The sequence below is a fragment of the Corvus kubaryi genome, unplaced genomic scaffold (genome assembly GCF_017639235.1).
Source record: "Corvus kubaryi isolate FWS band 111438036 unplaced genomic scaffold, C.kubaryi_AGA036_p1.0 65287, whole genome shotgun sequence".
Lineage (NCBI taxonomy): Eukaryota > Metazoa > Chordata > Aves > Passeriformes > Corvidae > Corvus > Corvus kubaryi.
This window is the reverse complement of record NW_024581892.1, coordinates 32,891-164,509: the sequence shown is the minus strand read 5'-3', so window position 1 is coordinate 164,509 and position 131,619 is coordinate 32,891. Positions and strand designations below refer to the sequence as shown.

The window sequence follows — 131,619 nt, the reverse complement described above, 5'->3', positions numbered from 1 at the left end:
GATGATGTTACCAACTGGCACAGAAAAACAAGAGCGAAAAGAATGACCCATTCTTAATGTTTAAGAAGCTTCACATTATGTACAGACCTTCAGGAACAAAAGGCTCCTGCCGGATTGCAGGCCTACTTTGACCCCATTAGAGGTGAGAAAGAATGATTTTCATTGTCCAGGAGACAGTATGACCTAGTGGCCACAAAATAAGGCTCCTCTTACACAATTGAAAAAAAATAATCTTTGTTGTGAGCTCCTTCATGACCCTTCAAACATCAGCAAAAGGGGGGGAGATTATCCACCATCCCAAGGAGCAGGAAGGTGAGCAGAACTTTCTCCCACAGACCAGGAGCTGCCACCCACTGCCATGCTTGCCCACGCACACAAGAGTATGTGCATGTACAAATACACATTAGAGAAGGGACAAGGATCCAGGTCACATTTCTGAAAGGAAGTCAAATGACAATGCTGTGGAAGATAACACTATTTCTGTCGTGTGATCTCTGCAGAATGTACCTAATGGCATGAGTTCCAAGAGAACAGAGAAGCCCATGGAAAAGCCCTGGTTCAGTCAATGTTCAGTTAAATATGTGTACATACATTTTTCTCTTGATTAGCTCTGTGTATCCCCTTCCACGCTGGCTGCTCACTGTTTATTATTAGTGACTCTCTTATTTTAGTTTTTGTATGAAGAAGGGGACATCCAAATTGACTGAATAGAATTTCAGTCTAACACTAAAGAATTTTGAAGAATTCAGCCTATATGAAACTAAGCTTTTTAACAAAAACATTACACCAGTTCAAACACCTTGAATTGCACCTACGAAGCTAGTCAGGGATGCTTGAGAGATTCCTTGTTGAAACACAATATTTTTGCACTGTGCACACAGTTGAGGAAAGGGTAGGCAAAACTGAAATATCTAGAAAGTTTACAATGGCTATGTAACCAGGAAATGCTGCTTTTTTGTTAGAACTGGTTTGTGTTACAAAACAGATACTCTGAGAAGTGTGCATGGACTTCAGCTTTGACATGGGAAACTGTTTCCTGGTGTCTTTGGAGCTGCTGAGGAAATTGCAGAAAAAGGACTTGGGAAAAGCAAACTCTCTTTAATCTCAAGGCAAAGACTCTGGTAGCTTCAAAGTGAGGGCAAAGTTCCTTCAGCATCAAACTGGATGCTGACTGTGATTGATCTCAGGATGCCTGAATAACTTGGTCGCAGTGAGGCAGAACAGTATTTTTCTGGATTCACTCCTCCTTGTCTGACTCTGTAGTTGAACAGTTCTTACTGAAGATCAAGAAAACGAAAGTTCAATTTTACTGAAATAAAATTCTGTGTCTAGTTTCAAAGAGCAATAATTTATGCAGTGCCTCTAAATACTAAGAAGCCTAAGAATCATTACAATCTTGAGCACGGCAGTGTTTGAAGTGCAAATGAGGTACATGTATGGAGCAAACTGAGTCCACCTAAAAAAGTGCAGCTGGGCATTTCTTGCATGGGCAGTTACTAGGCATAGAAAGATAAATACTGCCTGTGGAAGGCATAATATCTAAAGGGTATTAGCTCAATACACAAACAACAGAGAGTAAACAAACGAACACGGTCTCATACAGAGCTGATATTTATTCATTGTTGGTTGAGTTGTAGCCCACCATGAATCATCACTGGGACAAATACTTTACTGGTAGAATTCCACCCAAAAGTCAAGTCAAAAAGATTTCATGGAATGAGTAAGAAAATTATTTGCACAGATCAGTACAAACTAACTGCAATAGCTGCCATAAGACCGTCTGTAGTAGATACAGAAGTGGTTTCCCAATTGTTTGCAGTGGATTATCATACACCTGATAGCTTGCATCATAGTGGATGAGAATTTTAGCAAAATAACATCTGAATAGCAAAACTGAAACCTTTTTTTGTTGCGAATAAATTCAAAAATAGCTTCCGCAAAAGCAACAAAATAAATCCATTCTGTATAGACAATCAGATAAACCACATCAGCACATCAGCAAATTAACTGGATTTGTTTGCAACATTCATTCTGAAGATGGAACTGCTAAGGGCAAAACCTCCATGTTTCTCCTTCAGATGAAAACAGTTAAAAGACATATTATGCCTATAGTCATTAATGCCTCAAAATGTTCCTGACAGTTTTCCATTACTGTGAAATGTGAAATCCATTATCTGCTTGATTATTTTAGACAGCAAGGAAACTGCACTGGGAGTATTTGAGAAAGTTACAGTTATGCTGTAATCAAGTGGCTTGAACTTTGATAACATCATTAGTAACTCTTAAGTCTGATAACACACTTTAGAGATGGTACTCTGCCCACAAGTTAATGGAAAAAAAGAGCTTCTAGCTAATTGCCCAAATCTGTACTGCATCCTTCAAAAGCTACTCAACAGATGCGATCACTTAATCTTGAATGTTGTAACAAAAGGTTTGAATCACTTTTCTTCAGCTGCCAGAATAACTAACAGAAGCATTTCATTTTGACAACAGTGAATACATGGAAATGCTGAAGCATGTTCCTAAAAGACGGTTATCTTTTAACCTGCAGCTGGCAGGAACTTGAAACATTTTCCAGCTATTAGATGTTATATTTATATACTAACAAATGATTCCCAAATGCAATTTTTCAGGATCACAAAGGTCAAGATGATGAAGAGAGGTTTTCAATGACTGCTGCTCGTATTTACTTCATAACTGCTATATTGTTAATGACAGAGTCCTATACCTGCATGTATTGGAGGTATTGTAACTCATGAAAATATATTAAAGAAAAGTTAAATAGCAGCGTGAATAGTAATTTACTTGGTCGTATGTGCAACTGTTACATTAAAGCTCATCACAGCAAAAAAATTTTAATAGAAAATAATTTCTAATTTTGACAGTTACTAATCTCTCAAATACCTGACTTTAAAGTTTGATTTCAACAAAAGTAAACATGCAGTGTCTCTAACCCTCCCCAGTTCTTCAGGAAGGGCACATTATACAACCGTTGAGAGAATTGATTATTAGTTTTTTATTTGGGGAATGCTAAACTGGGGAATATTCAGCCTTCTGTGAGTCAATGATTTTTTTTTTTTTTTAATAGCTTGATACTCTGAAAACCTCTCAATTTCTCAATATTTCTGTAATGCCTTATACCAATGTCTATTTCAGATATACTTCTGCAACTTCTCTTTCAATAGATTTGAGAAATCATTTTAAAAGTGATCCTTTTAGGTCCTCAGATTAAAGCTAACTTAAATCACACATTTAGAGTGTTTTATTAATTAATCTAAAATGAAAGGGAGCTATTTCAAAACCAAATATTATGTAAAATTATACAATATATGATAAACAACTAGTGTATTTGATGCTGATAGAAATAAGGTCTGAGTTAAAGGAAAGAGCATGTCCCTAGACTTGCCTTAAAACAGCATTTATTTTTTTCATATGCTTCCTTTTACTTCCATAAAAAGATGGTGCTTCTCCAACAAGTTGGGTGGTTTGCAGGAGCACTGAATAGCTCCTCAGGTACATTCTGACAGGGGCCAAGTTCAAGCTCTCCCTCAAATGATTCCCATTAAGAGCTTGGGAGTCAAAATGCTCAAGAATCACTCCCAGGAGGCAGTTCACATGCAGAAGTGCCACTTTTTTGGTGTGTAGAGGAGGAGGTGACATGTTTATTTTTCTGCTGCTTGTTGAGACAGACAATAGCAAAGTTAGTAGTTCATTCAGGTACTTAAAATCTTTGTCCAGAGCTGACTGCCCTGCTGCATTGCCTTCTGCTGTGGTACAGCAAACATCAGTGCTTAACTTTGATGCCCAAAATCTGTTTGCTGAACTGGACACCTCTGGGCCACAGTCAGTAAATCTGACTTAGGCAGATAAAGCAAACAACCAGAGTCTGGTCCTTGGTTTCAGGTTGACAGCAGTTTAATGTTAAATCCCTGGGGTTTGATTCACTGCAGGTTATTACAGTTATTATAATCTCTGTATTTTGACTCACTGCAGTATTATATTTTCTTGCTGTATTTGATATCTCAATTCATTGTATTTTTGTGTACTGCATAAGGATTCATCTTCCCACTTGAAAAATGACTCAATTTACAATTATACAATACCATAAAAAAAAAAAAAACCAGAAGTCACAAACATGATAAAATGGTACAAAATAATGATAAAACCTTTTAGAAATACATGCCATAAAGTAATCAGAAGCTTTTGAAATATTTCAAAATCACCCACAAAAAAACCTATTCTCCCCATAGGCATTAATTTTATTCCAAACTAAGTAATGTTCACAGCTGATTTTAAAAGTACTAGAACAGATACTGTACTCAAGAAAGCCACATTTGCTTACAGTGAGTTAATCATTTGCATCACCTTCCTGCCCAGGATATAAATATATGGGAGTCCTAATTTTCTATGGCTTCTTTGAAACTGCCAGAATGTTAAAACAGTCACCCTTTGTAGAGGCAAGGGGGCACTTGTAGACTGGCCCAAGTATGTGCATTATTGAAAATGTATGCGAAGGTGTGAATAGATAATAATGTTTGCCTTTATGGTTCAAGAGAGTTAAACTGAAAGGCGGCTGCAAAGAATCTTGTGATACTGAGTGACTGTGCAAGCAAATGGGATACGAAAATTAATCCCATTACCACAAGTAATGGAATAGGAGTAAATAACCTTCTTTATGTCTATATAGTCAGTGGCTCCAAATTAGCTAATACCTCTAAGGAAAATGATCTGAGAATGACTGCATTTTCTTTTGAAACTCACTTGCACTGAAAAAACCAGAAAAAAGCACATCAAGTGTGTAAATGTCCCCTGTCCAGATCCAGTTCCTATATATTTTTCCCATGTTTCCTGTACTGGCATTGCTGTCCACCAAGCCATGTAGTGATGGAACACAGGAATAGTTTGTAGCTGATCTACTTGCTGGTTCCTTCAGGAGGAGAGTCGATGCAGTCACATCATTGTCATCACAGTTTGAGAGCTTTCTTTAACATCTAGTAACTATTTCAAGAGTACTGTGTGTATGTAAACAACCCCAGGACTGCCACAACAAATTAATATTTGGCTCACCAACACCTGACTGGTTCACTGCCTATGCATAGCAGAAAAGGAGACATAGAGAGAGACAGCTGTTTATCTCAATTTCCCTCAAGTGAAGTACTCTTCAGTGCTTAACTAATCAAGTTACTCAGATGGCTTCATTACCCTCCAGTGACTCTGGCAGAATTTCTTCATAATCCTCCTGGCAATTCAATTTCAGGTCTTTCAGGAGGTATGATACCCCCACTATGTACTGGAACTCCTGCCAGGAGAAAGAGCCAGGAAACACATGGGAAATATCTCTCATTAACACTACCCAGTTAACTTTATGTGCATCATCCTCATAATCCTAAATTCAGCACATTCCAGTGTTACAGAAAATGCACAGGAATCTCAGGACATGGAAATAAACAGCATGGGCAGCCATATCAGGAGAACTGAGCAGCGTTACTGCCAAGCTCGTCCACTGCTCGGTGCTGGAGGTTTTATCTCATCACACATAAGCAGCATCAATTCAATTGCCAGCCTACAGAAATCCAGGGCCTCATCCACCTCCCTCTCAGAACTGGATCAGAGCCTAAAAATGTGAAAGTGACTCTTGAAATGAAACAGCCACCCAAGAAGTCATTCTTTGTGGGAATCAACACACTTCAAATGCTGTGATGGAAGGTACTCTCATGAAATTAAATCTGTCTGAGTCCCAAAGTATGGCCCAATTCTTGGATTTTCAGAGTCTATGGATATGACATTTATATAAGATTCCCTTCCACATATCATTAAGGATGGAGGGAGATAAAGTTTAAAACTCTTTGGCCCCTATTTAATTTAATTTTATTCAATTATAATGCTTTACTTCATGGTGTTCATATTATGTTATTTTTTTCCTCACTTGCTAGTAGAAAGGTAGCGAGCCTTTTTATGAATAGAATCACACTTCTAGATTTTGGCTTTTTTTCTGGGAACTCTAAAATCAATATAAATTCAGACTTATTGACAGGATAATGTTTTCTTTAAACAAAGAAAACCTTAAACTGAAGAAAGCTCTCCAGAAAGAATTACAGTAGTGGACCATGAAATGAATGTCATAGGTCCTGTTATAACATTAAGATAGGACATAACTTTAAAAATAAAGTAAAAATATTTTTAAAATTATTAATAAATAATATCCATGCATTTGGTTTTGGTTTTTTTTTATTCTTTAAATAGAACCATTGTTTCAGAAAAAAAAATAAATTACAGAAGCTTATTTGAAGCATATACTATTCTCTACAGGAACCTTATGATGGACATTGACCAGCATTTTTCCAAATAGTTCTCTGGATACTTAATACTTTCCCAGCTGGCAGAATATCTCACTTTGTTGAATAGAAGCCTATGTTTCTAGAAATGCAACCACTCATCACAGCCAATACTGAAGTTTCAAGGAAGTTGTCACTGTTAGAGTAGCACTGATATTATCCTGGTAAACCATACAAACACAAAGATGGACACATATATCATTACACACATACCCATATATGTATTAATTTAATGAGTGTATAATTTTTGTTTTGATTTGCTTTACTTCAGAGGTAATTGATAAAGCATTATTGCATCTGTTCTGTAAGTGGGAAATTGGAATAATGATCCCCTATTCATTAAATCAAAGACAATTTAATGGAGATGCCCAAGCAGTCTTTTGAGTGAGAAACCAGTCTGCAGGAGGGGCATCCTCAGTTTTGATTCCTTCTCTAAGGAGGGCTAATCACAAGGAACAAGCCAGGCTCCTTTTCTGCTTTCCTGCCAAGGGAGCTCTCTGCTTCTGTAGGAGGCAAGGCACTTTCTGTTGAGGATATAAGGAATCCTGTATGTACTGTTCTCACAATCACACAGGTAGAGAAAGATTAAAGAAAACTGGCATTTAAAGCCTTGGAGTGTCGCAATGGAGCTCCAAACGGAAACTAAACTGTGAACTCTTGCAACAACAGATGCTGCTGAGTTCCTGACATATGTATGCTGCAGAAATACTTCAAAATATGTAACATAGGCCACTGGATGACATGCCACATTTGGACCTCGAAGGTCTGATCCTGTTCTACTAATATGGTACTGTGCCATTTCTGGACAGTCATTCTTCATCTCTTGTTTCATAAAACTCTTTGGCATAGGTAGTCTCCCACACTTTTTTGCCGTGTGAGACACAAAGACAAGGCAAGAAGGAAGCCTGATTTCAACTGTGGCCTTCAGCCAGTCAGGGCTAACCACTGCATCACATGTTCAATCACTGATGAATTCATGAGTTTGGCACAAACACATAGTGAGTTAGAAACTGAACAGCATTAGCAATCAGTCTATAAAGCAACCACTGCAGCATTAGCAAGGAAAGGTTTGAGATCACTCAGCGATGGGCACTGATCAACTGGTTCACTACAATAATTTAATAAATTGCTTATCTAGGTTTTTTTACATCCTATACAAGAATGCAAGGCTTTTTTTCCCTGTGTGATTAGTAATGGTGATGTTCATTATATCAAAATAAGGAAAAAGTGGTCTGCAGTACGTTATATTCTTGCCAAGACATATTTGGCACCTTCAGGTAGGTAAAATCATATTACTGACAGCAAAGGGCAACACAGACCTCATAAGTAAATGAAACCAAAAACGTGTTAAAAAATCATACCAGCTCTTTACTATATCTGAGTATAAACCCCAGCATCATCTGTAGATTTGCTATAGAGCCAAAATCCTAGAAGTATTATCTCTTAAAAAATAATTTTAAACACCTATGTAAAATACATGTGAAAGAGGAAAGCAGTGCAACAAAGACAATGACAAATACCTTTGCTTTGACTAAACTACATCAACTTTTAGATGTTTACTGCATAATCTGATATGTCTAGCACACTTCATCATATCCAAAAGCTATAACCCTGTGAAATTTTATAATTATTGTCTTTGTGTATAGAAATACTCCATTTATCATCCCAAAGACTAGTTGGTTAAACCAAAAGTAACACAGTACCATGTTGAAAACAAGAAGTTTTACAATGGGGTTTTTTGTTCTGTTAGCCTTAGGTCTGATACTCATTTACCTTGCATGCCACACTGCCTTTTCAAGCTGTGTTTGCTTGAGAAGGACTATATCATGACTGAGGTTAAACTCACATGAATATCATCTATTTTTCATTCATCTCAGGGAGTTGAACAGAGATGAACACTGAAGTAAGGCCATGCCCTGCACAGGACCAGCATCAAGGTGTCCCTTTTGCCCCACAGCCACATCATGTGCCAGATCCACGCCAGCCCAAAACAGCCGGCAGCCTCAGTGGAAACTGTGCCCTCACACCTGAGGCTGCAGGGGAGAGCAAGTTACTTCCATGGCTGCTGCCCGCTCCAGAGTGCTTTCACCTTACGGCAGGCCCGCAACAGCACAAGAGCCCACAGTGAATACACCTGCCATGGTCATCTGACAGCAGAAACACAGGGTGAGTTAGGTTGGAAAAGACCTCTGAGATCATCAAGTCCAACCCCTGACCCAACACCAACCTGTCAACCAGACCATGGCACTGAGTGCCAATGTCCAGTCTTTCCTAAAACACCCCCAGGGACGGTGACTCCACCACCTCCTTGGGCAGCCCATTCCAGTATCTAATCACTCTTTCAGTGGAGAAATTCTTCCTGACGTCCAACTTAAACCTCTCCTAGCACAGCTTGAGGCTATGTCCTCTCATCCTGTCACTAGTTGAGTGGGAGAAGCAGGCCAACCCACAACTGCTACAGTCTCCTGTCAGGTGGTTGTAGAGAGTGATATGGTCACCTCTAAGCCTCCTCTTCTCCAGGCGAAACAACTCCGCTCCCTCGGCCGCTCCTCATAGGCCATATGCTCCAGACCCTTCCCCAGCTCCGTTGCCTTTCTCTGGACACGCTCCAGCACCTCAGTGTCCTCCCTGGAGTGAGGCGCCCAGAAATGAGGCCACAGGTGTGGCCTCAGCAGTGCCGAGAAGAGGGGAAGAATCGCCTCTCTGGTCCTGCTGACCACACTATTTTTAGTACATCGGGACGCGGTTTCTTTTTCCGGGAGCACCCCGCGCCAACCGCAGGGCTGCCCAAGCCCGGTGTCCGCCAGCGCTCCGGCAGCACCGGGGCCAGCGCGCAGCCGCCCGGGCCGCAGCCGCGCGGAGATGGCGGCGGAGCAGGAAGCGGGCGGGAGGCGCCATGTCGGGCCCCGCTGCGGAGGTGAGGGCGCCGGCCCGCATGCCGGGGTACGGGACGTGCGGGAGCAGCGTTGTGTTTCCCTGGGGGCAGCAGGAGTGTGGCTTCCCCGCCTTGGTGGTGCCCAGGGAGCTGCTGCCCTTGCCTTGGCGCTGGCGGTGAGGTCGGGGGGTGGTCGCAGGAGGCACGAACCGCCCAGCTGCTCCCCAGCCCCGGTTTGCCCTTCAGCGCCGTGCAAGGCCCGGCTGGCCCTCGGGACCGAGGGGAACGGAGAACAGCGCCCTGAGAAGCGGGGGAGGGTTGGCAGGTAGGGCCGTGCCTGCTTCTCCTGCCCGGGCTGTGCCACGGGTCTGAGGCGCGGTGGCATTTCGCCTCTGAGCAGGACAGCAGTGGGTCAAACTTAAGCTAGAGGGGTCCGGGGATGTGTAGCAGGAACGGGTATGAGGTGCCAGGGGAGGTTTAGGTTGGACATTAGGGAGAATTTCTTCACAGACAGGGTGATTAGATGCTGGAATGGACTGCCCAAGGAGGTGGTGGAGCCACCGTTTTGGGAGGTGTTTAAGGAAAGACTGGACGTGCGATGGTCTGGTTGGACAGGGTGGTGTTGGGTCATAGGTTAGACTCGATGATCTCAGAGGACTTTTCTGATCTAATTGATTCTGTGATGTTTAATGAAGGATTTGGAGAAAACCCCGCAGAATTAGCGTGCCCGTGGCATTCTGGATCACAGTTACAGAGTGCACTGGCCTACTCGTTTCCTGGGAGCGGCTGCAGGCAGATTTGCAGGCTGATCTCTCCCAAGTTTCGTGGGCTGGTGTCTGAGCTGGAGGTTCCAGTGGTGATGCTCAGCCGCTGGTATCGTGAGCCTGACCCCAAACCTCGGCCAGACAAGCTGTCACCTGTGGCTGGCTTCCACGCCAAGGAAGTGTCAGCTTCTTCCAAATACACACGGCTGGACTGCTGCTCCCAGCTGCTGTAACTACCCTTCTGATTTATATCGGAAGCGGCTGTAATTCCACTCACAGAAGAGGCTGACCTTGGAAACTGCAGGATGGATATCTGTGATGGTACTGTTATGGGAATTCTTTATGTATTTGTTATATTAGTCTCCCTACAGTATTGATGTCTTGAAATAATGCACATGTTGGCACAAATACAGAAAGGAGTTAGAGTTCATGCTTTTAAATGTAGTGTTATTTTAATAAATATATAAAAATCCATTTAATTTCAAGTGTATTTCATCCTTTATTTGAACCAGTCATCATGTGTCTTTGATCAAGATTCTCGAGTATTAAGAAATTATTTACTTTCACTTTTAAGTGTTCTTTTAGCATAAGGAATTTTAGCAGACACTAATAATATTTTACAAATACCGTTTCTTTAAGTCATACTCTTTATCCATTCAGGATGGATGGCCTTTTCAGGAGCATATATACTCTCCTGCATACAAAGGATTTCTTTTTAAAGGAAAAAAGTTTTATAATGTTTCAGTGGAAAACCTGTGAAACAGCAATAAAGTGGTATCTAATCTAAGTATGGCCCTGGCAATGGTATGACAAATAGAAATAGTATAGACCCAAGACTTAACTGAAAAAATGAATGTTAAAGCAATGCAAAGACAGTGTTCATTTGACAAATGATGAAAAGCTTGCAGAAGTTCATAAAGCATGTTTTTATTACTTATGTGTTCCATTTTTATATGAATTTGTCAGCACAATTTTCCATAAAAAGACATTGCAAACTAAACATTTATCTTTGCTTGTAGTGTGCTAGAATTGAAGTTTTTGCTAGCTCTATATGAATAAGAATAATCTTCAAAGCTATTTTGTAAAGGAAATGTATTCAAGAGAAAGAATTGCTTATTTCTCTCCAAAATGATTCATTTTTTCTTTGTAAAGTATTAAGTTAACAAATGTACTTTGGATGGATATGTCTTAAATACATTTTTACTTACTGATTTAGGCTTCTGTCTTCAAGACAGTCTGTTTTGTTGGACTTTTGTGCCAATACAAAGCTCAATGAAAGAAGGAAGTGTGATCCACTTTAGGAAAGCTTTTTTTAGATTGAGGTTGTCCAGGTTTCAAATCAGTACATCTGCAAGAGGATATAAACAGTATTTATGGAGACTGAAAGATAGAGGGACACACAAGACAAGTCTGATGAACTCTATTACTTAAAAGCGAATGTTAAACCTGCACCTCACAACATGTTCTTCTTTTCAGTAGGTTTAAAAAGTGCTAATTACACTTGAGTAAATGAACAAGAAATTTAAGATGAAATTACAAAATAGTAGAGGAAAGCTGTAATGCCAAGAATGGACATGGAAAGTAACATCTTTATAGGGAAAGAATTTTTAGTCTTTTGTAGTTATAATAGAACGTGTAAAAGTCTGAATTTTTTTTCAAGTATTGGCTGCTGGAGCCATGATGTGCACAACAGTGTAACCTTTCCTTTTCAAAAAGGTATAAACTCCTAATCATTTTGTCTGCGGTGGAAAGATGGGAAGACTAGAGCCTTACAGCTTTAAAAGAAATGCAGAACAGTTTCCATTTTTTGTACTTCTAAGAGCATTATAGTGTATAAGCCAATCTCAATGTACTGGGAATTTTGAATTATGATTTCCCAGTGTTTGGAGGGTGATGTTACGAATGCTTCTTGTGCCCAGACATTGAGTAGACGGAGCAGAGCAGCTGAGTGATACAATCCCAGTGGTGTTGAGAGAGCACCCAAACATTTCATGAACTGACACTGTTACCTGTATAAGGCAATACAGTTAAAGTATGTTGAAGAAACTAGCTTCTACTTGGAGATGTCACAGCCTTCCTGAAATTGTTTGGCTGGTTTGCTGTCTGAAGTGATTGGAAATACGAATATGAACATTTGCATCCATCCAGATGAACAGTTTAGGAGACTAAACTATATTGAATAAAAGTAGTTAAGTAATAAATGATGACACAAATCTGCTTAGATCATATTTCTATCGCCAGGTATTTTTCTTGAGTGAGGCACAATGTTTATAGCATCCTCTTGCTGTGGGAAAATGGTGAAACATTGTTCATGTTGTCTGTCAGATTTAACAATAATTCTTTTTTGTTATAAAATCTGTTACTGTTGGAAAAACATGAATGTTAGGAAATGAAAAACTAATTCCACAAAGTGCAAAAAGCTCTTTTTCACCCAGTGAAGTTTTGGCTCAGTACTGAAGCGGGTGGTGCTAAAGGAGTGATAATAGCATTTTCTGCTTGGCTTAGCTTAAGTTTTGCTCTTCATGATAATGTTGGGAAAATGCCAGATGTATTTCTAACAGGCTTGGATTTTTATGCAGATGGTAAGCTGTGCTCTTTAGCTTTCAGGAGACTCTGTTAATGTATAATCACAAAAATTATTGTATGATTTGTGAAAGATTGTGTGCAGCCTCACCAAAGGCCTGAATCCCATGATAAGCTTTACTGTAGAAGCTCAGCTTAGTGCAAAATACATGTCATAATCTGTGTCTCTTCTGTAGCTAGATAGCATTGTCATGTCTGAGTCATTGGCTTAAATTTCGTTCAACACACTTCTTTTCCTGTGTATTTGTCACTTGAGACCAAAATGGGAGTTCGTGTTTAGAAAATGTGCCCTGTGTGTCAAAAGCCTGAGTTTTGACCTGCTTGAAGCCCCAGCTAGTACCTCATACTGACAAGTAGTGGAAAGTGGCTGAGAGAAAAGGGATTCCTCTGCCAGCTTTGACAAGGCTTTGTCATGAAGATTTGAAAAACCAGAGAGCCCCATGGAACATTTCTGTGACCTTGTGCTGAAACTAGGAAATGGATTTTAGAATAAAGTTAGTTAATATTGAAAAATAACCTGGTTGTAGATTAGAGAAACCACACAAGTGTTTCTTTATGTGAAATGGTGCAAATTTTAAAGGAAATTAAAGCCCACGTTATTTATACATAATTACCAGTGAAACTGTTGATGACAAATCTCTCAGAACTATATATACATTTCATTATTGCCCCATTGAATCACAATGTATTATAATGTATTGTGAGTCTGTATAGCTGTCCTATTGTGGAAGAGATTAGCTAATACCTCCACTTGACACTTGTAATCTGTAACTTGTTAAAAGTAAATTTCGTAATTTTTTAAACTCCTTAAAATTATTTTATTAACAAGGTCAGCAATATCAATAGAAATAGAGATTTCATGTCAGTGGAGTAATTACTTGTAACATTTTTTGTGTTTCAAGTAGTTAACTTCATTTAGTAGAAAAATTCATGTGATTAAGGAAGACAGGATATAGGAAAAGCTAAAATGTCTTCCAGTGTGAATCAGTTTAACTGTAAATGAAGTTATTAAAAGGAGCCATTAGCAACGTAATGTCTCTGCTGGGATGTGTATCCTCTCTAACATCAGCCGAGCATCCTAGAACTCAAAACAGCTGTAGCTATTCAATTTCTAAAGTATTTTCTCATTTAGGTTTTGCCATGGAACAAGTCAGGGTTTAATTCGTCTGGTGTAGCTGTAATATCTTGAACATTTTCATGAGCTCTGGCTTACATACTGATGTCAAATGAAGCCAGTGGCTAAGCAGCTTGTCTGGTAAGGACAACAGCTTTTCCTATCTCATTAAATCTATGCATGTTTGATCTTATTAGAAAAATGTGCTGAGAGCTCTGCATTGAGGTTGATCCCTGAGGCTTGAGAATTTCATTATGTGCTCTATTGATTGTTTTATCTTTTTTCTTTTTTTTTTTTTAAGAATATAAGAATTCTATTTTAATTGAAAGTGGGGAGTCTAGGAGAAGGAACTCCAAATAAGGATTAAAAATTGGCCTTGTAAAAGAGGATACTCGGTGCATCTTCACATGAATGTGATACACTCTGCCACCTCTCCTCTTCAAACTCCCCTAATTTGGGAAGAAAGCTGTGGGAGAATGATTTCACTGAGAGAAACACAGGGTCGAGACAGTATGGCTCCAGATTAGTTGAAAGTGCTGTAGTTCAAGCAGTCACTTATGTAAAAGATGCAGAACAAAGCTACTTCTCCATAGTGCTGTGTACTTCACTGCTTCTGGATCTGTGAGTGAGAGGTGACTCTTGGTCAGTGAGGTGTCAGTGGTCATGGACAGCTGGAAATTACACCGCTGTATTGCCTCAATTCTCATTGTATTAACTTAGCTTTATTCATGTGGCTATTCTTTGAAGATGAACTTTACCTAGTTCTGTATTTTTTCAGTGTGGGAGGCAGTCCTGTAGAGAGGCAGGAAGAGCTCTGCTTTTTGCCAAGATGAAATAAAACCTCCAGTAAGTGGTTTCTTGGTGACATTGATGGTATCTGCTCTCCCACTGTAGATAGGATGGAGAAATGTTTTTGGAGTTGGAGGCTGGCTGTGAGAATTCTCTGATTCCTGATTAGGCTCTTGAGTTTAAAATAGCATTTGATAATTTTCATAGTTTATATGGGATTTAGGTTGCCCAAAGTAAGTTGGTGTTTCCAGGATTATGCTATGCACCATCTCTGCTATAGCATTAACATTTTTTAACACAACAGTTGCAGAGAATTTATTCCAGTGTATCATGGTTTCACCCCAGCCAGCAGGAAAGCCTCATGGAGCCTCTCATTGGAGCCGTGGCCCCACCAGCAGGTCTGGGGAGAGAACTGGAAGGATAAAAACCAGAAAACTCATGGGTTGAGATAAGCACAGTTTAATAGGAAAAGTGAAAGCCACACACATAAGCAAAGCAAACCCAGGAATTCATTCACTGTGTCCCACAGGCTGGCAGGTGTTCAGCCATCTCCAGGACAGCAGGGCCCCACCATGTGTAATGGTGACTTGGGAAGACAAACTCAATCACTCCAAATGTCCCCGCCTTGTCCTTCTTCCCCCACTTTATATACTGAGCATGATGTCAGATGGTCTGGAATATCCCTTAGGTCAGTTGGGGTCACCTGTTCTGACTGCGTCTCCTCCCGATCTCCCATGCACCCCCAACTTCCTCACCATCGTGGCAGTAGGAAAGGCAGAAAAGGCCTTGGCTCTGTGTAGGCCCTGCTCAGCAATAACAAAAACATTTCTATATTATCAACTCTGTGCATAAGTCCAGAACACAGCCCCATACCAGCCGCTGTGAAGGAAATTAACTCTACCCCAGCTGAAAGCAGCACACACTATTAGGAGTACTTGACTTCTGATCCTTGTCTGGGCTGTAGTCTGGATTTTTTTCCAGTTACATAGAATTTCTTGTAGAAAAGCTCACCTACATTGAAGGTTGGGATGAGGGAGAAGAAGACTGGTGTTCAGCCTTCCAAGACATTCATACACACTTGCTTGGATGCATTCTGAGTTTGTCTTGGTTTTTCAGCGTTAAGACAAAATGGGCTATTGCTTTGCACAAGATAAGGTGTAAAGCAAAGACAAAGCATTTACCCCAAATACTTTTGGAGAGGGCAGTGTTTTTCTCGGGGACTGAATTTGCACTTAACAGCAAGTGTCTCAGGCTGTGGTTTTTTTTGTTTGTTGGTTTTCTCTTAGTCATTTTACTGTTTAAAAATGTTCTTACTCAACTTGGCATTATTACAGGATGGCTATATTTTAAACCTGAGGTAGCCTGATCTTTTTTTTTTTTTTTTGGAAGCGAACTGGCTTACAAGTTTTTTATTGATTGTCATCATTTATTCTTGTACACACAAGTGACTCATTATACTATGCAGTCAGAGTGAGAGCTCATAATGATTTGGCAAGAAAGTGCCTCATCAGCACAGCATTACAGAGTCTCATTGTAAATATGAGCCTTGTAACCTTCAGTGTACAGTTGGAACTCAAACAGATGTTGTCATGCATATTTGGAAAGTCATGGCAGTCTGTTGAAGTCCCTGGTGACTGGAAAAAAGGAAACATCACTTCCATATTAAAAAAGGGGAGAAAGAAAGATCCAGAGAACTACAGACTGGTGAGCCTCACCTCTGTGCTTAGGAAGAGCCTCCTAGAAGATGTGCTAACACACATAAAAGACAGGAAGGTAATTCAAGGTAGCCAGCATGCCTTTACTAATGGCAAGTCATGCCTGACCAACTTGGTGGCCTTCTAGGATGGAGTGACAACAAGGGTTGACAAGGGAAGACTGACCAATGTCAACTGGACTTGTGTGAGGCCTTTGTTATGGTCCCACATGACATCCTTATCTCTGGATTGGAGAGATACGAACTTGATGGATGGACTCATTCTTATTTAGTGGATAAGGATGGATGGATGGAGCCAGGGAGTTGTGGTCAGTGTCTCTATGTCCAGGTGGAGGCCAGTGATGAGTGGTGTTCCTCAGGACTCTCATGGGACTGGTGCCCTTCATCAGTGACATGGGCAGTGGGACTGGTGCACCCTCAGCAAGTTTGCAGATAACACAACAGCAGGACAGGATGCCATCCAGGGGGCCTTGGACGAACTTGAGAAGTGGGCCCCTTGTACTATATCAAATTGTACAACTTCTCCATCTCCTACACTTTGCAGGTAATTTTTAGGGTTATTCCTTTTAATGGCAGTTCTATGGATGAATAAATCTTCCCCTGTATCATCTTGTGTTATAAATCCATAGTTGTTTTTCCACAAGCACCTCATGAGATTCAACAAGTCCAGGTGCAAGGTGCTGCACCTGAGTCAGGGCAGTCCCAGACATGAGCACAGACTGGGAGAAGAAGTCATTGAGAGCAGCCCCGTAGAGAAAGACTTGGGGGTTCTTATGGATGAGAAGCTGGGCATGAGCCAACAGCGTGCACTCATGGCCCAGAAGGCCCATGGCACCCTGGGCTGCATCAAAAGCAGGGTAGCCAGCAGGTCGAGGGAGGGAGGGTTCTACTTTGCCCTCATGAGACCCCACCAGGAGTGCTGCATCCAGCTCTGGGATCCTCAGCCCCAGAAAAACATGGACTTGTTAGAGCAAGTCCAAAGCAGGACCACAAAGATGGTCAGAGGGCTGGAGCACCTCTCCTATGAAGATGGGCTGAGAGAGCTGGAGTTGGTCAGCCTGGAGAAGAGGAGGCTTTGGGGAGGCCTTACTGTGACCTCATGTTGTGACTTTTTATATGGGCAGATAGTGACAGACCAAATGTCAATGGTTTTAGATTGAAAGAGGGCAAATTTAGATTAGATGTTAGGAAGAAATTCTTTACGCAGAGGGTGGTGAGTCACTAGAACAGATTGCCCAGAGAAATTGTGGCTGCCCGATCCTTGGGAGTGTCCAAGGCCAGGTTGGGTGTGGTCTGAGCAACCTTGTCTAGTAAATGGCATCCCCTGCCCATTGCAGGGGGGTTGGAGCTAGGTCCTTTCCAGCCCAAACCATTCTGTGATTCTGTCATTGCTAAACTGAAATGCCTTGTGCCGTTGTGGGAGGGATGAGGATGTTTGTTTTATACTGCACAAAACTGTGACGCTACCATTTGTTCGTTCTTTTTCTTACAGCTCTACCTTAACAAAGATGCATGATTAATTTCATAACTTAAGAAAAAACCCTAGTCTTTCTGGGATTTCTTGTCTCTTGGAATTAGGAACACAGCAGAACAGTGCTGACTGAGTTCGATTCAGTTAGTTTTATAAGTACTTGCTCAGCAGCATTTGTCAAATTGCATTAAATCAGGTAGAAAAGCAGTCAAATTCCAAATTAAAGAAAGAAAGAGCAATATACAAACAATAGCTGAATAAGGGATAAACCCCTTTCCTTCTGTCTGTATCCCAACATCGATGGACTCTACAGGGTTTATTTGCCAAAATTAGGCAAATACATACCATAAAAATGTGAAGTCTCCTAAAGGTCACAGGGTAATTGTTTAATCTTTTTTCTTCACAGAGGCTGGAGTTACTCATGCACATTTCAAAAGATTCCATGGGTTTGCTATGCCACAGCTCCCTCAAGTGGTAGAATAATTTTCCATTTGGAATTGCAGCTTCATTTCTGTGACACACTTGTATTCTCTTCAAAAGGTTTTGGGGCTTCTCCCAACTTACGTTCTGTCTGATTTATAACAGAAACAACAGAGTTCAAAGAACAGGAGTCTGAGCAGGGAAGAACTCAGGCTTACTATACTTGGGTTCCCAGTGAACTTCGGCTAGAAAAAACGGCAGTATTACAACTGCGTCGGTAATTTCAGGTTTCTTCTTATAAGAATGCAAAAAACATGTTTTCTACAGTTGTCTAACACAATCATGTTGTGCCTTGATTAGAAAAGATGCTTGATATTCAGACTTGATATGAAATGCAGTGCACTTTTCCCAGTATTAATTAATGAGCTTTGCTTCATTCTTTGAAAGAAACCATGGTAGTAAAACAAACTGTTGGATTACTTTATATGTTCTTTTTAAGTTGAGGAATCTCTGTTTAATTTCTGTTTGCATAAAACAATGGTGTCAACCTTGGTGATAAATCTGGTCATTACATGATTTATAGGGCAACAAATGTACAAACAACTTTTCATTGTTTTCATCACACTTCCTTTTAATTTGGAAATCAAGATGAAATTTATGCTTGAGTAGTTAGTGTAGTATTTCAGAAGTATGTATTGCTTTTCACCTTGAAGGATTTTAAAACTTTTTGCCAACTAGGTACGCACAACAAAGCCAGGACCATTCCTAGAATATTTCGCTGCAGAAACCTCTCTGATGTCACTGATAATAATAATATAATATAATATAATATAATATAATATAAATAATAATACCTTTATTCAGTGATTTTTTTCTGCTGTTTCTTATGCTTCTCCCAACTACCAGTAAATATCCCTCTCCATTAAAATATTTAATTACTTTTTCTGTTACTTTTACTTAACTTTGCATATTACATTTGAAGGGAGTCAGTCGTACCTCTTTGCTAGAAGTTGTACATTTTGAGACAAGCATTTCCTTAGAAGTGATTGTTTTGACTTAAGTGTGAGGAGTCTATTAGGTGGTTTAATTTCCAAAATTATTTTAAAATAGTTGCCTATAATTTGATGTCCATATTTGTGTTTTCAGTTTGTTTATTTAGCAGCTGCTGAAACATTTACAAACTTGAATTTAATGTTGCATGAACTTGAAAAGTCAGCACATGACTAAGAAAATTTAAAATTTCTGATAATTAAATTTATTGCCATAGTGTAAGAGTCCTAAGGTAGAACCTTGCCATGCTGGGGGGCTGTGTAGGATCAAGTAGATAATGATGAGCAAGGACCACTACCATGAAGCAGGTGATACCCACAGACTCAGCATATGGATCTTGCATGTGGATTTCTTACATACAGATCCTCACCCTAAAATATTAGAGAGGAAACTTCCTATGAAGCATAGTCCTCAATGAAATATCAAAATACCTCACCTTTGCCACAGGGTAGAAATATATGCACTGACAAATTATCAGCAGAGTAGTTTGTGTCTGATAATTTCTTTGTGTGTCCATTGTCCTATATGCTAAATACTGAGAGCTCATGAAGTCATCTTGCCTTAGGTAACTTTTACAGTGTGTGAGCATAATACAACGCATACGTAGACACAAGATCTGGAAGAAGCACAACTGATTATAAGGCATAGCAGTCATACTGCGTTAACATATAACTGTCACCAACTCTGCCCTGGATTGCATGAAAAACAGTAAATCAGCAGATAATAATTTTCTAATGTCAACTTCTTGGTATTCTGGTGACAGGGAACTGTTCTTGCTTTGTGAGGGCTCTCCTACGTTACAAAACACTTCTTTTTGTTCACAGCCTCCGTGTGTTCCTGTAGCAGAACAGAGGAGTGGATGCACTTACATGGGCTTTTTAGTATGATGATGCATAGGGTTCAACTTAAGTATGTGAAAACTGCATCCTGGTTCTCTGATTCTGAAACTTCTTGAGTAATAACATCAAGTTTCTGTAATTGCCATTATTGAGGTTTTGTAGGACTTCAAAACATAAGACAGGAGTGTTTAAATACAGCTTAAGGGAATGCTGAGAACGTTCACTGTGCAGGGTGGGTTGGTTCTGTTTGTATAGAAAAATGTCTTACCCTCTCTGCCTTTTGATTTTGTGGAACTCTGAGGTCCTACCTAAAGTTGGAACTTGTTTCTGTCCTGCAAAAGACAAGTTAGCTGGTGGTGGTCATAGAAACAACAGAGTGTGCAAATTATACAGCTGTATCTCTTGTCCCTCCTCTGCCCCTGTTCTCAGGAGTTTTCATCATGGAAACAGTGATGCTGCAAGAAACCTGCTTGTGATTCCTTTCCCATATGGACATGTGTAGCTAGCCTTGTCTCTGTCAGGCAGATGAGTTTTTCTGGAGTAGAATCAGGATGTATGCAATTTCAGACAAAACACTGATTTTGTGCGTAAACTAAGACTAACTGCAGAAAAGAGGAACACAATACTTACAAGACACCATTCATTTCTGCATTCTACATTTAATTCTCTTTTTCAGCAGAAAAATAATAGTAGGAGTAGAAACATTTTTTTGTATGCAAATTGGCAATAACAATGCACTGAGCATTTTTTGATCAAAGGACTTGATGAAAAGGAATCAAAAGGAAATACTATTGAAACCATGAGATTCTGCATTCTGAAGACCCCCTTTGATTTTCCTTTATGTGTCAGAGTATATGGGAGCATGCTTTACTGATGCTACAGCTGCAAGAAAATACAGAGGGATCTGTCTTTAACCTTCAAGAATTTTCAAAATTTGTAGATGTCAGTGTTTTGAAACTGTTTTGCTGGTGTCACTGGTTTTGAGCTGCCCCGTCTTGATAATCCATCTGTAATATGATGCCAGAGCTAGTGAGGGAAAGGGCAGCAATAGGACCTCAGGTAAAAGTCACTACTCTGACTTGCATCTCTGGTAGCTCTAAGGAGAAACTTTTGAAAGAGATGCAGCATGATGTCTTGTACAGCAAGTGAAAAGTTGAGGGTCATGTATGAAACAGGATGGTGTTTCAGGCTTCTGTACACCATTTCAAGAAAATGGTGGCACACTCAGTGATATATACAAATAAAATAGAGTAAAATAGCATAAAATGAAAAGAAGACCTTGTGTGAATATACAGAAGATGAATTAATGTCATAACTGCAGGAAAGGTGATGATCTTTCTTTTGTTTTCAGGTTTAAAAATGTCTGACCTGGAAAATATTGTACGCAGAACCCACAGTATTGAAAAACTACTGTCTGAGAACAATTTGCAAGATATTGAGGATCATCTTAAAGAACTTGAAGATGTTGACATGACTGTAGAATATCTTCAGGGGACAGATGTTACCAAGGCTGTATACAGAGTACTCAAGAGCTGCCCTTCAGAAGGGTTGAAAAAGAAAGCAAAGCAGTTATTATCAAGATGGAAAACACTTTACAAGAATAACTCTGCTCAGTCAATGCAACTTAAAAAGTCTGTTTCTGTGTATGTGAAAGAGGAAATGGAGCATCTTGGTGTAGTTCCTAGAGAGCAGTTGCTGTCTGAAGGACCATGTCAGCAGGAGGCATTAGATGGTACTAGTTCCAACATTTTGGTCCCATCACAAACTGTTAAAAATGCGGTATGTAACAATGCAGAAGGCAGTATGAATCAGCATTCTTCTTTTGAGGAACAACACACTGTTCATGAAGATTCTAAATCTGTTGTTAGCGAAGCAAGTCTGCAGCAGCATCCAGTGAGAGCTCTGAGGTGTAAATGTGTGGATCTTCTTTATAAAGCTTTGATTGGTTCTGCCAAAGATGAAGAAGAAACTGTTAAATGGCTAGAGTTAGCTAAAGATATTGAAGAACATATTTTTGCTCTTCATGCTAAAAATGATAAAAAATACAAAAATTGCATTAGAAGTAAAATCTCTAACCTTAAGAACCCTAAAAGTTGCCACTTAAAACATAACCTTTTTTCAGGGACTTTGAGCCCAAAGGCTTTTGCTGAGATGACAGTGATGGAAATGGCCAGCGATGAACTGAAACAGCTCAGGGCTCTGTACACAAAATCATCTGTTCAGGAACATCAGCTTCCGCTGGTTATTAATGGCACACAGACAAATAAAATAAAATGCAGACGCTGTGAAAAATTTGATTGCACTGTAACTATGATTGCCAGAGGAACTCTCTTTCTTCCAGCTTGGGTGAGAAACACAAACCCAGATGAACAAATGTTGACTTACGTTATTTGTAATGAATGTGGAGAACAGTGGTATCACAGCAGATGGATTTGTTTGTAATGCTATCTCTCTTTAATAAGGGATTTGGTAACGTGTATGAGAACGTACCTCTGTTGAAACTCTGTAATTTTAAATTCTGCACTGATATTATGTGAGTGCTGCCACTAAAAACCTCAAAATCAATTTTTAAAAAAACTGCTATTGTATTTTTAAAGATGACTTGAATGAATCTTACGTGTTTTTGAGTAATCTAAATAGGTAAAGAAATAAAATGGTAAAGAGGAAAAAATGGTTACACTGTATCTGAGTGGAATATTTGCTAGTTAATCCATTAAAAATATTCTAAGTGCTGCAGTTTTTTCCTGAAGGGACTAGATACTTGGAAATTTTTTTTTATCTTCAGGAGGAGTTCTTTCACAGAACATAAGTTTAATTTACAGTAAACAAACTGTTTCCAGAACTGTAGTTCACATACTTGTGTGCATTGCAGAATGTTCAGCATGGATTCACTCCTTAATTAAATCACTATTTGCAAGCAAGTGTTAGATTATTAAGTTGGTTTGAGAGGTGATTTCTAACAGGGAAAAAGAAACAAAAAGAGCATTAAAGGGGGAGAAAGCAGCTAGCAAATTAAAGCAAGAATTACATTATGCTTTAGTTTTATTTTAGCTCCTGGAAGGAAAACAGGAGCTGTGACAGTCTATCAGTATGCGGGCCAGATTTATAATATAAGATGGTATGGCCTGCTACTGCAAAGAAATTAATGGAGGATCAGATAATGGATTGTTTCAGAAAATGATGTAAATATATTATTTATGTTTATTTAATAAAATTAATAGGAGTTAATAACTTTCTGAGTGAATACCATCTCTGGAACTGGGACGTCTGTCCTGAACTGAGAAAATTAATGTTTTTGTATAGTGCTGGTTACCCACAAACAATGAATAGAAGGAAATCCAATAGCAGAATTTTTTATACATATTTTTGTTCCAGAGTCAACAGGATTCTCGCTGATTTTTTACAAGAAGTATTTATTTTTTAAAAAAAAATTTTAATTCTTCTCACTGTGAGAGAAGTATCTTTTACGTATCTTTTACGAATGTGCAACAGGCATTTTGCACTTCAACGTTAAAATGTATCAGCAGAGCAGAGAAACCTGCGGAGTATTTGCTGGAGGAATTGAGGACAGTTGTGCACCCATCTGACTATGACACAGCTGAGGCTGGTCAGCTCCTCTGGGCTGAGCTGCATGACCTCTTAGAGAAAGGAGTTGGGGGCATGAAATGAGAAAATAGCTGAACTAAAAGCCAGCTAGGAATGAAAGACAGGCCTTTATCTGTATATGGGGAAAATTACATGTAACCTGATGTTGCAAAGAGACACTTAACCTGTTCTACTGAAAAAAAGAAGAAAAATCTTTCCATTCTGTGAAGTGTTAACAGTTAACTTTCAGCGGCATTACTTAGATTTTTATCATGTAAAAAAGTGTGTTTTAGGGGAATTGCACTGATGTAAAATACACATTAAAGCTTTAGGCCAGACCCCCAATGTTCAACTGTGTAACCAAGGAGTTGCTATCTGGCCTTCCTTCCCAGCCCTTACTTGTGTGCTGAAATTGATGCTTACAAGTAGTCCTGCTTAAGTGGGAGGACTTTTGTGTACAGTATTATTGTTAGCTTTCAATGAAACTACAGGAAAGCAAACACTCCTGTGTTAGTGGATCACAGTAAGCACAGGATTGTGTGCAGTCATTTTGAAGGTCATGGTCCTGTTGAGGAGAGCTTTATGCCAGCACTGTGCTGTGTCAGAACACCATGTAGCAGAAGACATTATTTTAGCTGTGAACAACTTATAAATAATTTCTGCCTGCAGTTCGTTTTGAAGCCATTCCAGTAATGTAGAGCTCATCCAAGTTTTATCTTGGCAAAGGGAAATGTAAAAAGGCATGGAGGGTGTTTTTGACAGAATATATTTCAAGGGTAAAATTTGTATCTGTAACACTGACTACATTTGTGACATAATATATAACATCATTTTCTTTTGAATTGCCCATCACTAATATGTAACTGTGCAGGCTTAAAATATTTGACTGGCTAAGTTTATATGCTTTGTCTCAGCTAACTTGCAACTACATAGTGTGTACAGCAGCAGGAGGGTGTAGATCACTGAAATACAGGAAGTATAGAGTCCAGAAACAAAAGAAACACTTTGAAAAGTGAGATTCTTTTATATTGTTGAAGTCTCTTTTTTTTTTTCAGTTCATTCCAGGTGAGAAAAATATCTCTTTTTTAAGCAGAGACAATTCATTTGGGTATGATGTTTAGCATGTCCAGGCAGCTACTCCTACAAGGACCGTGACATTAGAGGTGATCCCCACAAACACAGGAGAAATGTAAGCTGAACAAGGCTAAAGTCTGTATGTGTCTCCACAGGGTTTTCCAGAGATTCTATAAATTCAACTGCTTCTTGAATCCTGTGATTTAACAGCAGCAATAAGGCCTTAAACATAAATAGCGCTCAAAGATCAAGCAGCGTGTAGCTGCAGAACTTGTGATACATATCTTAAGAAGATGAGAGCTAAATTAACAATGAATTTTACACAATTTTCAATGTAAAAACAAAGATACTATTCTATATCTGAAGTGCTCTATTAATTGTACTCAATGTTGCTCGCTTAACACCAGTAACAAAACTTCTGGTTCCTAGAGATCCACTGCCAGATCCACTTCTGTTCTGTTGAGTGCCTTTTCTATCTCTGTCATACCCCTCTTACTGTGCACTTTTTAGGGAGGTACTCAGCTGCCATTTGTTGTTTATAACTCTTTCTTCTTTTCAAAACCAAAAGTAAATTTGTGCTGTTTATTTTCATTTAAAGTGTATTCGTTTCTGTCTGTTGTGCTATGTATGTTTGCTACTAAAGCAAAGAACTGCAACTCTTTAAACAAAAAACAGCTTTTTTGTGCCAAGAAAGAAAGTTAGCTGGTAACAGGCTGTGATTAAGGAGCAAATATGTCGAATTACAGTCCTTCAGGGAATCTTCAGGATGTAATGGCCCAATTCACTGACTGCCTGGAAGATAAGAAAAGAAACAAGAGTACTTTGATAATTTCTTGGATTTGCTTGGGAGTTGGCTTGTTGCATTCTGGTATTAACAGAGCCATGAAGGCAGATGACTTCATATCCCCTCATTTTGTGCTGCTGTAATTCAGCCAAGAGGTGACAAAGTCATGTTTTACTGAGGCCATGTCCTCACTTGCCAGGATGGAACATAGTCTCCTTGCCAACTACAGATGGTAAAAAGTATTATTCACAAACTCTTATTATAAGAGAGCTTTGCTGATACAGACCTTCCCCTACACAAACACAAAAAAGTTGTCCATTATTTGCCATTGGATGTTTTTTGTGCTGTTCACTCTGATGTGACATAACACCACTTCATGAATACACCTCTGTGAACAAAATCCTTAAGGTGCAAAGTCAGCTTTCAGATGAAGGCGTGTGTGATGGAGCAGCAAGGGTGGGTTACTGTGCAGGGGGAGGCGAGCCAGGAGTGGATGGTGAGTGTCAAGGCATATAGGGACAGTGGCTTCAGTTAAAAGGGTCACTGTCCAGCAGCACCCAAACAAGAGCAAGGCAGGTCCGGTGACAATAATCTGCCAAAACTCCAGTGAGAAGCAGGCAAGTCTGGGGAGGTGCTGTCGGATGGAGATTTGGTGCACAAGGTGGGGTGCAGGAACGGGATCACCAGGCTTGTACAGTGTCTGAGCTGAAATGGGGCTATTGCTGGCAGTGGGAATCTGAAGCAGCTGCCCCCAGCAGCACTGCCCCAGCCCTGCTGCCTTCCACTGGGATGGTCAGGCAGCAGCCTCGGGTGGGGGCAGCCCCACAGCAGCCACCACTGGGACCCTCCCTGCCTGTCTGCAGAATTTAAACGGGAGTGATTTTGGTGCACATGTTTCAAACTGCATCCTAGCTGGGCATGTTCCTCTGTCTGACCTCAGAACTGGCAGGTGTACTTCATGTGACCAGCCCTCAGTGGCATTATTTGTTCTAAATTTGTATTGTTCTATAGCACTGTTGGGTTTGTTACATACACGGTATGTAACAGTGGACACAGAGAAAAGGGCCTTCAGTTCCTGATCCTCAAGCACTCATGCATGTGTATTAACCATGAGAGTCACCCTATGATGCTCCATTATGCCTATGAAATCATAAGCATAGTAGCCATGGTTACACCATAGTTCTTTTCTATTTTCTTATATGTTCCCATGTTAAAGAAATAAAAATACATCTCATCTGAGAAATTCAAGAATTTTGTTTCTAAATAGAACTTGAATAAATTTCGAGGTACCTGGACAAGCTGAAGAAGTGGGTCCAAGTGGATCCTCATGAGGATCAATGAGGCCAAGTGCAAGATGCTGCACCTGGGTCAGTGCAACCCCTGGTATCAATACAGGCTGGGAGTTGAATGGATTGAGAACAGCTCTGAGGAGAAGGACTTGGGGGTGCTGGTGGATCAGAGGCTGGATATGAGCCGGCAATGTGAACTTGCAGCCCAGAAAGAATCAAAAGCAGCATGGGCAGCAGGTTGAGGGAGGTGATTCTGTTCCTCTACTTGGCTGTCGTGAGACGCCACCTGCAGTGCTGCATCCAGCTCTGGGGTGTCCAGCACAGGAAGGACATTGACCTGTTGGAGCAGGTCCACAGGAGGCCACCAAGATGATCAGAGGGCTGGAGCATCTCTCCTATGGGGAAAGAATGAGACAGCTAGGGTGGTTCAGCCTGGAGAAGACTGTGAAAACCTCATTGAAGCCTTCCAGGACCTAAAAAGGAGCTTATATGAAAGATGGGGACAGACTTTTTAACAGGGCCTGTTCCAGTAGGATGAGAAAGGAGCATAGATCCAGACTGGACAGACTGACTACATTCAAGCTAGGAATACGTTTTTTCACAAGAGTGATGAAACATTGTAACAGGTTGCCCAGATTGATGGTGGCAGGGCTCTGAGCAATCTATCTAGTTGAAGATGTCCCTGCTCATTGCAGGGTGATTGGACTAGATAATGTTTAAAGGTCCCTTCCAAGCCAAACTATCCTGTAATTCTAAATTTCCTCACATGTATCCAATGTGTTTCAAAACAAAATCCAGTGTTGTTTCAAAACAAAAACATGATAGCTTCTCCCCAAAAGGTATTAAGTTCAAAGTAGAGTAATTATTTCCTCCACTTCTTAAATGCAGCTTTTTCTTCTTTATAAGTCATAAAATAATGCCATAACTGATCAGAACTTATATACCTTAGCATTACCATAATTTAAAATCCACTTTCCTACCTCTCCAGCACTTACTTGTGTTTTATTCTAGAACTGGATGAAAGCAGATTCCAGGAAAAAAGTGCTTAAGAATTTTCCAAGTCCAGATTTGTTAGATAAAAATGGGTCTGGTATCATCAAATTTGCCTCTAGCATGGCCTGCCTCTTAACAATCCTGTTCCTGTCAGTAGGAGACATCTGCTTTTGTTGATACTGAGATCTTGTTTTCCATTCCTTGGGCCATGTTGATGTCTGATCCAAACAAGACAACTCTACAAGTGGCAATTCCAGTCTGATTGCATCTGCCTTATGATCAGAAGCATGTGATGGCTGCTTGAGCAAATGGGTGTACTTATGTCTGTCATCACCTATCCCTCTTGATGATGTGGGAACCTCTTTAATTTGTTTTCTTCATTTCAATTATACTTTGCCCTTGTGGGGAGGTTGTAAGAGCACAGAAAATACTCTTATCACCATTTCCTTTAGCTTTTTTCCCTGTGGTCTTATTTAAACAGTCAAGTTGGTGTTATTCTGAGTTACTACAGAAAAAAAAAGTGCCTGGCTACTTTTTTAAAATAACGTGCTTTGTATTTTGATGAATTTCTGCATTGACACAAGCACAGTTTTAAATGTTTCTACTTAAAAAGTGAAGCTGCCTTACAACTGTGAGTTTGCATACCTGGGCCCTTAGAGGGGAGCACAATGAGACTACTGCCTTTGATAAATAACTGACCGGCAAATACTTGATAAAGGCATTTTCAGGCTTAATAATGCAGGGCATTCTAGAGCAAGTAAAAGTGTTATCTTTTCCAGTGAACGCTCTTAAGACAGCGCACGATAGTGATCGATGAAAGGTATGGCTCTCACTGGGGCTTTCTGTGCCCTATCCTGGCTAGGGGCACAGCCGTTCCCGTTGCCCGCTGTTCCCCCGTTCCCGTGGTTCCCGTTGTTCCCATTCCCGCTGTTCCCCAAGTTCCCGTGGTTCCCGTTGCTCGCTGTTCCCCCCGTTCCCGTGGTTCCCGTTGCCCGCTGTTGCCCGCTGTTGCCCCTGTTGCCCGCTGTTGCCCGCTGTTGCCCGTGTTGCCCGCTGTCGCCCCTGTTCCCGCTGTTCCCCCCTGTTCCCGCTGTTGCCCGCTGTTGCCCGCTGTTGCCCCTGTTCCCCCTGTTCCCCGCTGTTGCCCCTGTTGCCCGCTGTTGCCCCTGTTGCCCGCTGTTCCCCCTGTTGCCCGCTGTTCCCCCTGTTGCCCGCTGTTCCCCCTGTTCCCCCTGTTCCCGCACCTTCCCGCCGCTCGGGGCTGAGCAAACTCCCATCCCGGGGGCGCGGCCTCTGGGCGGTGGGCGGTGCCGGGGTCACGTGGTGCGCCGGCCCCGCCCCCTGCCTGTCCGCCATGTTTGTTCCTTCCGCAGCGCCTGGCGGCGGTGGCGCAGCCCGGGGCCCGGACCGGTCATACCCCCTTCCCGCGGGCAGGGATCGGCCTCTTCAGCGCGCCCGGGAGCGGCGGCAGTCCCCTTCCCGCGGTCTGGAGCCGAGTCAGGTTGCGTTATTTTCCTTTCCCTTGTGTCCGTGTTCTCCGCTCGGTCCCCCGCCGCTGTCCGAGATCCCAGGCGGGCTCCCCGGTGTTCCCTGGCGCAACCTCCAGGGAGCGGGAGGACAGCCCCGGCCGGGCCCGCGGTGCGAGAGCGCCCCGGGTGCTCGCCAGAGCCGGTGCGGGTGGCGGGGAATGTGGCGTGATCCGGGATCCCGTGACTCCGGGGCAGGCGGTGGCTCCTTTGGGAAGCGGCTCTAGCCGGTGCATGGCCGGTCGCCGACCCCGCAGCGCTTCCTCGCCACTGAGAGAGATCGCTGGTCTGTCAGGGTGAAACTCGGCTTAGTACTTGTGTCCTCAACACGTTTCACATCGGGAAAAGAAGAAATATTAAAACTCCTTTTATCTCCTTTTTCTCGTTACTGTGTGCTTGGAGCGGGCTGCCCAGGGAGGTGGTGGAGTCACCGTCCCTTGGAGGTGTCTGAGGAAGGGCTGGACGTGGCACTCAGTGCCGTGGGCTGGTCGGCAGGGTGGTGTTTGGCCATAGGTTGGTCTCGGTGATCTCAGAGGTCTTTTCCAACCTGCTGGGTTCTGTGCTGGAGAAGGGCCGCCTGCTCAGGGCGCCCTGAGGTTTCACTTCTTCTTTTTTGCAGCAGTGACTCGGCTCAGCCCCTCCGCAGGGCCGGGGGAGTTCGCAGTGGCGGCAGGTGGCTCTGCGGGCTCAGGTGTGGTGATCGCTGGGTAGGGAAGGATGGGGATGGGCCAGGACTGGGAATCGCTTATGTCTGGGTGGTTAATGGGCTGCTCTCGGTGTAAGTAATTCCGTGTTACATATAACTTGTATAAAGCAATTGAGTGGATAACAGAAGAGGGCAAGAAAACTAGTTTTAAAAGCCTCCATTAGTGGCCTTTATAGTAAGGTTACATATAACTAGATACATAGAGAGCATTTAAGTTTTATTAGCTTGGGTGGAACAGTCAAGTAGGGACCTTCTTGGCTAAGTTTTGTTCAGGAATTAAAATGCTTGTTTGCAGATAGCTGTCATGCAGCCTTCCATCTTACGTGTTGTTTTCCTTCTTGTCCACAATAATTTACAGCTATACTAAATAAGCATGTGGGTTTTATTTGTCTTTACTTTTAAAGTGTTGTGCAACACTGAAGTTGTCAGTGCTCGCTTTTTTTAGAGCAGAGGTGGCTGTGTGTGACTAGGTTTTTTTGGTTTTTTAAAAGTGTTTTTCCATGACTTTTTAGTAGCTTAGAAGGTGACAAGCTGTAATGGCAGACTGGAGGGAGAGCAGACATACCCAAAATAAATCCGAAACGTTTTTTTCTTAGTACTTTTATTTTCAGAGAAATCTAACCTAAGGATGGTACAGCTATATCTGTGTTTCATACCAACATCAAATTTATAATTAACTGTTACTTTTCTCTGTCTTCATTCAGGTTGTATGCCTTTACTGTCTCAATACATAAAGTTAAAAAGCGACAGTGTGTATTTAAAAAAAAGAAAAAAGATCTAGCAGTGCTTAGCTTTTGAGTGCTCAAACACCATCAGTTTCCTTAAATTGAAAATATGTGGAAAAAAAGAATTGCAGAGGGTCAAATAAGATATTTAGACTTCAAGCTTTGTTCTATTTTGTGTCAATTTCGTAGTAAATCCTGGGAAACAGATCTTCCAGCTCCTTAGGATTGGAATTTTACATAAATGTTTCACAATGAATAAAAACTTCCGGGCAAAAAGGCTTGTAAGAAGTCCTTAGGGTTTGTTAGGTTATTTGTTGTTTTTTTTTTTTAAATAGTGTTCATTCTCTTGTGTGTTTTGTTTTCGTTTTCAATCTCTGCAGAGCAGGCAGTGTGTTGGCCTGGTACAGTGTAACCCACTTAATGCCTTAGGGATGGGGCTTTCGTCACAGTTATACTGGGAAGAATATGAATGTACAAGGTAGCCTTGTACCAATAGAGGCTGCTATTACTAAGATTCCCTGAAGGAAAGGGGAAACTAATGCAAGGGAGAAAGATGAGCACATTTGAGCAGAAATAATTGCTGGATAGGTTATTGAGAGAGTGGAGGCAGTAACAGAGAAGTAGGTTGCAACGAGAATGTCAAATAGCTCAGGCATTGTTAGCAGTCTTGGACCAGGAGCAGCAGCACCGAAGGGTGTTTTGAAGTTGGCTAAAAGTAACAGAATATTTAAGTTGGAAGATGCTTAACTGTGAACTGCTGAGAAACGTAAATTCTGATGAAATCCGAATAAATAAGTTTGCTCATTCTACTTGAACTTGTGGAATGAGGCTGGAAGTGAAGGTTAGGCTTCTGCAAGATCAAACTGGCAGAGATACTAATGTAGGTATTTCTCCTGACATTTTCTGATTGACTTTGTGTCTAGCTAGAAGTTAGAATAAATGAAGTGATTCTGGCAGTAGGTACTGGAATGATTCCATGATCCAAGGGTTATGTGAACTTCAGGATTCCTTCCCTTGGCCACTGGTTCTTTCATAGTCCCGAGTCATGCCAAGCAACTGTTTGAACTAGAATCCTGAGCTTCATAGGAGTTAAAAACAACCTTACAAAGAAATTGCCAAATACAACTTTTTTGGTATCCAAATGAGTGCTAACAGCTGAATGACAGTTCATTTTGGGTTGGGCTCATATGAGAAATTACAAGTAAATTCTAGTGATATTCTGGTGTTAGATGAAGCATATCTAGGCTGCTTACAACTAGAGGCAATTTTAGTCTGTGTTTTCTTCTGGATAGATGTTCAATAATCTGCTGACAGGTTATCTTCGTAGTACAGTGGTGAAATCACAGATACAGGAAGGAAGACTTGCAAGGAGATTAGGACTTTGGTAGGTTGAGCTGTATGATTGAAGGGCTTCCAGGCAGCTGATAAGTGGCTGTCAGTAAAGGGGTGTTCCTGATCCACAGTTCTTATGTCAATGCCCCGTGGAGGGGAGGGTCAGTTTGGAGGCTGACTAATGTCACTGCTTGTAACATATCCAAAAGTACAAAACCTGTAGCATCTTGACTTCATATCTGGATGTTTTCCTTTGAATTGAGAAAAAAGTATTTCAAAGTCAAAAGGCTTGTGGCTTCTTATGCACTAAAAAAACCATTCTTGTGCCACTTAATTGACCAGGGTGTAAACCACTACCTCCTAAATATAAGAACAAGGATTGGCTAAGGGGAGAAAAGTGAGAAAATGTGCTTCTGTCCTTTCTTTTCAGATTTTTGGAAACTTGCAGATCTGCTATAGACAACAAGTTTAACCACTGTAGTGATTGAGGGCTGAGAAATGTAAAAACTCCACAAACAGTAAGTGTTAAAAATTATGTAGTTTTGGATTCTGCTCTTTCTGCTGCAACTCTGGTAGTTCTTGGGACTTCTTCTCAGACATTTCACAGAGAAGCAATTAATGTCATTCTTTGATGGGCCACTGTAACTAACAAACTATGTTTTCTATGCTTGCCTGGCAATTATTGTCAAATGCTTTGTTTGTGTGAAAAAAACCCACTACTAATGAGGGAGGGAGTTTACATTTCTATTGAAAAGCAAGTGTTTTTTTCAGTCAAAATACTTGCAGTGGTGTGCCTTTTTAAACTTTTAATCTGATACCAGTGGTTTAACAAAATACGGTGGCTTAGCAAATAAAATTGTTAATAAGCTTCAAAACTGAAATGGATGTGCTGTATATGTGTAAATTTGAGGATAGGAAGTTATGAAACATGGTCAGTGTTATGCTAGTTGTAGAACTGCTAATTCTGCTTGTCCATAACTTGAGTGTGTTTTCTTAAAGACGGCCCCTTTTTTCAGTAAGTCTTGGCTGATAGCACATGAGGTTGTAAGCAAACATGACTAGTTGGAACAAATTTGAGTCTGTCTTACCTTTAACAGCTTCAGTTAAAGGACAGTGTAGCACATAGCCTCAAGAAAACCTTTAGGTTTAGTCTTGGTTTCATATAGGAGGTGGCTCATCAGTGAGCATTGAATGACAGTGATAACTGAAACAAATTTTCTCACCTGTTTCCAAGTCAGAAAGTAAACACAAGTGGAGAAGCAACTGTCTGGAAATTAGAAGTGTCCCTTACACCTGTTTCCTCAAAAATGCTGAGGCAGTTCAGTGGTGGTATTGCAATAGATCCAGGTTTTGGTGCCCTATTAGAAAAAGGGGAGCGGAGGTGAGATTTCAGTTGCTATGTGTGTTTTTTTGTTTGGGTTTTAATGCGTGTGTTTGGGTTTTTAATGTGTGCTGCAGTGGCTGGTATCAGTGTGGTAAAAATGAAACTGTAAATAGATCCAATGAACTGGATTTTGTAATGCAAACTGATTTTTCTGAGGTTGCTTAGCCTTCTGTCTTTCGTTGTGACAGCAAATATTTGGACTGATAATGGAAATATTTGACTTGCGATTCATTTCAGTGTTTAAAAGGGACATCCTGAAAGGCAGCAATTAATTTACTTTTTTGTATTACGGTATATGGTCATGCTAGAAATTACATTAGTAGAAAATGTTCCCCGCTTTTAACAGGAATACTGAAGTCAGTGATTTAAGCACTGTAATCCTTCTAAGTTAGTGGAAGCAATTCAGAAATGGTTATCGAAATGAAGCAGAGTGGGGCTGCTTTTTATTTATTTGCTCTGACTCTCTTTGAATATTGAAATGATTGAAGAACATGAGGGAAAATTACTCTTGTTGCAGACTCTTTGTCTATTAGGTTGAGAATACTTTTACATTAAGTAGTTGTGTAGCTCACTAAGAAATAACTGGAACAAACAATTGCCTGTAATTCTATACTCTGTTGCAATTCCCGATGTTGGGTAAAACAATCAGATGCACATTAGAAATTAAGCTTTTGTTTTGTTTTCAGATGATGAATGATGATTGAACAATTAAGGTAAAAAATGTTCAGAAACATCATACTGTATGTAAACCATCCCTTCCAAAAATACTGTCAATTTTACAACATTATACAGATAAATTATGTAATAGGAGTAATAATATTAATTCTTGTAGTGTTGTAAGTATTTTATCGTTGTTTTATTTGTTGGAAAAAACTTTATTCTAGCCTAGCATGACAGCTTCTGCTGTGGAAACTTAATGTCCTGAAAAGCAACGTTGCCTGCAACATCACAGAAGACTCTGTAGCTTTTGTGTTAAAGGACACAAATGGTTTGTGGTTGGTCTGTAATTGTCTGCCTAGTAAAACTAATTTTATGATCATCAGTCTTAGACCTTACTGGAGTGGCCCACATAGTTGAAATTGTGCAAATTAACTTTGCAGGTTCTAGATGCATGATGTACTAGCTACTGTTAACACTTTCCTTACATGTATTTTGTTTAAAATGTGGCTTTGTGGACAATTTCATGATAACTGCCATTGATAAAAATGCAGAAGCTAAAGAAACCAGTGCATAGTACCAGTCAGAACTACTTAAGCCAGTTATTTATTCACACTGTGTCTTTTAGGGAACTTCTGATTTCTGCAGGACTGGAAAAATAAATTGTAACTTGTTCCCTACACTGGAGTGGAAGAACAGGAGAACATTCAGTACCCTCTGTTCCCACGAAAGCATTATTTATTAAGAAGCAGCTCCTATCTAATGGTGTAGAAACAGGAGGCATAAATGAATATGCTGGACCATTTTCAGGAGTTAAGCATAAACCTGTAACTCTTATGCAAGTAGTCCAGTGACTCTAAGGCTTTTCACATGCATTAAAATGTATGTGTTCATAACCTGAGCCATAGCTGTTACCCTGTAGCTCTCTGAAGGGTAAATGAACAATGTGCTCGTCGCTTCTAAGCAGCTTTAACGTCATCATACAAACCTGTCGAGAATTAAGGCTTCATAAACGTTGTTAATTACACAGTATAAATTAATTAAATTACTTGCTCTGAACAAGTTTTTAATGGATGCAGTCAGTTCCTTGTGTTTTGAAGTTTTTTTTGTGTTGAGGCTTCAAACTACTCCTGTCTTACTGTAGATTATGTCTAGCAAATATTCAAAGATGGAAAGTCACTGATAAAAAAAATTCCTGAAATTTCTCACTCCTACTGTAGGCCTTGATTGTAAGGCAGCACAGAGTCATATGACTCTCACACCAGCTTGTATCAGGTACTAATTCTACCGGCACACTGTGGGTGATGTATATGCCAGTAATGCTAATTACTACTAGCAAGACCGCATTCCTTCCTTCAAAGAAAGAGACGGACTGGGCAACTTATGACCCATTTCCATTTTAAATAGATGCTATTTTCAGAGAAGCCTGTTGGGGTGAAGCCTTTGAACTCTTTTACTATCAGGCAGGTTTAGGAAAAGTTCTCCTCATACAGAAACTTCGGTTTGTTAAACAAACTGTTTTTTGTTTGTAACAAACTACGTTTGTTAAAATTAAACTTTAGCCCCAAGCAATTAAAACACCATTTTACAGTATTAGATGACACTACAGTTGTGAGGGCAAAGGTTGGGTACAAAGCACTAATGAACAAACCACTTTAGTGCTAAAGGGTTGGGTTTTTTTAAAATTTCTTTTTAAGTCTGACAGTTAAAAAGCCTTCTTTGGTGTCACTAATTTGCCATCCCCATGCTGGCAGCCAGACTATTCACTAGCACTTCCAGACTTTTTGACAGTTTTACTATGGGAAGTTGACACCTCCTAACTGAACTGTCACTGTAGGCTTGGCCTAGGTATCTGGCATTTTGAGTATCATTGAAGTAGCAACTGCTGATTTGCTTTTGTGGTAGTTAATAGTATTCCATTCATCAATGCTGTTCTGAAAGGAGGAAACTATAAACTATTGAATGCTTGTCTAAATAAAATTACAGCATTTGTTCTGTAGATAACTGTGTTGCTAGTGCATTGGTTTAAAAAATAACTTTGGTAATAAAATACAGCACTGAAGTGACTAGTTCAAGGCACATGCTCTATAAAATTCTCTCACTCCACTTTTTTCCATAAACCTTTTCTCAGTGAACGTAAATGAATAATTTGCCTTCTGAATGTAATGTGATACCCCTTCAAGCACAAAGTGGGGGTGGTTTGAAGGGTTTGGGGGTTTTAAAGGGTTTTAAGTGACAGACCAGTAATTTATACAGCATACTGCTTAGATGCAGACTGCAGTCTGTGAAGAGACACCTCTTAAATGTGGTATTCTTGAGCGGGTATTCTTACTGGAGTGTATCTACAGTTCACCTATTTAGTGGAGTCCTGGTTTTGTACATGAAACTTGATGTTGGTGGACTTGAAAACACATTCTAGATATTTATGTGTGCAAAATTTGCTGCTCACAACTATTTTCCTTTTTAATGATTTCCTTAATCTTTACAGGTCTAGGAAACCAGGAGGATCTTTTCCCGTAACAATGGCAACAAAATCATCGCTCCTTAAAGTAATACTGCTAGGAGATGGTGGAGTTGGGAAGAGTTCCCTCATGAACAGATATGTCACCAACAAGTTTGATGCACAGCTGTTTCATACAATAGGTGTGGAATTCTTAAATAAAGAGTTGGAAGTTGATGGACATTTTGTTACAATGCAGATATGGGACACAGCAGGTCAGGAACGGTTTAGGAGCTTGCGGACTCCTTTCTATAGAGGTTCTGACTGTTGCCTGCTAACTTTCAGTGTGGATGACTCTCAAAGCTTCCAAAACTTAAGCAACTGGAAGAAAGAATTCATTTATTATGCAGATGTCAAGGAGCCTGAAAGTTTTCCATTTGTGATACTGGGTAACAAAGTTGATATTGATGAAAGGCAAGTATCTACAGAAGAAGCCCAAGACTGGTGCAGGAATAATGGCAACCATCCCTATTTTGAAACCAGTGCAAAAGATGCTACTAATGTTGCAGCAGCCTTTGAAGAAGCTGTTAGAAGAGTTCTAGCCTCTGAAGATAGATCAGATCACTTTATTCAAACAGATACAGTAAACCTTCATCGGAAACCAAAACCCAGTTCATCTTGTTGTTGACTTAAATTTCTTTTTGCCAAATTATGCTCTATAAAAGAATGGGGAAGGTGTAGTAGATAAAATAACAAATGGGTTTCACTCCAATATTAAAATCTTAATATTCTGCTGCTTTCATGGGGGAGAAAAAGAAAAATGTCCATTCATGGGTGACCCGTTATTGAATTAGTGATGCTTTCTGTTTAGGAAGATGTCAAGTAAAAAAATAATATAAGAATGTAATTTGCCAAGTTTATTCAAATGATAAATACTTTGAATATAATTAAAACTTGAAAGTTCTAGAAGCACTACTTTGGAGAAGCTGTTCTGGAATTCAGGCACAAAGATACTTTTATATGTGTATATTTTTATGAAATCGGCATTCCACTTTTGTTTCATTAGATGTCAGTTTCTTAACAATGCTAGATATTAAACTTCAGTCTCACTACATTCCTTTTGCTGTGAGTGGTACTTCATCTCTAATGTGGTTATTATAAGTTAATATTTACCTCCAGGTCTTCTAATTGCCTAATGTTGCTGTAATTTGTATAGGTTTATAAGTAGGAAATAAATTTCCTACATATTTAATGTCCATTTTTTCCCATCTACTATTCTAATGCTGCACTAATTTTTCCAGCGGTTTAATGCAAAATACTGATAATTTTTAAAATTAATGTATGTCTTTGCCTTAAGTCCATTCTAGCATGTTTCTGATCAATAAGGTGAAAAATCTGAGTAACTGAAGTATAACCGCTTTTTGAAAAAGAAATGCTTTATTCAGTCAGCTTTAATAGCACTTGAAAGGATCCACATTACAACAGTTTTGTAGGAAAACTCCTAGTCTACAGCCTTAGAAGTTCCAAACTTCTTGTTCCTGTTAACCCGAGCTATGAATGTGTTTACCAGTAGTATCTGCACTGTGATATTAAGGATTGGCAATATGTAGAGAACTCAGGAAGCTCTTGACTTACAGTAGATTTTGACAGCTTTCAGCCCTAATACAGGTATATAACTATAGATAGTGTTTGAGCTGAATTTGATCCTTATTTAAATTGCTATTTTAGGATATGGACTTGTACATTTAAGATAATGTCTTTTATATTACTGAATTCATTTCATAATGATGAACAGGAACAAACTCTGTATTTAATGGACAGTCTTTTTTGCAGTCATGCAGACAAAACTACAGGTGTATTTGAGGTTTCAGGTGCAGTTTAAGTGGTAGAATACTTGTATGAGAGAAATTGTTCAGTATTGGCTCTCAGAGTAACCACTGTCCTTGCAATTGCAAAATTGCTAGTGCACTATTGCTTCCATCTGTAATCCATGTGCTAACAGGCACATGTGGACATGTGGTCTGAGAAAGGAAGTCTGAGGCTGCAGGACAGGCCATGTTATTCATTAAACAACTGCTTTCTGTACAGCAACTTTTTTGTTCAATAGAAAAGCCTTTCTTGAGAGTACATTACCAGTAAGTATTTTATCTTAAAAGTATCTAATTAATCTGTACCAGGTGTAATTATTTGGAAGTAAAGCTTGCAAAAACAAACGCTTCTTGTTGCTCTTAGTACGCTTTTCTGAATGTATTGTATTCTTGCTTGAACCTGTCCAGGACAACTTTACCTGGCAGATCTGCTACTCCTGCTTAAAAGTGCCATCTTTTTACCTTTTGTGCATTCCTAAGTTTGATTCATTCTTGCAGTCCTGCATCTACACCAACTGAACTGTGTTTTAAACTTCAGTCCTTGAGCAGTTAAATATAGGTTGAACTACTTCTGTTATGTTTAATTTCTAGTCAATGAATGAAAAGATCTGTGAAGAAAATCTTAGCTAATGAGAGAGCAAAAAGCTTTAGAAATTAAGATTGCTTGTGTTAGGGACTACCAAGCTAGTGACATGAAATTGTTGTAAAACTACTACCTTAGTAGTTAAAGCTTCCTTTAACATTCATTTTAGCAGAGATTAAGGTTGAAACAAAACAGGAACTGAAGATACTGTGACTAGAGTACTATAGATACCATTCAAATAAGATTGCTAAAAGGGAAAAACGAAGGATGAGAACCACTGTGGTCTTTCTTGTGCCCAGGTATCCATCTGTGTTTTCCCATCTGTCCCCTTTCCATGTAACATCATGATTACCAAGCCTCCATCTGAGAAGTAGGTTTAATAAAGTTAAAACATAATTCCATAGAAGTGCATTACTCATGCCCTGGGAGCTGATACACCACAACTGTACACTAATCACAAAAGTAGCTAGTAAAGAAAGGGGCATAGACATGTAGTAAATAAGACAGTATAGGATTTATGTTTAGGTCAGGAAGTGCTCTCAGAGAGCAACTACTGAGTGCCTACAGAATCAAAAAGCTTCTGACATGCAGGTGTAGGTGACAGGTATAAAATCATAATGCTTAATAACAAACATTAATTTCTGTACTTTGTAAAAGCTTTGTATCATTCTATATGGATGTAAGGTAGGCACTTGTGGCTTATGTTTCAGTTCACTGATTTGTTTAAAGAGCTAACAGACCTCAAATATTAGGGGGTCGTGTTAGCAGTATTTGGAGCTCTGTAGATTGACAGAGCATACTGTGTAACGTATGCAAAGTCCAGGTGTCCTTTGAAATGAGGAGAAAAAACTACTGTTGTGGCAGATTGGTTAGACTGCTGAAAGCTATGCTTGTAAGAACAAAGAGCACAATGGGAAGGGGCAGAAGAAACTGCCTGGGACAGCTGACAGCTCATGTCACAGCAAACTGTATCAGTGCTTACATAAGCTGCTTCAACAGCTGCTCCGTACCTCAAATGGATCTTACTTCAAGTCACCTGACAGCTTACCTAAACAGTAATAGAACCTTGTAGAACATGGAGTCTGAGTTGCATTTCCAGCCCAAATTTATTAAGGTCGATTCACGTTAGCTTGTGCTAATGTTCTCATCTCCTCATGCTTGATTTTTGAACGACTTAGGGTAACTCTAGTCCCTTTAACTCATAAAATTTTTATTGTCTTTATTGCGTAATGCAGATTATCTCTGTTTTCTCGTACTGCAATAGACTTTGCTTTGAAGTCTTACTCTTAAGCCCCTGAGAGGGTGGGAACATAATCCTTGCAAAAGAGGTGTCTCTTCATGGAGAAACTGTTCGGTGAAGCATGCTGGAACTGCAGCTTTCAGACCTGGAGTGGATTTGTGAGTTTAGTTGATCACAAGATAAATTTCACCCATCACTTCAGCTAGTGGTCTTCCAGCTGACTGAGTAGAATCATAAACTAAAGCATAAACAAGTGTTTGTCCATGTACAGAGAACTTGGAGCTACCTCCCCAAGGCCCTTCATAGTTCTATCACAAGACAATACTCCTGACCCACAGACTCTCTAATGACAAAGATGATGAGCTAGGACATAATTCTTCCATTCCTGTGGCCAGTAACAGTCTGTCTTCATAAAGCCTAGGTGGACCTGAGACTGCATTTCCCATCTACAATTCCTATATTCAGAAGAAAGAGGGAAAGATGTAAGGGGGGCATAAGAACAGGCAACATTTGGCTAACTGCCTTCAGAAATCAGGCAAGAGAGAAAATGCTTTTATTTTACTTAATGTTCTACTGCAGCAACAAATACAATTATAAAAAATGCAGCTTCTAAAAGTGGTGGAAACTGTTAGCATTAATCCTTCATATTTGCCAAGCCTTTTCTTCCTGCTATGTATATGATTATTTAATTTAAGTATTTCCTCAGTGAGTTGTAACTGTTAGTATTTTTCCAACCATCATGCTACAGGGGAGGAGGCAGAAAATAACTGCAGCTCAGTGGCTCCTTATCATATAATCAAGAACACTTTACCTCAAGTGTGTTTCCGTTCTGTACACAGAAGAAAAAAAGGTGATTTACATGAAATCACATGACATTATCAAAGTGCTGTACAATGCAGTTTGTATGCAGTAACATTGCAAAGACAAGTATTCCCATCTTCACTGGCCACACCACCAGATAAGAGTTATTGTGGTTATCTAGTTTTTTTCTAAATCACTTCAAGTATACTCAACAGGCATCCATACATCATTCCATGTTTTATTTAAGGTAAATATTGCAACCTCTAGATCATGTTCTTTTTTCTCATGGAATATTTTACAGCGACAGTTTAGCAGTAAGTGCAGAAATGATGGCTGACTGTACACTTATAGCACATACACACGTGGTCCCCTTAATTATACAGACTATGCAAAATGTACTTCTTAGCACAGCATACCACTTCCTTTGGAAATTACTTTTCAGACATTTAAAAAAAAGTACAAGAAGATAGCTTATACAGATTTCCTGCAAAAAGGAACAGAATGCTTAAAAGACTGTAAAGCCAAACAAAGTATTAGGTACATATATATGCCAAATGATCTATTTAAAGATTACTGGTTTTTGGAATGATGTTAAGTTTTACAAAATGGTTCCTAAAACCTATTACAATGGAATAGGAGCCAGACAGGCCAAAAAATGCCCTTCTGAAAGCTCAACAAACAGAGTTGCATGGTTCAAATATCCTCCTCTAAATTCATTTACAAGAAGAAAATTTCAGCAGTTGCAGAAATAACGGGAAAAAACCATGGGTTTAAAGATGTAAATTTAGTTTGGGGCTTTTCGTGTGTGAATTACAATTAATGTCAGGGCAGATCTGGTTGTTCTGGTCTACTTCATTCGTTGATGCAACACAGCAGCTAAATATGTATTGCACTAAACATACAGAAAATTTGAAATTACAGGCTTTTAAACTTAAAGGGTTTTTCTCCAAATTTCTTGAAATACTGGAGACAGAGCTTTTCTGATCTATCAATTTTTTATTGAGCACTTTATATACATACAATTACATGTTAATAAATAGAGGCCTGATTTACTCCCACAAAGTGTAATGTTAGTCTGGTTAGTCTGCAGAGTGAGTACTCTAGTGAAAGAATACAAGTAGGAAAGTTTATAATAAAATTAAGCACTTAGGCCAAACAGTCAAGAAGTCCCTTTTGCTCATATTAAACCAGCTGTCTGGCAACATCTTTTCCATTTAGGTCTGATTTCCTCCCACCCTGTATCAGAGGCTTACACTTTGCATATGCATTAACACATAATGTCTCAGTTTCTTCTTTTGTACTTCTGCAGCTTCTGACAGTTTAAAACTTTGTTTTCATACCACATGAAAGGAAACTTCTTGAGATACACATTTTAACCAGAGAAGCTTGGCTGTTCTGATCTATATCAGCAAAAGAAAAAGCTGCTTCAGCATCCAATTAGTCAGTCTTCAGAAGATGAATATCAAACATGCAGGGGACTAACCAGAAGAAGTACAGTTCAAACAATCAGGAAAGTAGGGGAAAAGCACTCACTCAGGAAATTAATTTATTCAGCTTAAAAGGTGTTTCTTCCCAAGGAACTGGACTTTCCTTTCAAAGGCAGTGGATCGAATAGGAGTATTGAGTTCATAAAATGGGTTCATTGCAAACTGGGGAAAGAAGAAAAACACATCAGTAAGCACAATGCCCAGCCCTGGAAAATATCACTTCAGGTGACATCGACTACTAGCTTTCAGCCTATTTAGTGCCACTAAGAGCACAGAACTCCTAAACAGTCCCTGCTTTCCAGGCCCTTGCATTCTCCCCATACATGTGCAGAGCCATCCCCTAGCACCAGCTCCTCAGAACAAATCCATCACACCAGTGGAAATTAGGATCGTCTGAGTGCCCACAGGAGGCTGAGATGGTGATGCTTCCCATGACTGTTTGCCATGACCCCATCTAGTGGAAGTACCACCAGGATTTGAGAACAAGGGCTATGTGTTCTGAGAGCAAAGCTACCAGGCTCTGTAGAACAGTCCTTTCATTATCATCATTAATGACATAAAACTATCACAAAACGCATCACAAGAAGTTGCCCCACAACTTCTCTGTTGCCCAGAGAAGCTGTTGATGCCTCACCCCTGGAGTTTTTCAAGGCCAGGCTGGATGGGGCTTTGAGCAATCTGGTCTAGTGGAAGGTGTCTCTGCCCATGGCAGGGGAGTTGGAACTAGATGGTCTTTAAGGTCCCTTCCTACCCAAACCATTCTAATCTATTCTAGAAAAAATCACTGGACTAAAGTGAAGAATTCTAAAATCACCGTTTATAACAATTTTGAAAAATCTATTTTGTTTAATGGAAAATACAGCCTTTGTGTCACATGTTACCAGCTCTGGCTGATGTGGCCTGCATGGGTGCTTACACAGGGTCCCAAGAGAAAATATGCTAATACAGCCATGCCTGAGCATGTACAGCAGAACACGCTTAAAAGTACTGCAGCAAGACCATAAAAAATGAGTTCTTACCTTTATATACAACTCATATACATCAGTAAAGAAGTTCTTAATTCCATCTTCTTGCCTTACATCATGAAGCATTAAAAATCTCATATGTACAGTAATTAAGGAGAATAAAACTTTTAAAAAAAGACATGTAACATATCCTGAGATAAGCATTTACACCTAATTTGGCATATAGCTAAAATGTTTAGCTGCACATGAAATAGCAGTTACTCACAGGAGGAAGCATTTAAAGAAGTAATTGAAGCAATGAAATTTGGAAAGCATTACCTTTCTATTTTAACATCCCCCTATCTGAAAATAATCACCTCTCTATCCAAGGTTGCTCTTTTTAAAATGATGTCATTCTGAATGTGGATGATGCTCTCTGCACCTCTGCCACATACCCCTGAAGTTCAAATGACATTCAATGTTACTTGCTGTGTGTAACAAATGGTTCACAACAAACAGTTCTAGGACCACCTGCACATAGTATCAAGCCTTGGCACTGCATGTTCACCGTTGGAGTCACTGACACCAGGCATGTTCACTGCCACTTCTCTAGCACGGTCGAAGGGGTGGGAACAGAGAAGAGAATCATAAAAGCTTGCTCAGAGCCTCTCATACCTCTTTACTGCATGTGAGCTCCTCATTTCATTATGCTATTTTAACTCCTACAAAGGTAAAACTCCACCTTTCCAATTGTTCCCAGTTTTAAACAGCTGCAGTGCCTTCCAGCATAGTTCTTCGTGAAGCTCCTGACTGACAATAATAGTGAATAGCCAGAGAAATCTGTGCCAAACTCATTCTAACTTACCTCTTTCTGCCAAAAGGCTTTTCTTACAAAAATATGAGAAGAGATAATAGGGAAGGATATGTCCAGCTGTGACGAAAGCAGAAACAAACCATTCATTAAACTTGTCCACAGTCTTCAAATACATGTTGTTAGAAAGCCACATGTTCTCATCTACCAGGTCAAGAGCAGCATGGGCAATGAACTGGTTGAGATGGCGATGATCATCCTAATGCATTTCCAGAAGACAGTAGATTAGTAATTCAGTGAAAAAAATGAAATATAAACAATAATTTGTTCAAGTTGCTATGGAACCAGTGTTCAAGTTACATAATGTTACATATAGCCTGCTTTTCTGTCACATGTGCCATTCTGTAAATGAAACTAGTATATGTTGCCATGGTATTTGGTTTCAAGGGAGAAAAGAGGTCATAATAAAAAGATCATGACAAAACTAGTCTTGAGAGCAACAGAATCAGCAAAGCCTGTATTTATATCTCAGGAATGAACTCAAGCATGAATTCTTTTGTTTACTGATGGGCAAACTCCCACCGCTAACTTATTCCACAGCAGAGGCTCTCATATGTCTTTCTCTCTTCTTTGCAGATACCTGTTTTTGTGATATTCACAACAATGTAGCATTTTTTGGACTACAACGTTTCTGTCAAATTTGGCAGAAATTGACCCATAGGTTACATTTTGTAAAAGCTGGGGAACGGATGGAGAAAGCAGAGATACAGACGACAGGTATGCTGATAAAATCACCTAAAGATTCTGTTTTTCTCATGTTGTTTACCTAGAAACAGGATTGTTTTATTTCGTTTGGGGTCTTCTTTTTTCTAAAACCTAGTGCAGAAAAACATCATGGAACTATTATTAAATACATGCCTGCAGATGTAAATTACATCTCTTCCTATAATAAACATGAGAGTGATCACAGTGTTTGGCCCATATACTTTGTAGACAATCTAGAGGACCAGAGGACATCTGCCAAGAAGAGATACGGACAAAACCGCACTGGAAGCTTTTATTAGACTGGAAAATAAATAGTCTTGCACTATTTTCCATAACAACAGGATGCTGTTACTGCTACTCTCACCTCCCAGTTTCTCTCTCAAACCAGCTTTTACACATCCTCACACAAAGTCTAGTCCAAGTAGCCTTATTTATGATCTTTTATGGGACATCAGTTCAAAATACAGATGATGCCATGCAGTTCCAGTCAGTGACAGCACATATTTCCATTTTTGGATACACTCACAGATCCACATACTTTTATTTTGAAGTCTGCTTTTTCTCTTATGTAATACCACTTACGGATAGATTTATTCTTTTTTCACTCTTAACACTATTTATTGAGTAGTCTTACATTTCTCACATTTTCAAAGTCTTTATTTATCAATATAAGTTTTAAACTTTCCTACTTAAAAGTGAGTATGACTAATGAAGATGATTAAAAAATTAGGTATTTTATAGCATAAAAAATAAAGGAATGGATAGAGCTTTCAATTTTATGTTCCTTACTTTACCTTATTATTGTATATGAATGCCTTAAAAGTAAGTGGCATTAAACAATGAACAGCTATTATAAAACCTCTACACACTAAGAGAAATTACCAAAGCAAAACTAAGATACATATTCTATAACATACAGCAGGGAATGTTTAAGGAAGCTGTGTTTTGTGAAGAACTAGTATAATCTGGCAAAGACTTTTTAAGAGACTTCGGAAATCCAGAGTTCTACTCCCTATGAAAAAGATTCTGTTTAAAAAAACTTGAAAACGGTAGATAGTACTTTTAACAACATGCTGGTCATGCTTCTAATACACTGTAAAATTATAAAAGAATTACAGGAGTCTCACAGGGGGAAAAAACACACCTTCGACTCTACTTTTCCCGGAGGCAGAAATTCCATTTCAAATATGGGATTATCATGATGACCAACTATCACGAAGTAGAAACTTCCAGACATTCTTCAAAACAGTGCTCCTTATAAGAAAAAGACATGCTGATGAGTCTATATACAAACTCTTAATCCATGTAGAAGAGCTCCTAAAAATCAGTCAACGTGCTCCCATTCATATTTACCAGAGGCTAAAGAAAGATGAACATTAAGGTATGCACATCAAGAGGATGGAGCCGAGCTCTTGGTGGTGCCAGCCACCAGGGTAAGAGGCAACGGGCAGAAACTGATGTCCAGGAAGTTCCACCTGGACACGAGGAAGACCTCTGCTGTGCGTGTGACCGAGCACTGGAACAGACTGCCCAGAGAAGCTGGAGTTATTCCAGAACCGTGTGGACACAATCCTGTGTCCTGTGCTCCAGGATGACCCTGCTTGGGCAGGCTGGGCCATCTAGATGCCTGTGGTCCCTCCCAAGCTGACCGATTCTGTGATTCTGGGGGAGCCGGAGAATATCCTTGGGAAGTGGACCTGGAAGTGAACCTAGGTACCTAAACCAATTCCTGCCCTGCTCACCGATGATTTACCCCGTGGGAGCCGCCAGTCACCACAGCGATCCCAGGCCGTATCGCACCCGCCTCCATGGAACCTCCTCGCCTGTCTCTCCCCGGGCCCTGCTCACAGGAGCACAAAGGGGACGGGCGGCAGGCGGCGGGCGCCTCCTCCCTCGCACACGGCGGCCGAGGGACAACCCCACGGCTCCATTCCCGGACACTCCACAGATAACCGGAAAGGCCGAACCATCCCGCCGCCCGCCGGCGTCCCCGGGGGAAGGGCCGGACTCCGCGGGGCCGCCGTCCCCGGGCGGGCCCTCGGCACAAGGGGGAGAGGGAGGCGGGGAAGGAGAAGGAGCCCAGCCCGTAGGGTCCCGCGCGGGGCCGCCGCCTACCCTGCACCGCGCCCCGTCCGCCGCCTGCCCGCGGCCCCCGGAAGCGCCGCGCCCGCCCCATCCGGCGCCGCCGTGACGCCTCAGCGGCCGCCGCAGCCGCGCCCGGAGCGGCCCTGCCTTGCCTTGCCCTGCCCTGCCGAGCCCGGCCCCGAGCCCGGCCTCGCTCCCCGGCCCTGCTCCCGGCCCCGGCGCTCTCCCCGTGGGTAGCGGGAGGCTGCCCCGGGAAAGCCCGAGCGGGCTGAGGGGAGGTGGGGGCGCCGAGAGCGCTCGGTGTCTCGCGAGCTGTGGGTCGAGCTGCGAGTTAATAATGCCCCTTTTTGTTTCGGTGTTGTAGGGCAGGATGGCTTCGGTTGAAAGGGAGACATTGTCCCAAGAGGAGCTCCGGAAAAGGCTGTATCAGACTTTTAAGAGCCGAGGCGTACTGGACACACTTAAGGTGTGCTTTATTTTCAGCAGGTGCTCCCTGTGATCCGCTGTACTGCTTTAACATTGAGAGCCTTGACAGCCATGCCGAGTACTCTTCCCCTCAAAGTACTATTTTCGCCACAGCCTAGTTAGTATTCGGGGTGTGTGTGGGGGGTGTGTTGTGTTTGGGGTTTTTCTCCCCCCCCCCATATACAAGGTTCTCCCTAAACGGAGTGGCTTTTCATTATGCCTTGGCCTCGGAGTCTTTTTCAGGAAGGTTAAAAGCCTGTATTAGGTCTTTGAAAATATCCATGTTTGAAAAAAAAAAAAAAACTCAAGCAGGGGAGAGAACAATAAATTAGAATATAAAATAGGAAGGGATCTCTTAGGTCACTGGCTGTGTTTATTGCCTACGATAAGTAAACATGCTATATGAAGAATACTTCTAAAATACTACAATTCTGTTTTAAAACTACTTCATCTGTTTTGTCCCTGTCTGCTCGTTCAGGAGAATGTATTGGGGAAAAAACTCAAGATCAATATTTCAAAAATATCATCGATAATCCTATAGCCAAGAATTTATTGTTCTGGACGATTTGTTTCTGTGTTACTCATTTCCATACCAAGCTTGTAATGCTCGAACCATTTCTTGTTTAATTTAACGAATATTCTGTCAGGTGACTTCTGGTTTAAGTCAATTTTCCTGCTTTGTTTTAGTTGTCTGGAAAGTTATTTCTGCATTCCTTTTCTGTACTAGGGATGGGGATTTAGCCCTGTGCTTACCACCTGCACTTTGCCACAAGATGTATAAGAGGTTTCTGTTCTTGGTTGTTTTTGAGACAACATCAGCTCTGTTGAAGTTGGTTGAAACTGGACAAGTTCAGAAATTAATAAGGAAAACAGTTTTTTTCAGTTGTGTTCAAGAGTTGAATTCAGTGATCCTTTTCAGTTCAGATTACTCTGTAGTTCTGTTGTCAGCCTAATTTTTCTTGAAAACCATGCTAAAATATCAGGCTAGTCTGATGATCCAGCTTTGTTAAGTTTCAGTAAGTATTTTGTTGCATTTTGGTAAAACACTGCCTCTTTATTCAGTTGTGTCACTGTTGCATACCTGTTGTTGAAAGCTTAGAACACTATTTGTGTCATGATCTTTTCCTGTAAGTGGTTTGTATAAACAATTTATATAACTGTATAATGAAAACAATTATTTCTTCCTTTTATGGAGGGGAGATCTTCTGATTTTAGGTTACTTTTTTCTCTGTTGTAACTCATAGAATGCAAATAAATAATTTTAAAATGCCATTTAATTATTATTAGTGACTGTAGGTCTTTTTGGTTAGTACTCTTTTGCTTCCGTATAAAATAAATGATAGTAAAGACATTGAATTTTTTGTTTATTTTGACATCTACTTTTGTGATGGCATGAGCAGCTTCTTGATATGAGACTCAAAAGAGGACCAGTGAGGGTTCCAAGAACACCTGAAATGGATGCCACATCAGGAAGGCTTTATTTAAGCCAAAGGGAAGGAAAACAGGAAAGCAATGATCTGAAAATTAAGCTGGGGGTCCTAGAGTGGTGTTTATGTGAGCTCTTGCCTGGGAACTTCTTTTCAGTCCTGTTTTTGATACATTTGAGGGAAAGTCAGGGTTCACTGTATCCACCACTAGAGGGTTTTGAAGAAAGGCATGGTGTCTAGCTTTTGCCAAAATTAGTCTGCCCTATTGCGTTCTGTAGTAAACTGAGGCTCCCTGTGGATTTTGAAAAATTAAAACTCTCATGGAATCACATGTAAACTGGTAATACAATGGTTTTTTCTGTATCAGACACAGCTCCGAAACCAGCTAATCCATGAACTAATGCACCCAATTTTGAGTGGAGAACTTCAGCCACGGATGGTTCCAAGTGAAGACAGTTCACTTTTGACCACTGCTTCCAACAGTTTGGTGGCAGATCATCTAGAGAGATGTGGCTACGAGTATTCACTTTCTGTTTTCTTTCCAGAAAGTGGATTAGAGAAGAAGAAGGTAAGTTCAGTATTTTGCCTATTCCCCGATGTCTCTTTGCTCTCTGGGGCTTGTCATATTCTAACAATTGAAAAAATCCTTTTTTGTGATACAGAACACAAAGATAAGTACAGCCTCTGAGCACCTCCACAAAACATTCCATCATTCAGGGTCATTTTCATGAATACTTTAAACTGGCAATAAGCTAATGATGCTGTTCTGGAAAGGTGCAGCCACAATCTGTGTGGCAGAGCTCTTGAGAACTGAACCTGATGAAAGGTCATTTGGCCATTCTGTTCCCTGAAAATGTGGTTCCTGGTCAGTTCAAGCTGTTGTAACTACAAAGTGTAGCTGAAAAGGGCAGTCCTTCCCCTCCCTTCCCTTTGCTTCTCTCTAAGTGTGTGATAGGGTGAAGTTGTTTCTAACTGAAAATGAATTTTTTGACCTGGTGAGTAGTTAATCATCATTTGGATTAGTGAGCTCATCTGATTAGTATAATAAATCAAGAAAAGAGACAAGGAAAGTAGCAAGGACATGTTGGGGTAGGGAGGGAACAAAACACTCTTTTCACGGCTTCAGCTGATGATGAAGCTACATGCTGGCTGCCCTATGTCTGAAGTAGTGAAGATAAGTAAATGCAGAACAGCAGGCTTCTGGAAATGATTTTACAGACAGTAAATTGATCTTTTGCAAATGGAAAAAACATTTACAACTGTGAAACAGTGCTGTTTGCATACTTGAAATTATTTTAAATTAGTTAACCTTTTCCAAATGATCTTTATTTTCCCCAAAGCTGTGGACTATGCAAGATCTTCTTCAATTGATGAGGATCAATCCAAAATCCAGTCTTTACAAATCCCTGGTAAAGTTATTTTGATTTTGAAAATAAGCTTAAATTACAGTGGTGATGAAAATAGACTGGCTAAAACTTTTTTTCTTTCTTACAGACTTCAGGAACTCGGAAGGAAAATAAAGGTACAAAATGTTTACATGTGTGATACAGAAAAGGATAATTGTGTTAGCTTCATTTTTGTTAAGATGTGAGCAATAAAAAATCAGATTTCTTGAGTGTGTGTGGGTATGGAGTAATCTGGATTTAGTCGGATTTTGAAACTTGCAGTACACCAGGATGATGAATGTTGTATTTCAGGATTATCCATCTCGTATTTGTGGTGTGGATTAACTGTTAACATTCACTTACAAAATAAATTACTTGTACATTAGAAATATGAGAAAAATCTGTAATCAGGTGTTAAATATAATGCTCTTTGGAAGCTTTTCATGCTAACTTTGGAAAACTCAGGTTTTGGGTTGCCTTTATAACATTGTATTAGCTTGCAGAATATACTTCAAAAGTTACAGATTTAATTGACTTTCCATTGTATTGTGTAAGAAATAATTCTTATATCTACAAGACGAAACCTAACTATACTGTATTACCTAAAGGAGCTTGATCTTCAAAAACCCTTCTTGCCTATAGGCCTCCTAGTTAAGTACTAACAATCTTCACTCTCAACTGATCCTGGGAGTCAAGAGACATGGATGGGAGGAAAAGTTCCAAAAGTACAGCTTTTGCTGACTGAGATGGACTGCATTATGCTTATAATAAAACCGTAATTGTTCACAAGAATTGATTTTTACAGAAATACTTGTTCTTTCTGTAAATCAGATAGGTTTTCTTGTACACTGAAAATTGCTTTGTTAATTACAGGCTCAAATTCCATTTTGGTATGAAATCAGAACTAACTTATCTGTTGGATCTTGCTAGGTTTCCTTATGCAAATTTTAATCGGACTTACAGAGCATCATCTAAATAGGGAAACTCTTAACACAGAAACTCAGACCACCTCAGTGCCTCCTTTCAGAGAATCTCTTGGTAAGTGCAGGCAAGTCTCCCCATGTATTTTCATACTGGTGTATGGTATAGCTTTATATAGATTTTGTATGAATGATGTTATTTCATTACTTACTCAAATGCAGCCTAAAGTTATAATGAGGAAAGGTCATGTCTGTCACTAGTACATGGAATTTTAAAATTTTCTTAAAATAAAGCAAAATCAGGATAGGAGTTTTTTTTAAAATCATTTGTGTGTTTTCTTAGGCATTTAGCTAAGACCTTTGACAAATGGACTGTAACGTTATTTGTTGAAATATGTTCTGGAGAACAGAATTGTAAATGCATGGTCTCTTTGAGCAAGTTAGGCATAGACTGGGAGTTCTTGAATTTATAATATGCATGCTGTTATTAATATATTAATACAAAAAAGCTAAAAGTTGCATACAAAAGGAAATTCTTGTCCGCCCATGGTAAAAGAGGGTGAATGAGTATGTAATACCACAAATAGTGCCTAAACAGCCAAGTGCCTTCTCCTAGGTATATGTGGTGTTTATGTTTATATATGTATATATAAAGCAGATAAATGGCATTTCTGTGCTGCCTCTGCTTTTGTGCCGCACAAGTCTTTCTAGGATAGTGCTGCTTGGATAAGCTGAAGAATGTCCTGCAGAGAGAGAGGTTCCTGCAGCCTTTGGTAAGGTAACTGCAGTGAGTGTTTTTAAATTATGGTGGATGTGTTGTTTTTTATAGCTGAGAAGCTTCAGCTGATTGATGAGCAGTTTGCAGACTCTTATCCTCAGCATCAGAAATTTGAATCTTTAGAAGTAAAACTTAATGAATATAGAAAAGAAATAGAGAAGCAGCTTCAAGAAGAAATGCGTCAAAAGGTATAACTCTGGTTTATGAATCTGAGGGAGACGTTTATTAATTTTGACTTTACATGTTGCAAACTTTTAATACTTAAGGTAAATTGAAAGAAAAGATCTAATCCTTAGTTACAACAAGCACAAAAGGCTAAGTTAATCCAATATCTCTTGTTAATTTGATGATATAACATGTATGTTTGCCATCCCCCTTTCTTGTTAAATGTGCACAGAATGTTAAGCTTTTTATTCTGATGTTAATTTGTAGCACAACATTTACTTACTCTGATTGTCTTAATTTGGTAAATTTTGTCTGCTCTTTGATTATTTTGTTTTATGGAGAAATGTTTATACCACAATTTTAATTTTCCTTCCCAGTTAAGATTTTGATGCTTGAATTTCAATATGATGCATAGCCTCTGCAAGGTATGAGTTACTGTTGTGTAGCTTGACAGACAGTTAATTTTTAATACTGATGAGAATTTGCATTCTATTTCAAAGCATTGCACAGAAACACTAAAGTCATAACAGACAGTATTATGAATAATTTTTGATTTTTTTCTTCCTATAATTGAAGACAGCTCTTCTAGAGAATTTTCCTTCATTTTAGAGATAAGATTAGAATTTTGTCACATAATCCTCTGATAATCCTTATGTCTGAAAAATGGAGCAGAGGGAATATACTGCATTTCATTTAAATACATATTTTTTTCTTCCCCATAAATTTCTGTCAAGATCATCAGTTTTTTTTGGATAGAAAAAAAATAAATCAACTGCGTTTCACATTTCAATATATTTTTTCACTAATTTCTGTCAAGATCAGTAGTTTATTGGTATATAAAAATGATAATCTGATAATCAGAATTCTTCCACACACTTTAAAAGGCACTCAGCTGATATAAACTGTTTGAAGAACTCAGTGTAGTCACCATTTTTTCAGTCAGACGGGTAGAAGGATGGAGTGTTAAAACTTTCTTTTACCTTCATTCTTCATTTAGTCTTTATTCCCCAACTGGCTCTGTCTTTTTTGGTATGTAAAGCATGTTAATTTGTGTGTTGTGAAGTTTGTATCAGTTTAAGCAAACCAGCTGTAACAAAGGAGATGGGAATCTTAACCAGATGTAAATCTCTTCTAAATTCAGTTAGCTTTACATGAATTACTTAGCAACATGATGGGAATTACTGTACGACATTTCTAATCAAATTTGTATATATACAAGTAATGCTGTACCGTCTCACTGTTTCTTTAGTTTTTCACAAAATTTATGACCACAGACCTGAATTCCTTGATCAGACATTCCTACTCTGCTTTTTCCATTCTTTAATCTTTTCTCCAGTCTCACAGTTTTTCTGTCATACTCTTTTTATTCTTTTGCTCAGTTTTTCCTCACATTTTTTGTCTTGTATGCTTGCTTTCCATTTTCTTCCAAATTTTTATTGTAATTCTTTATAATCCCATTTGCTCTCACAGATATTGTCCTTCACACACTGTGTGGAATCATGTTCCCAGCGATTCTTCTGTGTAGTTCCAAGATTGTGCTTTCCTGTTTGTGTGCATTTACTTTTTTTTCAGTTGTGCTTAGAAGTCAGTGAATCAGGACTTCTCTTTCTGTAACCTTCTTTAGATGAAGTTACATGTTCTGCATTTTTTTCCATTTCTGGCACTTTTTTTTTACATCCTGGTGAATTTCTTGGTTTCTGAGCAGCTCAGGGTGTGGGTCTGTTTCTGCTGTTTCTGGTATCACTAGTCAAAAGTGGTTCTTTGGGAAAGGGACAAGAATATAGACAGTGTCAGAGAAGGAGTTAAACTGTGGCCATTCCTTAATTCCAAGCAGAGTATCACTCCTGCAGTGCAGTTTTCTTCATAGGCTTCTGTTCTGCTCTTGTCTGAAGCTGATAGTTTCGTGTAAGATCTGCTTTGGGATGCCAGGTAAATACATGAAAACGATGTGAGATATGCAGATAGTATGTGCTGCTAAGATACTGTTATCACGGTAATTAATTTTTATCAATTTATCATTTCCTAACAAGAATTTTGAGGTGAAATTTTGGATTGTCTTAGGAGGAATTGTCTTTGTTGATTTGAAGATGGCCCTATTTAACCCTCTCTTCCTCCTTTATGTAAAAGCTTGAACATTTTAAAGAAGTTGAAATAGCAAAGATTAAAATGGAGGAGAAAGCGCAGACCCAGAAAGAAATCTCTGAGCTGCGCCATGAGTTAGAGAAGACGCATCAAGCAAAGTCTGAAGCCTTGATTTCTCGTGAAAAGAATGCTATTGAGAGACTTCAAAAGCAACAAGAGGTAAAGTTCCAAATATTTTTTCCTAACCTTTTGCAAATGATTCAGTGAGTTGGTTAGACTTTCTTTTATCTTAGGGAGATTTACCTTCAGATCTTGCTTGGCTTATTAGGGAAAACTTAGAATTCACTTTTGTTCTTATAAATTAGGGGAATGCATTTGGCAACTGCAGGAATGAGTATGGTTAAACATCTAAGTAGAGATTGCTGGAAAAGGAATAGTTCTGCAAGCTGGGATCTAAATGTAGGAAATGCTTTTAAATCTGTTAATAATTTTGCTGAATTCAGATCACTGATTTTTTTTTTTTCACAGAAAGTTGAACATAGCTTTTAGTTGCACTCAAGTTCTTTTAGCAGCTGAGAATACTCTAAATGGAATAAATAGCTTGTATGGTACAGATAAGCTGTTTCTGTTTATATATTGAATATTATGAATAACCACCATCTTTACTGTAAGGTAGCATCTCATTTCATTTCTTTGAACACTTGTGTTGATGAGTTATTCCTTTGGGCTGTTAACTCCTGGTGTTTTGCCGGGGTAGTAACTGTTACTACAGCACACAATAATTTGTATGTAGTTCTCAACTGCTTATCCCGATCTCAAACTGTTACTTCTCAGTTTCTGAAAGAACAGTTTCTCTTCTCTTGCCTGTTTGCCTTGCCACCTCCCTGCTATCTGCAGTAGACCTTCCTATCCAAATAATAGTCATCCACAAATGTTACCATATTTTTGCTTTGATGTGGTGGTTTTATGGCTTTCTTTGTCTTGTTTTTTTCCCTGAGAACACGTGGTATTGGTTAACAAGGCAGTTGTGCAGGTCTCTATATAGATTATTATAATATTAAACATTTTATCACCATGCCATGAATTTATTTCATGGTTATGTCCTTTGAAGCTGACAAGAATACATCTATGTTATGCTCTCAGTCTTATTCTGTGGGCATGAAATTAATGCAGTAATTAAAAAAACCCCTACCAATGACTAGATCAACACAGCTGTCAAGTATTGTGTATGAATATTTGATTTCTCTTATCAGCTTCTGCACTCACTGAGAACTTTATTTCGTTTACCTGGGGATTCTTTTAACAGAGTTCAGGTATATTTACATTAAAGATGTCAAGTCATTTAACCCTTCACTATGATGCCTTTATGTCCAGGAAATGTGGCTTGAGAAACTGCTCTATTTTTTGTACCAGGAACAGCAGCTGAATCTGTCAGCACTGTCAAAGGCACATAGCTTTCAAAGTTGATATAAAGGTCCATATAGCAAAGTCATAATTTTCTTCTTAGATTTTTTTTTTTGAGAGAAATAATGTCTTTTGTGCTTAAGGGCAAAAAAAGCCATTTTTATTAATAGGAAGATACGTGGGTTTTGGTGTTAATATGTTCATCACTTGGAGAATCCCTTTTACAGTTTTTTATGAGTTCTGTAAATTAAACTGCAAAAACTGAAAAGCTGTTGGTTTACTCAGTTTCAGTTTTAATTCATGTTTTATCAGTGGGTTTTGGTATTTGTTTCTTCAATTACATTTTTGTGAAGAGCATACAAAACCTGTTTATTAAAAAAAAGTCAAGTGTTTGAACATGTTTATTCTGTAATTTTCTAAAACAGTTTTTCCTTTTACATGAGTTTTAATCAGTGCTATATCTTAAAGGAAGAGTGTTTATGGGTTGGCAGAAGTGACTGCATCTAGAACATTTTTACTCTGCGTGAAAGTAGAAAGGGAATTAAAAAAAGATACTTAAAGTCGATTCTAGATGTTATTTCATATAATGACTGTAATAAATGGTATTTATGGAAATAAGTTCAGTCAGTCCCTGAAGAGGATCCTCATAAGTTCGAATGTGTTAAACAGTAAATACCGTATAAAGTGTGAAGTAAAACTAAGGACAATATTTTGTGATTCAGATAGAAGCAAAGGAAGTGTACACTCAGAGACAAAGTCTATTGAAAGATATTGAAGCCATAAGGACCAGGGAGGCTGAACTGAAGCAAAGGATGGAGGCATTTGAAATGTAAGTTGCTGAAGGATGTGTACAATGCTGAATGATGCTTCTGCAAAGCATGCCTCATGGTGTTTCTGCTTTTGTGATGTTGAAATAGATTATATATCCCATAAGTTATGTTTTATGTTTTGAGCAGTATTGTATACTGTCTCTATTAGCAGGGATACCCCATACAAAAAGATGTTTCTGGTTTTTTTTCTATTCCACCTTGCCCAACCAAAACAGTTCAGCATTGCTTTGGAGGCAAGGAAACAGATGTTTACTTTCAAGTGGTTAAATTAAAAAAACCCAACCCCCAAACAAAACAGTATGTATCCCTAACACTCACGAGATACATACATGGATATTTTGCCTCATTAGCCCTATGTTTTGGGGTTGGTTTTTTTGGGTTTTTTGGGATTTTTTGTTACTTAATAAGATCCTCAGTAAGATCAGTTTCCTTTCATTAAATAAAAAAAGTAACAGCCATTTTTGGCTAAACTTTCATTACTACTTAATGTTGTTACTTTGTCATCTGTTTTCCATAGCAAAATGAGTATCGTGCTAAAAAAAACCTGGGTTTTTTATCAACCCAGCAGAGGGTGCTGATAGAATAGCATGCTCAGCACTCTGTCCTCTGAAGTGTTTCTGGTGTGGGAAACTGAGCCAGGGTTAACCCGGGATAGCTGCATAATTGATTGGTACTGAATTTTAAGTAGGGCAATTTAGTTTTTGTCACATCTCCGTATTCTTAATGAACTACAGTGACAGAGTCTGATGATGATTTCAAATTGCTACAGTATTCCAAGCAGCACATCACCCTTTGATGTCTATAAATGTTACTGTAAAAAAGAAACAAAACCCCAGACTAAAGATTTGATTTTATAACTCGTCATTGTCTGTATATTTCTGGATATTTCAGCACCCAGAAAGTTCAGGAGGAGAAAAATAAAGCTATAGAAGATGCACTTCGGCGTCGGGAGGTTGCTGTGAAGAACATAGAGGAGACATATGACCAAAAGCTGAAGACAGAACTCTTAAAGTAAATTTTTCTTTTGTGTCTAATAGGACACATGGTATTTCCTACGAAAACAGATTAATAAACTCTATAAGATCTCTTTAAAAGCATAGCAAAGCAAGGACTTTGAAAATATGCATTTATGTTTTAGTTTTAGTCAGATTGAATTTTTTACATTACTGCTTAGCTATTTGCTAGTAAGCTTGCTATAGAAAATAATTCTCTTTTGGTTATAGGTTATATTATTGCTGTAGTTTAAATTCTGTGTCAATAGCTGGAAAAGAGATGTGACATTAGCTTAGACAAGAGGATCTGAAGCAGTATTAGTTAATTCCTTTGACCACAGTTAAAAGGCCTGACCATTTTATGAATGCAGAAGAGGCATGAAGGGGAAATCAGCGTTAAAGAGATGCTACAAGTGTCTTGGAAAAGGAGTGAGAGACGCACTAGTGTACAGACAGACTGCCTCTTACCTTCACCCTTTCCCATTTTTGAAGAGGAATTCTCTGATATAGATCTCCCTCTTTTATTGGCTACCTTGTGCCCGAACCTGGTCTTAACATGTGACTTCTTTTGGGGTGTTGCAGTGGGTATATCCTAACTTTGCTATTGTACTTGTAGTATGTTGGTCACTCGAAGGGTTCCTTGATAGTTCAGTGCAGACAAGTGCTCTTGCCGTGTCATGAACCTGTCTCAGGCAGTTAAACCAAATGACTGATGTATCATCATTTTTTATTGCAAGCCAGTGAGCAGTATAATCTGTGTTTGTAGGTCTTTAAATTAAAGAGCAAAGATGTTAATAGTAGGTTTTGATAAAAATAATACCTCAGAATTTGATGGTTTTGTTAGAGAACAGTGAAATGCAACTAATTGACTCACCTTGGTATCTTATTTTATCTAGTCTATAACAGCTAGTTACAAATAGTGATTGTAAAGTCCTTTCAGTACATGAGGAGAAGCAAAGCATTTTAAGGATAAACTGCTGCTTGGCTTATTTTATCAACGTACAAAATATTTTAAGGCATGCTGCAGGTGTTCAGAACGACAAGATCCATGTCCTTTTTTCCCAAATCATCAATGAAAAGTATTAAAGAACTACTATTTATTGTATGGAAGTAGTGAGGATTGCTAGCAAATCAATTTTTTTTTTTTTTTTTTTTTTTTTTTTGCAGTAAACATTAAATGCTGTATTTGGGAGAAGGATCTGAATGGTCTGCACCATTTGCAGAAATGCAGGAGGGTGGATTTGGCTATATCTGAAACCATGAATTATGTCCCAGTCATGTAAAATGCTTTCTTAGCTCCTGTAAATTCCACTACAATGGAACGGCACAGTTGGATGACTACTGGGCTTGAATAGTGGTGAACCTGGGCAGTGCTCAGTGTCTGGCTGGTGACTGGTGGTGTGCAGAGAACCCCTGGGGCCAGTTCTGGGGCCCTTATTATTGTTATTGTCCAACAGCTTCATCTGGATGTGGGCACAGGGCATCCTCAGCTTTGAACATGAGGCTTAATTAAGAGGAATCATTTCCACAAAAAATGGCAGAATTTCAGCTCAGGCAGACTTTGACAAGGGAATCAAGCCAGTGCAAATCTTAGGAATTTTAACAAGGAAAACTCCAAAGCTCTGTGCATGGGACAGAGTATAGTCCTATGAAGTTGTATAAATGGGGAAAAGGAATTGGCTGAGGAGCTGCATTTCTGAAGAGGAGGTGGATGAGTTACAGTGAATGCCAGGTTGATTATGAGCCAGCAGCATGCTCTGGCAAATAAGGCAAACAGCATGATGGGTAAGTCTAGAAGCAGCATGGCCAGCAGGCTGAGGGAACTTAGCGTCCCTTTAAAGGTACTGGGGAGGACTGTGCTAGGAATACCATGCCCAGGTTTGGGCTCCTCAGTTCAAAAAAGTCATGAAGAAACTGGAAACTAGTAAAATCTGTCAGGATAGTTACTGGATTCTCAAATGTGACCTTTCAGTTCATATGACGGGGGCTGGAAGTTGTGGCTTGGGAGATTTAACTTGGACATAAGGAAAAAATCTACTGGAAGAGTAGTGCAGCATTGGCACAGATCATCCAGGGAGGGGGTGGAATATATGTCCTTTGAGGTTTTCAGGACTTGGCCAGGAAGAGCCCCAGCTGCCCTGCTGTACAGGTGGCGATAGGGTGGCTTTTTGAGGGGGTGGTTGAATGAGATGATTGGCAGGGCCCTTTCCAACCATTTTGGTGGCTCTGCAATAGTTAATTTTGTCAATAAATAACTGCGTGAATATTTCTAACCATAGCATTAGTATGGTTAATAATGGTAAGAGAACATGGCGTTACTATTTAAGTGCTTGCCTGATAATAGCAATAATTACAAAGTATTTTTAATGTGCATTTGAGATTACAGGAGAGTACAGATGTATGCACAGTTATGTAAGGTAAGGATATGTATTTTTCTTCTAGTGTAGGATAGTCTGGGTCTAGTTTGGGAAAGAATGGAATTAGCACAAATGCCTGTGCGTGTGTGCACACACGTCATTTGGAAATACATAATTCTTTTTGCTTCTAGATATGAGCTTGAATTAAAAGAAGAATACATAGCCAGAACCAATAAAGTTACTGAAGACGAGAAAAAAAATAAAGGTAACCATGTGTCTGAGGTTGATAAAGTACCTGTTTATCTCTAGAACTTTTACTGTCGTATGCCAAACCACTGTTGTTACTGAACGGTCCTGGTGTTCCATGGTACAAGGGACAGAAAAGCCATCACAACGGGTGGCAGTTCAGCAACAGTGACAGTTCAGCCACTCATTGCTGTCCAGAATGCAGTGGGAACCATACACTGCTGCTTTGCACAGAGGCTGCAAAGCATTCCTGGTTTTTCAGTGTCCCATTTCCTTCGGAAGTCCTACTAGCTCATTCAAGCTTTAACTGGACTCTGATAGTGTACCCTGGAACAGTTGCCAGTTTCGACATTTATTGTGCACAAGATGTTTAATTGGAGCTTGCGGAAGGGAGCCAGAACAGATAACAGACTTTTAAGTTAGGGACATGTAAGAAATGATATGTCACAGGCATATGAATTCGATTTACTTAGTTCTAAATGTGTATATGCATATGTATACATTTATACATACAGCATGATTTACTTAATTTTGAAGGCGTGTCTATGACATTCAGTCATTTTTATGTCTTAAATTCAATTCAATTTTGAGCTTAGCAGCTTAAAACTGTTTTCTGCTGATACAGTTTTTTACTGTAATACTCTACTAATTTTAATTCAGCATTTGTAATCCTCCCTGCAGAGAAAGCTATGCTTTTGCATGAAGAAGCCATTGCTGTTAATTCAAAAAAGGAGGAACTCAAGCAAGCTGTATCACGCACCAAAGAGCTTGAGGTAATTGTAAATATGAATTTAAAGAAGTCTGTATTCTAACTGGTGCAGTTGAGGTATTTTACAAATGAAAAAGAAAATGTGAAATAAAAATAATCGTTAAGTAGTACAGCGGTTCATAAGCTTCTAAACTGTTCTTTATCTGCAGCTGGATTTGGAGTCAGTGAAAGCCCAGGTTCTGTTGGTAAATAAACAGAATCAGTTGTTGACAGAAAAACTGAAAGAGGTATCAGACTATCCTTTGCTAAAGGAGGAGAAATTGGAGCTCCAAGTGCAGAATAAACTACTTAGGCAACAGTTGGATGAGACTCGCAGTGAGAACCAGCATCTTCGAGACAGTCAGTTCGAATGACTTATTTTCTTATTTCTCTACAAGTATTTGTTTAGAAGTAAATTTTCATTATAATGCTTTCTTTGTATTATATTTGCTAGTAATTTGCCTGAAGCCCAAGCTAGTGTTTGGTATAATTAAACAGTCCTTGGCATAAGTTTATTTTCTTTTATGTGTTTATATGGGAGAAATCCTGAATTAAGCGGTAGCTGTAATATGGAAGGATATCCCTTGCACCCTCTGAAAAAAGCAGTGCAATATTTCTAACCGTAGCATTAGTATGGTTAATAATGGTAAGAGAACATGGCGTTACTATTTAAGTGCTTGCCTGACAATAGTAATAATTACAAAGTATTTTTAATGTGCATTTGAGATTACAGGAGAGTACAGATGTATGCACAGTTATGTAAGGTAAGGATATGTATTTTTCTTCTAGTGTAGGACAGTCAGGGTCTAGTTCTTAAAGGACTATACCAGTGAAGATTTTCGCCCTTTGTAAAAGGAAGAAGAAAAATATCACCAAGTACTTTATTCAGACAAAGCCTTGTTATGTTCCTAAAATCAATTCAGCTTTACATATTCATGGAGTATTGTGTAGAAAGGTGCACACTCATTATTCTTTGTCTGAGTGTCCAGTGTTTCCCTTTTGGGGTAGAGCTGTCCCAGCCCTCAGCAGAGTACCTGGCCTGCCAAGTGGAGCTGAGGAGAGCAGAGCATTCTAAGAAGCTGGTGCTGGATGAATTTGAAAGTCATAAGCAGACGTTGGAAAAGCAGCTACAAAGTGAGGTAAATTATTATTATTATTAAATGATTTGAAACTTTTCTTCTTCCCATCATCTCTTTTGCAGTTATCCATCTGCTTGTGCAGGCTGCTTGATATGCAGTTACAAGGATTGTTTGTACTGTGCTTATTTTTATGTTTTCTAAAGAAAACAAAACATCACCACACCAAAAAACTACCAAAAATTAAACCAACCCAACATAACCAAAGTAAATCTCACTGAGTCAACAAATTATCAGTGCTGACTTTCAGTAGGATACCATGTGTATATGGTCTCAATGGACCTGAAAAATATTTAGAAACCAAGTATTCGGCCAGTTGAGATTATACTTTTTGTTTGAATGATGCTGGTTTTTGTTTTTCTCTTGATTTCCTATAGGTTGAGCGTTGTGCCCAGTTAAAGGCCCAACTGTTAGACTCTGAAGCTACTGTCAGGAAGTTAAATGTGCAGGTTGAAGAACTGAAACTGCAAGTGAAACAAACACAGACAGGTTTGTATCTTACACCAGAGCAGTCCTTTATGAAGGACGAGTGTAAGAAGTTCCAGAAGCTTAAAAAAGCTGCAGTTGCAGCTAGAACTAATACATCACCAGGGAGTAGATGTTAAGTTTAAAATCAAAATCTATTTAAAGCCCAGTTTAAAAAGCAGACTCATTACAATTTCCTTTCAGAAAACAAACAGATAGGAGGAAAGGAAAATATTCCTCCCTGAGCACTTGCATATTTTTACTGTCTCTTTTTCCTTCGGTATGGAGACATTAATGTTTGATGATAACATAAATGACATTCTCCAGCAGGCAACTTGTGTTTTAAAGCATTTTGATTCTTGAATGTTCATAATAAAAATAATCAATCTGAAATTGTATTTTTGTACCTCAGAAATTTAAGTCTAACTCTTAAACAGATTTAGTCAAGTTTAGTAATTTTTGCCTAACTTATGCTTAACTTACCTCGTATGGGTGTTAGAAACGGGCACTTACATAAAGCAGTTCAGTCTGCTGAAGAAATGTACTTTTAAAGATACTTGTCTGTCAAATTGCTAATATCAAGTATTATAAATAAAAGGGTTGGTATGTATATTTAATGTAAAAATATGGAATTCAATTCTGCAATGATTATACATTACATACAACATGTGTTGCATCATAGTTCAGTATATGCAATACTTTATATTATTCACTAGTGATAGGTACTTACTCATTTATGGTACATGTATCGGTACCATTTGGAATTGGAAATTTGTTATATCAAAATAGCAAATATATATTTTAATTAAGTGACTGAAAGTACTGTAGGAGCTTTTATTTTACATCAGAGTTAATGAAGTCATTGAAGAACCATTTATGTAGAATAAAAACAAGGTTGTAAATTTGCCGAGAGAGATACAGCCCCATAGGTTGGTCTTTTGGGCTTGTTGAAGCATGAAAGTGCAAGGAAACAGACAACCCCAAAACATTCAGTTTAACTGGCAATTTTAGAGTACTTTTAATGAACAAAAAAACCAACAAAAACATTTTCTATGTGCTGTGTTGTTTTTCTCCAAAATTATTTTTTGATCTAAATAAAGTGAAACTGTTAAGACTTGTGGCATGCCCTGTATTCCTTAGGCTTTTAACAGCGTGATTAGATATAATGTGTCCAAATTGGTAATGTTTTCATGTTTGTTTATTTATTTGCTTAAACATAATTTAAAATTGTAGAGTACATACTTAATGGTAGTTTTATGTGGAAGAATTATATATTTAAAAAATAGCAGTGGTAATTTGCAGCTTTGGAGCTGCATTAAAAATACACTTAAATCAATTTCAATTAAATCATTAAATTCTCGAAATGTAAGCCAATTCCATGGTAGAATAATTTTGATCAAAGTGGAATTCAAATGCCACATTTTACTGTGTCTGTTTTGTTGTGGGTCTCTTGTATCTCTCTTTAGTGTCACTGACTTTCTCTTGCTACCATTTAGCTCTGGAAAATGAGGTGTATCGGAACCCAAAACCTTCGCTCGTCGACCGCTCCGTCCTGGACTTCCTTGGTGACAGGATCGTGCCCCATGACATTTACATGGATGGCACATTCCTGAGGAATCCGGGTCTGACTGATGTGGGGAGGGTCGGCACTGTGCCAGTGCCTGGCTATCGACAGCAGCTGCAGCCACACAGTGCTTCCCTGGACTCTGACCTTGAGTGCATCGCTCAGGCCCAGGCAAGGGTGAAGGAACTGGAAAAGGAGGCTGAGTACTTGGAAGAAGCCTACAGGAGCTACCAACACAGAGTCATGCAGAATGCAGCTGCAAGCAGAACACCAAGGAAGATGCAGCCTCCTTTAATTCTGCAGTGTCCTCTTAATAGACACCCTTTGACTATCCAGCATGAACTGCTAGAGGATAATCCCAGCTCCCCACATTCCCCTCTGAGCAGCCCAAGAGGTGAAGAACACATCAAAAGAACTGGGCAGGTCGATAACTTTAAAACTCCCTTAACCCCACCACACAGAGGAGCATCTTCTTCAAGGCGCCTTTCTTCTACTCCCATTCCCAAATCGAAGAGAGACATCAGTAACAGGAGAATTCCAGATGGTAAGTCAAAATTCTTAATGGGGTGCAGTATTGGGTTTTACTTACTGTTCATCTTGGGAAGAGAAAGATTTAGCACTTTTAGTCTTTTACTCGTTATTTGCTAAGATGCAGCAGAAATCAGGAGATGTGGTTTTGCAGGAGACAGAGTATACCAATTGCTTGGAGTATTTCTTCCTTCTGGAAACAAGTACTGGAGAAGTATGTTGAGGGAAGTTAAACATGCTCTAGGGAGCTGTCAAGAGAAGACAATGCCATATAAATCACTGCAGCTGTAACCTTGCGATATAGAGAGTTTAATTCAAAACTTGCTGTTAAGTATAACTGCTTTGCAACATTAACTGTAATTTCTTAAACCTCCTATATTTCTAACCTTTCCTTTAACTGTTGTAGTTAAAGTGTGTGGCAGAAGCTGTCTTTGGCTTCTCTTAAATGGAGCTTTCCAGTCTGAAATGTCCAGATTTCCTTTTGTTTGTCCTTTTTGCTGTGACATCTCTATCAAATACTCCTGAGCAATTGTAAGGAGGAAGGTTTTAGTGTTCAGTCATGACTGGAAAATTTTAATTTGCTATTAGTATCACAGTTTCTAATAATTGCTTAGTCTTTTTTTTTTCTTAAGGACAGTACTCAGAAAAGCAAGCGAAATAGAAATGAAATGAAAATTTTTTAAAAAATCTCTTGTTTCAAATTTGCAGTACATCTGCTTCTTGGCTCAAAGTGGATTTAGTAGGATGAAAAAAAGAGACAGTAACAAAAAAAAAGATCAGCTTCTCCATGAAGGAAGGTTAAATACAAGGGCAGCTTAGTTTGGAAGAGAGGTGGCTGAGATGCGCTGTGGGAAATCTGGAAAGCAATGAGTGATATGAAAAGGGTGAAAAGGGATCATTTGATTACTGCTTCACAGACCCCAGAATCCTGTGACATTGGAAGAAAATGAAATGAAATGAAATAAAATAAAATGAAATGTTTTTTCATACCATGAGTAAGTTGTGTAATTTATTATTCTCTGTCAGGCAGATCCAAAAAAGTATTGATTGAAGAAAGGTCGGGGTGGGTGTTGCCAGAAGTAAGATACAAGTATTCTCCTTTTTTAATTTTAGTTTAGTTTTGTTTGGTAATGGGCACTGTTAGAAACAGGTCACAAATACTGATTGATTGTGGCTGTCCCTGTGCTTCTGCATGTAGAGTATCATACTCTGTTACTGGTAACATATTTGAGATTTGAACTACCAAAGCAGTCGTTTATGTTGTAAGTTCTCTCTGTCAGCTTCTGTATAAAGTACCCACAGACTATTTGTTTAGCACTGCACACAGACAAAATCTTTCATAATACTAGGGTTTTGTTGAAAATTAGGGAATGTTAAAACTACAGTTGTGTGCATAACCTGAAAAATCCTTCCTATCTTTGTACTTTTCAGAAGCTAGTTACAGGAGGGCAGATCTCTTTTTTCCATTCGATCTGTTCTGTGCTTAATGCATGAAACTGGTTCTGGAGAGGGGTAAGAGTTGAATAACAGAGGAATGCATTACCTGACTTAAGAATTACAGAAATGGGGTGGTATGGAGTGTAGGAAACCAGGCTGCAGCTGGGTGATAGGATCTTCAGGTTAGCTTCAGTGCTAACATGCTGTTAGTGTGATTTGTCAGCTCCCAGTTAGACTGCTTCCCCACTGAGATGTCACTTCTCTCTCATGAGTCTTCTGAGGAGTGCTTTTATACTGGTATATGTATATTATTCTTTTCTGCTAGAGATGGCTGAAGCAGCAGGTGTGGTTTTGCTAGAAAACTCTTAAGTCATTCTGGAAGCTTCTGTGGAGCTTTTCGCTGCTGTTGAAAATACCAGTCTGAACAACTCAGGGTAAATTTCAAAGGTAGAAGATACCATGAATGTGAGTCTGAGATTGGTTTTTCCTTTAAGTGAGGGTAAGTGCTCAGCTGTCAGCACCTGTCTCTGGAGAATGAAAGGAAGAAGTATGTCCTCCTCTAAAACACTTGCAGTTGGCAGATCCAACAGCTCTTTTACTGCGTAATCTGCCAGTGGAAGGATTATGCAGTTTTTTCCTTTAAATTAGCTCATGCATTTGACTGTTTTACTTCCTAAGTCCATGCACATTTGGACCAATAATGCATGTGTTGTACAGCCAGCCTTGTCTGAGGAATGGTAGGACAAATAACTAACACAAATTGTGGGATTTTTATTCTGCAGATGCCAAGAGCTCATCCCTTACCTCTTCACAGCGGAGTGTTGACCAGGTTCTTTCTCCTATTTCAAAGCCATATTTGCTTTCATCTTCTGAGTCTGTTCCTTCCTCACCATCCAGTCATGGCCAGAAAATCAGGTAACATTGTTTACAAAACAACATTTTTAACCTGCTTTTTAAAGAAACATGTATCTAATTGTTCACAGTGATAGCCGCTTTTACAAATCAAGCCAGCCATTAATTTTATACGTGAGAACTTTTCTAAAGGTGAATAAGGATTTCCATTTTGAATATCATGCTTCAAGTGGAACTTAGTTGTAAAAAACCCAAACACTTTGGTTTGCTCTGAGCAAAGCTATGTCTCTTTAACTGTGTCTCTGTTTTTCACATCTGTGACCTGACTGATGAGCTTCTGCTAATTGAAGCATTTGAATTTCTGCTGCCTGTTTGAGAATTTAAATCAAGGCCGTTGTACATTCTCACTTCATTCATTAACAAACTGTATTGCTAAATTTATTACTTTTTTTCCCTCTCTGAAGAGCTTGGTCATGTGCCTGTTTTCAAAATAGGATTTTCCAGTCTCCTTTGCATGTAGGAATGGGATGGGTAGCACAACTTTTCTCTTTTCTTTTGTTGCTTTTTTTAAGATGTTCTTAAGGTAAATTAATAACTTGACAAAATTAGGCTGCATTGAAATGACTTTTCTTTCATCTCTGTATCTCCTATTTCCTTGCCTGAAGTTCTTCTGTTCTTAATGGCCAGTGTTCCCTCCACTCTCCAAAACTAAGAACATGTGTCTTCAGAAGCAGCTCTAGTATTTAACTTCTAGTAATTTTTTTAAGATGAGACAACTGAATTGTCCTTAACCTGCTAGCCATCATTCCTGATTTGATGGCTGAAGAAAGCTTGTGCTGGGGCACCTCTAGCAGGCATTTGTAGGGCTTTTTTATTTTGTTGTTATCAAGGCCTCAACATACATTTAATGCAGAGAGGGTCTCTTATCTGGTTAGAATTTTGGGAGAGCCTTTATGGTTTTTGTCTTCAAAATGAGCTGTTGGGATTTTCAGGGACTGTGAGGTCAGTTTCCTTTAAGTATTCCCTTGAGGCTGTGTCTCCTTTTTCCCTACTCATTCATGTTTTCTGTGGTGTGTCAGATTTCCTGTACTTCTCTGACAGGCCTTAAAAAGTGAAGGTTGAATGTTAACCTGCATGTTAAGGTGACAGGGGAAAATTCTCTAATCCTGTGAGGGACTTCACTTCTTTGAAGGATTTTATGGACTCCATCCTGTTTGAAGAGTGAACAATATGAGCAGAGGCCAGACCTAGGTCTGGGAAGGCAACTATGGTTTGTTGTTGATTTCTTGGGTTTCTTATGACAAAGCAAGGGTATAAGGTCCCAATAATTGTCTCGAACTTGCTGCTTTCCCAAGACTTTATTAAAAGAAAAACATTCTTTTGTTGCATATTTTCTAATTTCACGTGCCTTGGACTGTTTTCTGTTACATGAAATGTTTGAGAAATGCATGTGTGGGCTTTTCCAGTTATTTACTCTTATTATTAGGCAAATGCCACATCACTGATGTGTATTGTGGGATTAGTTTATGACCTGTAGATTTTAAGTGGTAATGGGAACTTCTTTGAAAAGAAAAGAAAAGCAAATATGATGCTGTAACATCTGTGACAAGCTGTTAGAAGTCAGACCTCAGTCAGTGGGGAAGAAAAATTGCTTCTATGACTACAGGAGCTCCTTGTTTATTTATGTTCCAAGATAAGAGTGGTATGAAGGAAGCCAGTAAACACAGACAGGAAGACTAGAGTGGTAAGGCAGATTATTACCTAACTGTTTGTTTGTTTGTTATTTTGGCCTGAAGAAACCAGTTGAGGGTTGTTACTGAGGCATTGGGTTCTCTTGTCTTTTTAGCAGTGTTGCAGGACACAGTATTGAAGAAAGTGGCATGTGTGTCCTTGAACCTTGCACCCTTAAGAATTATTTAGCACTTAATCATTTCTGTGAAGGAAGGACTCAAAACATGAAATAGACTTCCAAAAACTTGAAATTTCATTTACTCTGTGCTATTTAATTGACAGGGTATTTTTCCCCGCTGACATCACTGAACTATCCTTCTGACAATGCAAATTTATTTATCTGTGCCCAGATTCACTTTTTGTTTATGAACAAATCTTTTTGTTGGGGGTATGTTTTGTATTGTTTGTTCTCCACTTTTGCTCCATGAAAGACCTGTATTCCTTAGAAATTGTAAGCACAAACATACTTAGGCTGCGATGAAGAGCACCAGCTGGTGTGAAGTAAGCTCCTTTATGAAGTGCTGATGCTGAATTTCATTAGTGACCTGCACTCCTTTTACTGTTCTAGTTCTGGTCAGAGTTTAGGAGCTGGGTCACGTGGGAGACATTATTCTTTCACATTATCTTTCTGATGAGATAAACGGGGATTTAGAATGAGGGCACTAGCCCCATTTTTGATAGAACCCAGATTTTCACCCCTGCATCTCTGTTTTGCCAGACATCTAATCCTAATACATTTCAAACACATCTGTTAAGATGACATCAAAATGGGAATTAAACTGTAACACAGAGCTTAAAAAGGCAAATTTCTTAATTTTCAGTTGACTGTCACAATTCATTGTATTTCTCCTTTTTTGTTGTTTTTTCTTACTCCCTTGTATTTTGTTTTAATGTAATGATTTTATGTCACATAAAGGCCTTGGGGAAAGGCTGCAGGGAAATGGAGTGGACTTTTACTAAAAGTTAGAGAACTGGATTTAAATATCCTGTATTTGAGTCAGAAAGTTTAATGGATTTTAGTGTTGGTTTAGTCTGTTGCTTAGCGAGTGAATTTCAGATTGCTATTTGCTTAAAAGTTTAGCATTTATATTTATTAAATTATTTATATTCTTCCTTATTTTTTCAGACTTCAGAGTCAACAGACAGATAAACAAGATTTCAGCGATGTCCACAAACCAGAGAAACTAAGGTATGAGGATCTTGAAGAACACATTTATACTCTTGAAGGTAAGTTTTAGTGCATTTCAGACAGTTTGTTTAACCTTAGGGCTTAACAGTTACAGGACAACTGTCTTCATAGTTTTAAGACTGTACTTGGAGAGAAAAAATTCTGACTGATTTTGGAATTAAGAAAAACAAATACCTCAGATGATGAGGGATTGATTTTCATCATTCTTGCATCTTTAGATAAGTGTATGTAGTAATAAGCAGACATTAAATTGAGTTGGTTCTGAAATCTGTGACGTAATTTTGTTCAGAAATCTTGCATAACCTTGTTCTGATTAACGCTGTAGGTCTGACCATTGTTTTGGAATGTTTTTAAATGGTGTAGAATTCTTATTTAAACAGAAAAATGTACTAGTATGTGAACTAAATTGAGGTTTATTATATTTGCTGCATAAATTAGAACCAGGTTCTAATTCTAAAGATAAGTTTCTGTGGCTGTTGTATGCACTCCTAATTTTTCCTTCAGTAAGTGAGGCATAAATAGTATTATGAATTAGAAGTTGCTCTAGGGTGTGTGTAAATGTGTGAAGAACTCCTGCAAGTATGCTGTCATTAATCAGCATCTCTGAATAGTTTTGGAGCATATGGTTAAGTTACTGAAACCTGAATTGTATCCTAACTTTTTTTTCTCTGAGGTCAGCATTTTATTTATTTGCATTTCTGCTCTCTGTGATTGCATGCTATAAAATGTTTCCTTCTCTCTAAATGCTACAGGGTCAGTTTTCAAAAATCTTTGATGTAACTAAGGTACTGTAGAAAGAGGAGGATAATAAAACTTAGTGTACTTTATAGCCATTTGTATATGGAGTGAGATATAGAAGCACAGTTACTGGCCTTACTTAGTTTTTCAGCATTTGAGTGACATCCTAATGTTGAACCTGAGCAGCCTGATCTCTCATGAAACTGTGGGTTTAAAGTAATGAAGTTGTCAATGAGAAAGCTGTGAACAGCAAGTTAATCTTTCCTATTTCCAGATTTCGTTAGGTCTGTAAAGTCCTGAGGCTGGTGGACATGTGGCATTGTGTGGTGTAACTAAACTCATAGTTGGTGAAGAGATTGTGATTGCTGTATGGGAGAGTTAGGGATCTTTTCTTTGAAACCAGTGATTCTGACTGGTGTGAGTGGTTTCCTGGGTCCCAGACTGGCTTATGCTTTTGGTTGTGGTTAGGTCATATGGAAGGTGGAGTGGACCCCTTGCTCATTCTCCTGACCCTGTGAGAATATGGCTTTCAGTATTTTAAAAGGAACTAACCAAAAAAAGATGTTTGTTTAAACAGCAGATGTGCTGATAGTGTTTAGTGATAACTAGCAGAAGATAATGCCTCATCCGTGCATTTCTCTGTGAAGCTTTACGCATTACTCAGTTGGGTTTATTTATCTCATTTAGCTTCCTTTTTATAAGCTTTAAATGTATTATTTGAATGTGAACCAAGCCTGTAGCCAGTAATGGTTTCTATTCATCTCACATTTTAATTAGCCTTATAATTATTTGCTTAATTTTATATGAGAGGCTTTTGGGAATATGTTACATATTTCACTTTTATTTTATTACATATGACAACAGACTGGCATTTTCTTCGAAATTAGGGCTGAGTAGATGCTGTGCCCAAGTAAGGTATTACTGAATCATTTGGTGATGTGTGGTGGTCAATAATTGTAGGAGTTCACATGTGCTGATGATTTCTCAATCAAGAGTACTTTAGTTGGGTCAGACTGCATCAAAAGACAATCTCAGGATATAGGAGGAAATCAGACTGGCTAAAAAGGGGAGGAGGTAGCTCAGGAGAAGTGGCTGGGAGCGGTGGGTAAGAAAGTAAAATCTAAGAAGTAAATACAGAGAAAGATACAATGAAGGACAAAGTGGATAACAGTAGGAAAAAACAATGAATTAAAGGAGGTACCAGAAAATATGGAAGTCTTTTAATCCTACTGTGAGTGAGTTCTAGAAAGAAAAGGTCAGCAAGTTCTCTTGGCAGCAGCTGCTTTTAGGTGATGAGCTCATCTTAAGGGAATAATGCATCTCTTGCTATCCACCCTTAAAAAGGGAGTGAAAGTACACAGAGTTACCTTTTTTCTCCTTTGCAGAGTAGTTAATTCATTTTATACTGTAATGGTTTTGGTTTGGGTTTCTTTCTTTGCTTATGTTGTTAGCATTCATTTTGAAGTTAGAAGTAATATTTAACCAGGACAAATTTATGAAAGGAATTTTTTTATTATTTAAATATTACATACCCTGAAGCTTATTGGTGCCTCATATGGAAATAATGTTTTTGTTGATAGCTTTATAATTTAAAGAGAGAGCAACAAAACAGAATAGATTTTGTGTGATAGCCCATTATTTTGGTCTTACAAAAACCCCCATATATAGGAGTTATATTCCTAGGTGAAGCTGGTAGGAATTACTCTTGCTTTTGTAAGAAACTGAAAACATTCTCCTAACTTAGTTAGACTGACAGCTTGACAGAAATTTTCCATCATGCTTTCTATAGTTCCTTTCATCTATAGTTCCTTTAAAAGAGTTCTAATTTAAAGAAATTCAAACCATTCAGATAGAGGCTGATCCATGTGGTTGACTTGGTTTTTTTCATGCAAAATATTTCAATTTTATTATAATGTGAAAAAGAAAAATGCTTGATGGTATTTGAAGGATGAAAAGTTGATGTTTTCTAAAGCTTCACCCAAAACCTAAAGAGATATATAGGGTATCTGTGCTCTGTTACACTAAATGCTTGGGAGAATAGTCCTGTGTATTTCAGGTTGGCTATCTAGAGGTAATGGCCACATCTTGTTTTATCTCTTTTTTTTTTCCTATCTCCCATCAAATGAGATAATAGCAGTCTGCATACTTTGCAAGTAAATAATTAAGAAGCAGTTGAGTATCACAGCAGTGATCAAAGAGGAAGGACAGTAATTGTGTTTTTGTGAATTCAGAGCCACCTTTCACAGGGAGAAGATAGTATAATGTAGAATATCTGAGTTAGCAGCATCCATCCTGTTCACTGAAGAAGGCAATGATCCCATTAAAGAGTGTGTCATCAAATAGTTAAAGATTGTTTTTATATTCATAAAAAGGATGAGCTGAACTTGGACATACAATTTTTCTGTGACTTGTATCTTGATTATGTAAGGAAATGAAAACATCTTGGGTTTCTGTTGTATATTTCTTCAGTTTTGGCTTTATAAACAGATGTGTTCCAATAGCGAATTTCAAAACTAACAATTCTGTAATGAAGGAAGCAAGTACAGCCTATGATAATTCTTAATTCTCAGGGAGATGATCAAGCTGAAGGGAAAATGCTCAATTAGTGCTGATATTTTTGTGTTCTAATTTAGCCATTCCCACACTGAATCCATTGCTGTGCTCCACTTTTGCAATTACAAAATAATGAAGCCATTGTTCAAATTTCTTCTCCAGCTCAGGGGGACATACCAGAGGAGTGTGAAAGTGATGTCTTGCATCCATCTGGGGACATCGTTGATGGAAACCATGTCACAGCCCCTGTACCAGCAACAGCCACTTCATTGCAGGACTTAAGTGAGTTCTCAGCTCAGACTCAAAAGAAAGTACCCTTTTAAAATGTCAAATGTGTATAAAAGTCTGTATGTATGTATGCTGGTGTGGTTGAAAAATTTTCCAAAAAGTGCTAGTTCTGTACTAAAGAGGAAAGAGTGTTTTCTTTTGCTGTTCTGTATGAGGATTACTTTTTTTCACCCTGGTTTTAGTTAAATTTGGTTTTAATTTAAACATTCTTGCCACCCCTCCCAACCCCCTTGTCCAGCATCTGGTGAAATGATTTTTTTTTTCTTTAGGGTAATTAGTAAATATAATTTCTGTTCTTGATAGCAATGAGACATTAAATATTTTGGTTTGAAGTATTTTATGTACTGCTTGTCTGGATTTTTTTTCAATTTATTTTTGACTGTTGGTGAACTGTATTATCACAATGCAGTTTTAATTCTTTGGGTAGATGAGAATGATTTCAATCAGCATATGCTGCTTTTCTAATTGTTCTAGATGGAAACATTATGGTTCTTTTTATTTAGAGAAGAGCTTTGTAGCTTCTCATGATTCCCAGTACTTAGTTTGCCCATCTCATTGCTATTTGATGCTGTTCTTTGTAGTCAGCTTTTTAAATACACTGGTCACATCAACAGTATGTCCTGCAGTAATTTTCAAAGGGATTTTAAATACTTTGCTTTTTAAATATAAAGAATTATATCCAAACCCATTGCAGAGGGGGAAGGAATATAGTAACATGGAATTTGGGATAATTAAGGTTTAATGAGAATGCTCATGAAAGGAATGAGAAGTGCAGTGATCTATCAAATCTCTGGCCTCTACTTTGGCTCTACTCCTTAACTATTGGTGAGTCATTTATCAGTTTAGAGGTGGGAAAACACATTACCCAATACTCAAGAATAAGTTTGGTGTGTGTGTGTAAACAATATATCCAGTTGTTCTCCATTTACTGCTAACGTTATACAGGAACCTGGTACTTATTTGTATGCTCTTGTAGTGATTACTGAACTACATAAATCAAATGACAGATGTTGAAATAATTTTTCACAGCAGTGCTGGATCAAAGGCAGATTGAAGAACAGAACAGAGAAGTTGACAAAAACTTAGAAGAAGAAAGGAAAGGAAGAGAAGAAAGGAGCGAGAAAGAGCAACAGGACGCTTTGGAAAGTGAGCAAAAAGAAGTGGAAAAGCTTAATGAAGAGGTGGTAATTTAATTAATTCCTGACAGTGATGCAGCTCTGTAGTCCCTTGCAGTTTAGGATTGTTACATGTGTTACTTAGTTAAAAATAGATTTAATTCCAATGAAGTGAAAGTAGTAGAGACTGAGTTATTTTATGTACTTGTGTGATAAACCAGAGTGTCACTAGAATGTCTCCTTATGCCAAGTAACTTTTTCACTGGAAACAGATGCTTTTCCTTCCATGCTTCATGAAACTGGAAGTTACAGTTTTATGGCCACTGTCACCATGCTGTTGGAACAAGCTGAACATTTGCTGTCTCCGTGGTGTGGCCACTGCAAGTGGGACACCACCAGAACATGTTAATGTCCATCTGTTCATTAACCTCTGTCAGGGTGTCCAGGGTACTCTGGAAAGCAGAGGGTATTAGGAGACCTTGAGTTTGCTTAAATCCCTTTGAGCTTAAACACTCCATGTTTGTTTATGTAGTGTTCTGGATTTTTAGGTCCTGTTTAATGCTGTTTAGCCTGGTATGTTTTACTGAGGTTAGCATGAAATTCTGCATTTATTGCAGGTACTAAGGTATAAATATATTTTCCTAATCAGTATTTAATTTTTATTTTTGTGTCTTAAAGTATATCCAAGACTCAATGAAAACAGATGAAGAAATAGAAGATAAAGGGGAAGTAAAATCTGAGCATAGTAACACTGGTGCTGAAAATAATGTAAAGGATCCTCCTTCAAATCCATTAGAAAAATACATGAGAATAATTCAGCAGAGCAGAGAGCAGGAACTGGCAAACAAGGTGATTACTCTCAAAACACAGTTCCAAAAATATTATTGACCGAATTTGTGTCTTGCTAGGCATGCTTAGGAATGAAAACAATATTCACATTTTTAAGTTTTTCTTCATGTAGAAACTTTATGTAACAACCTGCAGAGTGTCTGGATTTGTGTAATGTTTGGAAAAGTGTGATGACCCAAAAGAAAAAACACTGAAAACTTTCTTCTATAAGGGTTGCTGGTGTTCTCTGGGTAGGAAGTTTTTTTGTTTTTTAAGGTACCAGGACAGTATTTAAATGTCCTCAATTTTTAGCTTAAACTGCGTTTAAATACAGTTTGAACCTACACAGGTCAGTTTGTGTTCCTCTAACAGAACTGATAGAATTTATTCTGGCAAAATGGAAAATTGGACTTTTAGAGAAGAGGTATGGGTGGGTATTACTTCAGTGAGGGAAAGCAGGATGCTTTTCTTCAGACATGATCCCAGTCTAAATTTCCAAAGTGTTACTATTCTAGGTCCAATGTAGCATTTGTAGAAATAGGGTTGGTCATTCAGAAGATTTTTATTTTCAGTTATGTGCCTTCAAAATACAGATACTATTAGAGTCACTTAAACTTTGACTTTAGAACTGGTTAGAGAAAGTGTATTTTCCTCTTGGTTGCCAGGATTCAAAAAAAGAAGACATAAGAGAAGTGTCACTTTCAGAAGGACTTCTATCTACTGAAAAGGATGACAGGTAAGGCTCCTGTATTAATCACTTCTAGAACACCATATTAACAAATAATAATAATAAATTCTAAATTAATACATAGATTTAATATGAATTACATTAAGAGACATCTGCCTCCTTAAAAAGCAACATAAATTAGTAATCAAAGCAAGTGTGTTGGAAAAATTGAGGATCTTTCCAGTTCTTGTACATGCAGGTTAAGCACTGTTTGGAACTCACAGCTGAGAGCTGCACTCCATGATCTGTTTCAGTAGCTGTGGCAGTCACAACTCTTTACCTGCAACTGAGCAGCATCCAAATTCCTTGACAGAGAGCTGGAGTTTGAGGGATTGTTCTTATGTGATGACCCCCTGGGTGAAGGTTTGTCTGTGCTGCACCTCGCCCATGGTCTGTGTTCCTAGCTTTGACTTTTCAGTAGCATCGTGGCCTTTTAACACACTTTATTCAGAGATTTTGGCTGCCTGCACTGAGTTACAACAGCCCAGGCGTTTCCTCTGGTTCTCTCTACACATTGATAAATAAGGATATGTAGGTTTTAGTTGCTTGCAAACGATAAAACAAACAATCTTCCATCAAATCTTTCAGTTTCTTTGAAGATGGAGAATTCAAAATAAGCAAAAAATGTGGAGCAGATAGAAAAAAAACCCATAAAGGTTCACCATAACCATAGGAATGATTCACTATTATATGTGCTGTTGAACATAGCAAGCCCTACCCTGCTGCTCCTGAATTGGCAGCAGTTGTGTTGTTTTCACTGGGTGAGCACAACAGAAGATAGCTCTGCTTTTTGAGATACAGGTGATGGCTTTCAGTTAATGAAGGCCCAGATCCTCCTCCTTTAGGGCTGGTTTTATTGCCAGCAGTTCACTGAAACAGCAAGAGAATTGCAGCAAAGGCAGTCTCTTAACTATTGCTTTAAAATGAGTATTAAGATTTAAGATAAACTACGTTGGACTCATAACACCTTTTTTTCCTCTCTCCTATAATCAGTAGTGTTGCAGACATTTCTCATGGAGATGTGGATGAAAGCTTCTGGTGAACAATAGCTACTGATTTTTTTAATTGTTATTCTTATTATGAGAAAGATGTTTTTACAGTAGGTTTCTGTGTGTAATAAATGTTAGGCACCAACATTGCAGGCTGTGCAATTATAAATTAATAAAGCCGATTTTGATCTGTTTCACCATTTCAGTCATTGACTTCAAACAGTGAGTCCTGATGTGTTACTAATCCAGGAGGAAGCCCTTGGGTGGGGTGGGAGAAATAACAAAGCAGGGAACAAAAACTGATCAGTATGCTTGGGTAGATTTGTATTGACACTGAATTCCTCTAAACTTTGTCAACTTTACCAACCCCCGCCCCCAACCCCTTCTGCTCCAAATGGTTCAAAGTATGGTGGAAGAAACAAAAAATTCCATCACCATCACCTGCTTTTAAAGGTGTCCTGTGGAGGCACTTGGCTCACACAGTTTCAGAGTGTGGAGTGTGACAGACCCAAACTAAGGTGCCCCTTCTGCTGCTGTGGCAGGGGCAGCCACTTTCAGAAGCAGCCCCTCTCATGGATCACCTCGTTGGTATTAACCAGCCCAGAACGGAAAGATTAAAATAAAAATGCTATTTAACTCATCTTTATTTAAGCTTTGTATTTTGTGGGTAGATTATAGGCAAGATCATTAAACTTTATTTACAGTATAAAATACAGTAGTTTTTATCAATGAAGTAATTTTGGGTGGCAGCATATATTACAACTTGCACTGCATTTGAGGCTGCTCATCTTGACCTAACCTACAAGAACATGAAGCCAAGTTTGACAGAATTTAGGGGCAAAAAACAAAGTTCTGTCTTGAATTCACTGGATGTTGAAACACAATGTACCAAAACCGTGACAGATCCAAACTTTGCTTTTTGAAATGAAGCTAAAATGTGAAGTGGTGGCTACTCTTAATTTTACATGCTGCTTAATTTGCTGTTGCAGTCACGCTGGCCTTTACAGAATTTCTGAGAGACTGCTCCTGTTGGATGTTGGGAAGGGGTAGTGCTTGTTGCATTATGCTGGCCTGGAACAACTACCACTACTGCATGCTGCACACAGCTGCAGCTGCACCTGCAGGGCAGCCCTGCCCCATGCAGGAGGGCAGGGAGCTCTGGAACAGAAGCTGTTTCACTTCAGATAGAGATGTAAAGCCTAGAGATGCACTGCCATGGAGTAGCTGTAGGTCTGGGTTCAAATAAGCATACACAAGTGTTGTCTATTATCTACAAATATTTATTTTAACACTTGGATGTAACTACAGGAAGCCCTTGGCACTGATAGAAAATATTGATTCACTGTTAGGTTACAAAAATTTATACATAGCAAAATTTAATGCTCTTTACATAAAAATATTAGACTACTTAAACAAAACTTCAAAAACTCCCAGTAATAGCTACACTGAATTAGAAAAGAATTAGGCTTTAAGACACTGCCTCCATTATTACCCTTATGCAAACACTGGGCTAGAACATCACCTGCATTGCTGTAGAAATGTCTCCTTCATGCAACAGGTAAGAACATACACTAGGCTATTTTGTCATATTTGCTCTACATCAATCAACTTTGCCCCTTTTTTGAAACTGTCAAATTAGACTTCAATATTTAACAAAAGAAATTATATTTGAAGTTGATACCCCCCAAAAAAATGCCTTTTCTCTTAATACTGATTTGAAGGAATTTGTGCTTCCTTTGATGTATATTCAGCAAACAGTCAAAACTACCAAACCACACATCAGCTTAGCAGGGGTATGACTTGAATATTTAATTTTTTCAAATGAATGATGTATTTTTACTTTTCCCCCCCAACATTTATATATATATATATATATATATCATATAGAACAAACACCAAATATACCATCACTAATACTCAAGATATCACTGAATGCTTCTGAAAAAAACCATTAATTAGAAGGCAGACTTCTATGGGAAATGACTTTAAAATGGCACCAGTCTGTTTGTTGGGTTTTTTTCTGAACACCATGTTTTCTTAGTGTGCTAATTAATTTGTAAAAAGGAAAACATATAAGCACTGACTATAAATTTGCTAAGCACCAAGATAGAGAAAGGTGGACATCCTGTATTTTATGGCTGCAAATTTTATTGTTAGTGTAAAACTCTGCAAACTTTCTCATCCGCTCATTTGGAATAGTCAGATCAGTGTCATTTTAATAAGGTAACACTTTCACTTACTTAAAATGTAGGATAATGGTCTCCTGCCACTGTATAAATGCTAAGACATTTATAGAAAATAAATATTAAGGCAAAGCTGACATTTATTTTCAAAGAAGGGGATCATTATCCAGATCCAGGGATCTACATTCCATTAAATAGTTAATAAAAAGATTAGAAACTGGGACATTTGCTCGACACTCAGGTGAGCACAGGGACATGACGGCCTCATCATGGATGCGTGTGGCACAGGAGTGGAGCTGCTCCCGTGGCCCAGGCAGGGGCGTTCCCAAACAGCCCCCCTGCAACCTGGGAGGTGCTGCAGCTGTGCCACCACACAAACACGAGCTCCTCTCAGAAATGCCAGCTGGGCACGGGTTCCTTTGGGAGGTGCTCAGTCGCAGGCCATGCCTGTGCCTGAGGTCTGCACAGATCTACTGCCTGCTTGGCACCTGCCAGCGTTTGTGCAGGGCGGCATGCTGTAGAACAAGTCAAATATTAAATACCACAAGTCTCAAAGAAGAATAATTTGGTCACTTTTTGTAAAGTGTTGCCTTTTAAAATGCCTGGAATAAACCATCCATTCTCTGTTAGAAAGGATGGAAGATTACCCATGGGAAGATTTCCCTAAAAAAGTTTTCCAGGAGCTGGAATGTGAAGCTTTTACACTTCTAATTTTGTTTGGTAGACACACATCTGTACTGCAGAGCAGCTATTTGCTGATTTGTCAGAGCTACAGAATTCTTCTGCTGAATTACTGTGGCAAACATTTATGTGTAAGAATTGAGTTGCTCTTTTGACCGAGACTGGATATCCTGAAGCTCCTGCTCTTCTTTTGCTTTGATATCTTGGTAGGCCTGCATTTTGCTTGCATCCTTTAAGTAGGCCCAGTTAGAAGACAGTATCATGAGGAAGTGGATCTGGAAGAGAAGGGTGAGCATGATGGCGAGTGAGCATGTCAAGAGGCAAAGCAAGCTGCTAGTCAGATTAATAGACGCTCTTTAAAATAACGACCAAAAAAATAGTTATTCTACGTTAATAAGCATTCTGTTATTAAAACAAGCACAGAGGCTATTTTTCAAAGATCTCTAGAATTTGGCATGCTAATAACTCAGTTATTCACAGTTTAGAGAAAGTTAGTACAAGGATATTAAAATGAGCTACAGAGTTGTACGGGTCAATTAAAATGCAGAATGGGGGGAAGCAGGAAAACAGTTTTGTACATGGCAGTATACAGAATCTGTAAACTACGAGGTGCTCAGAAGAACTGCTTTCTAAGGTCGTGGTGTTTATGCATATCCAAGCCCAGAGCCCGGCAGGTCGTTTCCCCCAACAAGCAGATGAGAATTCCACCCTCCCCCTGGAAAAAAACCTGAAACTGTGAACTGTTTTATTTATGCGAACAAGGCTACATTAACACATCAAAAAATTAAACATGAAAACATGAGTCCAAAACTAAGCAAAAGCATGCAATCTCTGGGTTAAGAAGTCTTAATCTTGTATTTTTATAGCTACATTTTAAACTTCCATTGTCCAACCTCAGGTGAAGAGTTTTATATTGTATATAGCAAATGGCTCCTTTTTTTTAAATTATTATGTGTTTGTTGTTCTAGTTTGTGCATTCGTCTCTTGCCAACTTCTTTTGCCCATACTTCATGCAAAAACATGTACATCTGAAAACATTGATTCACTTCTCCTTCTTTTTTCTCCCCAACACTGTAAAAAGGTCCCTGTGATCTATGCATGGTTTTGCTTCCTGTGCAGTCATACTTACATTTTTGAGATCTGGCTACTGAGAAATCAGTTACTAAAGTGCAGCCATACAAGAACAGAAGTTATTCATATGCTGTTTCTTACTAGTTCAGGGTCCAAAAGAAAGAATGTGATTGTTTTACGCAGAGCTAAGACAAGGATTTATTTTTTGAGAGAAAGGGTATCATTCGGCACTTACTTAAGAGTAAGAGAAAATAATTGATTTCATCATGCATGGAATCACTTGGAAATAGAAGCAAATTAATTCATAATACCTGGGCTTCTGATCTCTGCCAAAATAGACTGGCACTACTTCATTATTCCCTTGCTTTCACACCATATGTATTTTGTATGCTTGGAGGGTATTTGTATTTGGTGTTCATGGTGGAGAATAAATTAGTACATCTGACCCTGAACTGTTCCAGTATTTGTTTGAGATGACTGTTAGAAATCAAGTGGAGACTTGAAATGAAAACATCCCCTTCTCAGAAGGATGCTTTATAAACGCCCCTACAGTAACTGAATCCTCTCAACATGAAAAGATAGCCAGATCTCATCCACATCATAGTTCATATACAAGAAGTCATTTCATTAATCTGATAAGCTAAACGATGCTTACTGAAGCTATTTACAATTACTGTAACAAAATTCAGAAAGCTAGACTTTTAGTCTAGGGTGTCAGTGGTATTTCAAGCTACGCAATGCAGCTTTTTACTGGGCTTATACAATTTAGAATTTAGTGCAGCAATCTTCCCGACTCTTAAACTTCAAAACAGCATAGTTATATGTAGTAGCCATCATGTAGATCAGCTGGTGGAAGAGAACAAAATACAGGAGAGTAAGATACAACAAGGTGACGGCTCAAGCCCACTTGGGCAACTCTCGATACTTTTACAACAGATGTTACTCTGAGCTCCTTCCAGGGTGAAGATGCAAGATAAATAACCTGCCATTTCTCTGGGGAGGATAACCCAGCACAAACCCTAAGGCTATTTTGTCAACCAGTTGTGAGTATTGGGCTTGGCTGGCACAAGGTTAGCAGCTGGCCACTAAAGGAAGTGTTAGACATAGGAACAAGTCATCTTGTTAATGTCCCTTTTCCCAGCCGCTACCTGGAACAGGCACTGCAGGGTTGGACCAGTCAATCTGCCTGGGTCCAGGCAAAGGAAACCAAGAGGTTACAAGCAGCTGATCAAATAAACTACAAAAATGAAAATAAATAGTCGAAATAAAAGCAGAAACAGTGGACAGAAGTAGGATTTTGAAAGGACATGCAAATAATTTTTTCCTAAGTATGTGGGAGGCGGGTTAAGATGACTTCTTAAAGCAAAAGTTGGGGACCTGCTGACTTGTGATGACCAAACCATAGCAGCAAATAGTGGTGATTACAGCTCACCCTCCTTCATGTCTAGTATCACTACTTTTAATATACACAAAATTTAATCTAAAAGCATCTTAAGCCTAAAATTAACATTTTAAATTATAAAACAACAAAAAATACTACCCACCAATGCTATGACAGTGGCACCAGCTCCAGCACAAGCCACAATGAACAGGTGATAAGACATGTAGAACTAGAGAAAAAAACATGTTAAAAACATTGAAGTAATTCATTAGGAATAGTACAAAATGCATTTCAAGTGTTCTAGAGAGTAAGGATAATAAAACAGTCTTTGTAGCATGGTAGCAAAGCTCTAGAAAATAAAAATGTACTGAAAATAATTTTTTTTTGATGATGTAACAATTGCTTCAGTGTTATATTTAAAGCAATCTCTCTACACTCCTTGCATGAGTTCTCTCCAAAAACTTTCATCAAGTATTTACTACAGGGTGCCCAAGTGACCTGTAGTCAAAAGCTGCACACAGGTTAAGTTTCTATACCTCATTTGTGTTGCAGATGTTCTCTAAAATTGGGCCACAGGCTTTGCCAGGTACAGCATTCCAAGGGATAATACCTGAAATACCACAGAAAAGAAACCACTAATTTCAGCAATCAACACACACTTTCTGTTCCTCTCATCTTTTCCACCCACTTGCCAGTTGTGTTCCCATTCTGGGCATCTGTACGTTGACCAGTACAGCTTTGAGTTGGCAGCAGGAATTAAAACAACTCCCTCAAGTTATGCTTTCTCCTCACACTGAGGACTGCTGCCAAGGCATGTTCTCAGATGTGGTTTTCCCATCTGGCAGCCAAACAGTTGGTTGGGTTTTTGCACTTTGGGTCCAGTTGCACACTCTGCCTACTCCCCCACTCAGCACAGAAGAGAGAATCTGCATCTCAGAGGCACTTGGCACCTTCAGGATAACACTTACTAGATGAGGTTCTACTTGAAGAAGAAACTACTGTAGAAGGGTGTGAATATAGAGCTAGAGGGAAGAATTACAGCATTTTTTTTCTGGTTTCGTTCCAATAGGTAAAAAGCATCAAGTGAACACTGCTACAAGAAAGTTCAGTCTGCTGCACCTCATATACTCCCAATTACTTTTCCTACATGATTGAAAGTCTGAAAAGTCAACAGAATCTAGCAGATGAAAAATAAACTTTTAGGCCTATAACAGATGTAAAGCTTAAGCAAAACCCACTTGAATTAAGAGAAACCCAGTTTGTTTCCCCATACAACTTTGCATTTCCACCCAGCTGGTTGGAATTAGCAACTCTATAAGCAGCAGGTCATTGAAATTATCTCAGGATGGCACAGCTTTCAGAAAGATTTTATAGGATTGACTTCCAAGTCAGCTGCTTCTCTGCAACTGTTGTATACAATTCCAGCCTTTCAGCTACCACTTTCATCCAAAAACGTGAGGAAAGCTCAGTGACACAAGTTGTCTGTTAGGGAGCTGCTCTCTCCCATCATGCACTGAAACCCAAATGGTTTTACTGATCAGGGGAAAAATACAGCACAAATACAGCTGCAAAACAACCAGAAGAAACAGGAAGGTGGAGGAGCACATCTCCCTTCACTCCTAGGCTTTGCTGCTGAAGAAAATGTCTTCCCAGCCTCTTGCTGTGAGCTGCTAAAATAGAATGTAAATGTTTAACTGATTGAAGACTTCTTGCTTTTAAAATTAGTATATCTTTTCTTCTACTGGACTTACCCGGACAGGAGAGCAAAGCCAAGCTTTCTTACTTTTTCAACTTTGAATCCATTTTCTCAGCTTTGAATGACTTAGTCCAAAGAAAGAAACATTCCTAGAAAATGCTAGCTAGAATGAAGCCAAAAGTAATGGTGACAAAAGATCTTCTGCACAAGGGAAGCTAAAAAGATTAACTTGAAGAAAAACTCACCTTAAGAAATGAAAAGCCTGACCCTATTTTAAGTTATTGTCCCAGGTTCCTTAGGTTTCTGCATGTCATTGGAAAGTAGCATTAATTCATTATTAGTTATGGGCAGACTTTTAATTGCAGGTTTTTGGTTTTTTAACTGAAAGTAATTCTCAGAGCAACATTCAGACATTTACTTCATTTTTAAATGTAAAACAGCTTTCTGAAAGAACATAATATATGCATATGGGTTCAAAACCCACAATGTGGTTATTTATTTCTCAGCACTGTTTCCAAGAAGTTTATTTTGAGGCTGATCTATTTTCAAACCTAATATAACAGTATTGGAAACCACTACAAAATCATTTCAGATAAGTGACTTGTCACTTCAGTGAAATTGATTGCATCTGGAAAAGGATCAGTGTAATGTGAATTAATTAGAAAAGTAATAGCACATTCAGAGATAGAAGATACTTTTGCATTTGATTCATCTGATAAGGCTGAGACAAAACTACTGAGGAAAGACTGAAGAGAAAGGATGAAGTTTTTAATGGGGATTAAAACGAGTACCGTATTGCCTGATGTCCACGCAGATCTGGTCCCCTGGCACGGTCACATTTGTCTGAAAAGATTTGATGACTTCACAAGTTGACCATATGTTATAGAACATAAAGACAGGCACAGCTGAGAAGCCGAAGACCCCGAGCCAGGCCACTCCAAGCACATAGGTGAGGAAAACAAACTGGGCAGAGAAAACACAAACACTTTGTGTTAATTCTTTGAAAAGACTACTTAAATTTTCCTTTAAAATTCTTCAAAATAATCTTAAAGCATACTTTCAGAATTCAAATAAGAAAACATTTGGTGTCCAAGCACACAAAATCAGTATCCTCATTGCTTACAAATACTATGGTAGTTTAAGTGCTACTGAGAAAGTAATTCAGGCATTTCCTTTTTCATCAGCCTGCTTGAGTAAACAGATTGCCCTCAAGAAAGAGCAGCCCATTGATTTCTCAAGATTCTCAGCTAAGCAGGGATGCTAGTCGTAGGCTAAAACCAATAAATTCCAACAAAAATCAATTTAAGGGTTTTTTTTTAAATTAACTATAATATACCAGCATTTCTGTACAACTTACAAATCAAAACCACACAGTGAATCAATGCTCACAGAGCTCTCCCATACTCCCTGATTTATTGAAATCAATTTGGAATGTAACATTTGAAAATACCTCTTTTTGCAAACATACCATGACGGTTAACAGCAGATCCGAAGGATTGAGTTGGTCTAATACACATTGCCAAGCAGAAAATTAATTAATTCACATTAGAGAATCATGGATTTGTCCACTGAAATTTGCTGGTTTGGGTTTGCTCTTTTAAAAAAAACTACATTACATGCATTTTCTTTGGTAAGATATAAGATGTGGCACTGATTGCTCTGGAAATCTCCAGCTCCCTCCTCCCACTGAGCCCTGTCCCTTTTCCCCTCCTCTTCTAAGTGTGATGGTGAAACAGTAGTTCTGGCATCAGTTCCTAGCTCCCCCCTCCTGGTGAGACTAGGATTTGGATCCTACTTGGAAGGTGGGGGAATGCTGTTACATCTTCTGTGCTCTCTTCTCACTGTTAGCTGCGGCTGTTCTCTTAGCTGTAGGTGGAATCCAGTAAAGCACTGGTGTCCTACTGTCTTACTTAAAACTTAGTGTCAGAGGACAAAAGCAAGGATGGGAAAGGCTCTCAGGGAGGAGGATTCTCAGCCTGACCCAGAACCAAGGGACTGAACTAATGCTGCACTGGTGGAAGTTTGCATCCCCCCAGGTTTTTTCCAGAATAACCAGGCAAGTGTTAGAGCAAAAGCTGAACAACTGATCAGGTTTCAGCCAACGGGGGTGGAGTGTGGGGAGGTGGAAACTCTTGCGAAGCTATGGCCCATAAAACCCCAGCTAGACTTTAATTTATAGACAACTCAGCTGAATACCCTATTTCATATTAGCGCCTATACCAGACCTGTATGTTTTGTGTGAGAATTGAAAATCCTCTCTTTGGATTTTGGGAAGGACAAAGTGGACCAGGTTAAAGGATTTCTGTAAATACACTACAAATGAACCATGAGTTTGCATATGTGTATGTGGAAGTGTGCATGAGAGGAAGTGCACAAAGCCTTTAACTCCTAAAATAGCCAGGAAAAAATAGACTCACTCTCACATTTAATGTGGTAACTGTGGGAAATGGCTATTTTGCATTACCAGAGCCAACAAAAATAATTTAGGGAAGATGGACGTCTTTCTTCTGTAACAACCTTATGCAAGATGGGACTGTCTTTCAGGACTTTGCTCAGCAATGTAATGGAAGAAGAAGAAGTACAGAAGCTCTTGATCAAAGTGGCAGAAGATCCCTGGATGTCCAAAAGCCTGTTGCCTGTACCCAGCTGCAGTCACTAGTCTGTTAAGTATTTTATCTCCTCACAAACCTTATTCTTGCCCTAAGGTTTTACACAGCAGCATACAGGCACTTTTCCTGTCACCACCAAACATTGATGCATCTTACAAGAGCTCTAAGCCATTACTCAGATGGTAAATTCTCTCCTTCATTGTGTGGACAAATATGGATAAATGTGAAAACATGTTGTTCTGCTGTATTTCCATGTGTCACACTGGTGTTTGTATAAGCAGCGACAATCATGTGCCTGCAACTACTCAAATGCACAAGGAATTGTCTGCACTGATGAGATGCATGGATGTGTATGTTTCTATTTTATTTTGGATCTTTTGAAAATACAGATCTAATTTTGCTCCTTGGTGAAGACCATGCTTGCTAGAAAAAACCTGAGCAAATAGCTGCTTAACTAGAAAATTATCAGATGCCTTATTTTTATTAGCTCTCAAAAAATTCAGTAAATACCCAACAGCACAGTGGAAAATTGCTAACTCTCATGAAAATAAACATGCATTTCTTTTGTATTTAACCAGCTGAAAGTACATATTTTTTAAGTACAGGATCTAGACTGTATATTAAAATGCAACAATCACATCAAAAGCCTCTTCTCTTTTCACCCACACTTTCCCGTGGGCGATCTGTCATACTGCTTAGCTTCCTCCATAACTACGAGCTTTGAATTCAGATTTTCAGTAATAGCTTTGAAATCTTCTTTCAGAAATGCAGTTATGGCTGTTCTTGCACGGTGTGCCCTTGGGGACAATGTGGGTGAGAAGCTGAAGTTTTATTTTTAGTTAAACTTTGCTTACAATTTTCTTCAAATACAGAAGTATACGGAAGAGAATATGGCTGGTAACTTTAGAGTTCCAACTGCTTTGGCTTTGTGAAAAAGCCTTGCTGTTCTATCTGTCTGCCTTTTGCCATCTGCAAATCAATACTTGATTCAAGTGCAAAGATGTTGCGAAGTTTCATTCATTCATTACTGTTTGTTGAAGGATCCAGACACTCAAGCACAACTGACTATGGAAGTCAGAGCCATTACAGTTTGATATTTAAATAGCTCTGCAAACCACAGCCATTTTACAGTCTGCCTTTAAGCATCACTCAAGTGTTCCACGTTTAAAAGCACAAATTTCATTTTGGCTCACATTTAAGGTTTTAAAATTAGCAGTCTCCCCAGTTTAGTTTAGACCAGTGGGTTCAGCTTTATGTCAGGGGAGGCTATGGCAGTTCCCACCCAGCCCATCTGCAGCAGTTTGATTTGACCAAGCACCCTTGAAGTTCAAAGAAGAACCAAGACATGGATTGACCCTGACCACCCACAAGGAGTTAAACAAAGAAGGCAGCAATATCCTGGTGTTCAAAACCCAGGAGTCAAACCAAGCCCAAGGTTTTAGCCAGCAAAGACTGCTGTTCTCATTTCTGATCCCACTCACCATTCCACTGATGCAGCGGCCACAGGCTGTTGTTTTGAACTCTCCATGCAGCTCCTTCACAGCACTTGTGGTATAAAAACCTTCTGCCAAAAGGATTATTCCATATAAGAAGAAAAATGATGCAATGCCATAGATTACATACTGCATTAGCTGTATTCTAAAACGGAAAAGAAAAAAAAGATACACTTAGATTTCAGTCCTATAAAAACAAAGTCAGTCCTCTCAAATTATAATAAGTGAGAGATAACTCCTAGAAACAAAGTTCAAGGCTCCTTAGCATTTTAAGCAAGCGGACTGCAGGAAAACACTGGTATGACTGTGCCCCTTCCCAGGTAAGCAATCCTGATGCGCCTTAGTCCTGCACCCACCCGAGCATCCCCGGCTGCTGCTGCAGTCCTTACATTGACTGGTGTTTGTCACCAGGTTAAAGCTGCAATTTCATGCCTCCACTATGAAGGTTTTCTTTTTCCTCTTACTGATCCTGACGCCTCACTTGGGAATGTCTGACAGGGACAAAGCAGGGCCTTGAAATGGCAAAGCATGGAGCCAAACCCCTGACTGAACTACCAGGCTCTGTGGCCATTCCTTCGGCTTAGGGAAAGGAAGCAGTCCCTGAAATTCATCATTTCCACCTGTGAAATCCAATTAAGTTTGCAAAAATTTCTAAATTCAATAATACTTGTCTGATACAAAACTCAGCAAACACGCAGTGACTTCTCCTGAGACTGCTCTACAGCCTGGAAGGGTAGTTCCAAGTGAGCTGGTAGTTTCAGTGCTTTAAGTCACAGCGGTGTTGAGTGCCTCAAAATGTTAAAAATTCTCTTAAAAAATGAAAGAGTTATTTAGGAAACACTTCCACTTTAGGTATTCTGGAACCACTTAGAGGAAGATCATCTCAGGGCACATGGTATAAGCACTTCCCTCAGATGGTATTTGAGAAAGTTTTTGATTCCTTAAACATCTACCATCTGCAATGACATTCTAACAGTATTTTTCCTTTAGCTAGAAGAGGTAGATGGAAAGAATGATTTCTAAATACTATCAATCAGATTCTGTATCTGAAGCTAATTGTTTTGGAGGACCAGAATGCCAGATCTTCCATACAACACTTCTGGTCTCCAAAAGTCATATTTCGTTATTAGCATGATTACTCCAGAACTTCTTAAAAGGAATTTGATTGTTGGAATGGTTGTTTTGGATGAAGCTATTCACAAAACCAAGAGGTTAAATTTATACATCCACACTACCAGTTTTCTGAGGATAAATGTTTTCCTCAGATTTTTTTTTTCCCAATTCTTGCCACTCTCCACAATGTAGCTGCTAACATAGATCTCCAAAGAGCATCTGAATGTTTTAGCTTAAAGAAAATTAATGACTACCATTTATATAGTTAAATGTTACCCTTGTATCAAAATAGAATATTGCTCATTTAAAATTTTATGTGGGAGGTATTATCTTTGTTTTCCAACCTGATAAAAAATAACAGGATACGTCTGTTTCACCTGTGCTGTAAAGCACAAAAAAATTAACTCAGGATTTCAGAGAGTATAGAAGAAATCATTTCACCATCATTGATAGTCCAGGAGAGACTCAATGCATGCTACCAGAAATCAGTAATAGGAAAAGGGGTTAAAAAGTCTATTCCATAGGGTGTCTTACTAATGTATTTTTCTTTTTTTTTTTTTAATGTCTCTGTAGCCTGAAATTATTTGCCCCTTTCTAACACTTCTCCCTTGCTACCCCCTTCGCCCAGAGCCGAGCCCTGAGCTGCTCTGGTAGGAATTATGCATTTCCCCAGCTGCTGGTGCTAACATGACAAGAACCATTGTCAACAACTCTCCAAACCATAAAACTTGCTGCCTGTTACTGCTGCTTTTGCAATTTCTTCTATTTTGCTCAAATGGAGACTGATGCAAGCACAGGGTGTTTTGTTACCCAGTTGCTGAAGAACAGCTGCTTACATTTTCTTACTAAATGTTGTGTCTAACTGCAGGGCCCTGGTGGCTCATGCCCTGGAGCTGGGGACACACTGCCTGGCCACAACCAGGGACTGAGCGTGTCCAGTGCTGGGAGGCAGGACCCCAGTGGGGAGCAGGCCCAGAGCAAGTCTGGAGACAGAGGGTCCTGTGGAGAGCAGAAGCCCTGAAATGGTGCTGTGGGACTGGCACCAGTGCTCAGAGGGCATGCAACAAACTGGCAGGTCTATGCCTGCAAGCGTATAAAAGGAGTCAGTGACAAGAGAAATCAAAAAGAAAGTAAGAATTAAGTGTGCTGCATATGGCCCTGATACCAAAGCCTTCAAATATCACCCTGAAAGCTGTGTCTTGCTTGCTGCCTGTGCACCCCTGCATGTGCCATGCCCACCGTGCTCGTCACAGGGGCCCCTCATCACAGCACGCACAGCCAGACTGGCTGCCGGACATGGGACACAAGGCAGCACTCCAGGCCTTCCTCTGCCCTCACAGAGGAGCCTCAGGAACATAAAAGACCCAAGTATTTCACCAATGGTTATGTCCAAAGGCTACATTTGCAGATCTTTCCAGTTTTTTCTCTTTTTTCTCATATACCAGTCCAGCTTCTTCTGAAGAGGGATAGACAGAACCATGCTTCCCTGTTACTCCTGACATCCCTTCCAACTTTATGTCATCAACAAAAACTAAAACTACTCTCAGAATAAAATTGTTACCCCTTGTTCTTTTACAGCAGGCCCTGGTAAAAGTCCCTCTTCAGCTCTCTTGTAGGTCCCTTTAGGTGTTGGAAGGCTGCTGTAAAGTCTCCCCAGAGCCTTCTCTTCTCCAGGCTGAAAAGCCCCAGCTCTCTCAGCCTGTGTTCATGGGAGAGGTGTTCTAGCCCTCGGATCATCTTGGTGGCCTCCTCTGGACTCGCTCCAACAGGTCCATGTCTTTCCTGTGTTGAGGACCCCCAGAGCTGGATGCAGCACTGCAGGTGGGGTCTCACCAGAGCAAAGGGGTAGAATCCCCACCCTTACCCTGCTGGTCATGCTGCTTTTGATGCAGCGCAGGATATAATTGGCTTCCTGGGCTGCAAGTGCATATTTCCAACTCATGTTCAGCTTTTCATCCAACAGCACCCCAAGTCCTTCTTGGCAGGGATGCTCTCAACCCCTTCATCTGTATATCAGTACATCAGCATGTATTGATACTGGGCATTGCCCTGACCCATGTGCAGCACCTTGCACTTGCCCCTGGTGAACATCATGAGGTTCACACAGTCCCACTCCTCAAGGCTTTCAAGGTCTCTCTGGCTGGTATCCTTTCTCTCAGGTAAGCAAACTGCACCACTCAGCTTGGGTGTCATCTGCAAAGCAGCTAAGGATGCACTCAATTCCACTGTCTATGATACTGATGAAGATATTAAATAATACTGGTCCCAATATGAACAGGTGTACCAGGATACACACTTTGGTTCTTTGTATGCGAGCACCAATAAATGACTGAGTGCTGTTACAAAAACAAGCAACCTAATACTCAGGGGCGGAGACTGAGGTCTGAATCCATCTCTAGTTATTTAGCATGAGGGTGTTATGATGAATAACGGGAATGGGAGGCATACTTACACTTCACTCAGCAAAGCATGGTCACTGGCAGTCGTGGAGAAGTGCTGCTCGAGGATAGACACAGTTCCCGTGAGTGCCACGTGGCCACAGCCACAAAACAACGCTACCCCCGAGAAGCAGAGAATGGTTGCCACGAGCGAAGCATATGGCACTCCTCCTAGGCACTTAATGCAACATTCAAAGCAACCTAAGCAGAAGAAAGAAAGCAAAAGAAAGGTCATGAGCAAAAAGCAAATTATGAGGAAAAGAACATTCGTCCTCCACTTGGTAAAAGCCACAGGGAATAAAAGGCCCAGGCATTGACATGCTAAGCAAAAAATCTATAGGTGGTACAAGACAGCATCACCCTCTAAAGCAGTGACCTACAGATCTGTTGGTATGGACTCAAAGCCCAGAAAGTGGGCTGAGTGCTTCTGTCTTTACAGGATCAAGAGGAGATCGATGAGACAGCCTATGAAATGGAAAAAGAAAAAAAATCACTGTCTAAAGTGATCCATCGCAATTCAGCTGCTCATCCAGGACTCACCGTGTTTCAGCATTACTAATGGCAGGAGCACCAGCTATGATGGCAACACTCTGCGAGCCAGAGTGCCAAATACTCAAGATAATAAAGGCTTTTGGAAAAGTAGGAGGTATTTTGCACTTTCATTGGAAGATGAATAAATTTAGGTCTGCAAAACCTAACTACCCTACACTCTCCCAGTACTCTCAAGTTATCTTTTTATATAAATCCATATGAGGTTACAGGGATACAGACACTTTAACAATAGAAAAATTGAATGGGTTCCAAAGAGTAACAATTTTTGTCGAGGGCAGCTGTATGAAGCTGTATTACACAGACAATACATTTCCAGCTTTTTATAGGATACACAGGATTTACAGTGATCCCTGAATACAGTTTGCAGTAGCGTAATCAACTGAAATGCATTGTTTAACTGGTCTGAGTTAACAAAACACCCCCCCAGAGCTGCTATTTGTATGAACACTGTAATAAGGAGGTTGCAGCTGAATTGCCAGGTTCCTTCCAACTGCGTGGCCTGAAAACCCATCTGCTTACAAAGCTGGGAAATGTAAATCGGAAACAAACACAGCTTTTAACTGCGCTATAATGGTAATGGCAATCCATACCAATTCATTACTTCAGGGTGATGGCATTAAGCTGTCTCCATTAATGTGCATTTCATACAACTGCACAAAACACAAGCCATTAAGACAATGCTTAATGGAGTGGCCAGCATCGCACGTCGCAGGACAGCCACTGCTGCTACGGCAAGGCGCTACACGGACAAAGCATTTGAAGGCACGGAGACAGCTGGCAAATGAGGACATCACATCACATCTTCCCACCCAAAAACTTCCTCACAAAGATCAGCAAGTCTCCAGCCACCACATGAGGCAAGTTTATTTTTATCCCCCTCTCTTTCCCACTAATGAATGAGTTGCAGAGCAGGCACTTCCGTGAGGCACTGGGGAATAATATGTATCCGATAACTGAAAGATTTCCCATTTCATAAGTGAGAAACTCTTCTTTTAGAGAGTCACTAGCAAGTGCCCTAGTCAGGCTTAAGCAGCTATCACCATCAAAATGACTTACGAAACACCACTTCACTAACTGCAGACAAGATTTAATTGTATAGAAACAAGCCTGGGAAGTTTTTATAGTCTACCCACAGCTGGAGTCCACTCAGTAGGAACTATCTTCATGACAAAAATACTGCCAAATGAACAAACACTGCAGCTCGGCAGTAACAGGCCAAACAAAATCCAAATGCACGCTATCAGAGGAAATCATCTCTGAGTTTCATTTTATCACAGAGGTCCAGAGCTGAGTTCAGACACCAGACCTTGCAGAGCAATCCTCTGCTTTGGGGAACCTGCCTGAGAGCAGCTCACATGCAAGAGCAGCCGTACATGTGAGGCTGGCTCACCTCTGCAGCATCTGCTCCCAGGTCAGGCCCAAACCTCCCAGAGTTAATTCAAGAAATGCACCTGGTGCAGGATTAGCCATGAAAGATTATCCAAGACTAACTATGCTCTGACCCAGCAGACAACACACATGTGGTCACAGTCCAGCTCAAAACAAACCACCCTTCGGGCCACACTCCTAAAGCAGGAGACCCAACGCCTGATCATTGCTCAGTGTGTAGAGGCTGATCACCTAAATCATGCTGATCCCACAGACTGCTTAGCAGAAAGATCCTATCAAAGACAGGAAATAAAAACAGCTGGAAGCAAAACCAAGAGACTGACAAGATCCAAAAGAAAAGCTGCTGGTTTCAGAAAATGGTAGCAGCCTGACAAAACTAAAAACTGGTGTAGACCCAGGAGTGATGCTTAATACCCCATACCGCCAAGCCAGCTTTCCAGGCTACTGGCAGAACATTTGCCCTGAGGAGTTTGTTGGATCCCTTACTCAAACACATGACAATTATCTGCCACTAATCCACAGACCCTCGAACACAAGGCAACAGTGGCAGACCCCCTCTCACCTCTCAGCAACTAGCAGCTGCACAGATCGTCTTTGTGGCCATACTCTTTGTCTTCCTCTGCAGTCCAAGTAAAAAGGCATCACAGAATTTGGGTGGCTTTCATTTTCTCAGTGCAGAACAAAGCCAAGGGACAACCTCAGAGGTGTCTAAAGCAACCACATTATTTTGGGCACAGAAAACTGCCCAAATGCAGAACTGCAGGAACTACTCACCTTGACCCCAAGACTAAAGCAGGAATCAGAGAGACTTTGGTACACCTGGAAATAGCACACAGCCATCTTGCAAGCACATGAAGCATCTCAAACCAGCATGTTTCCAAGAGACAGCATCCATCCACACGTAGTCATTCTGCACCCAAATTGACAGCAGAGCTACACAGCCTCCTGCCAGAGGGTAACTAACTGCGGGACACAACCTCATCGCAGTGCTGGGGCTGCCAGACCTCCCCCCCAGATCCCACTGTGAACACTCTTTATGAGCAGATTAAAGCCATGCCTAGCCTGAGCAATACAACTGATTTTATGATTTTAACAGAAGACTAAAACAGTACTGCTAAGAGCAGCTTTCAAAACCAGCTACAGTTTGAAGCTCATCAAGAACTAAGATACGCGTACCAAGCTTCCCAAAGAAGCACTGAAGCAAAGCAGAGGATTTCTGAAAACAATTAGAAAGCTTTCCAGGAAGCCTTTATGTTCTCTCTCTGTAACTCCAAGTCAGCAACTATCTTCACACAGTACAACTGAAACCCCAGGATGATGTTTGTCTAGCTCATGTTCACAAAATAACTTGCTAATACTCTGATGACAACTGCAGGCTGAAGGCCTGTGAACTCAAGCTGACAAAAATAAGTAGTATTAAAATAAGTTCAGCTCCAATTTTCTGTTAGTTTTTACTTTCCATATGGCCAAAACACTGAACTGTTCAGCTGTATACCCACTTCCAATGAAACAGTGTAAAATGATTTAAATATGAAACTGTACAGCACAAACACACATCACTGCATCTCCCCTTTCAATGGCCATTTTGTACGAGGCATCACTAGAACCTTTTGTGCAACTCAGCAGAATAAAAACATTTTTTGTCCTCAGGCTGGCGAGCAGCAGTTGCCATGGAGGCAGGTTAATAACAGCCCAATGATTTGCCCAGAGCTGCCTGTGATCTTGGCTACAGATTTAACACACTCTCAGAAGGAGGCCAGCTAAAACAAAGACTGAGATTATTCTCTAGGGAATGAATGCTATTAAACACACACACACACAAATATTCTTGCTAAAGGACAAAAATAAAGAGAAGAGAAAGAAACAGGAACCAGCTATTCTTTTAAACTCCTGGAAGCTATCAGTCACAGGAAATTGGTAAAGGATGAACCTACATATGTACATAAATCGGCAATGAGTTGCTCAATGTATGAAGAACAATTATACAATCTGCCCAGCAGTGTATAGCCTACTGCATATATGCAGGGGCTTAGCCATTCAATTTCCCATGCCAAATGGTGACTGTGTGGCTAAACCTCCATTGGTACTTTAAGTACAGCTTTAAGATTTAAACTCGGAACAGCAAGGTAATAGAGAAATAATGGAAAGTGGTCTTAAAATAAAAAAAGAAGAAGAGGCAGTTCTTGGACTACCTTATCCTACTAAGGTCAAATCTGTGCTTTGGAAATGACAAAAGACAATGCAATAGGATCAGGTAGCTTCCTTGATTATTCCTAGGGCTTGCTCTAGGAAGATCATACATCATTCAAGCCCAGACTTAAAAAGCTGGGACAGGCAGATGTTCACAAAGCCATGCCTCAAAGCAAAGCATGGAAAACATGATGTAAAGAAGGAATATCCACACCTCCTGGACAGAAAACCAGCCTGTTGTCTAATGTTCCAAACACCTCCTAGGTTGAACGAGTACCTCAGTGCACCTCTGGTACTAACCACAGGCCCATAGCCAAAGTCACTATGGAACAAAAAACCAAGGAACCAAGAAAACCTGAAAGGAGCTTTGAAAAGCTTTCCCTTTCAGGGAACTAAACCTCCAGGATCCTGTGACTGTCTGCCATGAGTTAGTTCCCACTTCCTTTTCTTTAGAAGTTTGTTTTCTTTCCCTCACATGAAAGATAAAGCAATGGGCATCATTTTCTCCTCACCACTCACTTCCTGTAATTGTGTAATGCATTTTAGGAAATCCTGGCCTGTCAGACACCAGCCCAGTTAATACATGGCAGAAATTGCACATCATGTTCCACCACAGAACCACAATCTCTGTTGGCTTCAGCACCACAGCTCAGGGAGCAAGTGGGGAGGAACTCTTTTAACAAAAAGAAGGTTGCAAGAAATCCAAGGGAAAAAAAGCACTAGGTAACACCTCAGATGAAAGCACTAGAGAATATCTTAAATGTAGCCATCACATATAAATCGGGCTCATTACTACACATCCACAGGAGCCTAGTGTTGGTAGCACTACTCCCAATTCACAAATAAATGTAAGAGGACAACTCACTACTTGACTCTCACCTCCTGCTTCCCCAGTGCTGAAGATTACTCAATGCCAAGCATGAATAATACCCTTGGAGTCCTAAATCACCATGGATCTTTGTCAGAAAATGAACTTTATGTCAATGAAAGCAAATGCCAATTTTACTGTCTGCCACCCACCGTATTTTTTAAAATTTCCATTCTGAATGGCTTATGCATGCTAGGATGTACATTTTCCTACATGCTGCATGATTGGCAGCCATGGGAGAAGCAGTGAGGGATGTGGGAATAGACTAATACCTCAGAAACAAAACTGGAATGTACTTCTTTCTTCTCTGCATGGGACTAAGCCAATATCTGGCAATAACTCCTCACATCTGTCACCCACACCTGCAGCCAAGGGTCAGTGGCAACACAGTAAGATAAAACATTTAACCTTACAAGGGTAAGTTTAAAGCCTGTGACAAATTTCTCTCCACACTTTGGTAAGGATACTAAAATAAAAAGGCTCTGCATTAAATCACATGGAAGTCTTTGTCCAAGCTCTATCCTTACCCATTGCTGCTCATCTTAAATTTTGCTGATTTACAGAACACGACACACGGCTAAAATTGCTGTTACTACTTAGAATAAATGTTCACTCACCACACTTCTGGATTAACATTAAACAGACTAAATAAGTGATAAGCTCAAATACAGAAAATCCTTTCTTCTCCTCCCACAAACCTCTTGAAGCTCTTCCACAGAAAACTTCCTTTCAAGCTCAGTATTTACTAATTTTGCCTTTTTGTCCAACACAAATAAGAAGTTGTAAAATTAACTTATACAGAATTTAACTCATGAGAGCCAGAAAACTTAATATAAGTGCACTTTAGTCTAGCCAGATTGATAATCTCCCCACTGTATTTGCATTCCCCTCTTCCAGGATTGTTAATCAATAACTCCTTCCTGGCCAGCAAAGTCCCTGTGATGGAGGGGACATGACCTTTGGAGAACACAGCCATCAGGGCTGCCACAAAGGATCAGACCTGAAATGCAGCAAGACATCTCTGTTATCCTTCAAAGTGGCCAGCACAAGATGCTACTTCCAAGTAAAAACCTGTGAGATCTGGGGTGGTCTGATCCATCCAGTAAATCTCATCCCAATCTCTACTATTTAAGAGCTACCTGAAGAACAACTAGCTCCTTTCTGAAGGTCATCAGCATTAATTGTAACTTCTCCAGTTATTCTTGATACAGATACAAGATGTTTGGTTTCAGCACTGTCATACAGCTAGTTCCCCTCTTCTGAGAAGGTATTTATTCTCTGTTATCCATTAGATGCTTCCATATTCATGTGTAGAAGAGAACTAAAAGTCCTTGCTCACACCTCCTGTGCTGGAAACCAACACAGAGAAAGCAAGAGAATTGGTGCGCACTAAGAACAAGCATCTCACAGCCTGGAGGAACCATTATCAGACCCTTTTTCAAATCCACAGAGCACCAAGTATCTCTGTGGTATTGTATGAGTAATGATAATAAGTGACTCCTGAATTTGTCACCAAAAATACAGTAAGCACAGGTTTCAAATCAAGCACTTTTTTTTTCTACCATGATTAACAAAAACCCCACAAACAAACAAAAAAGTCCAAACAAACCAAACAACCTTTCAGAGGTTATCAATGTTCATCCATAGCAAAAGCTATTTTTTTTTTTCTCTCACTAAAGAAAAAATGATGTTCAAATTGGAGAAAAGGCTGTTTTACCACGGCAAGATTTGTTTCTTCTGGATGATGTTAAACGATGCAGAGAAGACTCTAAGAACAGATAGCAGTAATCATAACCATCTTTTTTTTTTTTTCTCTCCAAATCTCTTCTTCCCAAATCAGCAGTTCTTATAGGAAAAAAAATTGCACTCCCATTGCAGGAACCAAACCTGTTTCATGCAAAGACAGATGATCTGAATGGGTTTTTTACATGCCTTATCCAGTTTACCTTCTTCAAATTTAGTGAAATACACACACTCCCCCCATCTATATCATTCCAACATCTGCAAGGCTCATTAAGCTCACAGGTGTTCTGAAGTCATCTTTTTCAAACAGTGAAATCTACTACAATAGAATAGGAATCACTAAATCCATAGTTATTGCAAGTGCCCATCCCAGGTGTTTGCTGTATGAGAGAAAGGAGTTGGACCTGCACAGGAAGAAGCTGCTGTCCCATGAGATGGTGGGATGAGAGAATAGCTCTTTACTGCATTTGGACAAAGGTCAGGCAGAATTTTATTTTAATTTATGTCTTCTCTGTTTTACTTTTGGCCCATGAAACAGTGGAATCCACAGCAGAAGAAAAACATCTAACTTATATTTTGGAAAAGGCCTTACTTCAAACAGGTTTCAGTGGGAATTGTTGAGGAGGGATATTTCTTAGCCTTAAGCTACTTCTGCAGGAAAAAAATAAGCTGGTGATTTAAAGAGAGAGACTTCTCACATAAGGGGCAGATCAGGCACTATTGATATAAGCTTTGGTGCTATTTCTCCTGGAGACTTGTTCTAGTATTTTACTATCCAAAATAACCCTCGGGATTCAGTGCCGCCTGAGCATGTGGAAGCGCTCATTGGCACACAGAGCTCCAAGTTCAAACACATTGTACCAGCAAGGGCAGCTGCTGCTCCAAACTGGGGCTGTAACTCAGCCGACACATCAACAACTCACTGCTCAACAGGCCTGACGTCCCTCCTTCCTTTCTGTCCTTGCCCTGGCCTCCCTCCCCTCGCTTCCCTTATTTTTGTTTCCTTGGAAAAACGCTCTGGAGGGTCAACATGCAGGAACTGCTGCTTCAATAGGTGCCAGCCAAGGCAATGATTTTGGACAAACTCAAGGTAGAGAGGTAAAAGAGATGAAGCAATGGGCAGACTGCCAAAGATATCCAAATGCCTGGAGGTCTAGACAAGCACAGTGTGGAAATACAAAGGCACCTAAGCATTTCAGTTCCATGAGCGACTTCCACAGCTCTGTGAAAATCTGTAAGGACATTTGGGTTTCCTTGATCCAACCATCCTCCAGACCCACCTGTTACTTGGCTGACATGATTTTTAAACCTGACTTTTACTTTAATCAAAGGTGAACATCTTACCTGGAAGACTGGAGTTGAAACTCTTAGCTCCACCTTTCTGCCAGCTGTAACTCACCTCACCCTCCACCAGCCTTCAGCACTCAGCAGAAGAGCAAGACTTTTGCCACACTGGATTTCAGCCACCGCTATCGACCGCTTCCCCAGTTGACTCCTCCCTAAACTATAAAGAAGCAAACGAGAAACACAACCTCTCTCTCCCTAGAGCTGAGGGCCAAAACCAGTGTGTGTGTCTGGGTGTGGGGGTGTGCGTATTCCAGCATGGCAGATCTCAGATTCAGAAGGCAAATTCTCAATTTAAGAGATAACTGAAGATGCAAAGATCTTCCCAGACATTTACGCAACTATGGAACAAGAGGAGTAATAAGAAACCTGAACTGTAACTGCAGAAGTCCTTTGCCCTGCAACAGCTTTCGTGCAGGTATTTCCCCAGCTGAATCCTCACCACATCATTCCCAAAACTTGAGCTTGTTTCAGCAAAGGAGCAGTAAGGCTGTTTCAATGAGATACTCCACATTCACATGCCCTTATGTGCTCAGAGAGCAGCTGAAACACCTCCCAGCATCTGGGGAAGCAAGTTTCAGGGGGAAAAAAAAAAAAAAAATATTCCCATAAAGCAAACAACACCCACCCAACCTGGAATAGTGCCTACAGCTAAGCTCATGTCAAACAACTATTGCAAAGTTTCTCTTTCTAGAGAAAAGATGGTACTTTGCTTTCTGGGGAAAAAATTGTTTTAGCATTTTGAAAGGCTCATTAAGCTTGCAGGTGTTCGGGGATGTCTTGGCTCCAGCACTGCAGTGAATCTCCCACACTGACTCTTCCCTTGTTGCTCAAGTGCTGAATTCAAGCTTAAATTAGGGAAGTGAGATCATGTTGTACATGGAGACGCTGGGAGAAGAGGTGGATGCCACGAGGACTGCCACAGAGGTGCCCTCATAGTGAGGTCCATTTGGACACTGACGGAGGAGACAAAGGCACCCAAGAAATCACGTGTCTTGTCAAAGCAGCAGAGGGTATTTCAGCACAGCAGCCAGTCCCACCCGGCAGTGGGGAGCTGTAGGCCAGTGCTGAGGGGAGGCATCTTATAGCAGGGATTTGTGTTGGGACTGAAGTGACATTTTCCCTCCAATCTAAGTGACAGGAGCAAAGACCAGCATTTTCACAGTGGCTAATCCATCACTGGCAGGTTGGTTTTACTCAAGACCTGTTCAGAGAGATTTAATTGCTGCCTAAAAAACTTTTAATTTCTTCAAGTGCAGCCATTTAAAATATCTTCCCTTGAACTGGCATTTCTGGGCGCTGGCAGTGGGGTTTTTTTTACCCCATCAACAAGAACTCTTTCATCCTCAACTCCTCCATGACAGGCACATTTACCTACATGTTAGCTCAGAAAGACTCCCAAGGCAGACTGAAAAGGGTTCAGTTGCCTAAACAAGGGTTTCTAGCACCATTTTAGGTGCCAGACTCCCAGCTGCTGTAACAGAAGGCTGCGCATCTCCGTGTCCTGGCTCATCTGTGCCAGCACATATGGACATGTCTCATCACTGGGGACAGCTGAAGGGGCCCAAGACCCTGATAACCAGGGCCTAGCCTGCTCCTTCCATGTCCTTCACAGCCCAGGCAGGCAGCATTCATAATCTACCACTCCTTCCCGAAGCATTTCTTTTGTGTGTAAAATATCCCATGTGCACTAAACGTGAAGTTTGGAAATGTCTTCTGGCAGCCCCAAACCTGTCACCCAGGCAACTTATCATAAAATATGGTAAAAATTACTATTGATACTGAAGACAGAGATCATAATTTGTGACCTAAGTATTTGGGGGGAAAAAAGGCCATTTGAAATACGTAAATATTTGAATCCTAAAGCATAAGAGTATGAAAATATAATGGAAAGGGGAAGGATGAGGCAGCAAGCTTTGGTGAATATCTCCCTGCATTGCTATTAAAGTCTGATGCGGAGGCAGGCATCTTCAGCAAACAAGCTGTCAAGCAGGCTTCAGTCAATCAGCTCCATAAAGAGAAGAGGATTCTGGATAGAGCTAGCTGCAAAGGCTGGCTCTGAGCATATATATCCCTTGCTGTGCCATCCATCAGTCAGACTGGAATTTTCCAATGTGATCAATCATAGGCTTGATTTCAGGTGCCTTTCTGAGATGCTTCAAAACTCAATTCCCCCACAGACCCTTAAAATAAAGCTTCAGGAAAACTATATAGGATCTTCTTGAGGTCTCAAGCTGGACATCAAAAGGACAGGCATGTAGGATCACCAAACCATTTTTACAGCCTCACCTGAAATCCTCCTTTAGACCCTGACATACACACTTAGTGCTTCTAACAAGGGAAAATTGCAAACCAAACCACAGAATGATCTCTAGGAAGCACATTGTAGGATACCAGTAAGTCAGATGTACTGTCACTGCTTTAGTGTCATTTCTGCATTTGTGGCTGATGAGTCTGATAGATTCATCCACATAAACCCCCATATTATTTCATCTCATCCGTAAACAGTTTTGAAGCAATTGGGAGCACAGTTAAAAGGAAGCTGTCCCTCACTACCCATTTTCGTCTTTCAAGCATTAACAATGAAATTCAAATTCATGTCAAGTATTCATACAAAAGAAGTAGACTCCTTACAGCCTTAACAGACAAAACAAGAAAAACAGAGGAATGTTTATCTTAAATTGTTAGGACTACTACAAAGCATTAAGTTTATGCTACTACCATTTCTGATCTCTTTATTTCCCTTTCACCCAGCCCTTTATTTACCTTGAATCCCCAAAGGACTAATATTGCCTCTCAATGCTGGCACATGATGGTACCGGTGTGGCCTTGAACTCCTGTACATCCAGTGGTACCTGCCAATTTCCATTTCTGGTCTGGTGATCACTGCCAATTTTAGGTGGTAAAAAGTCAGTGTCACCAGCAAGTTTTAGTTCAGTACTTTCAGTCATTTAACTTTAAAAACAAGAGCCCAAAAAAACACACTGTAGTTTCATAACTGATACAACATAACCTTACAGACTAAGGGAGAGATTAGGAGGGATGATCAACAGGGAAATGCTCACACAAGTGTTAAGAAAGGTTGAATAGCTGAAAGTCCACCTAGGATTTGAGTTAAAACACATAGGGAAGGGCTTTCTATTCCTTACCCCCACCCACTCTAACGTCTCCCTCTCTTTGTCCATGACAAAAAGCTCTGCTCCAGAAGTAAAGGAATGTAAAGTCATAGAAAATCACATTACCTGTTTTTAAAAAATACTCTAATGCTGTCAAAGAAAAAGGTTATTGCTTTATGTCTAGGTAGGGCAAACACAAAGGTTTGCTCTGATACTTTCTTATATTAAAAAAATAAAAGTTTGTGGGCTTTATTTCACATAGGCTCTGCTCACATCCAAAAATCTGGACCAAGTGTGTTAAAAACTATTTGTCCCAGGTTCATGACCAAGAAGAGCAGTCCTGCTTCTCCTTGTCTTTTCAGAGGAAGCCCAGCAACAAGACTCCACATGCGGTAACTCACCTCACCCACTCACACACTCTTTGCACACTCATTGGCACAGGGTTTCTGTGCCCCTGAAAGAGACCACTGGGGAAACAGCATCAAAGCACTTTTGAGCCTACATGTCCCCCATTGGTACCCCTATAGCCTTGTCAAAGCTGTCAGGGTGAGACAGCTTTTATTCCAAATGCACCAGGGTCCCCCTCTGCAGTGGCTAAATGAGAAAGCAACCATCATTTCTGGCTGAAGCAAATCCAATTCAGCAGTGTTTGGGCACCTGGAGAAAGTGAAAGTTGTGGGGATGAAAACCCTATCTACTGTAGACCAGATTAGAGACAAATTTCAGGGGGTAGGAGAAGTAGAAATGCCATAAATTTCTAGCCTTTGAGGGGCTCAGAAGGTCCTGGACCTGGTCCCTCTCTCATGTGGTTTTGCTGTTTGTGCAGTGAGGAGCTTGGCACAGCCGTATTTGCATATGTCAAGAGGACAAAAAAAATCTTGGCCTTGAATCCAAATGTTGGATCTAGAGATTTAAACCAAGAATTTGTTCATCTTCTTTATCAGCAAATGAACTCCAATACTGAAAGAGTCTTTTAGGTTTTGTACATAAATTTAGTATCAATAGCTCTCTAAAGGATACTTTGTGGCTTAGTAATTTTCCCCTCTCTGAATCTCACACACAAACCAGCAAGCAGATGTCAGTAAACCTTCCACAGAAGACATTATTTCGTGTTGCATGGCTTACTCTTCCTCTTACTTGTCTTAGGAAAGACAAGTTCCACATCTTATGAGCATAACAAAATGCAAAATGTGTTGAAAATACTGGTCCAAAATGACTGCACACTCTCAGGATGATATCATCTTCTGCTCAGAGAGGAACAATCCTGCTTGTGAGATCACAAGGAATGCCATAATAATTGAATTGGATATAAAATGGAAATGAAAATTCTTCGCTAGCACTGCATACCTCCTCTCCTCTGCCTCCCCAATGTCTGCGCCCTGCCTTTTTGAAGCTACTTACTGGACACAGGTAAAAGATTCAGACTTTAAAAAAAAAAAAAAAAAAAAAATTAACCAGCTGCAAAGACTTCCAAAAAGAAAAGAATTCTTCATTTGCACTGCAGCAGCATCTAAACCAAACTTTTGACATCAAGATTTTATCTTACTAGCTTGAACCCACAGTTTGAGATTTCTCCTGCAGTGGCCACAAAAAGCACTTGTTCAGAGCAGCAGAGCAGGCAGCTCCTTTTCTCCCTTAGCCTGGGGGAACACTGGTGAAGTCACCTGTCTGCTGTGGTACAAATATCAAACCCTGAAACACAGAGACAGCATGTAGACTTTGTAGCATCATTTCTGTAAATGAAAATATTCTATGGAGTTGGTTTCTTTAATTAGCAGTTTCTGGTTTTGCAGTAACAGGGCTCCTTTCATTAGGAGGCAGTTCAAACTCCATAAGGAATCTCAGTTTTCCCACTGCTCTGCAGAGACACTTAGCAATGGCTATTTGGTAGCCCTTAATGCATGCCCGGCACGACCTCTGAAGATGAAGAGAATCTCTGGGTGACTTTGCTGGGACCCACCCAGGCCCACTCATGTAAAATCAACACCCAGTCAAAAGCTCCCTGGGCTTCAGTGGCATAACAACTACTGCACACAGTCTGTACCCACTGGAATTTAACTCTGTACCCCGAATAGTTGGGAAGGAAACAGGCTTAAAGGGCTTCTTTACCTTTTGCTTTTTGAGGAACTAACTGCATTAATTGCATTCCCTGGTCTAGGTTACAATACCCTTCACCCACAGCCAAGCTCCCATGGCTCGAGGCCTCCTGTTGGAACCAGGTTGTCCTCAATCCTGCACAGACACACCAGCTACAGAACTGACAATGTTTTCATGCCACACCACGCAGGCACACGGATGGCGACCATGGTGTTCAATATGCATTGCGATGAATCATCTTGCACGCCTGTAATAAAAATTCACAGGGCTCAACATCCTCATGCTCACTGCCTTTATAATAAGGTTTTAGAGGAAACAGACAGTTTTGACATTTATCTGTCTCAGCTGATGAAGCAGTCCATGGGAGCAAAGAGAGGATGTTGTTTCGTCATTGATGGTCTGGTGATGAATACTGGACAAGGAGGAAGGCTGGCCAGAAAATGGGGAAGGGTCAGAGTAACTGAAGGAGACCTTCCCCCCTCTTTGCTTCCCTCTTTAGCCTCTTTGCTCCTGCTGCAAAATCCACTGTGCACATACAGTGCCATCTGGGTTTCCCCCACCCCCCGTTACCATATCCCATGGCACATATGTCTAGGTTTTTTGCTTTCACGAGGTTGTTCAGATCAGTAGGAGTACATTCTCCGAGTATTTTTCAACCCCCTCCTATTTAGAAACCAAATCCTATTCATTAAAACCTAAATCACTAAGCCTGCCAAATTATTATCCCCAGAATATCGCGTGTCCCAGATTCTCCCTGGGCTGGACCTCTCTTCCTACAGTTGTATTCTTCAGGGACTTAGAGCAGTTATTGTTGTCAGTGGATCTGAAACACTAATCAACTGCTTGAAATGGGGAAAAATATGCAGCATACTAAAAATCTTTGAATGGCTTGACAGCTCTGATACCACTGTGTGAGTCTACCATTAAGTGGGTACCTTAGAAATTTTGGTTGATGATCATAATACATATTTTAAAAAAACCCTTTTTTTTTTCAATTTGTTGTAATGAAAAATACATCTGTGATGTATCAAAATGTCATAAGCTCACTGTGTAAAAATAACTTTCCTAAAAGTGAAATAGACTGCACGACAATCCATTCCTTTCTCACGTGTTTAAATAAAGCTGTAAAGTGCAACAACTGTACAACTGGGTGTAATAGTGTAAGAAAAGAAAAGTATTTTCTTTATATTTTGACTAGTATATGCTTATCTATTTAGAGCTTAAAAGCTGAAACATGGCTTCATATACCATGAGAATAATAAAGCTCACAGCTATTACTGAGCACGAGATCTTCTTTTATCAAGAGCACATAAGCAGGGAAGAGCCAATTAAAAGGGACCTTTAGTACAACTGCTCAAATTGGTCTCCATTATTCCTCAGCACAGCATAGGCAATTTGAACATCATATGTATTCATATAGAGAAACTACACTCTGGTATCATGGTTTTCTTCTATCCCATGTGTAATTGGTGAATTCACCATGGTCATCCACAGTTGGGGTTTATTTTCTTTTTTTTCTTCTTTTTCTTTTTTATTAATTTTGCAACTTGGTAGTATTTCTCACAGTTAAGTGAAAAGGGAAACTTCTTGTCTCTGTTAATGTGTATCAGGATCTATATCCTTCACTGCTGATGCAAAACGGCATTTCGCTTTTCTTATTTATTCCACCTCAGTAAATCTGCCTGCCCAGTCCTCACATTTTGATTTAATTTAATGCCTGCAAGATAAACCCTGTCATTTGTAATAATTTTTAAACCTTCATCTTTAAAATGCATCCAATCTGTCCTGCAGCCCTGCAAAGTATCTGTTAAACATTTTGCTTCAGCTTTCATGGTGTTCTCCTCTGATAAGGGCTGCTGGTACACAGTATAAAGCTGACTTATTTCTTATCTCCATCAACATGGGGGTTGTTCCAATTCCAATTAAAAAAACTGGGGCAGCAGCCACTCATCTGGGCGCAGAGAAACAAATGTCAGATAAACACGGAATCCATCAGCTGCGTAGTATCACTGCCTGAATCATGAAAATAGTTAAAAGATAGAAGGGGAATTCTATACAGTTTAGCAAACTTTAAGAATCTAAATAATTTTCAATCATTTTAATTTATAACCCAGTAATTATTCATAAAGCACATTAGCTTGTGCAAATTGTCTCAGCTACACTGCAGTCCAAAATAGCTGGCTGTCCACATCTGCCACAGAGATGGGAAACACAAACCAATACCTGTGTGACACCACCGCTCACATACGACTGCTTCAGGTGCTCAAACTGAAAACAGACCTCACTGCTCATGCCAAGTGCTCTGGAAGCATTGCTCTCCAGTGTTCTCCCAAGTACCGGCAGCCCGGTACACAGACAGCATGTAGTCCTAGCCCAGCTTCCTCCAAGTGTTTATTCCACAAAACTGCAGTACATCAAGAAGGTCCTTGCATTGAAAACACACCCCAGAAACATGCAGTTTAAAATTCTGGTAAAGGGAAAAAACCTCTTAGCTTAAAAGTATGATTTGCTATTAGTTAAATGCAGATACTTTCCCCAGAACCTGGCAGTGAAAAGCATACAGGGTGTGAACTTGAATACCCAAAGCAGAATGCTCATCATCTTCCCTTGCTCAGACTTAGCAATTGCAGCATCTCCCAAACCCCTCCAGATGATGGTTTATCTCCTTAGGCTTTGCAATTAATTTCTAGAAGAAAGAGTTAAAAGACCCTGTGATAGCACTTCAACTGCTTCAAGCTGTGGCAGTTGCCTTGAAATCACTGGATCTAGGGCATCTCATAAAGGATGGCCATTACCAAGTCCAGGTGGGATCCTAGAGGGAGAAGTAAATGTTGCAAGGCTGGCAAGCATGTGAGGCATAACAAGAGTTCTGGTCCAGACTAAACGGAGGAGTCATCTTCTGTTTTATACCCCAAAATGAAGCAGCAGCATTTCCCTGCAGGTTTCTTTACACAGAGAAAAAGCCCATTTTCCTCCCTGGGAGCTGCTGGTAAAAGAGCCCTTTTGAAACATTCTGACATTTGAGAAGTACCTGATGCCTGCTGAGCCCATCTGAAAACCCAACTGGTCTCGACAGATTTAGCACTTTGGAAAATCTGCCCCTCAAAACCAAATACGACTCCTCCATGACCACTTCACAGCAGTAACTTTATAAGGGAATCTGGTCTATTTGTTTTACTATAAAAATTAGGACTGTTTCAGCTTTCTGCACTTTATTTGATGTGAAGCATATTGAGAATTTAAGTGAATATACAGAGCATAATGTGAGAGACCATGTGTTACTTTCAGGAATCAGAGGACCGGCAAGAACAAAGCCTACAAGTGTTACATACATACACCTGTGTAACAGATCCAAAGCATAACATTATCATAGAAAACCTAGGAAATGGTGGTAACATTGGGATAGGAGGCTCCCTTGCTTGCATTCGATGAAAGCAACAGATCAACCACCTTGACTTGGAAGCAGATTTACTGTTCTACATGTTGTGCTTTCATCCTTGCCAAAACAAAAGGGAAGCCATAAACTCATCATAAACACACTCAGCAACACATTTTGTTTTGCACAGCTGCTAATGCATACAAATAACTTTCTTTAGTATTTATTGTAACATGAATTCCATCGGTTTAAAAGGAGCTTGTCAATCAGGAGAAAGAATTGCTGTAATTTTTGAAGAATGATCAGTTCAAGGTGGTTTTATAGTCAATCTATCCAGGACATTTTGTACATTAATTACTCAAAATCTGCAGTAAGGTGGGTTATTGTCCACATACACTAATGGCTTTCAGAGTTTAATCTCTCATCAGTGGACCTCCTTTTGTGAAATCCCTAAGGGATTGTGTAGTACTGTGTCTAATCACTTGACAAATTTCATTTACTTGAAACTGAAGCTCATTTTATATGAAGTGTGTAGCAGAAGTCAGATTCAAAGTAGGAAAACAAAATCTGTTACTGGACAGTACCAGGATTTATCATGTTTATATCTGAACTGCTTAACAATCGATGAAAGAATTCTGCTTGGGGAAATGCATTAGTTGTTTATCATCTGCTTAAGCCTATGAGATACCAGATGAGATACTCAGATTGCTTATAAATGATACACAACAGGTTAAAAAATATGACTCAAGTAAAAAGAGAGGAAATTTAAAAAATTTTGTTACTGTAGTCTACTACACTGAAGAGGAACGGCTATTTGACATAAATTATACGACACAGAAACAAAATATCCCTTGCTGGTTGAATTTACGATCTGAAGTTCAGCACTCCAAACCAACCAGAATCACCTGTGAAGCTGGGATGGCTGAAGCACCTCTCTTTCTGCATTGCCATCTCCCTACCACAGAACCATTACCATGGAATTGTTCTCTCCATTAAGCAGCAATTCTCAGTGATTAACGCATCCTGAAATCTAATGTTGCAAAACTCACTGCATTGTTCCCCCTTATCATAGTGCAGGCAGATCTCTACTAAAGTGCAATTTGCCAGATGACACCATAGAAAAGGAATTTTAAAAATAAGAGTAGTATTTGGCATCAAGCTCACTACACGACGGTTGTGTGACATTATAATGTATTATAGGTTGCTATAACCTAGGTCTCCCACACTGCATTGCAAAGCCTTGCTACATGGCTAGTCCCGATGAAAACACCAGATTACGGCTCTGAAAACAACAACCACACAGACACACGCTACCTCTGTAAACCAAATTAACCAAAATCTGTCAAAGATGCAGCAATAACAAGACTTCTTTAGCAAGCATCATTTCGGGTAGGGTTAGGACAGATTCAGAGCAAATACAGACACAGACAGAAAGGTTGATGCTCTATTAATTTGTTGTCAAGCCATGCAGGAAAGGACGGCTGAAAGCCCGAAGATGCAGTAATGATTGTTTAAGAGCTATTTGAAAAAGTGACAAAACTGGCCTAAACCTCTTTAAGCCCCCTGAATGAAAAGATTTAAACAGGCTATTGTTAGACCCCTGGGTACCTTTTTTCTCTTGGCTTTGTTCTGCATTTTCCTCCGCTGCAGTTTCCATGGCTGGCTTCATACCATCCACCAAAAATGCCGCCCCCCCCCCCCCCCCCCAGCAAGCACTTTTTCTCTTCGCCTCCTTTCTCACTCCCTTCCGTCTCCTATTTACAGCGGCGGTGATTGAGCGGCTCTGTTCTCCCCTACAGTAGATTACAGTCTTTTCCAAAATGCCAGAAAAGTCTTGTCAGCTTCAATTTCGCTCCTCTGACTGGTCCACGAGAAGCTGTGCCAGCTCGCTCAGCTATACGTCACCACGGTCCCCAGCTATAAAATAGCCATCCTGAGGCTCGGCTTGCCACACCGTGGGGACCAGCATCACCCGCTCGCGCCCCCTTCCTCCTGCCCTCCGCTCTTCCCCTCTTTCCCCGTCTCCCAACAAATGTTAATCGATTCTGCGGGCAGTGAATGGATTGGTGGCATCGGGAGGGGAGATGCAAGTGAGAAAGAAAGGAGCCCCCCGGCCGCCGTCTCTAAGGGGAGTGCACGCCGGCACACAATCACAAGGCTCCCTTTCCCATGGGACCTTGTTATTATGCTTTGCATTTTGATTTATTCCACATGCCCTCTGCTCTTTCAAGGGGTGGGGGGTGATGGGTCTGTTCTCTCTGTTTGCTTTCTTTGCCGAGAGTTCCGCTCACCCACGGCAAAAGGCTGTGAGAGAAGCATACAAGCAACAGTGGGCATATATGTATGTACATGGAAATTTAAATTCTTTGACTCGAAAGCACAATGGAAAAAAAAAAAAATCCAAGCAAGGAGACAGGAAGCAAGCTCAAGCGACCTAAAATGCACGTGCAACACTTTAAAGGATAAAATGTTTAAGACAACACAACTTGGGCTTTAAAAGGAGGTCTGCCACTAGAGCCCTAAAGCCATGCTTGGGAGTGAGCACAGAGTTGCTGTTCAGCATGTTTGATCACTCCCCTAAATCCAGACAGACTGCAGTGTGATCAAATAAGCTGTACTTGGGAGCAACAAACCCAAGACATGCCAACGTTGCACTGCCTGAGGTGACTTTAGGTGTCCCCAGCCCGCTCCTGTGCTGGGGAGCCACAGAGCAGGGCAACACCACATAGGGGTATTGTTCCCCTCCCAAAATCCGGGACAACTGACACATTTAAGGCTGTACTGAGGCTAATTAACCTTGCCTGTCACTTTGCTTGTCTCAATGCCTCACAGTGCAACACACCACACAGGGCACAAGTGCCCAAAGGCACCCCTTTGTGTGTGTAGGACTGTGGAGCAAGCAGGGAGTAATGGCCTTTGTGGTCCAGCCACTGCAGCCAGTTCTGCAGCCCGCAAGGACGCCCAGTAGATTCAGCAAATGCTGGGGATGTTAAAACCTACACCCTGCATGTTCCCTAGAACAGATTCAAACAGGAGAGTGGGAAGAGGGAAGCAGTCCAATGATTTGTAGCTGCAATTTAGTCTCTTCTGGTTGAAGTTACTACACCCACAATTTTGCTGTGCATTTTTATTTCTAGATGCCTAGTGAAAAGCACAAAAGCCCTCAGACCCAACCATTAGAGAAAGTTCCCTTCTTTAAGAAATTAGTGCACAAACCCTCTTCTCTCACCACAGCTAACACAGCTGTTATTTTGCTTGGGGCATTATTGCTCAGACTTCAGGCTTCAGCACAGCTGCCAGGAGGTCTTGGACATACCCTAAGGTTTCGTATCACAGCATCAAAACTTGATGTCAAGCATTTGCCTAAAATGTTTCCTTGGAGTCCAGGAAGAGTCTGCAGTTGAACTCCCACTGCAGCAGACCGCCCTATAAGCAGGAGGAAGCTAATTTGTAGATGGCATGAAGTATCCTCAGGAGTCAACATGGGGCAAGGGGTTGGGTTCCTGAAGGTAATCAAATCAGTAGCCACAGCAGAGACCTCAGCCCAGGTGGCAAGGCATATTGTCCAATCTTCCTCTCCAGTGCTCAGACAGCAATCCATACACAGATTGAAATCCTTCCCCAGCAAGACCATGCACTGCAAACACACTCCCTGAAAGAATCAGCTGAAAGGTGAAAGCGTGGGTGATGAGTTCGTTATATTCTTTTAATCATTACTAAAAGTTGTTGGTGAAATGATTATACAAAGAAAAGGTTCTACAAAGAGTGTTTTTTTTCCCCATTAAACATCAGTAAGACTGAAAATCCATACCAAATACACCCTCCTTGCTGAAAGTCACACAAATTTTAGTCATTGGTCAAAGCAGTTGATTGCTTCTGACATAAAATTCTCTTCTTGGAATGCCTCATTGTGCAGTTGGTACTTCTGCCACAGTCTAGATCTCTCTTTCTTAATCATCTTTGCTTTTAGACTGGAAGGTCTAAAACTTAAAAAGGTTGCAACCTCCCTTCTGACTACCCTAAGTTACAAAAGGCCTGTTCATAACCTAATTCAAGTGGTGTAATATCAATGCACTTATCAGTATAAATACACAGAAAATACACACATAATTTGGAATTTCCTTTATTTAAACAGAAAATACATACCTCTGCTTACAGACTGTCCCTGGAGGAAACCCATGATTGTAGATCTCCCCTCTTTACTGGTGAGACCTACTCCTTCAAACAGCTGCACACCTTCCTACTGGTGAGCAGAATTTGTTAGGCAGGCTCAGGACTTCAGAGCTGATGTTTCAGAAACCCAAACCTAGCAGGCTGGGAGATTATTTCCTCGACTCTACTCCCAGGATAACCCCTTTCCCAAACAGGCAAAGAAAAATCAGTGCACAATACCAGAATCAACTTAACAAGAACTTGAACTGAAGACTTCAAAAACCATCAAGGCCAACTATTCAGAAGCATTAATTCTGCCTACTAAATCATCCTCTGAAAGCTTCAAGTGATACATGAGTGTAAAGTTCTCTCCCCTCCCTTCTTACTATTTATGTATGATAGGTTTTAAGCACTTATCATCCTAAGTAATTTCTTGATTTTCAAAGTTCTGCACCATAACTGGTAAATACAGCAGATAAAACAAACTGTATGATTTCCTCCAGTGCTAACATGGGTGATGATCTTGTGCTTCAAGCATTAATCTCAGCCAGCAAGTTGTCTCATTCAATGTTCCCTCCCTTAAACAGATACATCCTTACATCTTTGTTGTAATATGTGATGAGACTGGGAGACATCAAGTTTATGCCTATGACAACACAGCAAAAGATTAAACCACAAAAGCAAAAATTAAAAAAAAAAAAAAAAAGAAAAAAAATCTTTAAAGACTGATATTCAGCAAAAACCTGCTTGTACAGACCAGACTGATTTAGATAACCAGCAACCAGGGCAGGCAGCTAGTTACATTTGAAGAGTTCAGCCCAGCAATTTATTTGCAGAACAAGATAAAAGTGGAAATGAGGAGAGGGGCTGAGCAGCAAGGGTTTCTGCTGCTAAAGCACAGCTCTGAGCCTACTGCCAAACCTCAGGATGAATAGCAGCAGAGGAAAGTATGTGAAGGCACTACAGACCAAGTCACATTCACTGCAAAGTAGTTTTTTAAAAAAGGCTTAAATCTATTTTATCTAGGTTTAAAAAAAACCCAAAACCCAAACCACACATTTAATCATTTTGCTCAGTCAATTAAAATAGCACAACTGCAGAAGTTAAAAAATATATTAAAAACCCCATTCTGTTCATGCGCCAGTTCCTTTTGAACATCTATCTTTAATGTCACTGAATCTAGTTTACATTCCTGAAGGCTGAGAAGCTCTACCATAAGCTACAGCAAATTCTTCACAAGCTTTCAGGAGATGAATACACACTTGCCATTTCTACAAAGGCTTCACAGAGCTGTAATAAAGAGTGTTCTCACATAGCTGAAGAGCAGTTTCAGATTGTCTATGTGATCCAAGACTCAGAAGTTAAAATACAGAGATTGTCCCTCAAACAAGACTGACATATAGTCCAAACAGCTAATTTTAAAGACAACTTGCAGAATACCTTTTTTTTTTAAATATGTAAGAGAAAGAACAAATACATGTGAAGCCACTTGGTGCAATGTAATTGCTTGTGTTCAGCTTTAAACCAGTTACCAAAGACTTGCTTATAAAACCCAATCCAAATACTTATGCAAAAGCAGGCAAACTTTCCATGTGGATAAAATCAAAGCATGACAACAAGTTTTCAGTTGTGCAGCAGTCATATATCAGGCAAGTACTTGAAAAAAAAAAAATTGGGGTCCATTCTTTCAGACATACTAGGTTAGTAAGAAAATGACATCCAAATTAATTAACAAATAACAGCGGGAAATCCCTGCACTTATACCACAGCATAAAACACAGACATGAGTCTGCACTGCACTTAGGGGTCTCAAGCTCAGATTTCTGTAAGAAAGAGCAAAAACAAAGTCTTAAGCATGGATAGTGGTTACCTCTGCAGCCAAAGAAAATCACTGAGTTAACCAATGGAGCTAAGTCCAGGAGGGTAAGCAAACCTTAACAGTGTGAAGATGCCAGTGCTGTGACTCCCTTAACGAAGCCTTGTGAAGATGTCAGTGACTGCTGCCAAGCTAAATGCCTGGTGGCAAGCAGCAGGCAAAGGAGATGTCACTCAGCTGTTGGGTTACATACAGGTCTCTGTCCAGCCTGCCTGTTTCCAGCTGCACCACTGCAGTTACAGCCACTGCTGAGAATCAAAGGTAATAAACAGCCCAGATCCAGAACATACACCAATAGCTAACATACAGTTGGAATACAAAGAAAGAAAGAAAAAAAAAGCCTTAGCAAGTGAATAGATGGTTCTACATGGCTTTTCCAGTAGCTAGGTCTCATCAAGTTCTCGTCTCAAAGACAGCTCAGATTGCAGAGATGTGAAGTCTACCAAAGAAAAAAAGCCTGGAGAACTATAATGAAAGTCACAATGAAAGAAAATGTTGATGTGTTCTTAAGCAGGTGGGAGCTCCATTTCTGCTTATGAAAGGCAGTCAACAGCACAGAAGGAAATAAGTAATTTTAAAAAGCGCTGGACTTTATTTATCTAATCTAAGGGCCTTAGTAACATTTTCCTGGGTGTAAGAAACTTGTATTAAAAAAAATCTGGGGAAAATAATTCATAACTCTTGACAGACAAAATACAGGAACTCAACCATGCCAAAGACTTCTGAGGAAAGGCAATACAAATGGCAACAAAATAGGATACATTTGAAACTAAGCTGGAAGCAACGTCTCCTCTTGCATCCCTCTCCTGTGAGGCTGCCTGAAGCAGCACCATGGTTTTGGCAAGCCAGAAAGATACGCTGACAAACTAGAGGCCATTTAGACTATAGTACAAAGAGCACAGAAATACAGAAAATGAAAGCCAAGGCTTCCTAGCATCTCCCCCAGAAAAAGCTTTCATTAGGCAAGTGTTCAGAGCTCCAGCTCCAATGGCTGTCTTCACCTTCTACTCCAGGTCCACAATTTTATGGCATAGTTTTCTACAAGTGTACTGCATGTCCGGTTTCAAATGCTTTAACATTACAATGAGGCAGCAAAACAAGGCTTTGAGTTACCCAATATCCATTCATTTTTCTCTTCATCTGTGGCAAGATCCTCACACATGACTAGTACATGAAGCCTTCAACAGTACTTCAAATGCTCCTCCAGAATTTTAAGGGCTACGTTTTTGATTTTGGCACACATAACCACCTTTTCTTGCTCCCTCTGTCCGTCAAAACTGAGAGGAGATTCTCAGCTATCATGCCTCTGCCTTGTAGTGCAGGAAAATAATATGCTCAAGTCTTTTGTCTTTGTTGCCTTAATTCTGCACCTTGAAGGCAATCCAACATACTTCTGCTGTGAACCTGCTTCTCCAGTACTGTTGTCAAAGCCTACTGCCATCTCAGAAAACTAACTAGAGCTTCTGAATACTTGGACATACTGAAATAGCATCCTAGATATTTATGTCGCACTTGCCAGCACTCAAGTAGAAGTGCCTCTTGTACTTGCAGAAGAGCTATTTCTGCCAGCAATTTAGAAGGCAGCAAAGGTATCATTATAATATACTCCTGTTAATACAGCTGCCTTATCTCAAAACACAAGAGCTTGAGGGGCTACCTGTTGATTTTTTTTCTCTATCTATAAATAAATGTCACTGAGTTCAGCCTTGACACAAACTTATCTTTTTGCTCCACAAAGTCAGATTTAATCAGACAATCCTCTCTTAACTTTACATCCAGTTCTGATTTTCAAAATTGCCCTCCTACTCTTTGCATAGACTTCAGCATCCCACCTACAATCTCATCTATTCAGTGCTCGTTTTGTTCTTCAGTCTTGGCTTCAGTCCAGTCTTTTCACAAAGCGTGGAAAAAAGCAGGAAAATAAAAAGAAGTGCAAAACCCTACAGCTCCCCAAAAAGAAACCAGGGGTGTTCATTATAGAAGGGTACCTCACACTGTGCTGTGTACTGGGGCTACACATGGGGAGGGACAAGGATGAAGAATCCTCCTAGAATGTCACACAGGATTCCATGCGCAAACCACAGATGTAGATATGTGTATGTACACAAGCAGAAAACACGTCTGTGTGCATATTCATATGTACATGAAGAAAATGCATACGATTATATAAATGTTTTTACTGAACTGTAAACCATGTGAGCACCGTTGGAACCACTGTGAGGAATGCATACTACTTTACAGAGTCATGCAATAGGTATTCAGTTTGATAGCGAAGGCAGAACCATCCCAGTGCTACAGACTGCTACAGACTTCTCCAGCTCAAGGTTTCAAGGCCAGGAACCAAGTTACCCAAGATCAGACTGGAGTTTGCAATAGAGCTAAACCATGCCTTGTGAGCACCATTACCTGTTTGCCTCAGTACCCTAGGCTGAAAAACTGGCCCCACCAGCCCGAGGCTCTGCCATACATTGCTCCTAGACCCACTCATAGATTGTTGGGCAGTTGTGTGTCAACATTTTGAAATGCCCACCTAACCCAACAGTCAAAATGTTGACGTACAAGAAAGCTTCAAAATAATGACTGGTATGAGGTACTGAAATTCATTGTTTGAAGCTTCAGCACCCTGTAAGTCACAATGACTGTAGCTGTTTCCCTGAGACAGAAAATTCCCATTCCAGTGTAATTAAACTATACTTTGGGAAAGATCCTGGACTAGTTCTGTCATGCAGTGCTGGACAGCCTGTTGAATTGCAAATATAGTTTCTGTTCACACATAAGAGACTAGTCATGAAATCCTCAGTTAAGACACTAACGAAAGGGTCCCCAATTAATCATTGTATTCTTTGCAACAGCAGATATCCTCATTAGGAAAGCAGCAGGACATTAACAAGTCCCACGTTGAGAGTGTCCAATTAACTCATCAACTAAATATGTGCCAAGCAACTTCTCCGGTCTAGCTTTTCCAGTCCCCTCTTTCCAGCTGCAGCGATTGGGATCCCAGTCATGTCTAAAGTAGTGGTTCTTTTGCTCTTTGCAAAGCCTTTGAGAGCGCCGCCGGTGAACAACAAACAACGGCCACTCAAGTGTTTCACAGGTCTTTCACTTGCGCCCATAAAAAGCTAAGTGTGCACTCAACGAGTTCAGCACAATTAAGAAAAAAAACCCCACCCCTCTACCTTTATAAACAGGGAATGACTTAACCTGCTAACAACGAGTGTGGTTGGAGCTCCGTCTGGATCATGTCACGCCTCGATTTTTGCCGTACCTCAGCAGTGGGTGATCCTGCATACGAAGTGAGCTCTTAGACAAAAGTGCTATAGGGTGAGTTAAGGACAAAGTAGCAGCTTTCAGCCTGGATTCCCAGATAGGCTGTCAAGTAAAATCCCTTGCCAGGGCAGGATTATTCCCTAGAGTATACATTTCCAACACTTTATCTCGCCTAATTTTCTAAGTGTCTCAAGCTTGGAGCCTTTCAATGTTTCGAGAGAAGAGCCATTCTGTGGCCCGGCAGGTTTTGAGGCTTGGCACAAAGGAGGGCTTGCACAAAGGCCAGGGTGCCGCTGCAGTCAGCGCAGAAGGAGCAGCTTCTCCAGAAGGAGCAGGGTCCCTGTCTCTGAAATGGCCTCCAGTCCTGCTGCCTGAAAACCACCCAGACTCTCTTTTGAGCTATCCCTAGTTATATCCCCATTTCTGTTTCTTTCCAAACATGACATTCACTTGTTTTAAACAGCTGAAAGGCATAATTTCTGCGCTCTGTTATGACTCAGAGTGAAATTCATTTAGCATCTACTTTTCTTCATCTGTCCCTCGTATCATTCCCATCCCATTTTATTTCTGCTCTGGTTTTCAGCACATTTGTAACCATTTCTCTTGCACTCAGAGCTTCCCAAGTGTAAACACTAAGCATTCTCATTATATGTTTCCTCTGGAGACCCTGACATTCGTTATTGAAAATGCCCCAGGCATTTTTTATTTCAGTAGTACTACAGACACCTCTTCCATATATATATCACTGCTACTGATTCCTGAAGTAGTTATCTGTTCCACCTTTCTGCACCATTTGGAGAGGAAAAGAAAGGAGTTAAGAAAGGGAGAAGGGATGGATATATTAAAACAAACCCTACAATTAAAACAATGAGAAAAGCACAAGGCAGAAACAACACCCAAGGCTCTGGCTAAGGTTCTTTCTTCGGTCTGTAAGAAGAACTCTGAGTGGAAAAAAACTTTACTACATCAAGTGTATGCTCACTGTCCTGAAGGTGACCAGAGGCATGTTGCTCAACATGGGACAGAGCTCCTCTCATTGCAGCTCAGAGACTTGCCCACAGGCTGCAGAAAAAGACCAAGCCATGCCCAGCCAAAATCACCCAGCCCAACTTGCCTGTTCACAAGTTTATTAGTACAGGGAAGAAACTGAAGACCAGCCACAGCTTTAAAAGTACTTATAAATGCTTAATTCCAGCCATGGTCCTCAGAAACTAATTGTGTGTTTGAGTGTAGCAGATACTTCTACTGCAGACAGAACACGACCAGATTGCAAAAGCAATCAAAAGCCCATTTTCTTAGTTTAATTTGCCATTAGTACACTGCAGATTTATAGAGCCAGACAAACAACTATAACTAAATTTTCACTGCCATTTCAAACTGTTTCCAAGCAAATATCATAGCAACGTTATCAGATCATCAAGTTCACTCAATCCCAAATTCTCTACAATAAAACAACACTTACACATGTATAAAGGAAAGCAGAAAATGTATTCCTGAGTATCTCCCTAGTTCTGGACCAACAGGGTCCTGAGACAAACCCCATCATTTAAAGACCTTTTCACAACTTTAAGAGAGAAGGAAAAAAAATCAGTCAGTATTTAACAACTAGTGTTCTAGTGTTTAGAGATTTTTAATATATACTAAACACTGATGAATGTATTTATTTGAACCTCAAATACAATCATATAGATATGGCAACAGACTAAGTAGTATTTCACAGACTCCCTTCTGTTGCATAACTGAGAAGAAAAAAAGTCACGCCAGTTGCAGCATCCCCCATTTCCCGAGCTGAAGGCGACTCTTCACAGAGGGAGCTCAGCGCGGCGCCGCCAGTGAGCACCACTGCCCTGCACGCATCAGCAGCTTGGAAAAGAAGTGATGGAGGCCTTGTCACGGAAAATCTGTTATTTCAGCTTAAACTGCACTTCTAGGGAACAGAAAGTAGCTGCCCGTGTTGCACAGAGAGAACCCCCGGGCTCCAGGGCTGCGGGATGGGTGATGGTGGCCGGAGCTCGCACACCCTGGCAGCAGCAGCCCCTCCGCCCCGTCGCGGTGGCTGCCGGGGAGCGCCCCAGGACCCCGGCTGGCGGGGATGGGGGGTCCCAGGGGCCAGGGCAGCCGGCGCCCCTGGGAACCCGCCCGGCCCGGGCCTTCACGGGTGACCGGGCTCGTCAGCCCCATTCAGCGCCGCTCCCCGCGCACAATGCCCGGAGCCGCGCTCCCAGAGCACGGGCCTCCCCCTGCTCCCGCTTTTATCATCCTTCATATCTCAGCGATGACAGGCCTGAAAGGGCTTCTGATGGGAAATGTGCTTTGAATTAGCATATTTCCCCCTGCATACAATGGAGGCATTAAGCTGCTGCGTTTTGCAAGTCCAAACAAAAGCAGCCCAGGCTGTTTTTAGCATCGCTGTTTGAAGTTTTATTTCCCCTCTCTCTCCCGAGTTGCAAGCATATTTAACAAATTTTCACTCTTTCTGTAAAGAAGGAAGCACGACTGAGAAAATCTTATTATTTGATCGGTTTCAGACTTTAGAAGAAAAAGACTATCTTTCGATACTGCAAAGAGGAACACGGTGTCTGTGCGCTGCTTCCACTGAAGTGCAGCTCAGGGTCCACCCCCCAGAGAGCTTGTGTGGCTGCCGTCAACACTTGCACGGACCCTGTCATCGAGGATTTCCGAACTCGAACACATTCACAGTAACCCAGTAGAAAGGGTCCTGTATTCAGCTCAGTTTTACCCCTGTACCCCGGGCACACTGTTGAAAATACCAGTTTTGAAAATGAGAAACGGAACCACTGTGCTGTAAGGAGAAGCAAAAAAAAAAAAAAAAAAAAAAAAAAAGCGTCTTTCCCCCATCCTGGAATTATCCTTTGGTTTAACAGGAGAGCTGAACCTCAGAAGTACAACCTTTATGAAGTGGTTTCAACCTAGAAAGTGAATTTCTATTTGCCCAGAAAAAGAGGGCAAGAGGAAGGAGATGGAAATTAGTTCAACACAGACAGAAGAGGAGGAAAAAGCACTCGTGCATCAAAACATCTTTGGGCAACAGCTGCCAGGAGAAAGAATCTACCTCAGCTCAGTGTGTTTGTCTATAATTGCTCATTAACACAGTTGGACCATTAGGGAGCCAGTTTATGGCTTTCTTGGTAAAGAGGCATGTCTGCCTTCCTCCTACATTAAACAGAATTTTCTCTGAGAGGAAGGCATAAGATTACAAAGTCAAAATGCTTCTTAGAGGAAGGATTTGGTGGTTTGGGTTTGGTTCTTCTTCTTCTTTTTCTTCTTCTTCCCTCTCCCAAAATTTCCACAGTATTTATGTAATCTTCTATATGCGGCACAGCTAAGAACAAAAATCACACTCCTTAACAACAAGAGATTACAGCAGAAAAGCAGAATGCCAATGAGATCCCAGGCAGGCAGCTTGCAAGTGAGGTGGATATAAAAGCTCTTCAGAAAAAAGCCTGGGTTGCAGCCTGCAGAAGGAGTCTTGTAGGAGAAATGTCTGCTTTGTTCAGACTCTTCTGTTCTGTTTGAGAAAATTTTCCTGAGGATGAGGATCCATTACTGCTCCTTGATTTCTTTTGCAGCAATGCTCAAGATACTCAACAGTGCACGAGCACTTTGCTCTCAGCCATCCACTTCCACCCTGCCACATGCCAAGCGGCCCACGCAGCACCACGCTTCCTCCCGCAGAGTGCCAGCCCCTGCAGATCTGCACAACCTGGCAGGAGAGGCATTTCACTCACTGACTTCCACCACAATGACAGAGCTCCTGGCCCTGGCACAGTACAGTGTCCATATGGCAACTGCGCAGCAGCGACTGAGGTCTGACTGTAGACATCCTCCTCCCTCCGGCAGGGACCCTCCCTTCTCACCACAAGGTCCTCTGCAACACTGAGCATCTACAGACCGAGGGTCTGACCCCTAGTGACTCACACTCTTCTCTGATGCACCAGCTCTGCCAACTTGACTCCCAGGAAAGCTTTTTCATAGTTTCCAGTAGCCACAGGTTCACTTTTAGTGTGTTTGTTCAGGGGCTCAAAGGAATCCGGCTGGAGAGGACTACACATTATTTGGCAGTATTTCTCTACCACCACATGAACATTGCCTTTAAAGGCTGGGCTGGACATGTGTTTTCCCATGCTCTGAGGCATTTCACAACTTGGTACCAAAGTAGTAGACAAGGCTGCCACATGTTAGCACAGGAAGGTCTAATGTCAAAGCAAAAGAGAAGGGACTTAAGAGGCCCTTCAGAGGCCTTCATTAGGTCATTAACAGATGGGTGAGAGTAACAAAGCAGTCTAGGCAGGAGAAAAGAGGAATTAAAGACCAAAATGGAGACTGTTTTTCTCACTCACACTGGAATGAGAACTTCACTTTGTAAGTGCTCCTTCTGAGATGACTCCTTTGGAATAAAATCCCACAACAGAAAACGAAATAAAATAGATCTCAGCTCCATTCACATAGAATTCTCCTTATCTCAACCCATGAGACTTTTGCTACATTTTCTCTGCATTACACAGCTGAGGAGGGCACCTAATGTCTAGCCAGGGTCAACCCACAACAGGTGGTAAGAGATCTGACCACTAGAAAGGTCCAGTAAACTCAGCAATGAGATTTTATGCTACTTAGGGATGAATGTCTATCAAAAGAAACTTCAGGTAAAACAGTGTCATAACTTTGAATTTAAATCAAGGAAAGAGAAAGCTGAGAAAAAAAGCCCTCCACTTATTTAGAAATACTATGTCTCACCTGCACAATTTCTCTTCAGCATCTTGGGGTGTGAAGAAGAAAGGAAGTGAAAAAACTCAGACCAGGGTAAACCAATGCCTTTCACATTGCTGACACTCAAAGGGACATGATCACAGCACTTACCAATCGAGGAAATATTCTCAAATTTCATTTATTCTTCAGATTCACTGGATTCAGACCAAGGATGAATACAGAGCACATGCCGCCATCCGCTGTGGTGTTCTGGCACAGGGCAGCACCCTGCCAACAAAGACACCACTCTTCCTTTCAGAGAGCCCCAGAAAGAGCGCTCTGTGTTCTCATGTGATGAGGCAGGCTTTTACAACTTGGATCACTACAGGGTATTGAACTCTGACGGTCTGCTTACTGAGGGTTCACTTGCTTTATCTCAGACCGCAACAGGTAGGTATGATATCTAAGCTAAAATAAACCATCCTCATCACATTTATTTTGGCATCATGAGTCACTATCTTACTGAAACAAAACTATCTTCTCAGCTCCACATTGAGTAAGTGCTATTAACTTTTCCAATATCCCACCTACTGCTGTTTTCTGCTGTGCAAGTGCACAGCATAGAAACATCTCAGAATATGCTTCACGCTTCAGCATTCAGTGAGAAGAGGAAGACACAGAGAATGCTCGGGATATACTATGCCTGCTCCTGTAGGCAGAAATAGTTTCTGGCCTTCTATATTAATCTCATGGAAAAAAAAAAAAAAAAAACAAACCCCAAAACTATTGGCACTCACACAAGAGATTGATGTGCTATGAAGCAGGACAAGCTCCACACATTTCCTTTCCTGTCCTTTTAACTCAGTCTAACAAAACTGATTTTGAGGATCATTACTATTGTTGCTACTTTCTAAACACTGCCCTGACTTGGGGATTCTTGCTGCAGGTATCAAGGCAGAGCTGATTTTCAGTCTTCTCAGGGAATGGTAGAAATTTGCTAGTCTAAATTTTCTGCTCCAAATGCAAGAGTCCCAGAACTCATTCAGACACACAGATGTTAAAAAAAAAAGTACCATGGCTTTCAAGGTTTCCCTTGGAGAGAGGATCAGGATTCAGAAAACAGAAAATTCCTTTCAGATCAAGGTTGGAAAGCAGAGAATTCCAAATACTGAAGATCTGGGCCACCAGCTACATCATGACCAAGATCAGGAGAGTGATGCAAGTAGGCATAGAGCAGGGTGAGAGGAGAAGTAAATGCTTCCCCCACGTCATCCAATGCATCCTAGTTGGAGTGCACTGCCTGGACAGAGTCCATGATTCTACAGCCCTGAAGTTTCCCACAGGGATCCTTCATGGTCCCAGACATGCTGTACAAGCTTATCCCAAACTGGGGAGAAATAACCTGTGTTCTGCTACAGAGAGGCTTCCTCACAGAATTGTACCACTGAAGCTAAGAAGCCCAGAAACACTCACAGGCCTGGATACTTACAAACACTTTTCTCCCCAAAAGACGCGCTCCTCCTTTCTTTCTACCTATGCTCTATCTGCAATGTAACATCACCACAGATGTCGACAGAATTTCATCTCTCTTTTAAATAGATCAAAGAGAAAAAAATTTATATATATGTGTGTGTGTATATATATATAAAAAAAATATATCCCAACTAAGCCAAGATGTAGCAACTAAGTATGTGGGATGCTCTACAGAAGTGAAATGTAATTTTTCCACAGCTTGAATCATCTGACAGTGTTGTGCTGATCCGTTCTCATAAATATTGTCTAAGATTTTTCCTTCAGGACACAAAATACATACTACCAATACAGAGTGGGCTCTACTTTCCACCCCTGCAAGTCTAAGCACTGTTATGGATATGCTCTGTAAATAAGCCCTGTGCAGTCCCACAGAAAAAAAGAGATTGCACACCTAAAGCTCAGCAGATACTCAGAACTGCAATGGAGAAGGAAGACTAAAAATCAGCCATTTACATCTTCAAATATTTGTAATTTCTATCTCACGAATCACCGTTTTCTTTTCAAAAATAATGCTTCTCAGTGCTCATGTAAGCCCTAAGTTTAGAGACACAGGGAAAGAATTTCTACTCCTCTACAGTAAGAGTTACAGGAGTTTCTGCCTCCATTTCTCCTTTGGACCACATTTCAGCCTGAATTTAACCACTTTGTTATACGGAATAGTTGATGTATATGTAAGTGAATGAGATTAAAGGGGAAAGCATGTTTTTGCTTGGAAACATGCACACAACACAGTGTTGAAAAACTAAGTATATAAACTTTGTGTTTGCTGAGGTACTTCACGAATGTAGAACAGGTGTATTAGCCTTTTTGATGCATAAACTAGGCCACAAAAATTACTTCCACAAACTCTAAAATCACGTTATTGATCTTTCACAGTATGTGCCTGCATTTCCAGATGGACTCTTAGCTACAGGGGTCAATTAGATACCACAGATATCTTTAAACTTAACAAATTATCTGAACAGAAAATGTTAACAAATAAAATAGGTTACCATTCATATGAGCCACATCTTCAAGGAGTAGGAAAGCTACTTTCAAGTTATCCTCAGAGGAACATGTCAGTAATTCTTCTCTGAATTTTTAGCTAAGCTATTTCTTTCTTTCACATTATTTTTGAAACTTTATAAAAGTTTTCTAAACTCTGCATGCTAATTAGATTCTAATCCAATTCACCAGATGTGGGCAGTCATCAGTACTCTTCACAAGACTTGTGACTCAAAAAAAAAAAAAAAATCAAAAAAAATCAAAAAATCACAGTTGCTTCAGTTCCTCCTTGCAAGGGAGCACTCTTCAGCATTTTGCTCTTAACAACATATCAACCAGGGCCAGAATTGAGTAGCACAGGCTACATTTCTACCTCACACTGAGTTTCTCCTCTCAATAGTTTTTGTATGATTTCCTGTTTATTTATGTTTGTGCCTAAATGCGACATAAAAAGCATGAACAATTTTCAGCTGCAACAGCAGTATTTTAATTCTTACCAATTTATTTGACAATGCTCCTTTTTAGAGAGGATTTTACAGAGCAAGTGGAAATGGAGTTTTAAATGTAATTTGGTTAAGACTCACACTGCACTTAGGAAATACCTATACAGCAGGGACAGTAACTAGCAACTATGACATTACATTTAAACACTGGTACCCAATACTTACTCATTAGCATCCTTCTGGAATTCTGCTCCTTTTAAGAAGTTTCATTCTTTTGCTTTAGAAATAGCTATAATCTGCTAATACATGATCTGCCTGAAACCCCCTCTGACAAGTTCTACCAACACAGTCATATTTTTCCCACTTGCACTTTCACATCGTTTGAATGCATGCATTGTCAGCCTCCTCTGCCTCCGCCTCTCCTTTCCTACATTATGTGCAGCACTCATTTGTTTCAGATTATAAAAAGCACTAGTGGATTCTGAGGCCACTAAAAAGAAGTTGCCGGCATATGGGATCTGTGGGAAATTTGATCCAGTAGGTGAAATAAGACTTAACTTTAGAGCTGATAAATAGGATAGAAGTTTCAAATATTATTATTATAGAATAGGTTGCATTTTTCCTTTTAAAGTTATGCAGAAGAACTGTGGCCATTGCCCTTGCAGAAAACTGCAAGAAACCTAGAGGTTTTTTTCAGCATTGAGACAGATGGCCCTGGCTTCAAATATAGAAGACCTTCCAACACAAAACAGAGGTGCTGGCACATGATACGTGGGTGAAGGATATTCTGGATACTTGCCTGGGAATGTGTGTACCCAAGAGGTGAAATAGCAGGATAAGAGAGAAAAAAGGAGACAAAAAAGAAAAAAAAGCTAAAAAGGAAGAGGGAAGAAGGAAGCACTAAAGCAGCAGGCTCAGAAGGCATGGTGAAACATGTCAGTGGCCGGAAAAAAATGCAAAAAGCATCACTTTCTGAGCAGATGGGGAGTGTATATGTACCTTTACATGGGGGTTCAGATTACTGCATTGATCACTATTTCTGAATACTAAACGGGGCTTGAGATTAAGAGCAAAGAAATGGCTTTAGTTCAGATGCAGGAGGTGGCAGAACCCTTCAGACTCCATCCACTTCCCACGTGAGTGGGAAAGCAGCACTCCGAGTCGTGCCAGAAGGCAAGGTCATACCAAACGCTCAGTGGGTTTCACCCCACAACTGGACCACTTCAGGATCCCCAGCTGGAGACTCTCCCATCCAAGCAGCAACCCCCAGCAGTGCTGTTCTTGCTCACAGTCTTCCGCCCCTGTCGCCTGTCACAGCCCTGGGCTCACAGTCTTTGTCTCCCTCCTGAATAACTCCTCCTGCTTTCAGCCTGTGCTTAATCCTCCAGGAAACCTCATTCTCCCAAGAAGAAGAGTGCTTCTGTACGTAATCTCCAGACAGCAGCTGTGACCCCGGCACCCAGAAAGGCGATCATTGTGCAGAACTGTGGTAGCAGGGGTGAACTTCCCCTCTCCCCCCCGCCACTTGTTTAAGGGCTGCTGGAAGCGCGCTGTCACTTTATGTGCACACACTGCCAGCAGTGATTTTCTCTGGCAGCTGTGGGGTACTTGTCCCTTCACCCTCATTGCAGGCTACCCTCAGAATCTGCACAACCATCTATTTTATTATTTTTTATTTTGCATTTTAAGGGATTGAACTTCCCACCTGCCAACAGAAGGAGCACTTGTTTTTTGCATTCAGTCCTCGAGGCTATGGCAGTATTACTGAAAAGTGACTTTGTCCATTTTTAATATCCAAAAATACAGAACAGCTGTGCTTTCTTGAAGTCCTTTTGTTTAAGAGTGGCTCTGAGACAATACTAAATTCAAGGCTGCCAAAGCTCAGACCTGAACGGCCTGAAAAATTGCCTTTTTCTTTTTTTCTCTTTTTAAGCTAGTTCTCAAGACACACTATACTACCAGCATGTCAGTAAAGCAACAGGTGTTATTTTAAGGCAGAAGAATTTGAACAAGGTAATTCTTCATGGCAGGCTTATCAGCCTTTTAGAACACTCAGCTTTTATTATTCTGACACAAGGCAAACTTACGTAACAGCACAGTGCGTACTAATTTACGGGATAACAACATGGATGTTGAGTTTGGAACACTGCACTTTTGTTTCAGACTGTGGATATTTCCCATACTCCTAAGAAAGGCATATGCTGCGCAAACACTTTTAAAAGCATCCAAGTGGAATTCAATATATTGAAAGAAGCTAAAGTACTCTGGAGTGATTAACAAACACGCTTCAGCAGAATGGCACAAAAGGATAATTAAGAACTAAACCCACAGAAATACTGAGACAACTAAAATCTCTCAAATTTCTTCTTCAATTGATCAGAAGAGCCCACTTGCCCACTGATGGCGTACAGATAGATTGAAAAGTGGTTCAAGATCACTGCCAAGTAACTATAAACCTTCCCATCTTCTAACGCAAATGCTCACTTTTGGGGGATTTAAGGGCTCCTGTTTGGAGACAGTGAGGATATATGCAGCCACAAAGCTGAACAATATCCCTTCTCTGACTCCTGGCTAATGTTTCTTCTTTGCAGGCAGAAGCGCACTGAAAGCCATCCACCCAGAATGCTGGTCTCTGGCAGAGTAAGAGTCAGAAGAAAAATGGTATCAGAAAGACAGAGATGTCAGAAATGGCAAAAATACCAGGGAAAAATGATATGACTTCTTAGTTTTCCAAAATTAGCCTGTTTGACTTACCCTTTATCCCAGAGGACAAACACCTCAAGGACAAAGAAATGCCTCTCTCTTCTAGCTCAATAGAATTTTTCCAGACTCTGCCTATGCAATCCAAGTCATCATCTCCCCACTGAGACAACACAACTCTGGTGAAAGGTAAATGGTCACTATTCATCTTAGAAAAACGGATCACAGCAAAACTATTGTCTCTCCTCTGGCCCTTCCCAAAGTCTCCTACTCACTCCTTGAAATATTGTTGATATCAAAGTCCTTAACCAGAAAAGAAAAACAACTAAAAATCACAACTAAAAATCAGCCTTCTCAAAGGCTGAGAGAGATTTCCAGGAGGGATTTTACACTGAAGTACTATTTGTCCACCTTTAGAACACACTTTCCCTTCCCTCATTGGCTAGAAATATACTTAACAGAGGTACATGCACACACACATTCCTGCTAGCTATGCCACACATCTTCAGGACTAGTGGACCTGATGATGAAAGACACTTTGCTCCCACAGGCTGGAGAAAATTTCTCAGCTGTAACTCCACATAGGTGAGCCATTCCCACTCTCGTGCCTGCTTCCCTTGTCTCTTTGAAAACAAACATTTGTACACTATCTGCCATGCTAGCGCCCACACACAGGTTGCCCTGAGTATCTGAACATTCATGCCACAACCCAGTCCTTCTACAGATGAGGTAAAGCCAACCAATTAACATGCTGATGATCCTATCCCATAGTGACAAAAGACTGCAGGCAGCAATGTGCCATGAACATTTACATAATATTATATCTGTGCATGTACAATCAGTGAGCATCAGTGCTACTTCAGGTGGTTGGCATCAGCACTGCCTTCCTCATCAAGTGCTTTGCAGTGAGTAAGCAGCTCTGGGGCAGATCTGTAATCTCTGAAGATGCTGTTTGCCTGTCTTCATCATGTCTACACAAATGAACATATGGCCTTCTAGCACAAGGCCAGCTTACACAGTCATTAATTAGATATAATTTCAGCCTGCTCAATGTATCTGATACAAAAATCTGTCCTCTGGCAGGAATGCCATGGAACTTTGTCTCTTTGTGAATTGACTCATCTGATGAGGAGAAGCAACAATTTTGCCTGTGACTAGGTAAATATCTGTTTATTACAAATGCAGGTTAAGCAGTGTAAACACACCTGAACTTGCCAGAGGGTTTCTTCTCACCCTCCCTATTTCCCACTACAAGTAGTAGCATGTGATACCCAAGATATCCCCTCTAGCATGTGATACCCAAGATATTCTCCAAAAGCACCATCACAGCTCAGCAAGGCATTACAATGCCAGTAATTCAGTTCTGCTGCCAGGCTCAGAGAGCTAGTCACAAAACTCATGGGAAAGTGCATGGAAGCAATGATCCTATATGCAGATACGCCTCACGGCTCTATGTACTTAAGTAGACTTTGTGAATTGGTGCACTTCACTCATTTTTAAGGGAATAATCAAGAAAGAGGATTAATTAGGGCTGAAGACTCAGGAAAGTTGGTATGAAAAATACATTTTTGGTAAAAGGTGGTAAATTTTTGTTCAGATTTTGCCGCATTGCTTCATTCTCTCACACAGCAGCACAAAACAACACCAGGCACATACACAGACCCAGACAGGGATGCTACTCAGAAGTAACCAGAGTACATGATGGCCTAAAGAAGGAGAACTTTGAGCTGTGCTCTCTTCTTTCATCACACACAGCACCGTGCAGGAGTTTGCAATGCAGCACTGTTTGCAGAAAAGCATAGCAAATTCAAGAAGTTTGTAAGAACTTCCCAATAACATATGAAGTGCAAACTGCTGGTTTATGAGGAGAGAGACCTGACCTACAGGCACGGCCTGGAGCTAATGGGGGAGAGGACCTTCTGTGTGAAATGTGAGGAGTCTTCAGCAAAGCAAAGCAGGTACCTCACAGAAAGAAGTGAGGATTTAACAACAACAAAAGAAAAAGCATTTGAGGGATAGCATCCAGTTGAATGATTTGTCTTTAATGGTACTCAACTACTCCTGAAGTACTGTAAAAGAATTTTTTAATTTCTCTTAGTAGTTCTTGATTATATACCAGTTACAGAACAAAGTACCCAATAATAGTGGCCCTTCAAAATATGGTGATAGATAGAGGTGCTTTTCTGTGGAAACAGATAGGCAGTAAGATCTTGCTTTTGGAAGTTAGCTGGTTCACTGGTTTCCCCTTGAACCCTATAACGTTTGCACATGTTTATTTTTGGCTGAGCAAATAAACGTACTTGAAAGTGCATTGATCCCCACTTTCATGTGAACCTTGGTGGCTTTCTTGGATTTTTTTTCCTAGAGATACAAGTCTCTCACAGAGCTGAACAGTCACAAATTATATATAACTATGATTATTATGATAGAAAATTAATCATAACTTCTCTTCTGTGTTTCATTACAATGGATTATGTTTTAAGGCTGACTTCCAGCAGATTCTCAGTACTAGCAGAAAAGTTATATTTTAAACATCTATGTTATACAAATAATGCTGTGCTTATCTAGTATATTCATCCTTTCTCAATTCCTGATTTCCAATTGATCAGAATTTACTTAGCAGTCATTAATTTAATGTAATTCTTCACTATCAGCTTGTGAAGTTGGGAATGGCTGACAATTATCACTGTTGACAAGCACCGGTATCTTCCTCATGCCTCTCTCCAGATGAGGCACCTCAACAACCAGGAGCAAGACAGCACTCAGTGGTCTTTGTACAATCTAGGGTTCCTTACTGTTACCTCTTTTATGTCCAAAGACTGCATAACTATTTCTACAAACTGAGGAATTCCAGGTTTGTTTGATGTCTTTGCCATCTCTACCCCTTTCTCATAAGGAAGTTGAGAAGAGTGATGGCAAGAAGCTGGTAATGAAGAATCACTGAACATAGCTGATACTCACATGGAAGGCTCTAGAGAAAGATTTGGCACCTGGAGACCTCAGCCTGTCCTACTAGGCAGGAGACAAACCACTAAACCAGCCCAACACCTGGTAATGCAGTGCTATAACAGGCCAGGGTGTCACAAGACAGGTAGGGGGAAAAGACCAAGGTGACTTTCTTACTGGAATTTAACTGGAGGTAATATGTACCACATAAAGACCCACCCAGCTAGACTGAGTCTGGTACTACTTCCTAACCCTACAGGACACATGCTTAAATGGTACTGCAGAGTCATGAAGAAAATGAAAATATTTGGAGTATCAGAGATGTCAGTTTCCCTCTCAGTATTTCCATGGTCTACATTTTGCAGCTCAAACCATGTGAACCTGCCATGAAGGGAATAAAGCCCCCAGGAGGCTGGGTTTGAGAAAAGTGGACACTTAAATCAGCAGAAGATCAGCATCCATTTGGGTGTAAAGCATAACATTCACACCTGACACTTGTGAAAGGGCACTAGCCTGCCCCAAACTGGCACAATCTAAGCAAAGAGAGGAAAGGCTGGCTGGACAAAAGGAATGTAAAAGCAGACAAATTTCCCATCTCTATCCTTGGTGAGTCCAGCAGAAGCTACTCTCAAATAGTGCTGTATAACAGCTTCAAACAAGTCAGAACTGTCAGCAGAAAGTACTATATGATTTAGTGAG

At 40.2% G+C, this 131,619-nt stretch overlaps 5 protein-coding genes across 22 annotated transcripts; 3 read left to right on the top strand and 2 right to left on the bottom strand.

Moving 5' to 3' along the window:
* The first annotated feature begins 9,036 nt into the window (after positions 1-9,036).
* LOC121673236 (transcription elongation factor A N-terminal and central domain-containing protein-like) lies at positions 9,037-22,707 on the top strand. Of its 5 annotated transcripts, none has more exons than XM_042046382.1 (2): positions 9,037-9,252; positions 21,306-22,707. In XM_042046382.1, the coding sequence occupies exons 1-2, from the start codon at positions 9,198-9,200 to the stop codon at positions 22,394-22,396; spliced, it is 1,146 nt and encodes a 381-aa protein (XP_041902316.1). In that variant the 5' UTR covers positions 9,037-9,197; the 3' UTR covers positions 22,397-22,707. The 5 variants fall into 5 exon arrangements, with proteins under 5 accessions (XP_041902316.1, XP_041902318.1, XP_041902320.1 ...); XM_042046384.1 differs by having other exon boundaries at positions 9,207-9,278; XM_042046386.1 differs by lacking the exon at positions 9,037-9,252 and adding an exon at positions 9,297-9,535.
* A 6,306-nt stretch (positions 22,708-29,013) lies between these two features.
* Positions 29,014-37,563, top strand: LOC121673234 (ras-related protein Rab-9A). 3 transcript variants are annotated; one of them, XM_042046374.1, is made up of 4 exons: positions 29,014-29,180; positions 32,399-32,486; positions 34,039-34,065; positions 36,498-37,563. In XM_042046374.1, the coding sequence occupies exons 3-4, from the start codon at positions 34,046-34,048 to the stop codon at positions 37,135-37,137; spliced, it is 660 nt and encodes a 219-aa protein (XP_041902308.1). In that variant the 5' UTR covers positions 29,014-29,180; positions 32,399-32,486; positions 34,039-34,045; the 3' UTR covers positions 37,138-37,563. The 3 variants fall into 3 exon arrangements, with proteins under 3 accessions (XP_041902308.1, XP_041902309.1, XP_041902310.1); XM_042046375.1 differs by lacking the exon at positions 34,039-34,065 and having other exon boundaries at positions 29,017-29,180; XM_042046376.1 differs by lacking the exons at positions 32,399-32,486; positions 34,039-34,065 and having other exon boundaries at positions 29,017-29,180.
* A 3,600-nt stretch (positions 37,564-41,163) lies between these two features.
* Positions 41,164-47,121, bottom strand: LOC121673235 (trafficking protein particle complex subunit 2). 4 transcript variants are annotated; one of them, XM_042046377.1, is made up of 6 exons: positions 46,691-46,954; positions 46,093-46,202; positions 44,298-44,442; positions 43,448-43,533; positions 42,475-42,590; positions 41,164-42,341 (listed from the first exon to the last, which is right to left on the bottom strand). In XM_042046377.1, exons 2-5 carry the CDS (start codon positions 46,183-46,185, stop codon positions 42,492-42,494), a joined length of 423 nt encoding a protein of 140 aa, XP_041902311.1. In that variant the 5' UTR covers positions 46,186-46,202; positions 46,691-46,954; the 3' UTR covers positions 41,164-42,341; positions 42,475-42,491. The 4 variants fall into 4 exon arrangements, with proteins under 4 accessions (XP_041902311.1, XP_041902313.1, XP_041902315.1 ...); XM_042046379.1 differs by lacking the exon at positions 46,691-46,954 and adding an exon at positions 47,064-47,121 and having other exon boundaries at positions 41,164-42,590; XM_042046381.1 differs by having other exon boundaries at positions 41,164-42,590; positions 46,702-46,948.
* LOC121673231 (oral-facial-digital syndrome 1 protein-like) lies at positions 46,581-88,200 on the top strand. Of its 4 annotated transcripts, none has more exons than XM_042046364.1 (23): positions 46,581-46,661; positions 47,398-47,499; positions 49,293-49,493; positions 50,266-50,334; positions 50,420-50,447; positions 51,241-51,348; positions 52,060-52,196; positions 54,301-54,474; positions 56,382-56,488; positions 57,381-57,500; positions 60,030-60,103; positions 60,766-60,857; positions 61,003-61,192; positions 61,841-61,971; positions 62,346-62,457; positions 63,930-64,541; positions 66,745-66,877; positions 69,672-69,772; positions 73,188-73,307; positions 74,343-74,494; positions 75,107-75,277; positions 75,922-75,992; positions 86,529-88,200. In XM_042046364.1, the coding sequence occupies exons 2-23, from the start codon at positions 47,404-47,406 to the stop codon at positions 86,641-86,643; spliced, it is 3,114 nt and encodes a 1,037-aa protein (XP_041902298.1). In that variant the 5' UTR covers positions 46,581-46,661; positions 47,398-47,403; the 3' UTR covers positions 86,644-88,200. The 4 variants fall into 4 exon arrangements, with proteins under 4 accessions (XP_041902298.1, XP_041902299.1, XP_041902296.1 ...); XM_042046365.1 differs by lacking the exon at positions 46,581-46,661 and adding an exon at positions 47,161-47,262 and having other exon boundaries at positions 74,346-74,494; XM_042046362.1 differs by lacking the exon at positions 46,581-46,661 and adding an exon at positions 47,161-47,262.
* Positions 77,599-122,528, bottom strand: LOC121673232 (neuronal membrane glycoprotein M6-b). Of its 6 annotated transcripts, none has more exons than XM_042046371.1 (8): positions 122,486-122,528; positions 117,542-117,622; positions 91,652-91,838; positions 88,075-88,231; positions 84,776-84,947; positions 82,825-82,898; positions 82,452-82,517; positions 77,599-80,111 (listed from the first exon to the last, which is right to left on the bottom strand). In XM_042046371.1, the coding sequence occupies exons 1-8, from the start codon at positions 122,511-122,513 to the stop codon at positions 79,962-79,964; spliced, it is 915 nt and encodes a 304-aa protein (XP_041902305.1). In that variant the 5' UTR covers positions 122,514-122,528; the 3' UTR covers positions 77,599-79,961. The 6 variants fall into 6 exon arrangements, with proteins under 6 accessions (XP_041902305.1, XP_041902303.1, XP_041902304.1 ...); XM_042046369.1 differs by lacking the exon at positions 117,542-117,622 and adding an exon at positions 102,490-102,609; XM_042046370.1 differs by lacking the exons at positions 117,542-117,622; positions 122,486-122,528 and adding exons at positions 102,490-102,609; positions 109,921-110,226 and having other exon boundaries at positions 77,599-81,753.
* Positions 122,529-131,619: the final 9,091 nt, after the last annotated feature.

Bases quoted from the DNA above. Each gene is read 5' to 3' on its own strand.
- LOC121673236 (XM_042046382.1), top strand. From the start codon at position 9,198: ATGGCGGCGGAGCAGGAAGCGGGCGGGAGGCGCCATGTCGGGCCCCGC. The intron at 9,253-21,305 runs GTGAGGGCGCCG...TTTTGTTTTCAG, and splicing joins TGTCGGGCCCCGCTGCGGAG to GTTTAAAAATGTCTGACCTG.
- LOC121673234 (XM_042046374.1), top strand. From the start codon at position 34,046: ATGATGATTGAACAATTAAG. The intron at 34,066-36,497 runs GTAAAAAATGTT...TAATCTTTACAG, and splicing joins ATGATGATTGAACAATTAAG to GTCTAGGAAACCAGGAGGAT.
- LOC121673235 (XM_042046379.1), bottom strand. From the start codon at position 46,185: ATGTCTGGAAGTTTCTACTTCGTGATAGTTGGTCATCATGATAATCCC. The intron at 44,443-46,092 runs GTGTGTTTTTTC...GAAATGCATTAG, and splicing joins CGGGAAAAGTAGAGTCGAAG to GATGATCATCGCCATCTCAA. The intron at 43,534-44,297 runs ATATCCTTCCCT...TAATTACTGTAC, and splicing joins TGCTTTCGTCACAGCTGGAC to ATATGAGATTTTTAATGCTT.
- LOC121673231 (XM_042046364.1), top strand. From the start codon at position 47,404: ATGGCTTCGGTTGAAAGGGAGACATTGTCCCAAGAGGAGCTCCGGAAA. The intron at 56,489-57,380 runs GTAAGTTGCTGA...TGGATATTTCAG, and splicing joins AGGATGGAGGCATTTGAAAT to CACCCAGAAAGTTCAGGAGG. The intron at 73,308-74,342 runs GTGAGTTCTCAG...AATTTTTCACAG, and splicing joins CACTTCATTGCAGGACTTAA to CAGTGCTGGATCAAAGGCAG.
- LOC121673232 (XM_042046367.1), bottom strand. From the start codon at position 109,981: ATGAAGCCAGCCATGGAAACTGCAGCGGAGGAAAATGCAGAACAAAGC. The intron at 91,839-102,489 runs GTAAATAAAGGG...TCTTCTGCTTAG, and splicing joins TAGTCCTTTGGGGATTCAAG to GTTGCTTTGAATGTTGCATT. The intron at 84,948-88,074 runs GTGAGTGGGATC...TTCTCTGCCCAG, and splicing joins GCCGCTGCATCAGTGGAATG to TTTGTTTTCCTCACCTATGT.